Here is a 144,179-nt window from a genome sequence, read left to right as displayed (position 1 = left end):
AATGATATTTTTTCTTTAGTCTACAGATAATCTCAGATCTGTGGAGGCAGAAGAGACTGTTCTGAAGAGATGAAAGGCTGCATTTATAAAATGCTTTATTTTAAAGTCAAATACAAATTTGAAATGTGAATACCAATACTACTTATGACAGTCTGGTGAATTGAATTTATTGATTTCTTTATATGCTGGTCCTTTTTTTTTTTTATCTAGAATATAATAACCACCTTGTACTTACATTCTACTTTTAGTGTGACAATTGAGACTTGATCTAAGCACTTAGCATACAGTAATTGCTAAATCTGTTTCCTTCATCATAATTTTGAAGTCCTTAAGATAAAATGAATTTAGTTGACATAAGCTTTGTAGAAGTGGAGGGGCACCACTCGTAAGTGTGCTTTTTGCTCAGATTTCTTTCCTTTTTAGAGCTCTATTCTTGACATTCATCTTTTCATGCTATATATATTATTAGGCAAAACCTCTTCCCTCCTTCTATGCATCCATTCCTATCCAAATGAATTGGGATAGAAGATTTCGAAAGCTACATGTATATGAACATTGTATTTCAATTATATAGAGTTTAAAGAGGTCTAATCCTCTCTTTCCTATGAGATAATTTTAATATCGCTATTTATGCTTATTATCTTGAATGCAAACACATGTTTTCTATAGTAAATATCAGAGTTTATTTTATAATAATAATACATTGGTTTCCCTTTTCCTTAATTATTCCCTCATCTGAAGTGAAGCAATGACATCAGAAGTCACCCTATGTCCTAATGTAATATAGAAAAGGAATCACAATTATACAATGATGGGGGCTTATGTATACATTTTCCCTCCTGTCCCGAGAAAGGAAGAGAAACAAAATCTTCTTAAGGTAATTGTTCTCCTGGGGTAGAAAAGGGAAGAACCCTGGGTTCTTTATATAAATAAATGTCTCCATGGGGAAAGTTTACCACCAGCTTTTTTAGCTCCTTTGAAATATACACCTAATTGATAAATATATATATATATATATATATATATATATATATATATATATATATATATAATATAGCCTAAATATATATACCTATATTACCTAGAGTGAGGCAAACTCTTCTGAAGGTCTCTTAATATCTAATCATTCATTAACATTTTAGGTATGTCCTTTGACTCAAGTCTCCTATTTCTCAGAAAGCTCTGACCTTGCAAAAATATTAAATCCTTTTCTCTACTCCCCAAAACTCTACTCTTTCCCAAATTGGACCAGCTTGTCACTCTTACCCAATTGTGTTTACTTAGAAAAAGGCATCCACACACTAATGAGTAAACAAGTATACATTAAGAAGAACAACCTGGACACCAGAATCACAGATGGTCAAAATTCTTGAAAGTATTAAAAGAAAGCAAAGAAATAAAACATTGTAGCGTCAAACCATCCATAATCCTACAAATACTAAAACAGCAAAAATATTTTCTAGTATATACAATTCTTCTACATCTTCTAAAAAATATAAGAATTCTTGTTAGTCTTGTGTTTTCCAAAATAAAGCAAGAAAACAAAAAACAGAAAATGGTACCTGCTCTTTCACATGATAGGTCTATTCCATTATTCTAATCTGTTCCAATCTATACAGGCAACATTGCTTTCCATTATATGATGAGTTTCATCACTTTTTTTTTCTTCTTAAGTTACCAAAAGGAAAGATGAGTCATCATGTTCTAAACGAGAATTCAGCAAAATAAGGCACTGTGGTGGAAATATGATTAGCTGTGAAAGCAACAACATGAAAAAAGGAGACAGAAGCCAAAGAGAGAAGAGAGAATATTAAGTAACTCTATCAAGTAATATTTTGATACTAATTTGTATGTAATGGCCCTTAATTGATGATGTATATAACCTGCATTCCAATGATAGAGATCTCAGAAAGTGATATTCAAGAAATGTAAGAAAGATTACATAGCACAGAAAGTTCCCCAAATCAACCCTGCCCCCTTTCAGTTCCAAATGTTGTTTTAAATTCTGAAAATTTCTCTACTTCCAACTAGGGAGCAAAGCAAACTCAAATGTTTAGTAATCTCTTCCCACTTTGTGGGAATATTGAAAACAACTGCTGAGGAGTAATGGATTAAATTTGGGACTGGGAAAATGAGATGCTTCATTCTGTTTGCTATATGAATGGATCAGTGTATTTTGTGTTCTTATGGATAGCATTACATCCAACAATTAGGTGGAGTAAAGAGGTATTCAGGCACCTAGGAAGTGAGGGCAAAGTGCAATTATTCTAAAGAAGGACACCTACCAACTAAGCTGTGGTTTCCTTTCCCCACTCAGTATATCTAGAAAAATATTATGTCTAAAATATGAAACATAGCAAAAAGTAGCTCTTAATAAAAGCTAAGTGATTAAAGTAGTTGGGTATTTAAGAAATGTTCCCACCAGGGTGCCTGGGTGGCGCAGTCTGTTAGGCGTCCGACTTCGGCTCAGGTCATGTTCTCACGGTTCGTGGGTTTGAGCCCCACCTCAGGCTCTGTGCTGACAGTTCAGAGCCTGGAGCCTGCTTCTGATTCTGTGTCTCCCTCTCTCTGGCCCTCCCCCGCTCATTCTCTGTCTTCTTCTCTCTCTCAAAAATAAATAAACATTAAAAAAGAAAGAAATGTTCCCACCATATCAGCAAATTGGAGGTCTGGAAAAAGCTGTTTAATATGAGTGAAATGAAAAGAAATTCTATGCAAATAGATTATAAGAAAAAGGAGATGATCAGGAAAAGGAAGAAGAAGAAAAATACGCAATTTTGGATGCAAATAACATAAAGAATCAGAAAGAAAGTTCTCTCAAATTCTTTAAATTATAGGGCAAGTTGGTAACAATGTGAAATCAAAGCTACAAGTTCAAGATGAGAAAACAACAGAATGAGATAAAAATGAACATTAGGGGGCGCCTGGGTGGCTCAGTCGGTTAAGCGTCCGACTTCAGCTCAGGTCACGATCTCTTGGTCCGTGAGTTCGAGCCCCGCGTCAGGCTCTGGGCTGATGGCTCAGAGCCTGAAGCCTGCTTCCGATCTGTGTCTCCCTCTCTCTCTGCCCCTCCCCTGTTCATGCTCTCTCTCTGTCTCAAAAATAAATAAAACGTGAAAAAAAATTTTTTTAAATAATAAAAAAAAAATGAACATTAGGGGCGCCTGGGTGGCTCAGTCAGTTGAGCGGCCGAACTTCGGCTCAGGTCATGATCTCACAGTCCATGAGTTCGAGCCCCGCGTTGGGCTCTGTGCTGACAGCTCAGAGCCTGGAGCCTGTTTCAGATTCTGTGTCTCCCTCTCTCTGACCCTCCCCCGTTCATGCTCTGTCTCTCTCTGTCTCAAAAATAAATAAACGTTAAAAAAAATTAAAAAAATGAAAAAATGAACATTAAAACAAAACAAACTACATTGAGAAACAAAGTGCCATGCTAGGATTAAGAAAATAAGTAGAAAGAACAAAGCACTGAAAATATATGGATGGAAATAACATTACTGATGTAAAGAAATAAGCTGAGGGGCGCCTGAGTGGCTCTGCCCATTGGGTGGCCGACTTAGTCTAAGGTCATGATCTTACCATTAGGGAGTTCAAGCCCCACGTGGGGCTCTGTGCTGACAGCTCAGAACCAGAAGTCTGCTTCAGATTGTGTGTCTCTCTGTTTCTCTGCCCCTCCCCTTCCCGTGCTCTGTCTTTCCCTCTCTTTCAAAATAAACATTAAAAAAATTAAAAAAATAAAAGAAAGAAGCTGAGATAACTTTAGTGAATGCAGTAAAAAAGATAAAGCAATCAGAGAAAAGCTAATAGTTATGAGGAGCAAAGAGGATCCAAAATAAGGATTATCACTGGTAACTCTGAAGTACAGATCTCAACACATACTTCAGACAAATTATCAATTAAACTTTTACCTGAAGAGCACAGAAAATTCTAAGAGTTTATGTTAAATAATCCTAAAGACAATGGCATATTCTCTGTTAAATTATTTAACTTCAGAGATTGAGACATACTTCTTAATCCATCAAGGTATAATAAGTAAATCAAATACAAGGAGGAAATATTAGACTGATTTCAAAATTGGTCATTGGCAGAAGATAATAAAAAATGCCCACAAAGCTCTGAGGAAGGTCTCTGATCCAAGAGAGTTGTATGTAACCAAAATGACATTGAAGTATAAAGGCCATAAACCCTAATGTTAAGTGTGAAAAAATTCATGAATTCTTGTTTAAAGATATATTGGTAACACGATCCTGTTGATTAAACATTGAATCAAAATAAATAATTTAGAAATAAGTCGTGGTAAATGAAATGATAATAAGAAGTCACTCCATTTAATTCTCGAACTAAAGCTAAAACACACTGCTTGAATTGGTGTTACAGAAAGGATGTTAGGTGATGTACGCTGGCATATAAAAGTATAGCAAATAGTAATTGGAAAGGGATATTGAGAGAGTTAATACCTTTGTCTTTCATGGAAAGAAGTCAAATGATAGTCTAAATTTTAAAAAATTATTTAAAATAAACATGATTCTGGACTCTTGTTCTATATGGTCAGTTTCTTAATCTTAGAAGAATCTTTAAACATCTATATTTGTTACCACACTTCAGAAAAATTATTTGAATTATTCTTAACAGTTTTAATTCCTTGACATTTTGGGTTTTAGCTAAATATGTAAATTCTGTTAAGTGAAAAATAAGAAAATATTTAAGTTTAATTAATTGAAAGGGAAATATTTTATTTTTTTTTAAAATTTTTTTTTACCTTTATTTATTTTTGAGAGTCAGAGAGAGACAGAGCACAAGTTGGGGGAGGGCCAGAGAGAGAAGAGGACACAGAATCCAAAGCAGGCTCCAGGCTCTGAGCCATCAGCACAGAGCCTGATGCAGGGCTTGAACTCACAAACCGTGAGATCAGAACCTGAGCTGAAGTCGGACACTTAACAGACTGAGCCATCCAGATGGCTTTCCCTTTCCCCAGAAAGGGAAATATTTTAAATGGAAAGTTAAGTAATGCATGCATTGATGAACAAATTGTTCATGTGTTTATCATATATGCTTTCACTAATTTCCTCTTATGTGTCCTTCAGACATATTTATAATTTCAATTATTATAACATTAAAACATAAACTTCCTTTCACTATTCTATTCTGCTCTTAATGGAATAAGTAATTTGAATAATTATATATGTATAATTATAATCATGTATATTATATAACTATATAATATATAGTTATATATTTCTATCATTTATAATTGATTTGTATTATTTCAAGTTGCATTATTTGTGTTTATTTTCTAAGAGAAGCACAATTATTATTTTATTTTACTTTTTATTTTACTTCCTATGATTTGCTATTAAATCTATCCTCGGGGCGCCTGGGTGGCTCAGTCGGTTAAGTGTCTGAATTCAGCTCAGGTCATGATCTTACACTCCATGAGATCAAGCCCCGCGTTGGGTTCTGTGCTGACAGCTCAGAGCCTGGAGCCCGCTTCGGATTCTGTGTCTCCCCCTCTCTCTGCCCCTCCCCTGCTCATGCTCTGCCTCTCTCTGTTTCAAAAATAAATAATAAAAAAAAAATTAAAAAAATCTATCCTCTACTTATCATTGAAATACATTAGTAAATTTCTCTAAAGAACTTCACATTTTCATATTTAGTCTTTAGAAGTGTAAGATTTGGAAACATATTATTTTATTTCATCAATAAATACTTGAACACTATTATATGGCAAGCATTGGGAGATCAAGGATAAGAAAGCATGACATGTCCTTAAGTTGCAAATGTCTAAATGGTGGCGCATACAACCATAAAAGAAAAATCACAATGTAGTATGAAAGCTAAGAACATGTGTGGAATGGTGATCAAATAGAGGATGCAGTAATTAATCTGATGAGAAAGGTTAAAGAAATCTTCCCTAACTAGTTTATCCTTGATTTGCCTTATGAAGACAAGAAAGGAAAGAAGATCCAAATTAGTAGAAAGATATGGAAAACATGGCTATTATCATGGAAATGGACCTAATTCAGAATTATGAGAGGTGAGTGGTAGAAAGGGGACACTTAGGCAAGGCCAAATGATAAAGCTTCTGGCATAATATGACAAAGAGTTCAGTGTTTCCCAGATAGGCTCTGATGAGCAAAAGTTGTATTTAGCCAAGGTAATGACATGGGCAAACTGGATTTTAGAACTCTCAGTGGAGAGTGCCTTCAAGAAGAGAAGAAATGAGAGGAATGTGGGAGGCTGCTCCAATAATCTAAGTGAATTACAATCAGAGTCTGGATTAATGATGTAACAACGAAGGAAAAAATTCATCGTATCAGCACTCAAGAATACGGAATTCAACTATGCTAATTGGTGTAGGGGGGTGAAAGCAACGAATAAACACAAGAAGTTTTGTGATCTATGGGTGGAAGGATTATTAAATACAGAATTTACAGAGTTTGAAAAACCAATGAGACAAAAGAACAACAAATAAGTAGTTGACTTAAGACCACTTAGTACGGGTATAAAGCTTGAATCCCTAAGGAGATATTAGGTAATTATGTATGTAGTAACATGAAAAAGAGCCACATATGTAGTAACAAGAAAAAAAAATATGAGAAGAAAAGGTAAGCAGGAATTAACAATTTACACTATAGAATTTTATGGGACAGAAAACAGAAATACAACCCCTGGCAAAGTTTGCGTAGCATTTGTCATTAATACTGGAGAAAAAGCTGACAATGTTTTTTGAGGTAAGAACTGGGAACAGTTATAAGGAAGTAAAAATCGATAGTCTTAAGTATTATAGCAAATTCAAGTAAGATAATAGTAGTATATCAAGTGATATATATCCTCACTTGATCAAAGCAGTTCACTCAGGATCTTTAGCAGAGAAAATGTTCCGAGTTCTGGGACAGGTATTCGTATGATTTGAGTAGTGAATGTTGCATTGAAAAGGAGACACAGCTTGCATAGAATATTTAGGAGACTGATTCTAAAGGAAAAGGAAAAGAAATTTTTGTAGATAAAGGATGATATAGTGTGTATCTGTGTGTGTGTAAAGGGAATGAGTGCTTTTGGTTGGTTTGTTTAAAAATGAGTGAAGCGTAAGCTCATTTATAGGCAGGAGGAGAGAAAGTATCTAATAAGTATGCTAATATTTATCAAAAGAAGATTATTAAGAAACTTGAGAAAAACATCTGTACACATTGATAAAGTAAGCAAAAATTCAGCAATATGTTATTTTATAGTTAAGGGAAAATTAAAGAATTTTATCTACATGATATATTTTTAGGTTTTAAATGCACAAGGTATGCTGATCTAACTCTCTTGATGAATTCAATAATGGACATATTTCCTGGTATATTGAGAGAGGAAACAGAAGCAATATTCTACTGCCTCTGTAATTGTGACAACATACCAAAGTGTTTATTAGTTCTTGGATGCAAGTTGCTGCAGATTTTTGCTTTTGTGAGCTTCCAGCAAGGTAGACCTACCTGAGTGAGTATTTAAATACCATATGGTTTTATAATGTTAAAACTACTTCATTGTTTTAATCCCTGTACATCTAAGGAATCATACTAGTATATAAAGTGAGTGAATTAGATGTTTCATATTTGTTTAAAGTAAAGGAAAATAGCTTATTTGACAATTCTATGTACAAACAACAAACAAAATACAGTTGATCCTTGAACAATAAGGGTTTGAACAGCATGGGTCCAGTTACATGTTGTTTTTTTTTCCCCATAAATACAGTATAGTACTACAAATGTATTTTCTCTTCCTTATGATTTTCTAGTAATATTTTCTTTTTTCTAGCTTACTTTATTGTAAGAATACAGTATATAATACATATAACATACAAAGTATATATTAACAGACTATTATGTTACCAGTAAAGCTTCCAGTCAACAGTAGGCTATTAGTGGTTAAGCTTTTGGGAAGTCAAAAGTTATACACAGATTTTCAACTGTGCATGGGGTCAGCATCCCTAACCCTAGCATCGTTCAAGGGTCAACTATCTACATATTGTCATGAAGCTATTTTATGTCAGTTATTTATGTATAAAATTTTAAAGAATTGTACTCCAAGGACCTATATGATTTCTCCTTTTATTTTAATTTTATGGAAAATTAGAATGTTAAAATGAAGTAGATTTCTATTTGTTGTGTAATATATTCTGTTGATATCAGAAAATTCATTTGCTTTTTATTCATGAAACTTTATTTAATGCTTAATCTAATCTCAATATGCATAACCATACTATATACATCAAATACATGCAATCCCTTTTAAACAGTATCTAGCATTATGATTCTAATACTACCTTGTAATGCACATATGTCATAACTCTAAAAATAACTGAATTGGAATCAATAATAAAAAAGCAAAAATAAAATGGAATACTTTAACTTAAAATTTATAGCAAGATGGCACATAACAGAAATGCATATAGACTTTATATATATGTGTGTGTACGTATATATGTGTGTGTGTGTGTGTGTGTGTGTGTGTGTGTGTGTGTATGTGTCCCCAATTAATCCCACTCCATCAAGACTAAGAATAAAATGCACCACATTTTAGAAAGGCATACTGCACATATAAAGGTAAAAACTGTTGTTGGATCTTACATCTCAAAAGTAACATAATTACCAAAACAGAAAAATATGTAAAGATAGGCAATTTATTTTAATGATAGTGAATTCTGGAACAATTATAGAAGCTTCCTGGTAAATACAGCAGCAGAAAAACACAAAGAAACTAGATATTGGCACCAATTATGCCTCACAGGAATATGAGTAGGTACACCATCAAATGTACACAATTTTTAGAAATTTATATTGTTAACAAAAAGGGGCTTTTTGTGTAAACAACTATATTACTCACTGTATTGAATAAAGCGAAGGGCCAGTATGACTGTTTCTATTGAGAAAAACTGCCAAGATACCAAGTCCCCAAATAGATAATTGCATGTTCATACTATAAATAGTGGTATCAACCTGTCCTGAAAGAGCATTTCTTCTTTCAGGACAAGAAAAAGAAAAACATAAACCATTCCCTTTCCTACAGATTCCACTATATATATATATATATATATATATATATATATATATATATGTGTGTGTGTGTGTGTGTGTGTATTTATATATATATATATATAGAGAGAGAGAGAGAGAGTATATTTATATAGTATATACTATAGTATATATTATAATATATAGTATATACTATAGTATATATTATAATATATAGTATATAGCATATTTATATATATGTGTGTATATATGTGTATATATTTATATATTTATGTATATCCATATGTATATATATATATAATCATATATATATATATATATATATATATATATATATAGTCATTCTAAAAACTAGTATTGTAGAACTTGTCTTCATGCTCATTTTAGAATTCAATCACATACGATTTTTGAGGAACTTTTCTCAGAAGGTATATGTGTTTATTCCTTATTTCATCTAATTTTTCAATGATCACACTTGTATCTCTCACTTCAGAAAATACAGGAATGTGTGCAAATTAGTTTTCTATACAGAAGCATACGTTATCTCACCCTTGTATTTAAAGGATATATTCTTATACCCAAATAGAGAAGAGCCTTACATAAAACAATTTCATTGAGCTTTTTGTTCTGTGAATAAAGCCCTGTGGGGCAAAAATCATCAAGATTTGTTCACATTCATTCAAACATTTATTACTCATCTTGTTTACTTTTTAAGGTAGAAGAATATGGTGGATATTAAAATAGTATCAAAATGTGGCTCAAGTCCTGCGATTCCAACATTATGATTTAAATGAAAAGCAAAGTCCAGGAAACTATTTGGTTTTGTGATATTTTACATCATTTTATATGGGAAAGGAAGCATGAAAAGAATGCTGTTTGGCCTCAGAATTTCTAGAAGAAATGTTTATGTTCATTGCAGATTGGTAGAGGCTAAATATAATAGAATATGGTAGACAGTTGTGGGAATTTTTTTCTCTGCAAATGCATTATGTCTCGAAATATTTTTGTAAGACAACTGTCTGGAGAAGCCGGAACAGACATCAGCAAGTCTAAAACCTAACAAAACATTTTTTTAAGTTTATTTATTTATTTTGAGAGAGAGAGAGAGAGAGAGAGAGAGAGAGAGAGAGAATGAATATGAACAGGGGAGGGGCAGAGAGACACAGAAAGAAAGAATCCCAAGCAGGCTCTGTGCTCTCAGCACACAGCTCAACACAGGGCTGGATCCCAGGAACGGTGAGATCATGAGCTGAGCTGAAACCAAGAGTTGGACGCTTCCCCGACTGAGCCATCCAAAATTTTAATTTTAATTTTAAAGGAAATAGAAGAGAGAATAAAACTCAAGATACCAGGGCAGTATCAAATGGTTAGTAGCGACAGAGAGAAACAAAAGCAGAATGTAAGTCACATTCGTTTTGTGATTCTGCTTCAGTGCACCACTAACCATCAATTGTATATGAGGATACTAAATATTGAAGTAAAACTGACTAACTCTTTGGATACTGTTTCAATTATACAGGTACACCTGTATCAAGGTACACCTGGCCTGACATACATTTGTGATACCTTTTTTATGCTACATTTTGGAAAAATTATTATAAAAATGCGTCTGGAACTTTTAAGGAATATTATACACATTCTGCATTAATGTTAGCTTTTCTTATAACCCAATAATGAGATTTTTCAATGTGAAAAATCAATGCAATGTGAAAAATCAAGTCCTATGTTTATATTAACCACACATAATCTAGGGCATCTTACTGCTTTAGATATAGTATTACATTAGTAAGAACTGTAAAGGATAGAAGTATTTACTGCTATAGTTTCTGTGTTATGAAATATGCAATAACAAATAAGGACTTTCACACCATAATTAACATCTATGAGTAGATCTTAGGTTTGTTATGTTTAATGAGACTCACTCTAAATTCTCCTCTTTCCTTTCTTAAAATATGATTATACAATAAAAAAAAATACACAGTTAAGCTCCAATGCCCACGTGCCACACTCACACACAAATCATAAACATGTGTGCACGTGCACATGCACACACACACACACACACACACACAAGTATGAAATTGAGTGAACCTCATTTACAGCAAAACCATGAGATTCCACATCAAATGAAAAATTTCTCAGCTCTGTATGAGAGAAAACTATAAGTGGAACTCCCTATAGGCTTTATTAACTCAATTCATGCCTGGGTCTACTCCTTTGCTGTTTTCTCTCTCCATGGAGCTGCTTAGATGGGGTGTTTCATTTACATAATCAACAATTCCTATGGCTCAGTCTTACACTCAGAGCAGCTCTGTGGGGATGTGCTAGAGGTGCTGAGCCTACGAACAGAGGAATAAATACGAGAAAAACAAGTCTAAAGTCTGTCTTTATCACTAATTGGAAAGAACGTGTGCCTGCACACACACATACACACACACAGCGCTCTTTTCATGCCACGAGCACACTGTTCTGTGGCTTCTTACGTAGCAAGTATGACGTAACGGAGTGAAGCTGGTTCTGAGTCTTGGGTTTCAGATACTGGCCCTGCCTTTTGCTAACTGCATGATCAAAAAGAAATCTCTAACAATAGTCTCTCAGTAACATTTTGTTTTTCATTTGATCCTCAAAGAAATGTGCATTTGGTATTACCTCACAGTTCCACATTTGAGGTAACTAAATTTCCAATCACTTATGAAAACTGACCATGGCTCTACATCAAACAAGTGACATAACTAGTGGTGAGACTTAACTTATCCATATTCCTTAATTTAATACTCCAACTCAGCTTTTGTATAAAATTGATTTTGTAATGACATTTTTCACATACAGTGAAGGAGGCTTAGAGTTTTATAAAGCTTCGTTAAGTTTTTAGTGTGAGAAAATATTGACAGATCATGATCAATAACATTTAGCAACTCCGTATCACGGATTATGTTTATTAGCTTTCAGAGGAAAGTGCCTGCTAATGAGTATCAGCAGTGCCTCCAAACGAAAAACTGCAATCTTTTGCTAATAATGATCCTATACACGAGTATTTCCCTATAATGTTAAGTAAGATTTATCAAAGAACAAAATTACTTCCCTTAGCCCTTCCTTCTGCCCACCGATGAACCATTTTGGGAATGACTGCCTGACCTGTATGAATCATAAGCACAGAAGGATAGGAAAAAAAAAAAAAAAGAAAAGAAAAGAAAAGAAAGGAAAAGAAAAGAAAAGAAAAACCAAAGTGGGTGAGAGAGTTGAGTGAAGCAACCAGGTGCAGAGCCGCGTCCATTCCCCCAGCTGTGTATGTCATCTTCGTCAGTCCCCACGGGCCGCCTGGCTTGCAGAGACCTTTCTTCAGTACCAAAAGTACAATGGAATAATACAAAGTTTGGTTTTGCTTTTATTAAAAGAATAGAGAGCATTATAATATGAAAGAAGACATATTGGATCCGGTTCGTGTTTCCATAATAAAGGTGCTGAATAAGAGGGCTCCTAACCTTCAGCATTTTACTTTTTTAGCATGAAAGAACACTTGCACGGAAACAGCTTGTGTCGTGTTGTTGATTTTGTGCCAGAGGAGTTGAGATTGATCTCAGCACACTCTGTGCCTTTCTCTTAACCAGCGGCAATGATCTTTGAAAACCCCAGAACATGTCTATTTTACTGTGAGTCCTAAGCTTTATTCTATTAACCTTTAATGAAATCAATGAATCATAAACTTCTGAAATTATTGTCACAAGGAAACCATTGTGTAACTAAAGCCACTATGGATCCGTGCATTATTCTTGTTGGCACAAAAAATAAAATTGTGCTTTTGTATATCCTTAGCATCTGAATATTTAATAGATGCATAGAAGGATAGTTTATCTTTAAGCCATCTGAGTCTCAAATGTGACCCAAATTTTTTTTTCAGAAGGCCTCTCTCCCATTTAAGTTTTCTAAATATCACATAATCCATTTTCTCAAGACATACTCTAAAAATGCTGATTTGAATAAATCTTATGAAACAAATGGAACAAAAATTAATCTACACTTAATATTTAAAATGAATTACTGAAGTAATTTTTTAACATTTATTTCTTAATTTTGAGACACACAGAGCATAGGGGGAGGGGCAGAGACAGAGAGGGATAGAGAGAATCCCAAGCAGGCTCTGTGGTGTCAGCCCAGATCCCGACATGAGGCTCAGTCTCACGAACCATGACATCATGACCTGAGCTGAAATGAAGAGTGGGACACTTAAATGACTGAGCCACCCAGGTGCCCCCCAAATGGATTTTTCAACATAAGTCTAAAAAATACTCTCAGAAATTTGAGAATATATTCCAATAATTATTGAGTTCATCCATTTATCTTGTTGGGGATTCCTTATTTAATGTGGAGATAAACTGACATGGCCCCCCTGCTGTGTTTGTCTTGACAGGTAACTTTCTTAAGATTAGACCCTATATATTTCAGTTTTATTGTCTTCTATATGTGCTTTCTTTATCTATACATGAAGATAATCTTACCATCTTCTTTTTTTTTTTCAACGTTTTTTTAATTTATTTTTGGGACAGAGAGAGACAGAGCATGAACAGGGGAGGGGCAGAGAGAGAGGGAGACACAGAATCGGAAACAGGCTCCAGGCTCCGAGCCATCAGCCCAGAGCCTGACGCGGGGCTTGAACTCACAGACCGCGAGATCATGACCTGGCTGAAGTCCGACGCTTAACCGACTGCGCCACCCAGGCGCCCCTCTTACCATCTTCTTTAATTGGGAGGAGGTTTCTATGGATTAAATGAAATATATATGAAAACTAAAATGCACTGAAAGCTCTCTAGGTGTGTGAATTTAGTTTAGTGTGATTTCCATCCTTGCATTTATTTAAAAGCTGAAAAGAAGCAGAGACAAATATGTTAGGCAGTGTTCAAAGTTTCTTCTTCCCCATTCCTCTAGCACTTATAACTGCCAGGAAACCCTGCTAGCATTCATTTTCTTTGTTTCATGACATTTGTGGAGTGACACTGGCTGTTAATAACAAGATTTTTTTTCTTTTTTTTGATTTGAGTAGTTTTCATTTTCTGAAAAGTTTACTCTTAGTTTCTATGCTAGGTATTATAAGAATAGAGAAATAATTTATTGTTTCTAATAGCTTATATGATAGATATAGTACAAAAATTAGGAATACCATGTTAAAACTTTATTTTACACATTAATTTAGAGATTTCCTTGTGACAACTGCCATGGGAGGTAACTTTCATCATCACAACTATAGATAAAAAGAAGAGGGTGGAAAAAAATGACACTTGTCACTAGAGTTACAATAGCGTTTTTAGTTCAACTTGTAAAAAATAACCCTGTTACAATGTATTCAAAGTTACAGTTTTCTAAGTCATCATCAGTGCATCAGCCAAGCTGTGATAGGGAAGCAGAGGCGATATATGTGATAAAATAATTATTATAGAAATTAAACCTTGCAGAACAATGAAGAAGCTGTGAGAATAAAGATCCACTAGGAAAAGTTGGACCTGAAGTTGTCCTGAAGCCTTGGCATACAGGAGCGGGTTAGTCTATCCATACCGGAGAATCTGAAACCAAGTACATCAAGCACACTTTTACCTGGCCCATTTCCTATTATCACCTCTTCTGGCAAGTGTTTCTTGGTAATACTATTTAGCACTGATCCCCTCATAGTCACCATTTTCCCCCATAGACTTTTTTTTTAAAGGCACTATCGCCATCTAAAATTATATTACATATTTATTTCATTGCTTGTTGCTAAACTCCACAGCCATTAAGCTCTTTATAGGAGAGGATTCCTTATGCTAATTTCTCTGTTGTATATCTGGTGCCTAGAACTGTACTTGTAACTATTAGAGCATAATACTAAGTATATACAAATATGAGTATATATATAGAGAGAGAGGTTTCCAAGCTTGTACATATACATTTTTCACCATAAAATCAACCTCATAAATTGTATTTGGTTTTCAAGAAGACTTAATAACAATTATTTTCTAATATTATTTTTCTTTAATTTTAATAATCATATTTTTGAATTTTGACAATATGGAAATCTAGTTATTTTGAAAAAGTTCTACTTATCCCACATCAAAAAACCCTGGAAAGGATAATAGAATATTTTTTTTTAAATCTATATATATCTAGTAAGTGCTTATCACTAAAATCAAGAATTTATCTATGCTATTTGTAATTAACAAGATTTTGTAAACCATTCATTAAACTACAGTATCATGGACTCTGAGGTTGCCTCCTCTTGCCAGTGGTACCCCTGATTAAAAGGTTACTACTGAAAACAAAAATAATTTTGTAGAAAAATTTGATGACAAATTTAAATAAGTGTGTTCTAAAACACAATATCAATGTATACCTAATCAATTAAAAAAATAAAAAATTTTAAAATATGCAGAGAATGCTTGTAACATTTACCTTATATTGAGCCATAAAGCATGTTTCAAATTATTTACAAACATGTATCATACAGACCACATTATCTAAACATAGTTCAATTAAGTTCAAAGTCAGTAATAGTAAAATGATCAAATAATAACATTTCAATTTGTTCAAAAAGTATCTTTTTGGGGGTGTTTGTGTGCTGTTCTAGGAGATTATGACCAAAATACCATTTATGTGGAAAAATAACCTATGTTTTTAAAGTCAAAGGAAAAAAAAACCTTTTATATATTTAAATGAAGTGGTTATAAAACATTTAAAGTAAAACAGTTTCAACTTACATCCTTATTTAGTGTTTGATACGGTGATTAATTCCTGGTGCCAGCGCAAAACAACATGTAGGCATTAATTAACAGAGGAATGTTTCTTCACCATCTCTTCTTGCATGTTTGTATAATTTAGAGGCAAACTGCTTGACTAGATTTTCAATAAAACTTTGTCATCTACTCTTCAAGAAAATATATTGAATTCTTACTATGTAACAACACTGTGTCATACACTGAGGAAACTGAGATGAAACAAAGCTTTGACTTTCAAGAAGCATACTGTCTTACTGCAGCATGGGCAATTCTATGAGGAATAAGAACAATGCGATCATCATCATAATAAAATAACAATAAATGTCAGTAGCTACTATGATGGATGAAAACCCACAATGCTGTGGTATTTTATAGAATGGGCTCCAAACAAGTATGTTGAATAACGATGTACTTCTGTCAGTAACACTTAAATGAATGTGGGTGGGAAATAGAGTATGAGTAATAACGTAAATATATAAAATATTTCTCTTTCTCTTTTCTTTTTTTATAGATAACTTACCAAGCAGAAAGAGGAAAACAAGCCCCTAGTACAGACAGGGTTTTGTTTTGTTGTGTTGGTTCTTTTTCTCATCAGTTTTTCTTTGTTTTCCGCCATGATTCCCCTTATAGTTCCCTTGACTAGTATGTAGGTATGTATTCCACACAAGATATAATGAAATTATTACGTGTTACGTGTACAAGTTGGGCGGGATAATATAGGTTAAATAAATGAGGTTTTCCATTTTTTTGTTTTATTTTGTTTTTGAGGGTGAAGTGAATGTGGGGCATCAAAATAGCCGCTTTTGATGCACTGAAGGTATTGGTGAAAGATTTCACCAATGTGATACTGTTCACAGTCTCACAGCACATTTCAGATCATTTTTTTAAAAATGTATCTTTCTGAATGTTTTTTTTTTTCACACTGAAATATTTTTAGGTCAGAGAGAGTGATGGACATCATTTCTTTAATTATAGATAGCACTGTTTCCTGGACCCAGGAAATGACTTGGATATCAAAAACATCTTTAGTACAAAGTTCAGCATTTCTGTCTGCTTCTTCCTGTACATTTTTAAAGCTGATTTTTGGGTTCCAAGAATAAAATAAAAATATGTCAAGACAACAAAATACTGACAAGGAAACTGAAATAGGCGTCAGGTTACCTCACTGAGCTAATACTGGTAAGATTTACTTATACCTACACAATAAATATGGATTGTATATGTGTTTGCACTTTTCAATTAGATTTACAACTTGAAATATAAATAGTACAACCAAACACTAATATGATATCTGTGATCCCTTTTTACTTTAGAATTGTCAGTAAAAATAAATAATTTTAACTATATCTGCGTCTTGAAAGCTGAAAAAAATATTTCACAAAAAAACATTAGTAGAACCTCACTCCAAAGACATTGTACATAATGAGAACTTCAGCCAGCCCAATTTTAATTTTAAGCGATTACCCAACAAATATATCACATTATTGAGATGCTTTCATACACTCTTGTTAAAAGGGCACACACGTAAGCATGGACTTTGCAAAAAATCCAACCTTTCCCACTTAGTTTTTAAGCAAATTCCTTCCAGCTACATTACATTAACTCATAATTATGGTGATAGCTTTTTTTTAAATGTTTATTCTGAGAGGCGGGGGAGGGGCAGAGAGAGAGGGAGGCACAGAATCTGAAGCAGACTCCAGGCTCTGAGCTGTTCACACAGAGCCCAATACAGGGCTCAAACTCAGGAGCAGTAAGATCACAACCTGAACCAAAGTTGGACACTCAATCAACTGAACCACCAGGTGCCCCTATGGTTATAGTTTTATTGCTTAAACTCAACATCATTTTTATCACAGAATGACGAGGATACAAAGATGCAGTTTCATGATATCAGCAAGGAAGAAAGAATAGCACAATGATCTTCAGATGAGACATGTTTCTGATTTTGTATTTATCTAAGAAGGATAAGTACAAAATACCTTTGGTGGAAGCATTAGGGAACCTACAGATTAACAGACTGGGAAATTATTAGAGGTTAGAAAATGAAAGGTAGACCAGAAGACTCATGAGATAATAAAGGGTAAAAAATGGACTATAAGCCAGCAAAGGCAGCAAGGATTTCATCGCTTAATATTATACAGACAAAAAGAAAAAAAAAGTGCTACAGAGAAGTGAACTATCCTTTCTTTGCCTCTTTTATGTGCAATCATTTCTGCACTTATAATCATCCCAGAAGTTGTAGCTAAGAAACCTACAAGGAAATGCAGTGGGTGGGGTTTGGAAGTCTTACATTGCTAGAGAAGAGAATTGGAATACAAAAACGTCTAAATAATAAGGGTAAACACCATAAATTGTCTATTGAGTCTCTTAGAGGATTGCATTGTATCAGTGGAGACTAATCAGAAAAACAACGATCCTAAAAAAATTGAAACACACCAAGTGCTCAGTCTCTGATCAAATTGAGGATATCTAACTACTGTTCCACATGCCTGTTAGAGAATAGGATAAGTTTTACCTCAGGGAAGATACCTAGAACTTCTATAATTCCTTGTGGAAAGTATACGGTAATCCATGGAAAATTTCCAGGGACCAGTACCTACAATTATAGGTTATATATAGGCAATATAACCAGAGTCATAGAAAACCCAGATCTAGGAGTTTCCAGATTATGGACTAACATAGACAGCTATGATAAATATATTCAGGAAAATAGAAGAAAATTTCACCAGAGAGTAGGGAGTTAGAGATAAATGAGAATCCTACAAATCCTAGAAATTAAAAATAAAATGATTGTAATAAATTAACAAAATATTTTATACCACCTAAGAGAGTGCTTGTTGACTGGAAAATAGATCAACAGACTAAAGTAAAGTGAGGAATAAATTACGAAGAAATTCTTAAAAGATATAAAACATGGAGTAATGCAGTATCTGTTAACTAGAGTCCCAGAAGAGTAAATAAAAAGAGTAAGGCACAAAAAGCATTTGAGAAAGTAACTGATGAGCTTTCAAAACTGATGAGCGATCTTAAGTCAAATACAGAGAAGTGCTATGACCCCACCACAAATAAGATAAATAAAAGAAAAATCTTACTCAGACACTGCAATATAACTAATAAAAACCAAAGCCAAGATAAAATGCTAAAAAGTGCAAGAGAAAGAGATCTATTACCTACAAAGGAACAACAATAAGACTGACATTTAACTTTTCAACAGTATCATGGAATCAAAATATACTGAATGATATTACCAGAGTGATTTACAAAACTACAATGAGATACCATCACCTCACAACAGTCAGAATGGCTAAAATGTATACAGGTTTCCACCTAGAACACTATGAACATTGAATATACTCAAGATGGAAATTGAACTAAACACAGGAACTAAACACAGGAAGAGCAATATAAAGGTAATTCTACAGATTAAAGATCATAACATTATACTATGAAGTACTTTCTATCAGTACATTTAAAAGTTTAAAATAAGTGGAAACTATTAGTGAAACATAATTCAACAATAATGTCACTAGAAGAAACACAGATTTATTAGATATATAAATTTAATATGTAATCAATTTTTTCTGGTATTTATTTTCCCCCCTCTGGCACATAGTTGTTAACACAATATACACAGAGTAGTGTCTCCTTCATGCTCACCAGCTCCAATCAGTTTAGTATCATAAATCTAATAGACCACGGGGGCATTCTGTGGAAGGAAAGACATTCAAAGTTCCAAGTGGACTCAATTATAACCTACAACTAGAGAACTGATATATTGCTAAGGAGGACAGTGAAGGTATAATGCTGGACTTGCCAGCTAAAGTAAACTGCTTTTGGTGGTCTTTTAAAAAAGGCATAGAGAAAAGGTATGCTCCAGGTGAAGAAACAAATGTCACTAGATACACTGATTTGCCTCAGCAATGAAACGTAACTGGAACAGTAACTTCACTTGGAATCACCACCTGATAAAGTTGACAATAACCTACTGTCATTTCTAAGGCCCAGCTGTCTTCTGCAAAGGCCAAAATAAGTGAGTTCAATCAGAATGTGATGGGAATCACCAATCCTGCCTCTGACAAATTCTTGATGGTGGCAATAATCTATTCCTTCCATGAAAATGATATTACTTTGCTTTAACTTTTTTCTGAGTAGAAGCAGTTCCTGTGGCTTTCATTTAGCCCTTCCTGTTAGGACTAGAGTGAGGCAAGCAAGAAACTTAGTGCACAAAATTTAAAAAAACACTCATTCTCAGAATGATGCATATTTCTCCTTAAATATTGTTTCCTAGGCTGCTTATTTATCTTGCTCTAGTTCCTGGCCCTGCATCAAGCCTTCATTCCACTGCCCAGAAGAAGACTGTGCAGATTCTGCCAGTGGCTAAGCATGCTTATTGTAAGTAGGCATTTTGCAACAGTGGGTCCTGACACCAAATTATTCCCTATGAGAGAGTTGAGTCAAAACTGTATTGTTCACCTGATGTCCACAAGGTTCTGTTCTGACTTGTGGAGCAGTAACTATTTGGATCTCTACAATTAGTGTCAGTTCAGAGTCCGTGTCCAGAAATATACTGATTATTTTCCCTTCCCGAATGTGCCAAGTGAGGTACCACCTTGGGAAATGGCTGCATATACATTTTTAAAGTTGTGCAAGGAAGATAGTATAAATTGGTGTCAGTGTAGAAGGTTCTTTTCTTAAGGGGACATGGCCTCCCCTTCATCAAGAGGCTTGAGGTCTATCAATTAAGCCTGGAAAATGAGAGATATGACTCCCTATTTTGATGATTCAAGTGAGACCCCCTTCTCAGTAGACTTAGAGATTTCCTGCCTCCACAGATCAAATAAAACTTCAACACACTAGCATTCTATTTCAGTTCTTCAGACACTATGATCAGATAGCTCACACCAAACATCTCCAAGTCAGAGGGATTTTTCCACTCCTTTGAATCAGTTATCCATTACAGTAACCATGTCCACCTTAACTTTAGGGATCATGTGACAACAATCAATCCCTTTTACCCAATGACCATATCATCCCAATAACAATTATAATGAAAAATAAGTTATTAACTTTACTAAAATATTAAGGTCAGATTAAAGCTTTCAAGTTATCAGCCACCACTGTTCCTTTTATTCACATCAAATTCTGAATTTGTCTACAACAGAGAATACAAAAGAAATGCAATGCATTTAGTATTTAAGCAAAAGCTCACCAACCTATATCAATCTGGAAAAGTTCAATGTGTGTTAGTGTACAACCTGAAATGGGAATCCTTTGGGAAGTAAGCCTGTTCCATTGTTTTACCTCACATTAAACAACTAGAACAAATGTACTACTCTGCTGACTTCTAGCAATCCATGGGTGTCTTGTTTTTATTTAGATCAACATGTTTATTTTCTCACTATTACAGTAATTTTTTGTGTTATTTTATTGTATTTTTTTTAAAATTACTGATTTTATAAATTACACTGCGCGCGCACACACACACACACACACACACACACACAGATGCTTAAAACACTACAGGTGCATAGAGTTTATAAGAACGGCCACTCTGACTGCAGCTGAGGTACACATGCCTACGTACCTTTAGAAATTACGGAAGCATAAAAATGCTCCCAACTATAATGAAACATATGGAAATGTTTTCCTTAGCGTGAAAATTTCTACTGAAGCTATTCTCCTGCCAGCCCCTTTTTCATTATATAATTTTTGTCAGAGTTTGTTAAATGAACATTTTATTAAAATGAATTATATAAGTAACTTTTAACTGAATCTTATGGCTTTTAAAACTCTCCTAATAAAGTTTGTCACTCAAATTTTTTAAAAGATCTGGAATTGTGTAAAAGTATTAAACTACATACATTTATACCGTAAGTGCATCAGGTTGTAAAATTTACCCATTAAATATATTACATATAATATTGGGTACAAATTTATTATTAAGAATTTTTTTGTGTAAAAACATTTCAATAATATTCATACAGCTACTCATAACTTCAAAATAATCAGAACATTGACATTATATAAGCAAAACTTTCTGATGACAATAAAGCCTTTATCAATGAATCCATGCATGCAATTCATATATTCACAAAGTTAAATGGTACATTTAAAGGTTTTACACCATTTAAACATCTGTTTAATATAACTGAGGCATGAATCCCATATAAAACATAGAATTTTGGTCTATCCTATCCAATATTAAAAAAGAAATATATATTACATAATATACAATATAATGCAAATTATATAATACATATTATATATTATATGTTACATATAACAAATATATATTATAGATTGTATATACTAAAGAAAGAATATGTATTCTATATTAAAGAAACAAAGAAAGAAAAAGAAAACAAAAAAAGAGAAAAGAATGGGAAAGAAGAGGGAGGAAGGAAGTGAAAAGGAGGGAAGGCAGAAAGAAAACAATATTTACTCTTGCAGTTCAGAACCTAAGTTCTGATAACAATACTGGCTCCATTTTCTCAGATTTTATCTAAAGCTCTTGAATTACAGGATATGCACAATTATCTTTGTAGTATATCAAATTAAAAACAAAAAAAATCCTGTGGAGATTTAAATTGAAATTGAAATGCAAACATAAATATACATTTTAAAATAAAGTACTTTGAAACCATTTAAGAAAAAACAAATTCCTATTTTTTTCTCATTCAGTGACAATATATTTTAATGTGTTCAATGAAATAAATAATCACAAATCCACATACTTAACATTAACTTACTCCCTCAGTGAAATAAAATATACCCCAGTCAAAATGTTAACGCAAGTAAAATACCTCAACTATGACAGAAAACCAAACAATTTGTGTATTTTGAGTTGCTGAAGTAACAAACTGAAAACCAAAAGAAGATACAGATCGATCTCTCTTTCTCTCTCTCTCTCACACATACACACATCTGTGCACACGCACATGCACACATCTGATAGGCAGGGCCTGTAACTGACTAATTAACTAGCTATATAGTAATATCACCTCCAGATCTTCCTAATTCACAGTTGTAAAATCAGTTCTCTGTTTTTGTTATTTCGGTGAAATTCTCATGTATTAAATAAAAATAACTATATATATAATAAAATATACAATTTTTAAGGTTATTTATTTATTTTGAGAGAGAGAGAGAGAAAGAGTGCAAGCAGGGGAAGAACAGAGAAGCTCCGCACCAGCAGCAAGGACCCCAACATGGGGCTTGAACTCAAGAACTGTGAGATCATGACCTGAGCCAAACCAAGAGTCAGACGCTTAACCGACGGAGCCATCCAGGTGCTCCTAAAATATACAACTTTAATTTTGTAAATATTGCAAACTTCAAATTTTTTTCTTGTTCATTACCACAAGCGATTGTGACCATTTCAAAAGAAAAAGAGATTAGAAGTTGATAAATATAAGTTAAAGGCCTGCTTCTACTTTGTCAGCTGTATCATCCTTAAGAAGTCATTTTGCATCTTGAAATTCAATTTTCTCAATTAAAAATAGGAATCACAGTAATTCTTTAAAATGCCTACTTCAAAGGGTTACTGTGGAACTTAATTACTAACACTCACTAATACTCCCTCACTTACTAATACTAAACTGATTTCCTGACCTATATCGTGTTAGGGCCTGGAACAGTTAGTTTCAGGTGCTGCTCTGAGAACATCTGTGCATACCCCGGTCACATTATTGTTATCTTCACTCCCTGCTTTGTAATGAAACCCTTCCTAGGTACCCAAAACCATTGTTTTTGTTTGTTTGATTGATTGTTTGTTTGTTTTAAATACTGTGTTTCCTTAGCACCAACTTGGGCAACATGTTTGACACTTGATTGCAGTTTCATCAATAGAATATTCAGGGAACTTTTTTTTTAAACCTCTTAACAGAATTTGGACGTATCTTATATTCATTCTGTGCTCCTTGTAACACTGAGGGCCTAATAGGCACTCACTAAACAAAAAAATGGGCAAAACTGAAATAAGTAAATTTCCAATAGTATAGTATATAATATTTTACACAATACACATTCTGACACTAGTTTATATTGAAAGTTATTCCATGTACTTTGTACTAATTAAAAGTTATTCTATGTACTAACATACTAATAATATTATACCATGAATTTTTTTAAAGCTTCTTTGAAGACCATTCTCTACAAGTCTCTTGCATTTTTGTATGTCTTGTCAACAGAATCACTGACTGCCTTTTTCGGCACAAGTTTTCCAATGATGTTTGTAGAGTGAAAGCCTTTGAAGACGAAAATAAAGTCTCTCTCCAGAGAAGTATATTTAACTGCTGATTATAAAAAAAAAAAAAAATCAGGTGTTCTAAGCTTAGGTTTCCTCTCTTCATCTCACCCAAGAGATGCACAAGAAATGAACTATTCTCATTTCTATCCTAAATCTCTTGCATTCTGCCACCACCTACAGACTACCTTGTTATCTTGTCATTAGGTAAAATTCTCCAACTTTCACAGTCCTTGATAAAGTCTATGTTCAATATGCTATTTTTCAATAAGCAGAAGCATGAAGTCAATCATAGAATTTTAAAATGAGATAACATGGAGATCAGTTTTCCAACTCCCTTATATTACAAGTGAAAAACTTGAATTTTAAAAAATAATTGGCTTTCTGAAGTTCATGGTGTGCTAATAGGAAGGTAGAGACTAAATCCTAGATTTCATAATTCCTGTCAATGATATTTTTCTGCATAATTACAGACTCACATCTAATACACATTTAAACTTGCTTACTATAACTCTGAAGTGTAGCTTGTTTCTGTCCACTTTTTCTGAATGAGTTTATGAGCCCTGTATTAACCTTCACTAATTGATACTGTACAACAATCTTATCTCAGTACTTTAAAACAGTTTTGTTTTGTGTTGTTTTATCCCGTAAAACTCATGAGTATAGTGGAAGTGCTTTGACTCCGATGGGTTGTCCAGAGCTTGGGTCTGGTAAGGGTTGGCTCAGCCTCATGGGAGGCTTAGATTTGTTCCCAATGGATTGAGTTTGACTTCAGTTTGCTTACCTAGGCTAACCTTTATGTCTCTTCTCATTTTCATTTCATAATCCAGGCTGAAAGGGATTTACCATGTGGGACATGCCATTACAGAAAAGGACTAAGCAAGAATAATCAGAAAAAAACTTTTAAATGCACTCATATTGGCAATGGTCACATGTGCTCAAATTCCATTGCCCAACACAGTTCATACAACCAAGATGAAAAGTTCATAAGCAAAGACAATAGAATGAGAAAGCACAGAAGGGGTAGGAGGAAATAAATGATTGTAACAATTGGGTAAATTTTAAAAAATACCACATACACATCCAAGATTTTAACTATGATTTTACAATTCATACAGAGGAATACATCCTTTTTAGATGTTTAAATGAGCTTTGACCACACAGAGCAGTGAATAAACTAAAAGCATTGGAAGTTCATTTGACTGAGTTGCAAGCATATGCCTCTCATGTATCTGCATGCCTATGAGTGGAGGCAGTGACTCTCTTTATTCCAAACTATTTTTACAAGGATAGTTAAGTAGCAAACAGTGTTGGAAAATAAGAGACAGTGTCTGAGACCCAAGCTGGTTTGTATGTTGTCTAGTATAACAAAGATAGCCACCCTCTGGGCAAAGGTCAGGCCAATTACCTATTATAAAAGAGTCATCTCCCCAGAATACATGGTTCCTCCTCTTTAATTCAACCCACTGCGTGTGCAGGCATCAGGCAGTCCCGTCTGCATCACCCCGTGGAATTGGAACATACAAGAGCAGGCGCAAGTACAGATATTCTGACCATTGATGTACTATGATTAATAATCTATTGTCTACAACTCAAGTTTCTCAGGTTTTCTACTGTCATCCATGAAAATGCAATAGGCTACCTTGTCAGTGAGAAAGTAGAGTAAAATCTCATACACTTCACTGTTGTTGACAACTGTAAGTGCCTCTATAAATTCAAGGTTGTTCTCAGCTACAGAAAACGTCAGCACAGTGCTGGTCATGTTAGTTTCTGAGATCCTGCACTCTCCACACAGGCATGGATTCTTTGTTTTTCCTCATGTTCACTCTGTACATAAGCTCACCATCCAATTTTAGAAAATATAAACCACTGAGAGAAGGAATCACTTTGCTTCCCATGACTAAATGTATAAATCCAAACTTTTCTCCTTCCCTTATGTTTCCCTTTTACCTCATGTTCAAATGAAAGAAATATTCCATTTTCTGTGTCTTTCAGTTCCTCTCCCTGATCTTTTTCAAAAGCATTTGCACATTTTATTAGGACGCTCTAGCCATTTAAAACAACAAGAAAAATTCCTTTACTGAATTTTCCATCCTAACCACAATCCTTAACTATACAATGTACCTTCACACAGGTATATATTTTAAAAAGGTTGGTTAATTAGCCTTCTGAATTTTATCATCTTTTGATGATTCTTGAATCCACCCTCAGCCATGCAACAAAAATCTTCTCTGTTAACATTAATAACTTATAGGACAACATAACCAATTCATATCACATGATTTCTAAATTGTATCTCTCATAAACACTGACCACTTAAAAGTTGACTCCTCCCTCTTAAGACAGTTTCTATTTTTGTATTATGACCTTATACTATCCTGGTATTTCTGCTACTTCATTCACTGCTCTGTTTCATTCATTGTTTCCTCTTCATTTACTAGACCATTTAAGAGGAAGATCTTTAATACATAATCATATGAATGCTTCTAACTCTATCTTTTCTTATTTGGTGAAGTCACCAACTGTTATGCCTTCATATTACATTCTCACAAACAATAAAGGAGTGATCCAGCTAGTTTCTCTATATCCCTTACCAGCATTTGGTGTTATCCCTGTTTCTTACTTTATCCATTCTGATAAATTTTTAAAAATTTATCTATTTTTAGATAGAAATCCTTTGCTGTATATATGGATTGCAAATGTTTTCTCTTAGTATGTAGCTTGTGCTTTCATTCTCTACACAGGGTCTTTTACAGGTAACAGTTTTGAAGTTTGATGAAAAACAACTTGTCAATTTTCTTTTTATCCACCATTCTTTTGGTGTCAAGTCAAAGAACTGTTGACTAGCTATAGTTCCCAACCATTGTCTCTGAAATTTTTGGCAAAAAATATTATTTTATATTTTATATCAGTGAAATGAACAAGACAGAGTGGGCTGGGGCTAGACAGCATCTCACTTCTCCTGCCATTTTTGTTGTTCCCATCTGGAAGCTGAGCCTACCTGCCCACACTACAGCAAGGTGGCAGTGTGAGCTACCCTGTTCTCCCCCCTCCAGTGCTGTCAATTAAATCCAATGGCAAGCTGATCCTACATCCATTGGGAGGCAAAGAATTGGTGCCTGTGGTACCTCATTTTGGGGAGGGAAGTGGAGAGACCAAAGAAATTCCACTCTACCCATTTGCAGCCAGGCATTTTGAGTCAGCACTGAGGTGGAGTCAAATGGAACCAGCTTCCTGCTGAATATGCATATGCACCCAGCCCTCAATTCAACCTTAATAGTAAGACTACTCATTAAAAAATAAGAATACCTCAGATCTAGAGAGAGGAAATACTTATGGCAATTATATTTTATTTTATTTTTTAAGTTTTTAGGTTTATTTATTTATTTTTGAGAGGGAGAGAGAAAGAGACAAAGAGAGCGAGCAGGGGAGGCAAAGAGAGAAAGGCAGAGAAAGAGAATCCCAACCAGACTCCATGCTGTCAGCACAGACCCCGATGCAGGGCTTGAACTCACGAATCACGAGATCATGACCTGAGACAAAAACCAAGAGTCGGATGTTTAACCAACTGAGCCACCCAGGTGCACCAAGGCAATTCTGTTTTAAAAGTAAGGATAATAGTGCTTGCTTTGTTAGCACATATACTAAAACTGGAATGACACAGAGAAGATTAGCATAGCCTGTTTACAAGAAAAAAAAGAAAGTGAGAATAATAAAGGTAACTGAATGTAAATAAAGTTTCTACACTTCACTCTAAGTAGTAAAATGTTTTTTGTTTTGTTTTGTTTGAGAGAGAGATGGAGAGAGCATGAGCAGAGGAAGGGCAAAGAGAAAGGGAGAATCTCAAGCAGGCTATGGACTGTTGGCAAAGAGCCTGACATGGGGCTCGATCTCATGAACCATGAAATCATGACCTGAGCTGAAACCAGAGTGGGACACTTAACTGACTAAGCCACCCAGGTGCCCCAGAAGTAAAATTTTTCTATCAGTAGATTGTGATAAGTTTTATCTGTCTGTTTTAATAACCAAAGGAGCCAGTAAGAAAATGATATAAAACAATATACTCAATACTATAAATAAATCAAGATGGAGTTCTACCAAAAATACTCAAGTAACTCACAGTAAGGCAATAAAAGGGAAACAGAACTGAGAACTAGAAAAAAAACAAACAGAAAGCAACTAATAAAATGATAGATTTAAGTCCTAGCATATTAATAATTACATTGAATATGATGGTTAAATATAGATCCAACTATATTTCATCTACCAAAAACTCATTTCAAATACAATGATACAGTTATACTGAAAGCAAAAGGATAGAAAATGATACATCATTCAGGTATTACTTTGGAAAACAAAGTAAGGCAGGGATGGCTATACGTGATCAGATAATACAGACTTCAGACCAAAGAAAATTATTAGGGATAAAGAGGGACTTCATATGTTGATAAAAGTATCAATTCATCAGTACAGCATTATGATCCTAAATATATATACACCAAATAACAAAGCTTTAAAGTACATAAGCAAAATCTGTTACAGCTGAAAGGAGAAATTAAGAAATCCACACATATACTTGTGGATGTCAACACAATCCTTTCAGTGATTATGGAAGTATAAGACAGCATATTAGGAAGGATATACAATAAATGAACAGCACAATAAATACTAGTAATCACTTTCTTATGATATTACTTAAGAAAAAAATATATGTGTATTTAATAAAAATACAATTCACCAGTATAATTATATATGATGTACCTTAAAAAAATAATTATGCTGAAAGTATTCTCTGAGAGGTAAGAACTAGAATGAGAAAAAAATACTTGTAAACAAATAATCTTTTGACATGTAGGTAAATATAAAATAAACCCTGTTTCTATAAAATGATGATAAAGATGATGATGATGATGATGATGATGATACATTAAAGGAAAGTGCAATACAGTACACACATCCATATATGTGAATGTCTATAATATTTATGTGTATGTGTACATACATATGGTAGAAATCTACATAACTCCTCTTAGAAATTAGCCAATTTTCATCACATTGAGCACTTTAAATATACTTTTTGGGGGGCACCTGGCTGATTTAGTCAGTTAAGCATCAACTGTTGGTTTTGGTTCAAGTCATGGCCTCACAGTTGGTCAGTTCAAGACCCACATCGGGCTCTGTGCTGACAATAGACAGCCTGCTTGGAATTCTCTCTCTCCCTCTGTCTCTGCACCTCCCTTGCTTGCTCCTTCTCTCTCTCTCTAAATAAATAAATAAATAAATAAACTTAAAATTTTTAAAAAAATATATACTTTTCTCAATTTTTGATAGATAAAACAGACAAAAATGTAGTAATAGAGAAAATTTCAACATCATAATAAATAAATTTATTAATCTTTTATGGAACACTTCAATTAACAATTAGAAAGGAATCTTTTATATTTTATTTTCTCTTGAATACAGTGTTTCAAAAATTGAAATTTTTGAAATTTTGAAAATTGACTCCACAACAACTCAAAAAAGAATTGCAAAGATTTGGTATCATGCATATATTTTTAAAGCACTGCAATTAAATTAGAATTACTTATTATTTTTTTCTTTTTCAAATTTTTATTTAGATTTTATTTAGTTAACTTATAGTATAATATTGATTTCAGAAGTAGAATTTAGTGATTCATCACTTACATATAACACCCAGTGCTCAACCCAAGTGCCATCCTTTTTTTTTTTTTTAATTTTTTTTTTTAGTGTTTATTTAATTTGAGAGAGAGAGAGACAGAGAGACAGAGTTCCAGCTGGGGAGAGGCAGAGAGAGAGAGAGACACAGAATCTGAAGCAGGCTCCAGGCTCTGAGCTGTCAGCACAGAGCCCACTGTGGGGCTGGAACTGACAAACTGTGAGATCATGACCTGAGCCGAAGTCAGACACTTAACCAATGGAGCCACCCAGGTGCCCTACAAGTGCCATCCTTAATACCAATCACACATTTAGACCATTCCCCTCCCAGATCCTCCCCAACAATCATTTGTTCTCTATAGTTAAGAGTTTCTTCTGGTTTGCTTCCCTCTCTTTTTTTCCTTTTCCCCTATGTTCATCTGTTTGTTTCTTAAATTACACATACGAGCGATATCATATGGTATTTGTCTTTCTTTGACTGACTTCTTTTGCTTAGCATAATACATTCTAGCTACATCCCCATTGTTGCAAATGACAAGATTTCATTCTTTTTGATGGCTGAGTAATATTTCATTGTGTATATATACCACATCTTCTTTATCCATTCATCAGTCAATGGAAATTTTGGCTCTTTCCATAATTTGGCTATTTTTGATAGTGCTGCTATAAACATTGGCTACATGTGTTCCTTAAAATCAGTATTTTTATATCTTTTGGGTGAATACCTAGTAGTGCAATTGCTGGGTCATAGGGTAGTTCTATTTTTAACTTTCTGAGGAACCTCCATACTGTTTTCCAGAGTGGCTTCACCAGTTTACATTCCCACCAACAGTGCAAGAAGGTTCCCCTTTCTCCACATCCTTGCTAACATTTGTTGTTTCCTATGTTGTTAATTTTAGCCATTCTGATTGGTGTGAGGTGGTATCTCCATGTAGTTTTGATTTGTGTTTCCCTGATGATGAGTGATGTTGAGTATATTTTCATGTGTCTGTTGGCCATCTGGATGTTTTCTTTGGAAAATTTTTATTCATGTCCTTTGCTCAATAAATTGGAATTTGCTTTGGGGCTCCTGGGTGGCTAAGTTGCTTAAGCGTCTGACTCTTGATTTTGGCTCAGATCATGATCTCACATTTCATGGGATGGAGCCTTGCATTCGGCTGTAAGCTGAAAGCATGGAGCCAGCTTGGAATTCTGTCTCTCCCTCTCTCTCTGCCCCTCCCCCATTCACATTCTCTCACTCTCTCTTTTAAAATAAATAAACAAAATTTTAAAAATAAATAAATTAGAATTTCTTTTGAAGATAGTACAAATCATAACCATATGTTGTGAGTTAAATCGTGTCCCCCTCACCCAAAAGACATGTTGAAATCCTAATGCCAAAATATCTATGCATATGACCTAATTAAGTTAAAACAATGTTATTCTGGATTAGGGTAAACCCTAATCCAAAGACTAGTCTTCTTATAAGAGGAGGGAAATTTGGACACAAACATGCAGAAGGTTGGACAACATGAAGACACAGACACACAAAGAAGAATGGCACGTGAAGACAAAGGCAGAGATTAAAGAGATGCATCTATAAGCTAAGGAACACCAAAAATTTCCAGCAACCACCAGGAGTTAGGAGGAATAATGGAACAGATTCTCTCACAGAAACTCCAGGGTGAACCAATCCCGCTGACACCTGGATTTTAGTTGCCAGTACTGTGAGATAATCTTTTTTGTTGTTTTAAGCCCCCCAGTTTATGGTGACTTATTATGACAGCTCTGGAAAACTAACACCATACTTTTGGATATGGTAAACACATGATGGGTTGAACAAGAAGTTGTAATGAAAGTTTAAAAACACTAAAACCAACAGCTTCTTAATAAAATTCAACTGCACATGGGAAATTCACCAAGACAATATACTAGATCATAAACAGATTTTCAATTAATTTTAAGGGATTATACATACATACATATATGCTCTAACTGCAACTATATTACATTAAAAGCCTATAAGATACCTAGGGGGCACCTGGGTGTTTCAGTCACTTAAGCGTCTGACTTTGGCTCAGGTCATGATCTCACAGTTTTCGGGTTCAAGCTCTGTGTCAGGCTCTGTGCTGACAGCTCAGTGCCTGGAGCCTGCTTCAGATTCTGTGTTTTTCTTTCTCTCACTGCCCTCCCTGCCCCCTTGTACTCACTCATTCTCTCTCTCTCTCTCTCTCTCAAAAATAAATAACATTAAAAAAGAAGATACACAGGATAACCCTAAATATTTGGAAATTAAGCAAACATTTTCTAAAGAATCTGTTTGTCAAACAGTCACATGAAGTATTTTTAAGTAAATCGTAATGAAAATATAGCATATTAGAACTTATACTGCACCTAAAGCATTCTAGGGAGGGAAATGTATAATTATAAAAAGTCAAATCACTTATTGCAAACAGTTTAAAATTATATATCTAAATTTTACGGTTAAAAATAAGAAGAATAAATGAAATTAGAAGTAAGCAATAGAAAGGAAACAATATACCTGAAGTAAGCAATAGAAAGGAAACAATATACCTTTGCTTCCCCTTACTGAACTTCTGAAACTCTAACTGCTCACAACAAGCCCTCCAGGATCTCTTTATCACTTGCCTCCTGAAAACATAGCCACTAATGCATAAATCTTTTTACCACCCATCCTACCTTCCTGAGTGCTGATTATGAGCCTCTTGGGAGGAGCCTTCTGCAGAGTGTGTAGAACTCTTCTGTTTGTGGAGGTGGAATGAGACCAGGAAGTCTTCTTCCCTGTGGGGAAACAGGTTCAATAATTCCTTATATTTACATAAATGGATTAAGAAAGCTTAGGGCAGAAAGCCGCCACCACAGGACAAAAGCGCCCAAGGTTAGTTAGGAAGATAGTATAATGGGATCCTGAGTAACTTGTTATACCATGTGCAGGGAATTACTTTCCATCTGGCACCAATATACTTTGATCACAAACCCCACTTGCCCCCCAGACCCTTTGTTTCTTACACACAAGTTAACAATTACTTTCTGATTGTCTTCTTCATGTTCACTACATGTGTTAAGATCTTGTTTTCTTCACGTTCACCACTTGTGAAGGATCTTAAGTGCTCAATAAGAGCTCTCCTGTTTGGGACTCTCTTCTCCTTCTGTATGTTAGCCTCTCTCATATTCAATTCTGTGTCTACTCTCTTGCTGGACAAGAGAGAACTCCAGACTCAGTCTGCAACACTTCCCTTGTGGGCCAACAGAAAGATTTATAAAATTGAGGCAACACAGAGCTCATGGCCAGGGCTGAGAGAGATGGCATTCCTGAAACCATCTGTCAAAGAATATGAAGCTAGAAGGGAGAAAGTTAAAACTTTACAGATTTCTCTACATTGAAAAAAAAAACCTGGGGGTGCCTGTGTGGCTCAGTGAGTTAAGCATCTGACTTCAGCTCAAGTCATGATCTTACGGTTTATGAGTTGGAGCCCCAAATCAGGCTCTGTGTGACAGTTCAGAGCCTGAAGCCTCCTTTGGGTTGTGTTTGTGTGTCTTTCTCTGCCTCTCCCCCCACTCACACTCTGTCTCTCTCTCTCTCTCTCTCTCTCTTTAAAAAATAAATAGACATTTAAAAAATCTGTGCAGCATACCACTGAAATCCAAGGGAAGAGCAGACATGGCAGTGGACATGAACAGAGTGACATTTGCATGCTGTCTCTTTTTTCGTCTTCAAATATTTAATTTTATTGATATTAAAATATGTATTCTGAGAGTTTTTAAATTAAATATCCATAATAATACAGTTATTTTGGAAATTATACCAAACTACTTATTGAGAAACATCATTGTTATTTTATCTTGTGTGAGAAATCTATCATCTTAGTTTGGTTGTAATATTTAAAGCCAACAGAACATGTGTATCCTGCACAGTGCTGAATGTGGTGGTCAATAAATGTCCACCACTATTAATTAAATGATGGCGTAAGCTTAGAAGAGATTTGTTTCTCAGGATGCTATAAAAAATGAATTCACTCTTTTCCCTTCTCTGATCTACTGATCTACTGTCAGGGTTCCTTGTGTCTAAAATAAATGAAAAATCAGAAAGCACTGAATACCTGTTACCTTAGCCCATTCTTCTTAGAACCCTAGAACAAAGAGGAGGTGGAATGGATTTATAGGACAATAGGAAGATATTTAGTACAGTTCACTATGTAAAATTTCAGGATCTACTCTTGGATTTTTTTCTATATTGAAAGTCTTTTTCTACATTGAAAAGCCTAACTCAGAGGAAGTACCAAGTTCGAAACACAACTATATTGTTGATATTAGTTCAGCTAAACCCTATCTGAAAATTAAATGTCAGTCACACATAGTGGTTTTTATATAAGATTGTGGAGTAAAACAGGGATGATGATAACAAGAGAGTAATATGGAATATAGTTCCCATATTGTTCCTACCTCTGATGCTGACATAATTACTAATAATGTCTGCCTTTTTCCATTGCACATTCAAATGTCCCCTTAGTATCTAACATTTTATAACATGTACTTTACTTGATCATGTGTCCCATGCCTTTATTCATATAGCATACAATTCCTTGTGTTCTTGTATTTATTGGATTTCTGAAGTTTTTCTTTGACTAATATCAGGCAAAAGAATAATAAGGAGCACCCAAATTAATCTCATTTTGTTACAAACACTTTGCTCCATATTAAAGTGCAAAAATGTTCACAATCCTCCACTTTACCCCAAATGCACACATCTTTGCATTGTAATGTCGCAGCTCCTTTCAGCAATAAAATGAATCTTTTCTTTATCCTTTTACTATGGGCTAGACTTTGGATTTGTTTTGGCAATACATATATGAGAATTAATATTGTGTGAGGTTTGAATCCAGGCCTCAAAATACCATACAAAAATTGTATGTTTCTTCCCTTGTTCCAGAAATTTTGTTGTCATTGGAACAAGGCTTCACTAGCCTAGTAGAGGATGAAAAACTATGTGGAGAAACAGACACTCAGCCAAAAGCCAGTCAACCCTACAGAAGCAGAGCTTTCTTGCTGAGAAGTCAACATCAAAGCTGATTTCTAAAGACACATGAATGAGCTCAGCTGACATCAGAATTACCCAGTTGAGACCAACTGCTGATCATGTGAAGTGAGTTTAAAATTAGAATTTTTAAGCTTGTGAGTTAATATCAGTATATTATTTGATTTTCTCTTATTTTATAGCTTATTTCTCAGCCACAAGTCTCCAGCTAGCATCATAACTCGTTCTTCAGCACCAGTAAATCATTCTATTAAGCCCAGTCTTTATGGGTAAGGGAACACAAAATATGACAAATGAACTCCATACCATGAGTGCATTGCTATACTTCTTTGGTCAGATATGATGTGTGTGAAATATGTTGATGGATAAAGGATGGTAAAGTTTCGTGTGTGGTGGTGTTAGAAGAGCCTTTGAGGGCAACAATGGCAAATCCATACTCAGAATGTGATTCAATATGTGTGAGAAGAGATACCTTTCATTTGTATTGCGTTTGGAGTCCAATGTAATTGACCTGCCACCTGGTAGTTAGCGGGAATCCCACTGAGATAATGCCATATCAAGTAAAATGATGGCCAATGATGGCCAAGAAGTGTAACATTTACATTAACCAGTGAAGTTTGCATCAGCCAAGTAAACAAGTTAAAAGATGTAGAAATCAGCACCCATGCATCTCAAAAGACTTCAGTTGGCATGCTGACTTCTGCCATTCTCTCTATAAATATGGCATTGTTTTTGTTTTATATTTGTGGCTGAAAGAAAGACTCAAATATAATGCTTTCAACTTGAGCATTTTTTTGCCATAATGTCTCTCACTCCATGGTTTAGGAAACCAAAATGGAAATTCTGCCATGTAGTAAACATATAAATTTTGACTATTCATTTCAGAATTGAGGAAATAATTTGAAGAGGAAACCATAGTCCCACTGAAATTACTTGGACTCAGGCCAAGAATCCATTTACCAGATGACTGCCACAAATCTTTGCACTGAATGAAAAACCATAGTAGCTTTTGAGGTGGCCAAAGGTCAGCTCACATTCAAAGTCTATATCTAACAACTCCTAAAAGGTTATTAGAATAATCATTACTGTGGACAGGTTAGTGTTCTGCTCAGCAGACCTCAACAGACCTAGGGCCGTTCTTGCTATATATGTCAAGCAGTGCTTTTAGAAGCTGAATTTCTATTTAATTCCTAGGTGCCCTGAGATCATTTAACCATTGTCACAAATCCTTGAGCTTAAAACACCTAATTAACTTTATGCCAGTGTAGTTTAATTGTGGTAATTGCATTCATGCTGTCCCTCATGGTTTACTGTTGCCAACTGGCCTGTGTCTCTAGGTTCTATTATCATCATGACATCAGGATGCCTGTGTCTCGTGTAGTATCACCCTTAGTCAACACTGATGTACAGAGAGCTTTTCAAGGGAGTATCTCTCAAAAAACAGTGGTCTTAATATTTGGTTATGGAAGGCCCAGCAGGGAGTTATTTTTAGATGCAGCTGAGAAATGTGCACTCAATTGATCCACTTCAACATCCCCATATTCACATATTCCTAACTCTTTAGACTGCATTCACTTCAATATCACAAGGAAATTACAGCGTTTTCATGTTATTAATTAATGTCATCATTGAGCCTGCCTTTGAATAGCCCATCTAATATACTATTGCTTCCTGTTAATCAAATCAGCACTTTAAAGCTTAAATGCTTTTCAATATATTTGACTGAATCAAGTCTTTGTTATGTTTCCTTTGGTCTATTACACTAGAATCACTTCCACAATTGCTCCCAGTCTTATGCCAATACAGATCCTAGAAATCTTATAATTTTTTCAATGTCAAGGTGATTTTCTCCTGGATCAGGACTTGTGCTTCTTTAGCAGGATTTTATTAGGTTTGATTTTCATTAGGGACTTGAAGACAATGAAAGGAATAAAAGGTAATGTGGGTGCACCTAAGAATAACTGACCTCAGTTTGTAAAGATAATGCCTTGCATGTAACCATCAAAATGTTGGCATGCAGAGATCAGATTCCTGGGTAGGAGTGGGGGCAAAGGAAATTTAGGAAAAACTGGACATACAAGGTCCTTAAACTCATTATAATTCAGGAGCTGAGGGACCTCTTCAAAGATTTTGGAAATATCTCTGGTTTCTATGCATATTAACTGTATATTGATAACTGCTAAATTTTTGTTCTCTGTGTTTGTTCTCTAGAACTGTACGAAGAAATCAGGTGAATCTGCTATCTTTATAATCACTGTAGTTGCCATAGCAACTAAGTACCACAATGACTTGTTCTCTAAATATTATCCCTTCTACCTATAATTCATCCCAAGTTACCACTGGTGATAATTTGAGCAATTCTGAGATCGCTTCTACTACAGATTAATCCTGTTTGTTCCAGTAATGTGGCTTGAATATGTGTTTGCCTTCAATATTTGAACAACCTGACACAAATACATGCTTCCTGGGTTATTTGTAATACCAATTTTTATATCAAATGCAATAAAGATAGCCCTACCAAATAAGAATTATTACAAAGGATTAATTTACAAAGATGTGGGTGGGGTGAGGGTAAATGCAAGGATTAATGCACGAACCCAAGTCTAGCAAATTGCAGTTATCACTGCCTACAAGTATGAAGGAACAAAGACAAGGTAGAGATATTAGAATTTAGAACAAGAGTGTAAAACAGGGTAAGGTATCTTGAGAGGAGCAGTGACCTCTGCCCAAGGAACACAAGAAATTCAAGTCAAACTCACAAGGGGAATTAGGGAAATAACTACTTAGATCCAACTGGAAGACCGAGGGCACAGGAGCACATTGATATAACTAATCATGGAGAGTACCTACTGAGGCAGAGAAAAGAAGGAAATAGGTGGATAATGAATCTAGAAGAGCAAATGAAAGGCATCTCCTATGCCTTTATAATACTTTTATTCAAAATAAATACAGTTGGAGCTGTTAATAACTGAGATCTTAGGGGAAATTTTGGAGGGCTAGAGTAAATGGTACTTGAAATAAGAATGCACGGTCGGTATTTTTCACACATCCTATGGAGGTATTGTTACAAATATGCATACAGAAAAATCATCAAACACATGCACACACACACACACACACACACACACACACACAGAGTCTAGAAAAGAGGTATATTCAACACCCCCAAATAGGATCAAGGCCTAGAGTTGTAACATCATTTATTGCAACCTTATTTCAACATTAAAGATACGTTCATATTGTTTCTTTAAACCTATTTCCAGATTATCAATTGGTATTGATGGCCAATCATTTTCAGAGGCATAGGATTATGCAAAGACATGTTCTTGCGAGTAATACCAGAAATAATGGGAATGTGGGAAATGTTTAAGTACACATGCATTCCATTTCTAGAGCTTCTATACCACCTTCCTGTGAGGCATAATTCTCCTCTTACACTCAAACAAGACTCAACTCTTTTAGGGCATTTTCATTAATGGGGTGTGTTATATCCCACTGTTTTCTTTGGGCCAGCAACCCTTTTAAGAACTGGCAATTGTTTAAAAACCTTAGGCTTAGTCACTTTTTATTTAGGCTTACTACTCTAAGTCTAGAATTATATCTTTAAACAGATGGACATTTATTCACTCAAAATATTTAAGATAGCCATGAGTTATTTATTTTTAATTCTTAACTAGGGTTTAAAAAATAATGAATAGTTCTGCTTTCAAGGCAGAACAAAACATGTATTTGTAAATTCTGGTAATTGCTTAATTAAGTTGAAACATTTGATGAATATGTACATGGTGTCAGGCACTCCTCTTACCAGCAATGATATAATGGTGACCAAAACAGTTAAAATCCCTGCCCTCATAAAGCATCAGTTGTCATGGATACCTGCATTCTGATGAAATGCAAGAGCATTTGGTACCAAAATGGATCCACATACTTTGTCAGTTCCTTCACATGAAGAAGGTATTATACAAACAAGTAAGTGGGTATGGGTATTGGGTGGGTATTGTGTGGAATGGAAAAGAGGATTCGATGGCATAATTAAGCTTCTATGCAAAGAGAACATAGAAACTACGGAAATAATACGTAATGATGGTAAATGATTAGAAGATTACAATAAAATATTTTTAAAATAACTTATGTGCCCATACTCAGAAAGAAGTTAATTTTTTTGATATCTAGAAACATATATTTATATATCTACATATACATATATAAGTAGCTAGGAAGACAGATATCCAATCATCTATATGTGCAATACAGATAAATATTTTTTCCAAAGTATGACATACTATGAAAAACCATTTACAATAGGATGTTTTTACCTTGTAACAATAGCTAATAAATGTTTTTATCTATTTACTTATTATAAAATGTTCTGATTAATACACTTTTTATATGCACATTTACTTCCAGACTCAATTAGCTTCTTCAGCTAAATTCCTAAAATTGAGAATGCATTGTAAACACTACATACTGTAAAACTGCCCACCATAGGTGGATTTTGAGGCACTTCCCAGTGTGGAAGTAATTGGCATTTTTATACTTTTGATTCTTTACAATCAAGGAAAGTTTATATTTCAATTTGCTCACTTTTTCTCATTTGTTTCATGGAAGTTTGTTAGTTTTGTTATATGCCATTTCATTTCTCATAAAGCCCGTTAAGATATTTTCCACAGACACCTTTTATGATTATATTATTCTTAATATTGTATTTTAATGACACTTTATTAAATAACATAGATTATTTTTATTCTGTATTAAGTATCCACTTACCAATTAATATTTTAAATTCTATGTAAATTCTATTTGACCTTAATCATTCATCTAGGGAAAAATTTATATTAAATGTATATAGGGGTGCCTGGGTGGCGCAGTCGGTTAAGCGTCCGACTTCAGCCAGGTCACGATCTCACGGTCCGTGAGTTCGAGCCCCGCGTCAGGCTCTGGGCTGATGGCTCAGAGCCTGGAGCCTGTTTCAGATTCTGTGTCTCCCTCTCTCTCTGCCCCTCCCCCGTTCATGCTCTGTCTCTCTCTGTCCCAAAAATAAATAAACGTTGAAAAAAAAAAATTAAAAAAAAAAAAAAATAAATAAATAAATAAATGTATATAAAAGTTTTCACCAGCCAGTTGAGTATACTAATTCGCATCAACAGATGGCAAATAGATGTCAGGATATGAACAAAGAGTATAGAAACAGCAATATCGAACCTGCCCTGGCCTTTACTTTCAATATCACATGGGAAAATTCACTTTTTAATTGATGCTCACTCTTAGAGTGGATCTTTTATTGTTTTTCTAGATGCTTCTCGTTATTGCACTGAACTTTCTGTGGATCACTGAGTTATCCTCCGAACATTATACCTTAAATGACATCAAGAAAATGCTGAATCAGCACTTAAATTTGATCTCTCAATTGAGATAATAACTTAGTAACAAACACTTATTGAACACTTACCTGGGGGAAGCACTATACTAAGTGCTTTATATTTTTATGCATCATTCCAATTTGGTGCTAAAATAATCCACTTTGGTGATACAGAAAATAAGGGCCAGAAATTTAAATAACTTACTCAATACTCTCACTAAAGAAAAGTGAAAGCCTGGCTTTTTTGGATTCTAGTCCTTCTGTTCAGACCTCTCTACTGCACTGTGTGTGTTTAATAACATGGCTTAAGGAGGCAAAAGAAAATCTATATTTAGTAATGTGAATAATAAGTAAAATCTTACTTTTTCATGCCGGGGCTATGCACTACATAAAAGTAGAAATGTTGTAATTTGACCATCTCTACAGAACCTTGAACACTACCTGGTACTTATTACTGGCCAACTTGAATCACAGCTATACACTGAAATTGACTATGTTGTAGGGCTTTGCAAAAGTAATGCAGAGTTTTATTCAGAACACTGGGGTTTAAATGTGTATGTGCGCAGGGGTGCATATGTATGCCTATGTAAATGGTACACAATTTCATTCAGAAATCCTGAGTTAAAGCTACAGCACTCATCATCTTCTAACTGTATGACCTCGGATGAATAATAATGCTTCTCAAACTTAACAATAAATCATTTAAAAGGATAGTTGAGAATAACAAAGGTGACAATGGAAAAGAAAGTGGTTTATAAAATGCAAATTAATCTGCAATTACTTGCTATAATTATTATAACATCTTTGTTGTTTTAAATAGTTTAAAAATTGTAGCCAGGGAATCATCCCAAAGGTGGCAGGAGATACATTTGTTAGGAACAAAAGGCCTTTGAAAAGGGAATGAGATGAGACTCTTCTGTAGGGAGTTTCCAGCAGTGCTAGAAGATAACATCTGTCTAATATTCATAAGAGTCATACAGCCTGGCAAAGAACAGCAAAATGAATGAGTTTGCTAATGAGCACTAATTAACCTGTTTGGGTGGAAAATTTGGTTTAATTCAGCGGATCTACCACATGCTGACAGACTGAATTTAACACTAAGTGACTTTCACTAATTTAATTGATCAGTTTGAATCTCTAAGCATTTTTTGGATCACATGCATACAGATTCCATAACTGGCTACAACCCTAAAAATATTTGGAAGAAAGATGTTTTCTTGTTGCTTTCGTTATTGTTAATATACATTATAACAGCATTTTTACTTTTCAACTTACAGGGAATAATACAAAATGCAATTCAAGTAATGCTTGGGGAATGACAATTGTCTATAATTCTATGCTTACAGAGATAAAGTGTATTTAATACATATTTCAGATATTTCAGAAGACAAACACCTTTGGTACAAAATGGATTATTTATTCATCTTTGTGATTTTTTTTATTATAAAAAATACACTGCATGAATTTGGTCCATTTGAACTGTAGTATTCTCCAAACTCTGGGTTTTACTGTATCATCTTGTATATTTGCTTCCCTGGAAGGTATACTCAGGATCAGCTATCTCTACAATTTCTGGTATCTTCTAGTGAGAAAAAGCATTTCAAGACTATAGTCTGGGTGTTCAGATGCTCATTGCTCCTGGATGAGTAATTGCCTCCAGGCCTTTTCAAGACAACTTTCACGAGTTCATATGGGTAATTCCAATCCAAATTAAAGACAACAGTCTTTAATGAGTTTTACAAAAATTCATTCCTATTACATCTGTGTCTCTCTTTCACGCCAGCATTGCTGATTATGAAGGATATAGGAGATGATAAAATTATATCATTCCATAATTGCTATTTTTTTTCCTCATCTTTAATGATCACTTAGTCAGAAGTCACAGATTCTGTGTCAAAGTCTCTCTAGTATCTTTTGTTTATTTGAATTGTATTTCCTGGTAAATTCCTCAGGAAGAACTCGCAGTCAAAGCTTGCACTCTTTTACTTGAAAGTTTTGCTGATTATATAATTTTTGCCTTACACCTTCATATTAACATGAAAAATTGTTATAAATACATTTGATAATAATACATTTTTTCCTTATTTTATAAGCACATATTCTTCCTAGATGTCCAAAAGATATATTTTTCTTTCAACTATTGAAATATTAGCATTTATGAACCAATATTCTCAGGAATGTGGTATACTATTTCAATAGTACTTTCAAAGTTTTCAGGGAGTTGCATTCTCTTTTTTTTCCTTCATGGAATCCTATCATATGTATGCTACCTATTAACCAGAAATAGTTGTTTATCATCTTTATTATTTGCTGCTTTCTCTCAAATGATTTTTATCTCAATAACTTCTCTTTTCTAAAAAAATATTTGTTTTGCCTTTCAAAATAAGGATACATTACCTATTAAGTTATATTTTATATACATTTTTGCAGAAGTCAAAGTCATTTTTTAATATATCAAATGGAATACTACAGAGCAGTGTGAAGGAATAATCTACAAAACAGATTTCAATGGTAACTAACACTGAAAATATTTTGGAATATCTTCCTTTTTTGCAAAACAACCACATTGTAAACAAATCTCCAGTGGATTATTCAGCATAAAAACACCAAAGTTTCAGCATCATAACAAAACTGCTGCTAAGTTTAATGTAGTTGGTTTGCTTAGTGGGTTAAAGAAACTATGGTCATTGGAACCGTGAGGGACCTAAACTGATAAAGGATCACCCATTTTCAATAAGCATCTAACAAAAATTTCCTGGAAGCCTAACAAAATAGAACAGCACAGACCTGGAAAAACTGACTATACAAATGTTTGTTTGATCAGCTAGTGACATTTATTATTCCTGTCATGTTTCATTGGTTATAATTCAGTCCTGTGGCTAAAACAAGACAGTCTGAGAAATTTAGTCCAACAGCAAGCCCAAGAATAAAAGGATGCAGATTTAATAAATAGTCAATGTATAACTTTCTGGAGCTGACAGAGGAATTACCACCAATTTGGTGACTTACAAAACATAAATTTATTCTTTCACAGTTCTGGAGGCCAGAAGTCAGAAATCAAATTGTCAGAAAGACTATGCTCAATCCACAACACTAGATAAAATCCTTCCTTGCCTCTTCTAGTTTATGGTGGGTGCTAGTAATTCTTGGCATTCCTTGGTTTGTGCCAGCATAAATCCCATCTCTGCTCCTGTCTTCACATAGCCTTCTGTTTTGTGCGTCTTTCCTTTTAAATACAGTATCCATTGGAATTAGGGCCCACACTAATGCAAGATGAGAGCACCGTAACTTTATTCACTCTGCAAAGTCCTTGTTTCAAAATAAGATCATATTCACAGGTACCAGGGTTTAGGAATTCAACATGTCTTTCTGGGAGACACAATTCAACCCACAATAGTATGATAATCTCTGCCACCTTCAATTGCAACTTTAACCTTGAAATCCTTTCTCGTGAATAACCATAAACTCTTTTTTATTCCAAAGAAGGTATCAAAGATGTTATTTGAATAAAAAATATTCTCAGTTACGAATATTCTCTTCATATACTGGAGTTCCAATTTTATCTTCCTATAAAGATCATATTGTTACATTTTTCAATCTAATGATTTCTACAGAGAATGTGGTAAGTTCTTTTCCTTGCCCATTAATGCCCTGCCAAGAGCATGTGAATATTTTCAGAAGTTTAAAATTAACATATAAATCAATAAAGCAGTATATTTTTCAATGATAAAATAATGACATCACCAAGTTACATGTTAAAGTCTGGCATCACACTTTCAAGTTGAATTTTGAGTTTGAAAAAAGAAAGTATTAACATTTCTGATAGCAACCAAGAGTTAGTCTGGCTAGTTGAGAAACAGTATTATTAAAACTAATTCCACTTGGCAGCTTCTCAGGGATGATTCTTCCCTGTTTGGAAATGAAACCTTAATACTATGACACCATTCTTATTGTGTATAGCTTTTACTTAGTCTCTCTAGATTTAACAGAGTTAACGCTTTGTCTTTACTTCTAAAATGTATCCAGCATTTGTCTTACTACTCATGGGCAATTTGCAGATGACAAATAAGCAGCAGTCATTATTAATTTGAATGTATATGAAGATTTTCCAAGTAACCCATAGACAGAAAGATTTAAAGTAAATCAATTTCCAAATCCTCGATTTGTGCATATATTATATATTACACATTATATCTTAAAATCAGTATGCCAAATAATAGATAAGTATTTAAGACTTTATGGTGGCTCATTCCTCACCTCTCCTTGTACAAATAAGCATCTCCTATTTTACAAAACAAAATTCTCAACTATTCTGAATCTCACTGATGTGCATTGTACTTGGTGAATGGTAAAACAAGAATATGTGTCATCTTTAAAATGTTACAGTACTAATTGATAGGATAAACACATCTATTTCAATTTCTTGTGTTTTCCAGCTCGCTTGCTTGCTTGCTTTCTTCTTCTTCTTCTTCTTCCTCTTTTTGCTTTCAAAAATGCTAGAGGAGGATATTTAAAAATTAGGTAAAATGATACCTAATTTTTAAAACTCATCATTCACTACATAATTTTTCCCAGGGCTTGAAAAATGTTCAAAGGAATAAGTGGTATTGTTATAAGGACGTATCTTTCATTCTTAGAGCCTTAATTCTTTCAGCAAGGGTTTCCAGTATTTATAGCTATGAAAACTAAAAATGAAGAATGCATTCATACTGAACACTGTCTCATTCTAAAATTTGAAGACTATTATTTATAGGTTCTCAAATTAAAAAAAAAATACATAGGCATAATAAAGCAAACCTGGAAGTTTCATCTAATGAGGGTGTGGGCTGCAGGTAAGAAAAAGGAATGTCTAATGTTCGTGTTAATTTGGCAGGCTGCATCAATATAACCTGATCTAGATTTATCATCTATAAAGTTGAGATGACACTTATATTAATATGACATCACTGAAAATAGTGGGGTAAAAAATTCCAAACATCTACCTCTTTATGAAAGCAATGGAAAAAAAAAAAAACTAGTAAAAAAGTATAGGCATCAAACTTTTGGAACTCTAGAAACCAACCAATAGTGTACAGTAACCATATGAACAATTGCTTAGGAAAAAAACAGTTGAACCTTGGGGAAAAAACAGTGTTTTGTGGAATTTTAACTTAACATAGCCCATTCCTTGCTCTTCAGTTCAGTGGTGACCTTGGAAATTCTGCCTGAGTTTCCAGTAACAGCACCAGAAGGAACATAATGGATCTCATTTTCAAAGAACTGTAATTATTTATTTTGTTTGGTGCTTCCTTTTGAAAGACTGGCTCAAAAGGATTCCCTTTATTTTGACTAAATTGAACAAGCCCAATGTGAAAGCCGATACTTAGGGCAAGTATGAAAAAACACATATAGACAAATGTTTTAATCAGTTTCCTTTGAGGCAATGGATCAAATTTCAAGTTAACAGCAGAATAAGCACATCTTATTCAGGGAATAAGGGCTTTGAAAGCTCTGACACATTTTGGGAATGTATAAGGCCATGTACATGTCTAGGATTGTGTGCATCCTCAAGACAGTCTTGAGGAAGCCCTACTCCCTTATCTCTTGCTAACTTTGAAACTATATGAAAGCAGGAATTGAAGGATAAGGCAGAGTTATAAGTGGACTGGCTGTGTGTTGAAGGCATTCCCAACACACACAGAGCCACTCTGATATTTCTTTTGTTCCAAGTATTTAAGCATTTGGCCTGCTCAATCATTAGAATGCCACTAAGCAAATGGAAGCAAGATTTCTTTAGCCACATGTAAACTTTTACAAATTTAGTTCAGAAAAATCATTAGACAGGTAAAATAACTACAACAGAGGTAAGATAATCTGATTTCACCACATTATAATTCTCAAAATGACCATTTCTCAAAAGAATTACAACACATGAAAGAAATAAGGAAATATGGCCCAGACACCAGAAAAAGTCAAAAGAAACTAAACTGATCCTGAGGAATCACAGATGTTGGGCTTAGTTTTCAGATACTTTATTTTTTATTTTTTACTTTAAATTTTTTAACATTTATTTATTTTTGAGAGAGCACAAGAAGGGGAGGGGCAGAGAGAGAAGGGGACAAAGGATCCAAAGAGAACACCATGCTGACAGCAGAGAGCTTGAGGGCTTGAACTCACAAACCATGAGATAATGACCTGAGCCAAAGTTGGACACTTAAGCAACTTAGCCACCCAGGAGCCCCTGTTTTCAAATACTTTAAATCAGCTATTTTATTTTATTTAAATGTTTATTTATTTATTTTGAGAGATAGAGGGCAGGTGTCAGTAGGGGAGAGACAGAGAGAGAGGGAGAGAGAGAATCCCTAACAGGCTCTACTGCTGTCATCTCAGAGCCCATGTGGGCTCCGTCTCAGGAACCATGAGATAATGACCTGAGTCAAAATCAAGAGTCAGAAGCTTAACTGACTGAGCCACCCAAGCACCCCTAAATCAGCCATTTTAAATATATCCAAATAGCTGATGAAAACCTACCTAAGAAGTAATAGAATACATGTCTCAACAATATGTTATGAATTACAAATAATTAATTTTGTCTCACCAAATAGAGAATCACAATAAAAAGATAAAAATTATAAAAAGGAGACAAATACAAATTTTAGAGTTGAAAAGTATAAAAACTAAAATTTGGAAAAAAAATAACTAGAGTTCAATAGTACATTTAAACAGATTAGGGCAGAAGAACCATTGAACTTGAAAATAGGTCAATCAGGATTACCCAGTCTAAGAAAAAAAAAAAAAAAAAAAAAAACAGATCCTATGGGACCTATGAAATACTATCAAGCATGCTAACATATGAAGAAAGAATATTTGAAGAGAAAGTAGCTGAAAACTCCTCAAATACGATGAAAAACATTAATGTACACATGCAAGAAGCTGAAAGAACTCTTAAGTAGGAAAAGCTCATATATCCACAAAGAGACGCATCATAATCAGATTATAAAATGACAAAGAGGGAATCTGGAAAGCAGCTAGACAAGTGATTCATCACACACAAGGGACCCACAATAAGACTGACAGCTAACTTCTCATATCAAAGCCATGTAGGTCAATTGGCAGGCATTGTGCAGAAAGAAAACTGTCAATAATAACTCTTTATCCAGCAAAATTATTTTTCAAATATGAAAGAGATAATCCCTTTCCCTTTGATTATGTCTGGAACTTGGGAAAATGATATTACTCCTTTGTTTAGGTTACACTATATTGTACACTTGACTTTAATCAAGAAAGATTATCACAGTGCACCTATTCTATTCACAAGGGTTCTTTAAGAGCATAGAATTTTCAGGGCGCCTGGGTGGCTCAGTAGGTTAAGTGTCTGATTTCAGCTCAGGTCATGATCTCGCTGTTCCTGAGTTTGAGCCCTGCATCAGGCTCTGTGCTGACAGCATAGAATCTGGAGCCTGTTTCAGATTCTGTGTCTGCCTCTCTCTGCCCTTCCCCTGCTCATGCTCGCTTGCTCACTCTGTCTCTCTCAAAAGTAAAAATAAACATTAGACAAATTTTTTTTTAAAGCACAGCATTTTCTCCAGGGTTTGCAGAAGGGACATCAGAGGCATTTAAATCATGAGTAAATTTGATGCAATGCATGCTCTCCATTGCTGAGATAGACGAGGCCATGTCAGTAGGACCTAAAAGCAATTCATAGGAGTGGAGAGTTAGCAACAAAATGAGTGCTGCAGGGGCACCTGGGTGGCTCAGTTGGTTGAGCGTCCAACTTCAGCTCAGGTCATGATCTCACAGTTTGTGAGTTCGAGCCCCGTGTCAGGCTCTGTGCTGACAGCTCAGAGCCTGGAGCCTGCTTCAGATTCTGTGCCTCCCTCTCTCTCTGCCCCAACCCACTTGCATTCTGTCTCTGTCTCTCTCAAAAAATAAGTAAAACATTAAAAAAATGAGTACTTCAGTGCTACAACTGCAAGGATGAATTCTTCCAATAACCCAGTGAGCTTATGAATGGATATTTCCAGCTGAGAACCTGCCCATAATTATATAGCCAGGCAACTTCTTGAGTTTAGCATTATGAGACTCTGAGCAGAGGACCCAGATAAAGCATGCCAAAATTCTAACACAAGGAAATGTGGTAAAAATTTGGGTTATTTTCAACTGCTGTTTGTTGTACTTGTTATACAACAATAGAAAACAAATGCACTCTGTGTTATACCTTCTTATTATCAAGTCATTAAAAACGATGGGACTATTATTAGCTCACTGAGCTCCATGACATGGACTCCTTATGTGATGCTCTAACCCAAACATGGACACAAGACCCTCCTTGCTTCTTACCAAAGCTGAGACTGCCTGGAACATAATTTTTTCTTCTTTTATTTATTAACCTTTAGGGAACAGATTTTTAATTACCCTATTTATCATAAATAGGTAATACATATGGGTCACAAATCAAAATGTATAACAAGATATATTATGAAAACTTTCCAACCAATGTTACCCTCATGTACACTGTTCTCACTTCTTCTTCACAGATAACCATTGCAATTAATTTTCTGATATTCTTCTAAAGTTGTTCCAAAATGCATATCTGTATAAAAGACTGTTAATCACTAACAATTTCCATTCTCCCGTTCTTGAATAATACTAGAATGTTTGGTTGGGCACATGGCTACAAATAACCTGGAGAAACTTCCTCTTCCAAGAAGGGAAACCTTATGTTCCCTTTGAGGTGTCCTTTCTCATGGCTATTGACAACAGTATTGAAGTCCTAATACACCAAGTTGGAAATCTTGATGCCAGTATAGTTCTTCGCTGTCTTTCTGTACTCAGGTATTTACTACACCCTCTAGATTATGTGTACAAATACCTTTTTCCTTTTTGGCTTACTATCTCGGTCAGGAACTGAAATTTTGCAAGAGTATCTTAATATGTCTTCTTGCTTCTAGTGTTAATGCTTTTGTTCCTTAGACTATTTTGTAGTCATGGTGAATAAAAACACAAATTTCATCTGACTCTCTCGATTCACTTTAAAAGCCTCCAGTGGCTCAAAATTGCTCAGATCAAGTTTTAAAAGGCTTCACAATGCACTCGTGGCTATAATTTGTTTCTTGTCACAACCCACTTCAAACTATTCTCTCTCTCATTTACCTCATGTGCTACTACCACATGGAATCCTATTCTCTATTCTACATCAAAGTCTTTTTTGTCAGTTTTTATATCAGGAAATATATTTTTATTATGCCTGAAATGACTTTTTTATTTATTTTTGTCTTACTAACTGTAAGAAAGGCCATATTTATTCATTCATACAGAAGGGGAGAACATTAAATATAAATTATAATTAACAGTATATGAATCAAAAACCCATATAATGCCTTCCCAGATCAAGAAATAAAACAGACAGTATCCCAGAAGTTCCCAATATTTAGTTTCCTTTTTACAAACTTTCAGCTCTCTTCCACATGTAAAAACTATCTCGGTGCTTTAAAACATTTTGACATATATGTAAACACCCCTAAACAATACAGCTGAATATTATTTGCTCCTCAACATTATATAAGTAAAATTACATTGTATGCATCACTTTGTCAAATGCCTTTGTCACCCAATTATATGTGAGATTTATCTGTATTGTTATATGAAGCTGCTGTTCATTTATTTGTTATATAATATTCAGTCACTATGAATATGTCTCAATTTATCCATCTATTCCAATCTTGCTGAGCACTTGATTTGTTTCTCCTTATTGGATATAATAAACCTTGCTGATATCAACTTCTTGATTGAATATATTCTGTGGAATTGCTGGGCCACAAAATATGCATATATTCAAAGACTTTCCAAAGTGGGTGAACAGGTTCTATACTACAGACTAAAATAAATGAAAGCTCCCATTGTTTTCATTTCTATGAGAGTTGTTGTTGGCAGTCATTACAATTTTTCAGTCTTGTGGATTCATAGTAGCAATGCTTTGTGCTCTTCTAACAGACAATTTGAGATATAATTCACATACCATAAACATAGCCCATTTAAATTATAACATTAAATCAAGGTTAGTATTTCAACAGATTTACACAACTGTCACCACAATTTTATTATTCTTTCTGGCTGTCTCACTTTTTAAAAATTATTTTAATTATTATTTTTATTTATTTATTTATTTTTCACATTTACTCATTTTTGAAAGAGAGAACAGAGTGTGAGCAGAGGAGGGGCAGAGAGAGAGGGAGACAGAATCCAAACCAAGTTCCATGCTCTGAGCTGTCAGCACAGAGCCTGAAGTGGGCTCGAAGTAATGAGCCGTGAGATCATGACCTGGGCCGAAGTTGGACGCTCAACCGACTGAGCCACCAGGCGCATTTTAAAGCTAGATTTATTTCTTGCAGAGTAGGCTTCCTCCCTAGGTGCCTTGGCTAATTTTTTTTTTCATTTTTAAAGCTTATTAATGCAATTTGCATTAAATTATTTATATTTATAAATTATACAATATTACTTTTAAGTTCTAATTTTAAGGTATTTATAATTTTCTATTAAATTTCTGCTCCCTTTTACCTGAAATCATAGCTTCTTTTCAATTCATGAATTTGTTTTTACCATCATTAAAAATGTTATATTTTCTACTCCACAATACAATTTTAAACATTACAAAAAGTTATATCCAAGATTTCTTCTTTACACTATTGTTTTGTAGATTACATATCTACAATACTTGACTCTGTAGCATGATGAACTGAGAATTAACACTTCTTTCCATGCAGAAAAAACAAAACATCTCAACTCTTGTACTGTGCAATTTAATGCAAATATTAAATTCACAAAAGTAAATGGACTAAGCATCAAGATAACATGATTTAAGGTACTAAGGTTCACAGAATCTATTGACTTCCTAGTATATTAAAAATGATTTGTATTAAAATGTTGAGTTCATTTTCTTCAGAAAAATCTAGACCATACAATAACTCTTTAAATAATTGTTCTTTTTTGAATATAAAACATTCATTCACTCCTCTACAGAGAAATAAGTTTTGAGCACAAGGTTGTACTAAGAAATAACCAGTATTATAATATTGATTTTAATTAGACTAGATTTTGCAAAGATTCACCCAATAAAGTTCTACATTGTTTTCTTGGAAAACTTATGAAAACTGCCATATCTCATCATCAAAAAGAGGAATTTATAAAATAGAATTGGAAAAGAAGATGTGACTTAATTTAGCAGTATCTTAAGCAACTATATAGAAAATTTTGGGAAATTTATGATCAGTTAAGAGATTTATTCTCTGAGGGGTTCCTGGTGGCTCAATTGGTTAAGCATCTGACTCTTGATTTCAACTCAGGTCATGATCTCACGGTTTGCGAAGTCGAGCCCCACATTAGGCTCTGTGCTGGCAGTGTGGAGCCTGTTTGTGATTCTCTCTCCCTCTCTTGCCCTTCCCCCACTCTCCATCTCTCTCTCTCAAAATAAATAAATAAACTTTAAAAAATTACTAAGAGATTTATTCAGTATTGGGAAAAGAAAGTGGGATATATATTAGTTGACTTTCTGAATTCTTCCTTTCATGAGATACTACACATTTATTAGAATGGCTAAAATTTTAAAAAATGAATATTGATAATTCTGTTTGTTTCTAAGGATATGGAGCAATAGGAACTCTCATTCGTTCACTGTTAGTGGAAACGCAGAACTGTACAGCAATTTTGGAAGAGCATAGCAGTTTCAAACAAGGCTAAGCATACAGCTGAACAGTCAGGCGCATATATATATTATATATATATATATATATATATATATATATATATATATACGCACATATATACACACATATATACACACACACATATATATACACACATATATACACACACACATATATATACACACATATATATATACACACACATATAATATACACACACACACATATATATATATATATACACACATATATATATATGCCTGACTGTTCAGCTGTATGCTTAGACTTGTTTGAAACTGCTATGCTCTTCCAAAATTGCTGTGCAATATATATATACATATATATACATATATATACGTATATATGTATATATATGTATATATATATCCAAGTGATTGGAAAACAATCCAAGTGATTGGAGATATATATATATATATATATATATATATATATATATATCTCCAAGTGATTGGAAAACTTATTTCTACACAAAAACCTGGACATTAACATTTATTGCAGCTTTATTCATAATCATTCAAGACTGTGATCAACCAAGATGTTCTTCAATAAGTAAATGGGTAAACAAACTGTGGTACATGTATAGAATTGATTTTATTCAGTAATTAAAAGGAGCAAACTGTTAAGCCATGCAAAGACATGCATAAATGCTTGCACATGCTAAGTGAGAGTAATTATATGAAAAGGTTACATTCTACATGATTCCAATTATATAGCATTCTGGAAAAGGCAAAGATATAAATATGGCAAACTGGATGGTGGTATCTGGGTGATAATGTGTGTTGAGGGAAAGAAGTTGAGTAGGTAAAAAACAGTGGATTTTTATGGTGGTAAAACTATTTTATATGATTCTGCAATGGTGAATATGTTACACTCTACATTTGTTAAAACCCATTAGACTTCATAACACAAAGAGTACATTGTATACAAATTTAAAACATCATTTTTGGAGACCAAGGGATCCTGGGATAGAATACAGATTAACAAAACAAAAGAATCTAACTGTATTATAAATGAATAAAGTAACTTCACTGAAGGAAGAGAGGGAGAAAAATGTTGGTCTAAGTAACTTTGGAAATGAGTGGAATCTATAAGATTAAAGGTAAGAAGGTCCACAAATTATGTATTTTAGTTGATAAGTTTCCCACAGAGGTATGGTTAACAGTTATGATACAGTACAAAATTAACTAAATGGATTATTGGTGGTGAGAGTCAATCTGTCATATTTGTAGTTGGAGGTGACAGTTCATCAAGGAGAGGGGGAATAATCCATATGGTAATGGATTAGACTTGGAAATATCAGTATGAAGTCATTTTCAGTTTAACGTAGATATAGATGATTTCATACAGAAATACTTATAGATATGTGTGCATACACAGGTCAATATACACAGATGTACTTCCTGTCTGTTAGTTGAGAGGGTGTACAAACAATGACGACTATTAGCAAAGAGCACATGTGGCTCCCAGACCTTGGTTTTGAATACATTTCTCTTTGGAGAAATAGTTCAATCTAGAACAGAGGAAGCAAATCTACAGCATGAGCTTGAAGTAACCTACAGTAGTAAAAGTTAATGGAGTGCTCAAAACACACATATACACACATACTCGAATATCATTGAGGGTGTATCAAAAGAACAATGGGGGTCAACCAGAAAAGTCTCCAGTGCCCAAATCTGGAAGAATTTGAGCAAGAAAATAAATAATTTATTTAGAGGGCCCTCTCTCTGCCCCTTTCCTGCACATGTGCTCTCTCTCGCTCAAAATAAATAGACTTAAAAAAAATAGTGTCAAAGAAGAGACAAATATCCTGTGCAAAATTCCAAATAATTTATAGATTCTCCTCTCTCAAGGAGATTGAACACAACTCCCGCTTCTTAAGTGTAGCAGCACCCATAATGGCTTACTTCCAAAAACTATAGTATAGGAAGCAGAATGATGAAAGAGTAGCTTTATAGTGGAGATTCCTGACAAACACTATTTCAATCAAGTGATCAAGTTTAAAATGTAGTTATGTCATGTTGATACTAGGTGCTGTTGATATTATATGATAAGAATGACACTTCTCTGTAGTATCTCTGACTTCCAAAAGATAACCACAGCAAAATTATGAGGAAAAATATCACTCAAATCACAATTGATGGACATTATACAGTATTCATCAAAACTTGTCAAAGTAATAAAAAATGAGAAAGTCTAAAAACCTGTCACAGACAAGAGAATCCTAAGATATGACAACTAAATTTATATATGTATGTATCTTGTGCATGTGTGTGCATGTGTGAAGGTATACATAGATAATCACTGTAATAGTGGTGTTCTTACACTAACCCTTTCATTTAGATTTGGTGACTGTGCATATTTGTGTACTTAGGTAATATAATAGCATAAAAGAAATTTTTAAAAATGAAGTAAGTACCTCACAATATATACATATTTTGGTTTTATTTGAATTCACACACTGCTTATCACTGCTTTAGTCAGTAACAAAATATCTGGCAATTTTCAAAAACATCTTTGCCTCCATTGCATGAAAGTTGGAATTCTATGACTGACTATACATTGACTTTCTGTTTAAATCATACTTTCCATAATGTTCAAAAGGTGCTTAAAACATTCCATTTATCTTCCATCCCACCATTATTAAATAGAAAACCCAATAGCAGGGGTGTCTGGGTGGCTCAGTCGGTAAGCGTCCGACTTCAGCTCAGGTTATGATCTCACGGTTCATGAGTTGAAGCCCCATGTTGAGCTCTATGCTGACAGCTTGGAGCCTGGAGCCTGCTTCCGATTCTGTCTCCATCTCTCTCTGCCCCTTCCCTTCTCAAGCTCTGTCTCTCTCTCAAATATAAATAAAAAAACATTAAAAAAATAATAATAAAAAGAAAACACAACAGCAGTTATGAGAAAATTTGCCCAACTTATTTTTGTCTTAGTCCTTTTTGTCTTTACCTGTCAGAGGAGATGAAAAAGGAAGGATGGAAGGGAGGGAAGGAGGGAAAGAAGAAAAGAAGAGAAGGAAGGGAAGGGAAGGGAAGGGAAGGAGGAAGGAACAGAGGGAGGGAGAAAGAAAGGAAAGATGGGAGGAGAAAGGGAGGGAGCGAGGAAAACAAATCATGATCTTTCCTATTTAAGTCTTCTAAACACTGGTGTTCCCTTTATGTCTGCTGTATTATTATAAAAAATATTTAAATGAATTCTTCACATTTGTTAAAAAGAAAATGAGAATTTGTCATATAGGTGACATGTATGGAACCATTTGACAGATTTCCACCCCCCCCCCCCATAGGGAGTTAAATGGTGGTATCTTATGTATATAATACAGCTTACTTTTGAAGACAACATTAAAATGTTAAACATTCAAACACGGCAAAGTAAATAAATTACAAACTTTTAATGCCTCCATAGTACAGTGCTCCCAAAATAATTTATAAAGAATTGAAGAGTATTTTCTCAATTTCTTGCCTTTTTCAAGCCTGAGTTCTTCAAGGTTCAGCCACTAATTTTAACAGTTATAAAATCTCTTGACTTTAAATGTACCTGAACATTCATGATCTTTACACAGACAGAAGTAAAACAAATTGTAAGCACTTTTTCCTCTTTCCTGATCTATCAAAGTCAAGCAATAACTGTCAAAAATCAATCCACACTGTTCTAACTAATCTTCGTATGATTAATTGCTTCTAACTCATTGAATACGTTTATGTTCCTAAGTCAGCATAAAAATAGAAGTTTTATAATAGAAAAAAAAATTGACCTACCCTTTTATGTCCTAATGAAAATACCAGTCTTTTGAAAAATATATTAAATCCTATAGGTGAAGAGAGCCCATATGGATTTCTAAAACATAAATATTGCCACTTTGTTCTATGAAAATACATACCTTGTCAGAAATATTCTACAAGGTCACATAGTTAATGCATGTTTCTGGACTGCCAGTCTAATGTTCTATTCACTGTATTAAATTGCCATTGTATTATTTGCATTAGTATACCTACATTAGATTTCACTGTATCATCACATTTTCTGATTGTATATTTCTTAGAGGGGGAAAGAACATGTGGGTTATTTGTCCACCCAGACAAATATCAGCTTAGTTGTGTCTTTCCAGGAAATGATAAATCAAGGTTTTGGATCCACATGGAGAATATCTAAAATCAAGTCTTGTGACTTACATTACATTGCTGGCATTCTAATATATGGTTTTGAAATGTAATAAAATAAAACATGATTTTATAATTGGCATATGTAAATTTCCACCATAAGAATTATAAATATTATAGACATGCTTTTAAAAGGATGTATCTATATCATTGTCATCCTGCATGTGTTGAGAATCCAAACACTTTACACTGGTGTTCCCTTCCCTATCATTTTTCTGTGATTTAGCTCATCAATCTCTCCTATAGCAGGTCTGATCTCTTTCACATATGCTGCCTTTCTGATTTTCTGACATGAATCTTATTTTACCTGTCTACAGTGCACTAAAAGCCTTTTTTTCTGATGTATTGCTAAAAAAAGGTTAACTCCAATAATCATCTCTATCCAAATTAATAAGCATATTTATATATGCACACACTGGGTCACTTTCACAAGACAACATTTACACAATATGGCTTTTATCTCATGCAAGTGTCCCTTCACATTAGAATAAATAATATCTGTTTAATATATTAAGAGAGATAGGTTGGATAAGAATTAAATGTATGGGGAATATCAGTAGATAAGAGCTAAATGAGAATTTTTAATGATTCTATTTTTAAGCGTATAAACACAAAGTCTTTATAAAGAAAGAATAATTTTTCTGGTTATTTTTTTTTTCAGTCACAGAAAATGTAGTACTTCAATAGAAAATAAAAATGAAATTGATACTTTTTTTCTTTCTATCCTATGGTTATTTTCTTTATTTTCTTTCTAAGAATATTACACAGAAGTACTGAAATGGAAATATTGTTGATTTAACCCTTGGGGAAAGAAAAACAAGATACAATGAGTACAAGTGAAACTCAGTATATACTGAAAGCAATTCTAAAATGATCTATTTTTATAATAATTTTTTCAAATACTTTTTCACAACTGGGTCATCAGATTTTTTAAAATTTTTTAACGTTTATTCAGTTTTTGTAGAGACAGAGCGTGAGTGGGGGGAGGCAGAGAGAGAGGGAGACACAGAATCCGAAGCAAGCGCCAGGCTCTGAACTGACAGCACAGAGCCCGACACGGGGCTCGAACTCATGGACCATGAGATCATGACCTGAGATGAAGTGAGATCATGACCTGAGCTGAAGTCGGACGCTTAACTGACTGAGACACCCAGGTGCCCCAAATGTTTTCTAAAGAAATAAGTGAAATTAAGGCATAGAGTCTCAAAAATTGACAGTTTTTAAAGACAAATGTATAGAGAACTAAGACCTCATCTATCTCACTTGTCAATTTTCATATAGAACTGATATTCTATTATTCAAATAACTAATACATATTCACTGAATTCCCTCACTGTGGCTAACATCATGGGAAGCTACAAATATGCTAGAACATAATTTCTGAAGTCATATTCTAACAACTTTTCATATCTATAATCTCACTATTAGAGTTTTATGGCTACCTCATCAGCAAGGTACAATGGATATATGTACTCAAATTAGTTTAAAGATTATTAATAAGATTTATTTTGGAAATAATAAAATATTCAATGCTATATAAGAAATAAGGTTTGTAAAAGCAAAGTTGATTATCTAGCACAGTTGGAAATGTACTTTCTGTTAATTCCATGGTTCAGGGAATGGTGTTGATTTGCCACATTGGGATTTGGTGATTGCAAATACTGTCTTGATGGACACAAAGACTAAAGCCTTGTCATTTGCATGTTGACTTCTTTAGCTGCATTTTTGTGCTGGTTTAATCTATGAATTATAATGATCAGCCATTGACCATAGTTGATGCAGATTTGAGAACTCTGTTTACAAGTTGAATAAGACTGTGGTAAAAATAAATTATAACAGCAAAAATACCACATTCTTTTTCACAGTCTGATATTGTGCAGACGAAAATCCATTTTATTAGATGGTGACATTTAAAAATATTATTATAGTAACAAAATGAATTCTTGTCTCCTTTGCAGTCACATATTCATGATGTTTTGTAGTCTTACTATATCATGAAATGAGAAAATAAATCCTAACTTCAAGTAAAACAATATACTTTCTATAACATATGTACTGGCATCTGTTTAGTTTTGTCTTTTATCGCAGAAGTTACAGTTATGTTTCTGTTCATAATTTTTGGATAAAAATAAAATACTAACATTCTATTATGTAAAATATTCTATAGTTTAGGCTGTATCCATATAAAAATAGAAGGACTATAAATTTATAATTACAGTAATATCTGTTAAGTATCAAATAGATAAATGAAGGTCAAACTATTATTTCCTTTCCATAGCTAAGAAACAAATGTGATCATTTAGGAATGTCTCATCATAGAAAATTTGGTATGTAATATTATCCATCAATTTTTCACAATCAATGCTTATTTTTAATACATCCTGTCTTGAAATAGTTTTAACACTATTTATCAGGTCCAGGAAATTTCTGTCTCCTCACTTCATTTTAGCTTTGGTGTCATTTAATGCCATCTTTTTTTCTCTAATACTTTCAGTCAAATCGGTTATATTATCTCTATCAATTGAACCAATTGCCAGAGTCAACTGTGGAGTCAACATAATAAGTTCAATCTAACAATTAATTAGCAACTATTTTCTGACTGGTCACTTAGTTTAAAATGATACTTAGTTAAAAATGATACAGCTAGTTTTTGTGTTGACATAATATTTTTCCAAGAATAAGGTAGAAAACATAATCTAAACTTAAACACTTTAATGTGTACTCTTAAAATCTAAATAAAGAGGTTCAAGGTTAATTCCATTTCTCATTAAAGTTCTGACTTAAGAAGTGTTTGAGACCACAACATTTTCCTCTATTATTCACTCCAAGAATATATTCAGAGTCAAGTTTCCAGAAGAACAAATGCTATTTCTGAACACTAGTAATGCCACACAGGAAAACATAAAAGGAAAGTCATATGGTATATAAAATTTTAAAAAGGAGGGCACAACATAATCCAGAATGGATCCATTCAACTTTTTCTTTCTATCTCCTCCCTCACAATATTAGGAAACAGAATGATATTGTAACCTCAGCTATGTTCTTGATATCATTTGCTGTGTTTGTATACCATCTTTTGCTGTGTTCAAAGGTAAACATAAAAACATATTTCTTAGATATTCCCTTAGCTTTTCCAAAAATAGCATGTAAAACACACTTTTTTTAGGGCTTGCTTTTCTCATCCAGCAATACATTATGGAAATACTCCCAACTGTCCTATTAATAATAATGACTAGTAATAAACCAGTCTGCTTAATGATTGTAATAGTCCAAGGAATAGAAGTAGCATATTTTATCAACTTTTCCCATATTGACTCTGTTTTTGACTTTATGAAAAAAAGGCTTCAATAAATTCTATGTATGTATTCTAGTTTAAAAAATAACAACTTGCTATAAATTACATTGTCTGGAATGGAAATGAAGGGTTGTTTTATTATTAATTATATTTTCCACATTGCTTTCTAAAACAGCTACTAACTCTTCACCCTTCACCCAGCAACACCTCTCCTTTCACTCCTGCCAAAACAAGGTATTATACAGAAGTATATATATATATATCGTTGTTGCTCTAATTTCCACCCCTATTATCAGTAAATTTGAATATGATTTCATTTTCCTGTTGGCTATTTGGGTTTGCTGTACAGTCAAATTCCTCTTCGTGTACCCTGCCCAATTTTCTATTGGATTTAGTTATTTTCTTCTTGTCAGTATTAAAGTGTTCTTTGTGGAGTATAAATGCCAAAACTTTGTCCGCTTTATTACAACAGAACTTTAACATTTATTTCTTGGCATTTTAATGTATACACTGAATTTTAAATTGCATGCATTTCTTATTTATAGTTAACAATCAATATAATGTTGATTAATCAATATAATCAATATAATGTTGGTTAATATAATGGCGCTTTCATCTTTTCCACCACTCTTTACATATTTTGAAAATAATAGAGAAAACAAGTCCTTATACAAGGTCTTTTCACACCAAGATATAATGCTTGCCACATATCCTGAAGCCTTTACTATTTGTTCACTCCAGGAATATATCTTAAGGTCAAACAGATGTTGACTCTAATTGAACTTGTCATTAGATAGATTAGACCATTTTCTGCATCAGAGATAAGAAAAATAAATTATTAAATGTGTCTCTGATTACTGGTCTTTCCATCAATCACAAAAATATCTTGGCCATCTGATCTTACTCTACCCTCAATCTAGAGGATAGCTCTGAGAATCTCCTATTAGTCCATGGAATTCTTGTCTCCTCCATCAACCTGCTTCTTCATTTTCAAAACGTCAGTTGAATGATCTCAAAGATGATACAAATGTCTTAAAAGAATATCAATTAAAATATAATTTTTGAAAGTATGTTTAAATTATTTTTAGAGCCAAACATAAGTTTGCTAAAATATACATGATTATTATTTCTCACAGAAAGGCTCATCTTAACAGCATATAGATATTCATTTTCTAAATTTGCACAATAAAATTCGAATTTTTACATTTGGTTTTTATCAATCATTGCAGATTATTATTAGGCCAAATATACCTAAAGTACATGGTTGTACTTCCAATAAAGAAATACAGGCATAATGTAAAAGTAAATAATATATCAACACATCCCACCATGAGCAGGATGTCATGTTTAAGACAGAACTGTGTATGAGGGTCTATCTTGTCATACACAGTGCTCCACTGAAAAGTATTATAAAATATGTTATTTACATTAAATTTGGAAATACTAAAATCCAGAGAAATAACAGTCTTAAGTTATAAAGAAAATATACTTAAATATGATATGATATATTATTTGCCATATTCAGATAAAAGCAATATTATGGGTAAGAAGTAAGAATGGCTGAATATCTTAATGAATATATACAAAATATACACAGACATGTTATAATTACACATCTAATGTATATTATATACACAACATATAAAACTGTATACATGTTAATTTTTTCTCTATTAGTTAATATATTAATAATGTAGTTTATAATAATCAATATATAAAATATATTACTTACATATAAGCTAATATATTATTACCAGTAATCAACTTATGAAAATTTTACTATATGAATTATATCATAATTGTATTATATATTGATTACATGTCTAGTACATCTTATGTATATTAGATAATAAACATAAAAATATGTTGTTTATTGCTTAAACATAATAATTTCAGATATAAAGTATAAATTGAACATAAATCACAGTATTTTAAGATTTATACTAATTGTTTCTTGAATTTCATTAATGTGATAATATTAATAAGAGACAAAAAAGGCATCCAAAATTACTTTTAGTCATGAGCATATATGGCACATGAGAATATATGGCATATTTCTACCAGAGTATAACAATTTTATTTTTAATCTAACAGATTAGTCATGAAAATCAATTCATGTGAGTAAGTAAAAATTAGTGAATTATTTAATGGCTCCTCATTATAAAGACAGTTCTTATAGAGAATCTAAAATAATGAAAATGCATTCAGATACCTAAACATGTAACATTTAAATGAATCTTTATTTGAAGAAATTTGAAATAAATGTCATAACTGTTTCATAAAGCTTCAAGGCATGTTCATTTTGGAAGAGGATGTACAAAGTAAATATCGTGTCCAGTACTCTTCTACTATTAAATAGTTGTAAAAATGGACATTTAACCTGCTTCATAATTACGTTTTATCAAGAAGTTATTATATCAAGAATAAGTACCATAAAAGAGACTCTTAACTACAGAGTACAAACTGAGATTTGCCTGGAGGGGAAGTGGGTGGAGGTGGGGGTTGGGGGGATGGATTAAATAGATGATAGGTATTATTAAGTAGGGCACTTGTGATGAGCACTGAGTATTGCATGCAAGTAATGAATCACTAAATTCTACACCTGAAACTAATATTACACTGTATGTTAACTAACTGGAATTAGAATAAAAACTTGAAACTAAAAAAAATAATAATAAAATAAAATAAAAATAAAATTTTATCCTACTTTTTCACAAAACAAGAGACTCATAAAAAAATGAAAACAGAGTATTTCAAAACTAATAAAATATTTCTCTCAGATATCTGGACCAGAAACAAAGTAGAGGACATTGGTATCACTCTGGAAACAGTTCTTTCAAACTGAAAAGAAAGGTGAAAAGAGCTAATGCCAGTGACAGTCGAGTTTAATCTTATGCAAGCAGAATTTAATTGGATCAACACATTATGTTTCAAAAATTATCTCTCAGGAAAATTCTCTAAGTTAAAATTAAATTGAGATACTCAAATAGACTCCTGGTGATGATAATTACATTTTGTATGAATATTTAGCCTTCAATACACAGATATACTTTTCAGTAAATACAAATGCTTTTATATATCATGTATGTTGAAACCATTTTTGAATGGCTCTAAGCACCTGAGAATCAAGGTTTGCTAAACACATCCATATTGTTCAGATTTCATATATACCTAAGTTTATTGAATACTTATTACTGACATTATGTTCTATGTCTTTGTGTCATATTATCATAGCTAATCCACATTACTACATTCTATTTCTGTTTATTTTAACAGATGAGGAGTCCATGGCTCAGAGAGTTGTAGTAACTTTCCCAATGTCATATAGTTTATAAGACTCAGGATAAGAATCTAAATCCTTCCAAAAAAAAAAAAAAATCTAAATCTTTCTATCTACCTGCAAGAAAAAGTTGTTCTAGCTTTTTTTCTTTGCCAAGAAAACCCCAAAAGCTAAATTAAAAAGAGGATATAAAAAAGGTCACCGCAATCTTGAGAAAGAACAAAGCAGGAGATATCACATTCCCTGCTTTCAAACTATACTACAATATACAATAGTCAAAATAGAAAGGTACTGGAACAAAAGAAACATACACATCAATGGAACAGAACAGAAAGCTCAGAAAAAAATCCTGCACATATATGGTCAATTAATCTATGAAAAATAAGGCAAGGCATACAATGGGGGAAAAGATAGTCTGTTTAATAAATGGTGCTGGGAAAACTGGACAGCTATGTGCAAAAGAATGAAACTGAACCATTACCTTATACTATATACAAAAATACATTTAAAAATGGATTAAATATTTGAATGTAAAACCTCAAATCATAAAACCCCTAGAAGGAAACAGGTAGTAAGCTCTTTGATAATATTTTTTGGACCAGTCTCCTCAGGCAAGGGCAACAAAAGCTAAGATAACCATATGGGATTACATCAAAGTAAAAAGCTTTTGCACAGCACAAGAAACCTAAACAAAATGAAAACTGTACCTACTGGATGGGACAAAATATTTGCAAATCATACATCTGATAAAGGGTTAACATCTAAAATATATAAAGAACTTATACAAGTTAATATCAAAAACAAAACAAAAAAAATAACCCAATTAGAAAATGGGCAGAGGACTTGAACAGGTAATTTTCCAAAGACATACAGATGGCCAACAGGCACATGAAAAGATGTTAAATATCACTAATCACCAGGGAAATGCACATCAAAACTACAATGAATTATCATGTCACACCTATAAGATTGGCTATTATTGAAAAGTCAAAAATAATAAGTGTTGATAAGGATATGGAAAAAGGTAAACCTCATACACTGTTCATGAGACTGTAAATTGATGCAACCACCATGAAAAACAGTATGAAGTTTTCTCAAAAAGTTAAAAATAGAACTATCGTGTGATCCAGCAATTCCACTTCCAGGTTTCTATCTGAAAAAACAAAACAACAATCCCAAGAGATATATGTACCCCCAGGTTCACTGCAACATTATTTACAATAGCGAAGATATTAAAGTAACCAAATTGTTCATCTATAGAAGAATGGATAAAAATAAGTTTAATATATATATGAAATATCACTCCCCCATAAAAAAAGAATGAAATCTTGCCATCTGTGATAACATTGATGCAGTCAGAGAGTATTATGTAAGTGAAATAAGTCAGACAGAGAAAGATAAACACCTAATGATTTCACAGATACATGGAATCTAAAAAACAGAACAAATGAACAAACAAAACAACAGAAACAGACCCACAGACACAGGAAACACACTATTCGTTACCAAAAGCAGGAAGGATTGGGGGATGGGCAAAATAGGTAAAGGAGATTAAAGAAGCCCAAACTTCTTGGGGCACCTGGGTAGCTCAGTCATTTAAGCCAGTGACTTTGTCTCATGTCATGATCCCACAGTTTGTGGGTTCAAGACCCGTGTTGGGCTGTGTGCTGACAGCTTAGAGCCTGAAGCCTGCTTTAGATTCTGTGTCTCCTCTCTCTGCCTCTCCCCTGCTCACACTCTGTCCCTTTCTCTCTCTCTCTCTCTCTCAAAAATAAATAAGCATTAAAAAAATAATTTAAAAAAGAGGCACAAATTTTCAATTATATAATAGGTTAGTCATGGTAATGTAATATACAGTTTACAGAATATAGTCATTAATATTGTAATAACTATATGGTGACAAATGGTAACTATTCTTATTGTGGGGATTATTTTGTAATGTATAAAATATTGAATCACTATGATGTACACCTGAAATTAATAGGATATTGTATTTCAATTATACCTCAATTATAAACAAACAAACATTATTCAGCTTTCGTATGTTTCTGATCCTCTCTCCTTTTTCTTCTAGTAAAGTTCTTACTACATATATTTAAGTTCTATGGTATTTTTCTTTCTTTCTTTGATATCTGTCCAGGAAATTTTCTGGATGCACACACACACACACACACACATGCGCACGCACACATACACACACACAAATAATTTAGATGATTTAGAAACCATAGGTAAGGTATCCAAAAAATAATGTAATGCAGGGGCACCTGAGTGGCTCAGTAGGTTAAGAGCCAACTCTTGGTTTTAGCTCAGGTCATGATCTCATGTTTCATGGGTTCACGTCCCACACGTTTGGGATTCTCTCTCTCTCTCTGCCCCTCCTCTGCTTGCACACACTCTCTCTCTCTCTCTCTCTCTCCCTCTCTCTCTCTCTCTCTCTCTCTCAAAAATAAACTTCAAAAAAATAATGTAATGCACACATTACTTCTAAAAGAAATTCCAACAGAAGAAAGTATCTTTCATTTATGAAATCTTCAAGCTTTCCATGTGTGGTATTTTAAAATACCCACATCTTGAAATGACTACAATAAAAAAACAAGACTTAAATATAGAGCACTAGTAATTTGCCTAAAAGGCAAAACACAGTATATAGCATTAGGATGAGGAGATGGGAGTTAAAATACAGTGATGTTTTTGGAGAGGCTGATAAATCTGCTCTGATGTCTCATTACACTTTATCTGAGAGATTACGGAGTTACTAGGTCATTTCTGAGGTCCTCCCGGGAACTTTCATATATCTACACCATATATTATTCTTTCATCTGCTATAACAAAATTTACTCCATTTAATCCTTTCTTTAATTTCCAAACTATTTATCTTTTTATTTTTTATTTAAAAAAAATTTTTTTTAACATTTATTTATTTTTGAGACAGAGAGAGACAGAGCATGAACCGGGGAGGGTCAGAGAGAGGGAGACACAGAATCTGAAACAGGCTCCAGGCTCTGAGCTGTCAGCACAAAGCCCGACGCGGGGCTCGAACCCACGGACCGTGAGATCATGACCTGAGCTGAAGTCGGCCGCTTAACCGACTGTGCCACCCAGGCGCCCCTCTTCTTTTTTTTTTTTTTAGTTTATTATTTTGAAAGAGAGAGAGTGAGAGCATGGGGCAGAGCGAGAGAGGGAAACAGAGAGTCTCAAGTAAGCTCCATGCTGTCAGTACAGAACCAGACGCTGGGCTTGAGCTCTTGAACTGTGAGATCATGCCCTGAGCTGAATACAAGAGCCACACACTTAAACTGATTGACCCACCCAGGAACCCCCAAACTATTTCTAAAAAGAAAGAAGAACTAGTAACTAAAAGTGAGAAATGAAATCATTAAAACTTGTTGACACTATGGACTATTGTCCATATTATTTTTTCTTACATAGCTTAAATTCTAAAGTGTAAATTTTATATTAAAATTACAAATTTTATATTACTAATGGTAAAGCTTTTGTTATCACTTTAGATAAATTAAAAACTATTTAAACAGAAATACTAATATCAACATTCAACAAATACACTGCTTTAAATTTTTCTCAGGAATGTGGTTATGACTTTTTTCACTGACAAAGTAATATATATCTTCAAGAAGGTAAATTTACAAAGCACACAAATGCTACTTATGAAGGATGAATGAACTACTTAAGTAACTGAACAAAGAGATTGTGATTGTGAAATTCATTTGAAACAAAGTTATTTTATAATGAGTGATTGTAAGAGTCAAGAAGCATCTGTAGTTGTGCCAATTCTTTCCATCATATCTGTAGCCTCTCTCAGTGTCCTTAAGAGTCTTATGAGAATTAGATTAGATTACATGTCTGATGTGGTAGGAACTCAGTGCCTTTGAGGCTCCACTAGAGAGATTGCACAAGAGGCCATGGAATCATCATGTTAGAGTACAGCTAACCCTTGAACAGCCTTATGATTCTCTTAACATTTTTTCCTCTGGCTTACTTTTATGGTAAGAATACAGTATACAATACATATACAAAATATGTGTTAACTGTTCATGCTTTCATAAGGCCTTCTGGACAATAGAAGTTAAGTAGTTAAGTTTTGGGGGGAGTCAAAAAGTTATATGCAGATTTTCAGGTATATAGGGGTTGGCACCCCTAACCCCTACATTGTTTCAAAGTCAATTGTATTTTATTTCTACTGATCATTTGAGGATTCATTCACAGGTTTTGACTGTTTCATTTTATATTTACCTGGTTTCTGTATCATGGGAGAAAGAAATCAAGAACATCTTATTTTCTTGTTCACATATATTACCAAGTAAGACACAAAGAATAAGTCATTCATAGTAACTATGAGTGGAAAATGCATTTGCAGGAACTATAAACCTAATACAAAATACTGACACTTAAAAAATAAAAAAACTAAATTATATCAAATCAATAATAAAATTTCTCCCATGGTTCCCTGGACATATTTTGAACAAATAAAATCATTGAAAATTAACAGCCATAATGATGCCATCAACACAAATTCTGCAATGCAGGATCCATCTAGTTATTAATGGACAATATTTGTTGTATTGATCAGGCCATTAAAAGAGTAATAAATGCCAGTTTCCAATGTGTGTATTATCTTGGACTTAATTTATAAGCCCCTCAAATCTATCATTGTAATACTTTACCATCAGTTAAGCAAGCGAAATCAAAATATAAAAACTAAAATCACTAAAGGTTTAGGTTTATTGTTAAGGTAATATAGTTCATTCTAGGAAAAGAAAGAAGAATTCAAAAACTTGCAATCAATGAGAGTAGGGTTTCCCAATTCAGGTTTAAATCCAAATTTAATGGGCATTAACTGCATACTTCAAGAGTAAATGCAATTGTTATATGTAAATCTGAAACTGACAATTTTGAAAATACCCAAAGCATCATTCCAGTCTCCTGGGTAAAATCTCAGAAAAGTAGAACTGAAATGGGATGGCAACTTACTTAACCGAAACCTAATTATTGTGTTTTTGCTTCTCTGAATACTGTGAAGTGAATGAGGTGGCAGGAAGTGAAGCTAGTAAAATGAATCTGCGAAGCCCCAAGTTAGCACTAGGTCTCCAACACTATTAAGGAAGAAATTTCCTGGCCCATGTACTCAATAATGATAGTCTCTGGAGTGACAACATTTCTTTGCAGAAAAGAAAGTGTCAGGATATTATAACTTGATATATTAGCAGCCTGGCACTTACCAAGAAAGAAGAATTAGTCTAAGCAGCTTAAACCTCTGTAGCAACCCTGAAGGTAGGTATTATTGGTATTATTATAATCACCATTGTACAGGCAAATAAAACAAAATCACTAAGCAGTTAAATGATCTTCTCAAAGTGACACAGATAGACAGTGTCAGAGTCAAGACTTGAATTCACTGTAACCTGCTCCAAGACTTTCAACCATCATGATTTTTGTCTCTATAAGCATCTCTCCTGTTTTGAATCACACTGTTCTTGTCGCATTTTAAATTTATAGTTAACTAGCACATTTCTGACCCCAGTTTGACTTCCTATAAAGATGTAGCTGTGATGTACCTATAATTCTGATTTAAATGTTCTCATTCATGTGCTATTCACCTTTATTTAATTTATAATTTGGATATATGGTAATAAATACCATTATTTATTTACCACACCAATAAATTAAATATTTCAAATTTCCTGGCTATCTCAAGAGTAAATTAAGTAATGAATCTTTGTGTGGAATAAACATAAAACAAAAAGAATGTCATAACTGGCCACAGATTTCTTATAAGAAATCTCCAGTTTCTTATAAACTGATTTTTACCTAGTAGGTACAAAGAGTGTATTTATTAAGTTAAATATTCTTTCAAATGAAAAAAAAATTGCCTGATTCAACTAGTTACCTACAAAGACTTTATATCTTCTTGTTCTGAGTCACATTTCTATGCTGATAATATATTTCCCATCAATATGTAAGATGGCACCACTCTATGGAATTTTTTTTATTAAATTTTTTGCCTCTTCCCAATGGGGAACAGCTGACTGATGGTAATTTTGATACTCCATTCCACTAGGGCCATCACAAAGAGAGATTATGGTTATACAGATTCAAGCACAGATATGGTGGCTTTCTCATCCTTCTATTTCCTGGAGTCCAATATATCAAAACCAGGATAAAGAAAAGAAAACAGAGGAAACATCTGAGGTTTTCTGAGCATGGGAACTAGAAAAAAAATAGAGTTCAACTGTAGCATCACAATACTAGAATGGAATTGAAAGGATTGAAAACAGAAGCAAATGAATGACAAACCATATTTAATTATTATTTAAAAAAACTTTTTTAAATGTTTATTTTTGAGAGAGAGGCAGAACATGAGGAGGAGAGAGGCAGAGAGAGAGGGAGACACAGAATCTGAAGCTGGCTTCAAGCTCTGACCTGTTAACACAGAGCCTAAAGTGGGGCTCACACTCACAAATTGTGAGATCATGACCTGAGGCGAAGTTGGATGCTTAACCAACTGAGCCACCCAGGCATCCCTCATATTTAATTGTTTAGAAGAGATTATCTCAAAGGAGAGAAAAATGGAGATTTAAAAGAGGAATGGAAAGGTCAGAGAAAGGGAAATTTGATTTCTTGAAGACCTCTCCAGAAAGCAGCTTTATGAAGGCAGCAACTCCTTGAGGTTAAAGCCCTAATAGCAAAGGAGGAGTTGGGGTAAACAGGGTGACACAACTATTTCCTTAAACCTCATTCTCTTGTGGAACCTGCAATGTTTAGAAGCTAATTAAGACCTTGAACTCAAAGACACTTTTGTGCATTTTCCTGAATGTGTGTGTGTGTATGAGTGTGTCTATCTTACAGTAAGATCATTTATGATCATGGGGCCACACCCCTCTTCCATTACATTAGGTTACATTACTTTTCTGTGCTATTAGTGAAAAGAATCTGGGTTTTTGCCACAGAAGTATTAATGGCACAAATAATCAGCAAATTCTTCATATTTGGATGTATTTCCAATACATTTCATGATTTTTCAAGATAAAAAAGAATTAGTAATGTAGTAAAGAATAGTCTATTCTCAAAGTTAGTAGTTTTTATAACGAAAGGCCTGAAATACAGAGTTTGAGTGACATTGTTTTGAAGGTATAGGCATGTCTCAGAAGAAAACTCTTTAATTCTCTTTTTTATCCAACTTCTACTATGGTCTCACATAGAGACCATGACCCATTTTTCTCCTTAATTGACAATTTATATCATTATTATAGGTTGGTCATATTCCCTACAGCATGAAATTGCAAAGGGCTTGACCCAGACTCTCTGAGCATGTTTACTTTCTTTCTTTCTTTTTTTTTCCTACTCTTACTACTACCCAAATTAAGTGTTTTCCAAATACTCAAGTTTTTGTATTGCTGGGAGATTTAATTTCCACTTCGAGCTATTTTTGTATATCTGTGATTCTGCAAGAGAAAGGATGAACTTGTGTAAAAATTATATATTGTCAACTTTTTTCAAACTAATATTTTTTGGGAAAAAGGGAAAACAGGGAGCTCTGAAAAGGCTTAATGTTCTTTTCTTTTGTCCTCTTTCTTTTCCTCCACCAATATCACCTGTATTTCTAATTTAAAAACATAAAAGGAAAGCTGGAAATTAACTCAGCATGGCTCCATGTTTAGTGATACATTTGAGAGAGAGAATACATCTACATTAATTGTAATAAGTGGACTTCTACATTATCTGAGCCATTAGAATAGCTTATGTATCTATTCGTTTTTTTTTTTCTATTTCATGCTGCTGGCAATTGAAGATAAAGAGGATTTTGTTTGAGACGTGGGTCAGCCATCACTTCTGTACTTTTTTTCTGTAAAATAATATGACCCTGTTACAGCCATGGATGAAGGCTAGATAACTTTAGTTAACTGGAGGATAAGTAGGAGGGGCACATTTGCTCATTCTTATCACTTGGTTAGTTCCTTTTTCTCTGACACTGCTGCACTGTCTTTGACAAACAGTTACTCTCAATGCAATGGTAGCCCCAAAAATCTGATTTTTAAAAAGAAAGAAATTCCTATTAGAAAGAGATATCGCTACCGCAAGAAGTCTCTGCCATATGTAATTTGTTTTAAGATCAAGTGTTAAGTAAACAAGAACAAGAACTACTATTGTGAACAAAGGCACTACGAAACATTTGCATAGACAGTGGGTCTAGTTTGGCTTTATTGACACAAAAGGCATTGTGTATTAAGGAAAGAATCACATTTCAGTGTCACATTATCTATCAGAGAACATAAAATGGGTATAAATAGAAAATTCTTCCCTTCCATTAGGAAGTACTTATGGACTGAAGAAAGTAAAGACAGGTATCCTTCCCTTGGAGACTAAGGAAAATAGACTTCTAGAGCCACAGAAGATTTAGCTCAACACAGGATTTCTCTGAAACATACCTACAAATCAGGAAGATTTAACAGCATCTCTTAATACTGAACAATATCTAACAAAATTTGTTTACTTTATTTTGTTTCCCTGTCTGACAAAGGTAGAAAATTAGACCATCTATTGAATACAAAGTCATGTACTACCACTTGAGTGCTATAGTAAAAAACAGAGTTCAAGAAATTAAAATATGAGGAAATAATTGTCTTCATAAAGATTTTATGGACACAGATTGTTGTTCTCATTGTGCTGTAGAAGGCACAGACTTGGGAAAAGTCAATGGCCTCAATTAGGTTTTCCCAGAGTATAGAAAAAGCTGATAATAACAGCATAATTAATTTCTTTAGAAGAGATTTTTTTCAACTGAGTTTTAGGTTATTGAATACATTCACTTAATATGAGCTAGTAGCTATACACAGATTCCAAAGTCAATATTGGAAAAATATAAACCACAGAATAATTGGGATTGATTACTTAATCCTTCAGAGAAGATATGTTTATTTAAGACAGCCAGTAATGGGGCAGCTGGGTGGCTCTGGTAAAAGACCAGCTCTTGAGCTTGGCTCAGGTCATGATCTCACAGTTCCCGAGTTTGAACCCTGTGTCAGGCTCTGAGCTGACAGTGCGGAGCCTGCTTGGGATCCTCTCCTTCTCTGTCTCTGCCCTTCCCCATTCATGCTCTCTCTCTCTCTTTCTTTCTCTCTCTTTCAAAATAAACAAACATTAAAATATTATGAAAAGAGACAGTAATAAATTAAGGATTTGTGCTGTAATGCCTAGAGCAAAGACTAGCAATTAAAATAATAAAAATGGCAATGATAAAAATAAAATAGATACAGCTAAAAAAAACAATAGAAGACATAAAAGGAAACACTAGAATTATTCAGTGTATTCAAATGAAGGTAGAAAAAATAAACAAAGAGAATGAAACATTTCAAAGTAAATAGGAAGATAACATACCAAAACCTCACTGTATTGATAATCACATTAGTGTAATCAAGGTAAACATTTAAATTAAAAGCTGACATCTTGATTAGATATTAAATATGTAGTGTTTCCAGCAGATGAAATACAAACATAAAGTGACTTAAAAGTCAAATGACAAGAAGAGATGTATCACAAATGCTAATCCTAAGAAAGCTGGAGTGGTTAAATTAATATTAGAAATAGTATAATTAAAGGTAAGATACAATATAAGACACAAAAGAGAATGTTTCATCATAGTAAAAAGTTTAATTCATCAGTAGGACAAAATTAATAACAAAACTGCCAAAGTACTTAAGGCTTATATTAACATATCTAAAAGTATAAAAATACAAATCTATAATTTCAGTTATAAATTTCATCATCAGTAATTGATAGAGCCCACAGGTTCACATACATACACACACATTTGTACATGTATACCTAAGTATACATATACAAAATAGATGCATACACATATATGTGTATATAATCAATAATACAAAAGATTTGGACATCATCTTAACCTAACATCTTAGGTTAACCTAATGATAATAGTAATTAATATTAACCTTAACCTAATGATAATAGTAATTAATATTATGAAACACTACCATTCAACTGCAACATACATTTTTACAATAAAATGAAAAAATAATTATTGAGGATACATATTCTTTGTAAGGGCACATTAAGTATAAAACAAAATACAGCACACACTACACATAAAACAAGTGTCAATACACTCTAAAGTATTGAAATCATACATAGTTTATTTTCTGATCACCACAAATTTGAATTAAAAGGTCAGAGGATATCTAAAAATAGGTAAGTTCGAAACTGGCTTGAGTTTGGTATTTCTACCTTCATTAATCCTTTTTATATGGGCACTCCTCGGAAAGAGATAGGTACTCACTTTTGCTTTCAGTTCTGAAACACATGTTCAAAGCAAACTACAGAAATCTTCCCTTATCTGTGGGATAGCAAGACTCCCTGTGAATGCCTGAAACTGCAGACAGTACCAAACGCTCTATATACTAAGACTTTCCTACACATACATATGATAAAGTGTAATCTATAAATTAGGCACAGTAAAAGATTAACAACAATGACTAATGATAAAATAGAATAATTTTAATAATGTACTGTAATAAAAGTTGTGAATGTGGTCTCTCCCTCTCTCTCAAAATATCTTATGTACTGCATTTACCCTTCTTGTGATGATGTGAAATGATGAACTGTCTTGTGTGATGGGATGAAGTGAGGTGAATGATGCAGATACTCTGACTTCTGACCACAATTGAATGTGGGTGACTGAAACCATGAAAAGTAGAACCATGGATAAGGAGGACTACTATGCCAAATATATACTACTGTGCTCCAATGCTGAATGAGCAGCTGTTTGCCAAAGAGCAAATAAACTTTCATTTTTAATTTAGTGATTGATCTTCATGTGCACAGACCTCTAAGCTAGAAAACTGGGAAGATGGAACGGGGTAGAGTAGGATTCAGGTATGAAAACCATTCAGAATTCCCTATAAGATATTGCTACCAAATGAAGGATATTTAAAACATTTCAAAAGTAATCTTAAATTTTATTGAATATAGGAAAGAAAGGTAAACGTTGATGTTAGTAATTATTTGAATATAAATTTTGCCCCTTCAATTTACTTTTCATCTTTCTAAGTCCTTAAACAAACCACTAAATAATTCTATACTAACTTTAAAATTTATATAACTGGATAATAATACTTAATTTCTTTATCTGGCTATGATTCTATTATTTAATATTCCTTAAAGTTACGATAATGGCTATTTCTAAATAATTCTAATGTTAAAGAAAATATTTCCCTATTAATACCAGAGAAAAATATCCATTAGATTTTTTATGCCTGCATAAAAATACAAGGCATTATATTAGAAATAAACAAAATTTCTGGACATATTTATTTAGTAGTTAATATATTTAAACTTTTTTTGAAAAAAAATTATTAAACAACATTATAAGGACCATCCAGAGAACATAAAAAAAATATTTAGTAAGAAAAAAGAAAAAAAAACCCTCTCAACTGGACTATTTATTCCATTATTCTCCATTTTTTTCCCTTCACATTTAATCTGAAAGTAATACCCAAGTCCACCCAAGTCTAAGATAAAAATATAATTTTTTTTGATGTAAGGTATTTACTTTCCCTGTTCTTCTTATTATTATTATTTTTTAGAAGTCTTTTAAGAAGCTGGTTTGAATTTTTTGCCAGTTCACAGGCGGGATAAAGTCACATGGTCTGATTATAAGGTATCATTATTAAAATCTCTTTTTTATGAAACCATTAGTTTTGGAAAACTTAATAAAAATAGCTTTATGAAATCCGTAGGCAGAGAAGAAAAACTGCGGATTGTTTATATACTTTTTGAATCTTCATCCATATGTTGAAATATTTAGCCCTGGTCATACTTTCCTGGTTATTGTGAAATAGTCCCATCAGTACATTTAGCCATAGGATTTTCTAGAAAAGCTACTGGCCATTTCTCTATCTCAATAGTTAGAAAGCCCCACTTAATTCTGTGTTTGTTAGAACGGTAGTCTCTAACTTCATCTGAGCTGAATGAAATGAAAATTTCCTCCAAATTTACATGAAATGCTTTGTGCTTAATTATAGTGGGGATATAGAAAATTACTTTCATGGAAGAGAACAGTAGTGGCCGAGAATACCAGTGCATTTGGGCATCCCAAACTGGATGACATCCAATTGCACACAAAGAATCACAATTACAGACCGGCATAAACCAAAAGCTAATGTGAGCCAGAAGTCTGTATCTAGTTTGACTGACTTTGTTTTATTCAAATTAAAATTTGTTTTATTCAATTTGAAAATGTTCTCAAAGCACTGAATGACTGAGTATAATTACTCATTTTAAAAACACATTTGAGGGTAAAGCACACATTTGCTTCTCACATGTTTTATATTTCAAGATATAAATTTCATATTAAATGAGTATAATTTAGGAATAGAATATGATGAGTGATAAGTATTAAGGAGGGCACTTGAGATGAGCACTGGGTGTTAGAGGTTAAGTAACAAATCACTAAATTCTACACCTGAAACTAATATTAGAATATATGGTAACTAAAATGTATTTAATTTATTTTATTTTTTAGTTTATTTATTCTGAGAGAGAGAGAGAGAGAAAGAGAGAGAGAAAGAGAAAGAGAGAGAGAGAGAGAGAGAGAGAGAGAAAATGAGCCTGGGAGGGACAGAGAGACAGGGAAAGAGAGAATCCCAAGCAGGCTCCACACAGACAATGTATACCCCAATGTGGGGCTCAAACTCATGAGCTTGTGAGATCATGACCTGAGCTGAGATCAAGCATTAGATGCTTAACCAATTGAGCCATCCAGGTGCCCCCACTAACTAAAATTTAAATAGAACTTGAAACATTAAAAATAATAAAAAATAATAAAAAATAAAATAATTATGACAGATAAGGACAAAGACATAGAATAAGATACAAAATTACTACAGGTGAAAGAGAACTATTTGTAAGTGAGGAATACAGGCAATAGGGAGATGGAAAGGTATCACATTTATCTAGTGGAAGAAGAAAGATTTGAAGAAATTGGTGCAGATCAACAAGACAGAGATAAGGCAGGGGGTACAGATCAGGGGATGGTGGGGGGTTGTGAAGACAATAAAGAGGCAAAGATGTGGGGTAGTATGGATTATTTTAACTACAGAAGAGTGGCTTAGCAAGATTTCAGTGTTATTTCTGTCTGATAATCAGAGTCTGGGTCAAGCCTGCTACATTCTACTCCTCATTGTTTCGGTCATGGTACATCAATCCTCCTTTGGAGTAATGAGATTACAAAGAGAAAAACTTCATGCAAATAGAAAAGAACTGTATTTGAGCAATAGCAACATAAGGCATATTTAGTTGCACCTTTGGAGAAGGAATGAAGGAAAGTTTGGATGGAGTTTTCCACATAAAAAACTGCCATTCATAGGTCAAGAATATGACCTACATTCCTAAATGTGTTGACAGAACACGTGGGCTATGGGAGAGTTTCTGTCTTGTCTTCTTGCTTCTCCTGAATGGGAAGATTTTAGTTACTGTAATGTTAAGTAATCCATCATGTATTTGGGTAACCAGATTTTCTTACTTAGGGTTCTCATGCATCACTCTTCACTTCAAATATTAGAAATGTAGAGTTGGGAAAACATGGATGCTCCCTTTGTCAATACTCTCTTTGGAATTCAGAGTAATCTAGGTAGCCTTTAAACTCAGAAGATCCTCCCCACTCTTATCTTTACTTTGAAGGATTGGGACCACTTATAGAGGAGGACTGCGTACAGAATCAATAGCTTGGGATACTGAACAAATAGGTGGTGATCCAGGGTCTATGGATTTAGAAAATGAACATACACCGATGGGGTATAGATGAACTCAAAGCCCCACATGCTGGCCTGAGGTGTGGTTTCATTAGAGACTGTGCACCTAGATACATGCATTCTTAGTTTATTGCAGGGGTGGGTGTTTTAGGAATGGTAGAGATACTAGTTCCCTTTTTCCCTCAAGGGAATATTGAGAAGTAGTGCCCATTTAGGGGAGGAGAAAATGTTTTTCATCAGAGGAGAAAAACAAGGCTTCAATCAGAGAAGAAACCCAAAAGTATGAGTATTATAAAAATGTTTCCTTACCCAACATCAAGATGTCCAAGAAGATGAAGACTAAGAAAATAGGCAATGGGACAGAAGCAACATCTGTAAGATATGACTAAGGTATAGCCAGGGACTGAGAGAATAAAGCCATTTTTAACAGTTGTTGTATCTCTAGCATCTAGAATACTTGCAAGAATATAGGAGGCTATTAACAAGTATTTGTACTTGAAGTGATGAATGAGGGGGAAAAAAACCCTCGTATGTTTCTCTCTATTCTTCCCTAAATGTATAATTTATTAAATTATGTATGTGGTATTTTTATTGACTGTGTGTTTAATTTGTGATTTTCCTCATTATAACGTAATTATAGTAAGTCAGCTAAATTGACCACTTTCTGATTTTATTTCTTAAATATTTTTACTATTAACTAAAACTTTATGCCTTTTTCCTCTTTCTATACAATAGAATGTCTCACTTTCCTTTTTTAAGATTTTTATCCCTGCTATATCAAGAATAATGAGAAACTATATTACAAGACACTAGTATTCCTAGTAGAAATAATATCATATATTCAAAGGTTCTTTTTATTTATAATGTTTATATAATATTTATTTATATAATGTTTGTAGTGTAAAGCACACATATATTAAGTACACAGCTCAGAAAATTTTTATAGAATTAAAACACCTTTGTACCTACCTCTACTCACCCTATGCATATTGACTTGTCCCTAATCTATCATTACCTCTTTACTAATTACCATCTTATTTTGGACACTTTATAGACATAGTAATCTCAATATGTTCTCTTTTCTGTCTGGCTTTATTCAAGTAATATTACTTTGTTGAGATTCATCTATGATGTTATTTTATATTTCCGAATCACGTTTAATTGTACGAATAAAGCTCAATTATTGTTTTAATCTACTCTACTGTTGATAGGGTTAAAATTAAATAAAAATGTTCATTGGACTTGAGAATTCCCTGAGCAGACAAAACCCATTAAGCCAGTCAAGCAAAACTAACTCTAGCTTACTTCATCAATATAGCATAACTTAGGTTATTTCTTATAAATGTCTCTAATTATCATAAAATAAACTTAAGTCATCCTTTTTAAAAATGATATGAGAGTGTGCCTCGGTGGGTCAGTTGTTAAGCACCTGACTTCCACTCAGGTTATAATCTCACGGTTGATGAGCTCGTGTCCCGCATCAGGTGAGCCCTTTCTCCCTCTCCTTCTCCTTCTCCTTCTCCTTCTCCCTCTCCCTCTCCCTCTCCCTCTCCCTCTCCCTCTCCCTCTCCCTCTCTCTCTCTCTCTCTCCCCCCTCTCTCTCTCTCTCCCCCCCTCTCTCTCTCTCCTCTCTCTCCCCCCCCCCTCTCTCTCCTCTCTCTCTCCTCTCTCTCTCCTTCTCTCTCTCTCTCTTTCTGCCCTTCCTGGGATTCTCTCTCCGCATCTCCCTCACTTGTGCTCCCCCTCTCTCTCAAAAATGATATGAGATAATCGCTTTAACCAATTCCCTGCCATATGGAAACCCCATTGTAATAACTAACCAATCATTGTAAAAGTTAAGCAACTTCCTCATTTCTACTTTATAAGCCTTTCTGTAACATCATGCCTCTAAGCTTCCTTTCAGATTTGGGTTTGAATGTTCCCAGTTCACGAACTATTCTTATATGCATAATAAACTCTTACTAAATATTGTTTTATTGATCTAGTGATCTTCATTTTGCTATTTCTAAATAGCAATATGACAATAGGAATAGCAATATGACAATAGGAATTTGAATATTTCCATTTTGAAGTTTTATGAATGTTGTTTTGAACATTCTAATACATGTGTTTTAGTGTATATATTTATGTATTTCTCTTAGAGATATATCTGGGAGTAAATGTTTTTTAAGCCATAGGTTATACATATATTGGTCTTTAATAGTTATTCACAAATGGGTTTCCAAAGGGCTTGCAACAATTTATATTCTTAGAACAATTACATTGGTAGTGCCCATACTGAACATATTTTACAACACTTATTATTAAGAGTTTTGTTTTGTTTGAATTCTAGCCATTCTAGTGGGTTTTCTTGATAATAAATTACGAAGCTTGAAAAAACGAAAGGTATCTGAGAAACAAGCAGTCCTTGCATTCTAGAATGGAAATAGAAATTTGTTTTCAAGGCAGATTTTGGTTTTCCCCTGTGGAATGTCATTTGCTGGGCCACTAATCACTAAAAGCAGTTCTTATGGAAATACTTTATATGGAAAAATGAGAAGATTTTGGTGCTTCAGAATCAGTTATTTGATAATTATTCTATTTTGAAGTGTAATTTGAAAAGCAAAATAACAGCAACATACTCTGTAAAATAGCGCAACTTAGGTTATTTTGAAGCTTAGGTTATATTGAAGTTCTTCAGCTTCAAAAACTCTGATTTACTATATATACTTTGCCCATTTCCCTATGGTTGCTCTAGAATTTGCATGTATATATTAACTTATCAAAATCTCCTTCAAGTTTCTATTGATTTAATTCCACTGAGATTCAGAAACATTACTCTTGCATGGCTCTACTTCTCCCCTCTTCGTTTTGGGCTATTAATATTATAAATATTGCAACATTTAATAAACCCAATATAATGTTTTTATTTTTATTTTATAATCATGTTTTTAAATTGTTATTATTAGAGTGCAGTTGACATACCATTTTACATTAGTTTCCCATCTACAAAATAGTGATTAGGCAATCCTATGCATTACACAATGCTTACCATGATAGGTTGTTTATTATCATATATTTTTAAAGACATCACAAGAAGAAAAGAGAGTAATATATACTTTTGGTGTTTGTACCAATGACCTTCTTATTTATCATTTCTAGTTGCCACCATTTATTCCTACGAATCCAAGTTACCCTGTGCTGTCATTTACAGAGCCCAATACACCTTTGCTCTCATTGCCTTCTTTGTGCTATGACTGGCCCAACAATTACATCTATCTATCTATCTATCTATCTATCTATCTATCTATCTATCTATACCACACATATATTTATATTTATTAAATTGGTTTTAAATCAATTTAGAGAAAAATATGCAGGTATATATACTGTCTCTCATAATTTCATAATTGCCTTTACTAGTTCTGTTTTTATGTGTGTCTGTAGATTTGAATATCTGTCTGGATTTACTTTTGTTCAGCCTGAAGAACTTCTTTTAGTATTTCTTGTAATGTTTCTCTGCTAGATGCAGGATACTTCATTGACAGGTTTTTTTTGTTTTGTTTTGTTTTGTTTTGTTTTTGCAGGACTTTGAATATACTTTCTAATTACTTCCACTACTTTTTTTTTAATGTTTACTTTGAGAGAGAGAGAGAGAGAGAGTGAGCAGGGTAGGAGCAGATAGACAATCCCAGCATAGAGCCCAACATTGTGCTTGATCCCATGAATCGTGAGATCATGAGTTAAGCTGAAATCAAAAGTCAGATGCTTAATCAACTCAGCCACCCAGGCACACCAACTTCCCCTACTTTTGACAAGAGTTAGCTGCTGTCTTTATTGGGGATCATTTGTAAGTAATGAGTCATTTTTTCCCTGGCTACTTTCATATTTTTTGCTTTATTATGGCTTTTCACAACTTTTAACATGATGTGTTTGCTTTATTCTACTTGGATTTGTCAGTCTACTTGGAAGTGTAGACTAACATTTTTCCTCAAATTTGGGTCTTGAATATGCACTGTCCAGTCATTCTCACATGGTCTTCCTTAGATGTTATCTATTCTAAAGAAATCATTAACTCTGGTCCTTTACAAGGAGGACATATTCTAACTGCATTATGGGGCATATGTAAAGTGGGGCGGACATGCAGGTCCTAGCAAAAACAGAAGAAAAAAAGAAACACAAATCAGATTTTTATGGAGTCCTTCAGTTTCCCATTCTCAAAATGGTCTCTTCTAGTATCGAGTCTCCACGTAAAGAATGAGCCAGTGTTAGCGGCTTTAATTTTCTGCTTCTATAGGTTTGACTACTTCGGATACCTGATATAAGTGGAGTCATGCATCAAAAAGAGTAAAATATTCAAGAATAAACCTAATCAAGGAGATGAAAGACTTCTACATTGAAAACTGTAAAAATGTGATGAAAAATTAAAACAGACACGAATAAATAGAAAGATGTCATCAAATTATGTTTTCAAAATAACTTTGACCGGGGTGCCACGGTGGCTCAGTGGGTTAAGTGTCCAACTCAACTCAGGCCATGATCTGATTCATGAGTTGCAGCTCCACATTAAGCTTGCTGTTGTCAGCACAGAGCCCACTTCAGATCCTCTATTCCCTTCTCTCTGCCCCTCCCAAGGTCACATTCACTCTCTCTCTCTCAAAGATAAAATAAAACATTAAAATAAATAAATAAATAAATAACTATTGACCAGTTTCACTGGGAATTAGGTCTGTGAAGCTCTTAAAAAATGTCATTCTGTTAAAAAAAAAATTAAAAACCCTTATATTTAGACTTCACTATGCCCGAATGTTTTTATTATTACCAAAGATGTAACTATCCCATTTAAGAACTTCTATTTCATTTGGTTACTGGCAGGATAAGACAACAGCAGGTGAGAACTAATTTTTTTTTCACTTTCTACTAAAGAAAAATGTCAAAAAAACGTGGCCCAATCTTTGCTTATCAAATATGCTCTTGAAGGGTGAATTTATACATTAGTATGTTATTTAGGAGCATATTAACTAGACTTTGGGGAATCCAACATGTATTCTTAGAGCCTTTGTATATGGTACTAAGTCAGAAAGTCTTTTGCTTATATGGTGGGATTTTCATTGAAAGGAAAGTTAGGTTTCACTCAAATATCCTAAAAAGTCTACAATTTTAAATAATGAAACAAGACAAACTATTAACAATAAGAAGGAATGAGCTCTACCATTTTCAAGGGGTTGGATGTGAATAGCCTTGCAGAAGTTTGAAAAACAGTGAAAAAATTGATACACAGGGAAATTAATATTTAAAAAGTTTAGCTGGACACAATCACATAGAAACTTACTAGAACCAAGAAGAAATCCAGTTTGAGTTCATCGTCTCAGTATACAACCTCTTCTAATAAATTATTTGTTGCTATTACATGTAAGTGTTGGTGATGTTTTGTTAAAAAGAGTGCTGAGGACCAGAGTGAAGTATAGTCTGTCTTCTGACTTTTGTATACAAAGTGGGAGGAATAGCAATGAATTGAGACTATCCTTGAAAGGATCCTTGAAGAACATCTGAACCCACAACATTAGGATGACAAGAGGAGAAAACTATAGCTGAACAATCTGAAACTTGCTCTGGAGCATCATCAGCAGACTGACCATAAACTCACATTTCAGACACTGTCAGATGAAAATAAATGAATATGATGATTTCTTAATAAAGACTTTGATAATTGATGCTCCAACCCTGCCTACATAACAAAACAATAACAACATAATCAAGGGAGTCACCATATAGATTATTGAGGTATTAAATATATAAGGGGAGGGGCACCTGGGTGGCTCAGTCGGTTAAGCATCTGACTCTTGATTTCAGCTCAGATCATTATCTCACCATTCTTGGGATCCAGTTCCACGTCAGGCTCTGCACTGACAATGCAGAGGCTACTTGGGATTCTTTGTCTCCCTCTCTCTGTCCTTCCCCCATCTCTCTCTCTCTCTCAAAAATAAGTAAACAAACATTATATATATGCATATAAAAGAACATCATAACCATTGTAGTTCTTAGCATCTCATATCATTAATACGGTATTTTACATTGTTGTATTCACAACAAAGTAAAAGTCTACCTTTTACTTCTGGTAAGTAGGATTATGAGAGTCTTTTAAAAATATAATTTGTATTCCTATACATTATTCCAAGGTATTAGGGTAATTATTGAGGCAATATATGTAACTAGCATACAAAGTAAAACCTCTATAAACTATTTTCCACTTGTTTTCCTCCTCTTTCATTTTAAGAAGGCAACACTGAAAACATCAAAGTAAAAGTTTTTTTAATATATACTTATATTTTACATCATAAAGGATCTCCAAAAGCATCAAACAGATGAATCTGAAAACCATGTATTTTACTTAAAGATGATAATTACTTATTCAAAGTTTGAATAAGAATTCTAAGGGCTAGTTTATTTCCAACAATGATGATGTTGACTAAGCATTCAGAGAGAGGAAGAGCAAATTATAGAAAAATCAGTGACAGATTAGAGTAAGTGTTTACATTAGTAACATAGAAGACACAAGTGTTACATAAAAGAACAAAATTTGAGAAGAAATTCAAAAAGGAGATTTTCTCCAAATTAGATGAATGGATGGAATTGCTCTATGTCTGGCTTATCTTTGCAACTATTTCATGCTAACTACATGAAAGTTAGTCTCGGATTCTTGTCATACTATACAAATTTCTGTTAAAATCCACATGGTGTTTTGTGAAAAAAAAATGCATTATTTATATTATTTATTTACTATATTTTGACTAACAAAAATGTAAATCACCTGAACTTTTTGCATAATTGCTGAGTAGGCAGCAATTGATTTTGAATTTGGGGGAAAATGTGCTGTCATTTTGACAAAAACACCGATTAGTTTTAAAGGAGTTTTTTGTTTGTTTATTTGTTTGTTTGTTTGTTTGTTTTCCTTAGTGCCTACCACATAAATCTCTATAAACAATTGTTTAAGAAATAAAACAGTAAGAGTAAAAACATTACTGTATTATTTTTCCATTCATATGAATAAAAGACATATATTGTTTAATTTTTTTTTTCAACGTTTTTTATTTATTTTTGGGACAGAGAGAGACAGAGCATGAACGGGGGAGGGGCAGAGAGAGAGGGAGACACAGAATCGGAAACAGGCTCCAGGCTCCGAGCCATCAGCCCAGAGCCTGACGCGGGGCTCGAACTCACGGACCGCGAGATCGTGACCTGGCTGAAGTCGGACGCTTAACCGATTGCGCCACCCAGGCGCCCCAAGACATATATTGTTTACATTGTGATTTATTGAAAGGAAGAAAAAAAATAATAGGGAAAAAAAAGTCCATTGAGTCTACTGACTTCAACAATAACCTAATTGGAATATGTAGTCCCTTAACATTTAATTCCACTATTGCTATGGTTTGATATAGGTTATCTTTGCATTGTTTGTTTTCTATTTATCCTCTCTAGCTTTTCTTCTTCTGTTTCTCCTCATGTATCTTTTTAAATTTCCTGAATTTCTTAGAATTCGATTTTAATATATCCATTGATTTTAGTTATGTATTCTTACATATTTCTGTGGTGTTCTAGATAGCATGGTATGCATCTCTAAATTTTACGGTCATGTTTCAGATTCTGTGTCTCCCTCTCTCTGACCCTCCCCCGTTCATGCTCTGTCTCTCCCTGTCTCAAAAATAAATAAACGTTAAAAAAAATTAAAAAAAATAATAATAAATAAATAAATTTTACGGTCAACTGAGAGGTAACATACTGCTTCACAGAAAACAGAAATTTTTCAATCATACAGATATATTTCCATCCTTCATGGTCCTTTTATGTTATTTCTATGTTATAGTTGGCATATGTATTAAATCTACAATATTATAAATCAACAAGACAATGTCATAATTTTTTATTTAATAGGTATGTAGTTTTTAAAGAAAATAGGAGAAAAATCTACTCTTTTCATATGTACCTGGCAATTGATCTTTGATATGCTGTTCATTCATTTTTAAAAATCTGAGTTTACCTTGGTAATATTTCCATTCACAGTTGAAAATGTCCTTCACTAAAGTTTAGGTATAGTAACAAAAATAATCTTAGATTAACCTTATGGGAAAATATATTAATTTCGTTTTCATTATTGAAGGATATTTTACTGGATATAGAATTCTGCAATGAGGTTTTTTGTCATTTTTCTTTCAGGGTTAAAGAGAGTTCTGCAGTTTTCTAGGCTAAGTAGATCTTTTTTAAGTTTATTTATTTTTACTTTGAGAGAGAGAGAGCATAAGAAGGAGCATGCGTGCACGAGTGAGGGAGAGGCAGAGAGAGAGGAAAAGAGAGAATCCCAAGCAGGCTGTGCTAATCTACATGGTTTTTGATTACTAGTTGCAGTCATTGGAAGATTATACCCCTGGTATAATTATATATATATATATAAGTATATATATATATATATATATATATATATATATATATATATATATATTTCTGCTTGATTAATTATATATATATATAAAATATATATATTATATATATATTTCTGCTTGATTTCAAGATTTTCTATTTATCATTGTTTTTCAAGAGTTTGTCTGTTGTGTGCCTGCATTTAGTTCTTTGAATTTGTCCCATTTAGGGGTTGCTGAGCTTCTCAAATCTGTATAATTATACATTGCACCAAATTTTGGAATTTTAGTGATTATCTTAAACTTTTTCCTAATTTATAGAAGAAATACATATAATTTATTAAACTTCTTGCCGCTATACCTGATATTCAGGAATGAATTCTCATCTTCTATTTGATCCTGGAATCCATGTTTTCCAGATTTTTTGTTATTTTTATAATTTCATTCTCTCTGTTTCTTGTTTCTCTCTCTCTATGCCTTTCTCTCTTCCTCCTGTATCTTTAAAATGTCTAAGTATTAAAAATGTCTATGATATTGGAGGCATCAAATATTCATTAATAGTTCAAATTTTCATTTTAATAGTTTAATCTCTCTTATTACATCACCCTTAAAATTAGTATTTTAACCCAAATAAGTTTTCCATCTAATATTTTATCATTAAAAATAACTTCAGCTAGCACCTGATCTTTTTTTAAAAACTTTTAAAACAATACAGCATATATATGCAAAACAGAGTTTAAGCTTATAGCTTGATGATTTAAAACAAATTGAACAAACATACGTAACTATTACTCCAACAAGGAAATGAAATACTAATTGCATTCCATAAACATCTTTTAAGCTTCTTCCCAATTGTTGCTGCCTGTGGCAGATGCAAAGGAATACACTTTATTTCCTCTTCTTCCATTAAATGTCTCTTTTCTTTTAGATTGGGAGGTCTCTATCATTACTTTGGCCAATATTATATGGCAGAAATAAAGCTGGCGTCAGCTTCTGCACAAGGCCTTAAGAGAGCTGCAGCTTACAGCTTTTATCTTTTCGAAGACTTATTCTTGGAGGCCAGCTATCATGTAAAAAGTTTGACAATTCTGACACATGCGTATTATGATAAGTCAAAGCCATGTAATAAAACCCTGGAGAATGAGACTTAATGGGAGTGGGGATGGGCCCAAAGAAAACTGAGTAAAGGAATCAATTGAAAAGTAAACCTTCCATCCCTAGCCAACCCTGCGGAGGCCATGTCAGTCAGAGTTGCACCACCTACTCAAGTCATTTCTGAACTCCTGACCCAAAAAATTATGAAAAAAATAAGAGGCACCTTGAGCCACCATGTTTACTATGTAGCAACAAATAACTGGATTAAGCTGACAAATACTGGAACATTCCTTGATCCTTATTTCTCACTATCCTGAATTCTATCATCATAGCCTAATCTGGGCTGTTTTTCACTTGTATGTAGTTGAATTATATAAATATGTTTGTGGGTAGGGTTTATTTCATTCTTTTTAGTTATGACATGCACCTGTGTATGTGTGGGTATGTATGTGTGTAGGAGCACTTTTTTTCATTGCCTAAAATGAACTATATAAACCTAGTAAACATAGTACTATCTATATAATGTGTGTGCATGTATATACATATACACATATATATGAAATGAATATATAAAATACAATGTCAATTTCCATATGATGAACATTTTAGTTATTCTACATTGTGGATTATTATAAATAACACTTCCATAAATATGTTTGTGAATGTCTTTTATTGCAACTTTACATGGATTTCTGTTGGTTATAAATAAGAGTAAAATTGATGAGTCATAATAAATTTGCATTTTCAATTCTAGTAGGCAACAATAAACATTTCTTTTTTGTACCAGTTACATTTGTACCAATGTATACTCCCACCAGCAGTGTTTGAGAATGCCAGTTACTGCAAATCCCTGCCAAAATTTCAGATTGTTAACTTTATAAAACTATATCTATTCTGGTATCTCAGTGTGACTAAATTGTTTTTCACTGACAACAAATGAGAATGGCTATCTTTTCATATTTTTATTGGCCACTAGGATATTATCTTTGCAGAGTGATTGCTTAACGTCTATCTTTTTTCTATTTGTTCTCTGCCTTTTATGAATGCATTCTTTCATATAGGGATTCTTTTAAAAATACATTAGCATTTGGGGCGCTTAGGTGGGTGGCTCAGTCAGTTAAGCATCTGACTTCGGCTCAGGTCATGATCACACAGTTCGTGGGTTCAAGCCCCGCTTCGGGTTCTGTGCTGACAGCTCAGAGCCTGGGGCCTGCTTTGGATTCTGTGTCTCTCTTTGTCTCTGCCCCTCCCCCACTCACACTCTGTCTGCTCTCTAAAATAAATAAACATTAAAGAAATAATAAAAAATTAAAAAATAAATAGTAGACATAAGCCTCTTGTTGGTTATATGTGTTGCAAATATCTTCTTTCACTCTACAACTTATCTTTTCATTATGCTAATGGTTATCTTGATTTTAAATATTCTTAATTTTAATAGGTCGAACAATCATGTCTTGTTTGGTATTTTTTGTGTCCTATTTAAGTAAATTTCTTAACATGAATATAATTAATGTGTCTTCATACATTATCATCCACACATTTTATTTCTTTTGGTTTCACATATAAATCTAAAGACCAGCTTACTGTTTTTGATTTTGTGGTAAACCAAATGTCAGTTTTTTCATGCTTTTCATATGGATATCCTTTATTGAACGTTTATTGGACCAGAACATTTTATTGAAAAGAATAATCCTAACGATTCTGCAAGGCTAGCTCATTTTAAATAATACAGCCATATGTACTTGGTTCCATTTCAGGACTCTATTCTGTTTCATTGATCTATTTGTTTATTCTTGTGTCAATACCAATTCTCTGAACTACTTTAACTTTAATACATGTATTAAAATCTAGCAGAGTACATTCAACCACTGTGTACTTTTTCAAGATTGCCTTTGCTATATTTGGCTCTTGTATTTCCATATTTTTTTAAGAACCAACTTGTACATTTTCACAAAAACACCTGCTTAAATTTTGATTGGGGCTGCATCATAATTTCAGGAGGGGGCAGATATCAACTTTATAATATTAATGCTGCTAATCAACAAATAGGATGTGTGTCTGCGTTTTAGTTAGGCATTTTCTATCTACTCTCAAAAGCTTTATATCTTTATGTAAAGAAATCTTACCCAAATTTTATTTGATTTATTTTTAGCGATGTTGTGATTATGAAGTGACTCTACATGTCACATTTTTAAACTACATTTTTGAGTTGTTTATACTTGCTTTTTAAAAATAAAATTGAAATTGCACGGTGACCTTGCATCCAGGATACTTGCTAAGTTCCCTTAAATTCTAACAGTTTAATTGTAATCTTATTAAACTTGCTCATTTTAATTAATAAGTAACAATTACAAATTGCTATTGATTCTACTATCCCACTTGCCTGATATATTTGTCATCATCCCTGTGACATCATTCCAGTTAAAACCACCTACATTTTATCTTGCCTGTTTCAATAGTTTGCCATTAGTATTCTATATTCTCCCTTATTTCCTTTAGTTTCTCTGAACATAGCAACCAGGCTTATATCTTCAAATTTCAAATCTGAATTTCTCTTTCTCTGGTTTTAAAAAAGTAATGACAATACTGTTCTTCAGCTTAACACCTTTCCTTTCTGAATTTGTCCCTGAACAACTTCATAGTCTGGTACATGAGTTAATGACAGCTTTGCCTCTCATGCCATATGAGTAGGGTTTCTGCAATATATACAGGATGCCAAGTGTAATTTGAATTTGAGGTAAACAAAAATTATTTTTCATAGTTATTTCATGAGTCATGCTTGAATTTATTTTTTTTTAATTTTTGAATTTATTTTATTTTTTGAGAGACAGAACATGAGCAAGGGAGGGACAGAGATAGAGGGAGGTACAGAATCCAAAGCAAGCTCCAGGCTCTGAGTTGTCAGCACAGAGCCCAACGTGGGGTTCAAAACCCAAACGCAAGATCATGACCTGAGCCAAAGTTGGACACTCAAACCAACTGAGCCACCCAGGTGCCCCAAGTCACACTTGCATTTATAAAAAGTGTTTGTTGTTTACCTAAAATTCAAATGAAACCAGGCATCATTTTATTTCCTATAGTAATCCAACACAGAAGTAATCTTATGAACCCCAGTAACAAATCACCTGCTTGGAAACTATTGTTGGTTCAGGAATGGACCTGTGTGCTAAAATGAGACTGTGATCATCCTGGACGTGTTTTTGTGTCTGTCTTTAGATAAATAATTAGTGTTTACCTGTGATTTGTATCTGTAGGGTGATATTAGCCTTGATACTAGCTTATTTGTGGACAGCTTGGTCTTGTGAAAGAAAATAAAGTAGAAGAAAGTTGACCAGAGAGATGGAAAAATAGGGAGAGAACAAAAAGGGAGATTACTGTCAGTTCTGTCAGTACCTGAATCCAGGTGAAAATAAATTAAGGTCAGCCAAATAAAAGCAAGCAAAGGCTATTTACTCAGATTTGCTATAGCAAGGAAGTCAGTCACCATCACTTGAGCTTTGGCAGAGACTCAAAGGCAGGCAATGAAGTGAGACAACTTCATATTGGAAGGAAGGGAAATCTTTAGGTTTGTTCTGACTGGAGGATGCTGAAAGAAGCAATTGTAGATCGGCTAATTGGAATGGTTAAAGGTGCACATTTGGCTTTCTGTGGTCGGTCCTAAATTGCACATGGTGACAACAATTAGGGAAACTTCTAGTGATTCATCAAGTCCTCACCATTTTGGGCTAATTATTATAGGATTACTGGATTAGCAGTAGAGATAGCAATCTGGCCTCCTGCTAGTCTCATTTATGGCAGGCTGACTTCCTGGGCTGGTTACTACAGGTGATGGGTTGGTTTACTGGGCAGATTGCTGCAGGCTGTGGGTCAGTTTTATTTTACATATGGTCTATCTATTGTCCAGTTGTGTAATTCAGTCTTTCATAGTCACGTAGGAATCATAGATTTTTCAGTAATGTGAATCAATAAATTCCCCTTAATGTCTAATTTAGTTTAAGTGTAGATAAGACAGAAGTGCCTCAAGAAAAATTCTGATAAATATGAACCTTTAGATGTTTTCTGTTCATTGTTCTTAACATAAAGAGACAAATTACTAACCTGGCTTACAATTCCCTAAAGAATTGGCTTCTCCTTCTCTTCTATTCCAGCATCAATCTATCAGTAATTTATAGACTTTCAACCACCATATTGCCTTTTTTTTCAATTCCTGTAATGGATGCAGTATTTTCCTCCCTCAGGTATTTTGTCCCCACATTTCTTTTTTTTTTTTTTAATTTTTAATGTTTATTTTTATTTTTCAGACAGAGAGAGACAGAGCATGAGCTGGGGAGAGGCAGAGAAAGAGGGAGACACAGAATCAGAAGCAGGCTCCAGGCTCTGAGCTGTCAGCACAGAGCCCGACGCAGGGCTTGAACTCGTCAACTGCAAGATCATGACCCGAGCTGAAGTCGGACGCTCAACTGACTGAGCCACACAGGCGCCCCTCCTCACATTTCTTCTTCCTATATTGTTTTACACACAGCCTCGTCCCTGCCCCAATTCATCATTATAATCTTTAAGTTAAATCAACACATTTTTGTGCTCTCAACTAAAACTGCACTTCAGGGAACTTTTTACTGACCATCAGGACAACTTCAGATCCTTATTATACACTATTTTATATACCTGAACTTCTTTTATTAACTACCACACCATACATGTAATTAATACAGAAACTGTTTAATTTATTGTTAAATATCTATCCATCCTGTTAGGGATGAGGGCCTAAACTTTTGGTTAACTGTTAACCCTTCCAGATAATTTGCCCCAAATCAGTGATCAATGTATATACATTGAATAAATCAATGGAAGATTTTCCTTACTCCTTTTTAAGTAAATGGATTACATTATATCTCAAAATGTTTACCTATTTACTGGATCAAAACAGGTATAATTATAATCAAAAATAAATTAAATTGGAGTAATAGCTAAAAAACACATTTTCCAAACAAAATAACTTAATAAAATAACAATGTGAATAGCTTTATTAAAAATATGAAAGAACACTAACCACAGAATTGAAGCATATTCTTTCTGACTTTGGCTTTTCTATAATACTTACATGGTGTTACTCTGTAATAAGTCATCAAAAATTGTGTCTCTTCGTATATCAATATAATAAGGCTACATATTCTATTTTTCATATTCACATATTTGATTTTAAATCAAAACTTTTCTCCAGATTATCAAATATGTCGAAATAACTGTCTAAGCCCAAGGTGGAGTCACTACTGCTGGTGGTGCCATGTCATCAAATTGAAACTTAGATAATTTAGATGACGCTGTAAATGCTGCACTTGACCATGAACACAGTCAAACAGCCAATCCCCAAACGCCAAACCCACACTGGGCCTTCTTATCCCAAACAAGGTTGACTATATATATGGCCCAAGAAAATAGTTTTCTTTGTTTTGTTTTGTTTTACTATTTTGCCCTTCCTGTTCTTTTTTCTTTCTCCTATAAAAGAGCTTCCTGCCCACTGCCCCATTTGGAAGTCTGTGAAAAGAGACTATTCACGTAATAAAGTATTAAAGTTTCTTTGAATCACCTCAACTGTCTTCTTTAATCATTTTTTAACAGTTTTTGGAGATGAGAAATGGGGTCCGAAGCTGACCACTAATGGCCTTCAGGAGGAGACACACAGGAAAGGTGCCTACACACACACAAATATATAGATATATTTATATATATTTAAAGTTTATATAACTTTATATATATATATAACTTTATATATATGTATAGCTTTATATATACATATATATAAAGTATATGTGTATATACATATATAAAGTTACATATATATATAAACTAGATATATAAACTATACATATATAAACTATACATATAAGCTATATATATAAACTATATATATATATATATATATATGTAAAATATATATAACTATATATTAAATATATATATATATATTATTCCCAGAAAAGTTCTGGGGTCCTGGGAAGGATCTGGGGTTTAATAAAGTTCCCAGAAAAGTTTCTGGAACCTGCAAGGTGGTTACATTGGGAGCCCACATGGGTTGCAACCACTAGAGGACTCAAGAAGAAGGAATTCCAATGTCCATAGTGCATGGCAGTTGTTATAGGACTCACAAAGCCTCAAGGACTCACAAAGCTTATGCTGTGTTAAGCGCACAGCATAAGCTGCTGGGGGACCTGGGGAAATAAATTAATACAAAAAATATCAGACTGTTTTGACCATCAAAATCAAAATCTAAGTAGGCACAAGTCAGACTACTAAAAGTCAATATGGTATCTGCCACTAGAAAGAAATCCTCAAGTGAAAGGAGTAATAGATCTATTGCTAATGGGAATCTTGGAAGCCAAAACTGCAAACTTGGTGGGCATGGGTCAAGTCTTAAAAACTGTGAGAATGCTCTCGACCTAACTCCTACACTCCCATGCTAGGATAAGTTGGTCATGAAATGAGTTAGATTTACAATGGGTCACCCACCAATCTCAAGAAAATTTATTCTGTGCAATAAGATACACTTTTAAATGCCACAAAATCCTCATCACAGTGGCACATCATCTTAGATATTATTCTGGCTCCAAGAGATCCAAAGATTTAGCTAAAGAGATGAGACCCTCAGTTTTAATGAATTGAATGCTCAACCTTTCAGCACACCTGCTTATCACAGTTTAACAACTATGACCCTAGAAGCTGGAGATATCTATAAAAATGGTAAAATCTTACTAAAACAATGGTGATGATAGAGAATGTTTCAATTAGAAAAGATCATTCATTTGAGAAGTTCACTTGAAAGCAAGGTTTTCAAATCAAACAAAATGGGACACTTATTTTAATTGGCATGCAGAAGGCTCCAAAAGGTTTCAAGATTCCAAAATAGCTTTATTAAAATATTTATTACAAAAGCTAATGAAATATCAAATACACAAAGTACTACCTAAAACAAAAGACTATAAGACTGATGTGACTTCTACTATTCCCCTTTATCCTTAACCTGAGTACTCACAGTCTATTAATCCTTACCTGAATTGTCTCTTCACTCTGACAAGACTACAATTACCTGAATTATCTCTTTACTCTGAAGAGACTACAAGGCTATAAATAAAAGTCCCCTAAGTTAGTGCCCTACAACTGCAACAGCTCCAAGGCCAGAAACCTAAAATATGTGGGCCTCCCTCTCTGCACCCTCCTAGGGGTCATAATCAAAACACTGACCCCAGAATCAGGGTCTCATTTGCAGTCAACATGAACACTCGTAAAGAAGATTATCCTCCAAGATTTTGTCAAGTCATTTGACACCAAATTGAATGCGCCTACATCTACCCCCTTCCGAGGACTGATGGGACTCTGAGGAATTCTCTGGTAACTGCTACCACTTATTCTCTTAAATAATCAACAGGAAACTAAAAGTAAAAATCACAGAAAACTTTGACAAATTCTATTAGATATCAGACCCAAACTGTCTTCTTTAAACCCTACTCACTTCAGAGCTTACAGAAAGGATCCTGGGAAAACTGGCAGAAGCCAGTAAAGTGACAGAATTCTTACTAAAGTCAATTCCCTTGATCTCTGTAGTGCCTGATAGAGAAAGGAAGGTAAAATTTCATGTTATCCTTTCCTTTCTGCATCTAGACTCTTGTGAGTTATGGTTCTGAGGTGCCCATTTGTTGCTGATTATTTCTCTCCCAGGGACAGTTACTACCTTCTTGTTTGTTTTATTTTGTATCCTGAGAATTTGACTTGGTTTTCTGCCTGCCTGGACACATGGGTTGTCAGTTCTTGTATATTCAGACAACTGAACCATTAGTTTGGGGGCCCAAAGATATAATCAGACAGAAATGTGGGTTCAACTCCACTTGCAGCTAGATATGGCCAACAGAAATGCATATTGCACTTCACTCGAAGCTAGAATTTGACTGATTGTTGACAGCTCTCAGAACTGTCTGCTTTTCTTTCTTTTGACAATTTTTGAGAGTGGTTCTGGAACTTGGGAGGGTAGTACTTTTTGCATCCTCTTTGGGGATGCCTCTTGCATCTAAGGTGTCATTCAATACTTCTGGGGATATTTACTGTTTGTCTTTGCTAAAACTTGACAAGACACTTAAAAGGATTTTTTTTAAGTAACTCTATGGTCAGAAGTTGGCCAAGTTGTAAGTTGATATTCAGAGCCTAATAGAAACATTTTAGGTCTTTTTCCCTGGCTAAAATGAAATTACGTACCCAGAGGGAAAGAAAACATTTCAAAGACAAACAATTCTAAATCTAGAACATGGAAATATTTTGATTTCTATTTTAGTTAAAGATCTTCTCCTGAGACAAAGAAGGAAATTGAAGATAATATATTTGTTTGGTGACCCTTGATATCATTCAGGTTATAATCCAATCTTTGAGGAATTACAAACACTCTTACAAACTGAGAACAACCTGTACAACTTGTCTTATAAATTGAGTCTTTACAACAATGGAAACAAAAATAATCAAAAAAAAAATACTTATCCTTTTTACCAATTCTCAAACTTCCCCTATTCATTTCAGAAGGCTTGCAGGTACTGCAAAAATTCTGGCCTTTGAAAACAAAAGTCCTTCTTGGAAGAACTTGTATGCTTTCTCTGTGCCTTTGAGACATAAATGTTCTTCCTGGTCTTCTCCGGGAAATTAGCTAATTCTTACCAAAGGGAACAAAAAAAAGAGTCTATTTGGAAGCTAGGCAAATGAAAGAAATCATAAAAGTCTTCTCCATAAATAATAGTAGAAAATTTAAGCTTTTTTTTTAAAGTTTATTTGTTTATCTTGAGAGAGAGACAGAGAGAGAGGATGGAAGGGGCAGAGAGAGAATCTCAAGCAGTCTCTGCCCTAGTCAATGCAGAGCCTGATGCAGGGGTACGAACCCACAAACAATGAGATCATGACATGAGCTGAACCCAAGAGTTAGACGCTTAACCAACTGAGTCAGCCAGGCACCCCAAAACTATAAGGTATCTTATCAGTTAACCTTAACTTATTCCATTGCCAGAAACATAATCTGGATCAAACTGTTCTTTTATCAACTAGCGAGTTTTGCATTATAACATTTGTGTCATGGCTAAGTTTTTAAAACAAAAACCATACGATTTCTAATTTTTTTTATGTTTTTACTTTATTTTTGAGAGAGACAGAGTTTGAGTGGGGGAGGGGCAGAGAGAGAGGGAGACAGAATCTGAAGCAGGCAACAGGCTCTGAGCTGTCAGCACAGAGCCCAATGTGGGGCTTGAACTCACGGACTGTGAGATCATAACCTGAGCCAAAGTCGGACACCGAACTGACTGAGCCACCAAGACTCCCCAAAACTGTAAGATTTCTGTTTGTATTTGTCTGCACACTTATCTATGTCTGTGGATGTATGTTATAAACGTGTGATATTTTTCCACCTCTGGATGGCACTGCTGAAACTAATTTGTAGAGAGCTCTATTTACTTTGCTTAAAGAAAATTAAGCATTTATATAAATTAAACATAGTCTTAGAAATATAAACACTAACTCAAATATTTTTCATATTCATGTGATCTGGGGTAATATTTTTTTTAAGTTCATTTATTTTTTATTTTGAGAACAGAGAGCACAAGCAGAAGACAGGCAGAGAGAGAGGGAGGGAGAGAATCCCAAGCAGGCTTTGCACTGTCAGCACAGAGCCCAATGTGGGGCTTGAGCTCAGGAACCATGAGATCATGACCTGAGCTGAAATCAAGAGTCGATGCTTAACTGACTGAACCACTCAGGCATGCTAGAATAATTTTCAGTAAATAAAAGCTGGTTTAAATTTGTTGGTTTAATTAAAACAGGAATGTCTTTAGAGTCATCATCACTAAATATAATGCGGCCATACAGCTTTTATTCTACCTAGGTTTACTAGAAGTCAAATAAGCTCTTATTACCTCTGTTACAGAATTTATCAGCAAGAAAGATTAAGTTAAGATTATGCCTGTATAAGGTCTTATGAAATTTCCATGAATAATCTAAACATGATTGCTAGATTAAGTATATAAATAGATATAAGTGGATAAAGTTTATAAATGAACTAGTCAACAATGATTATGCTTTATAGTATATCTATTTAAACATCGTTTCTGAAATCTTTTTGGTAAGTTGAACCATTAAAGTTACACTGAGATAAGTTAAGTGATGTATATTCATTTAACATCTAAATCATTTCCAAGAGATAAAGTACAGAAACACTAATTATTGAACACAGGTTTATCCAAATTTGGCTTTCTTTCACAGAAGAACTAAAAATATTTGGGTCTATTAGGAAATATATTTTTCATCACATTTCTCCACTTTGTCACTAAAATTCAATAAATCAGAAGTTTTTAATATTATACTGTAATAGGAACATAAGCAGAAGCAGAAAGAGAAAGGAGAAAAGAACAAAGAAAGAAAGAAAGAAAGAAAGAAAGAAAGAAAGGAAGAAGAAAAGGAAAGAAAAAAAAGAAAAAGTTCTATAGTTTTGTAAAAGATTACTTTGAATTATAATATACATGGATCTAGGGAATATATTCAATTATGAAGTGGAGAAAGATAATATATATCTTGCTTATTCAATTTCTTGTCTGTTATTTAGTTCTTCTGTTTTAGATTTATTGTGCTGGTTTATGAACCACAATTATGTGGGCAACCACATAAGTAGATTTCATTAATATAAATTTGGGGATATCGGACCGAGGCAAAAAAGATATATAACTTGGGCATGCTATAGTTTCTTTTTTTATAAAACTGGGAAAATCTATTTACTTGAATTGGAATTTGCACTGATTTGGAGTCTTAAGAAGTGATGTCATGCCAAAAGGCAAAACACAGTTGTTGCTTCTTCAATTTCCTAGTTGTTATCCTTAGCCATACTTAAAGTAGTTCACAAACTAATTGAAACAGAGAGCAATGGTAGCAACAATTGTAATTTATATGAAACTATAGACTTCTCTTGAAGTATTCCTTTTGATGAGTTAAAAAAAAAGTACTTGACATTTTGCCACACAAAAGTTAATTGCTCTCCAGTTCCAATTAGAATGACACATAATTTGAATTGAGTTGCTTAATGTGTTGTTCTAAAGAAAAAAAATAAAAAGAAGAAGACATATAACCTGAGGTGACCGTGATTTAGTAGTTCATTGCCACAATTCACACAGAGAGCAATAAAACTAGAAATTCCCTGCCTAATGACGACTAGAGATGTCATTCAGGGTAAATTATTAATTTTTTTGATGCCAAAGTTCAAGAAGCACCATGTGTTCTAATATTGACTAATATTAGCTTTGGGGGAAGTTTCCTAATTAAAGGCTCATAACAGTGAGCCTTAACATTTAACAATAATAATAGTGAAAAATTTGAGTGAGAAGAGGAAAATTTATGCAAAATAAAATGAAAAATAAAATGTCATTATATTTCAGATTGACTTATTTTCTAATGATTCTTACCTTAGCTTAGCTAATTACAACATATATTGAAAGACAGTAACACAAAATTAATCAGCCAGTGCTATAAGAGACTAGCAAAAGAGAGATCAATGTAGGCTGAAGCAGCAAGGGAATGGTAAGGATTAAACTAGACATCAAAAGATTAAACGAAGGCAAAGGCACAGCAAGCCTTTGTGAATAAGAATACAAATGGAGGAAAACAACAGCAGACTGAACCTGAGCAACAATTGTAAAAATTAGTTACATAAAGAAAGCTTTATAATTTTTTTAAAACAGAGTTTTTCTCTTCAAAGAAAAGCAACACTTTATTAAAGATTTTACTTCAAAAAATATATTTATAGATTTATCTTTCCTTCCTCTCCCTACATAGTCCGTCAGCAACATTACGTAAAACGGCTGAAAACAGCTGGTATCATTAAAGAGTGAGGTAGAGATTAAGACAAAATGACCACAGATGGAGACCCTAGAGTTTAACCTGTACAAAACGATAGAGTAGGTGGCCCTAAGACCTGTGAGGACACTGGCCCGGCTGCTAAGGACCTGATGAGGCAGAAGGTGACAGTGGGGGGAAAGAAGCCCCCATGTTCCAAGCTTGCTCCTCAAAAGGCAGTGTCAGGGCTCTTTTCACTCAACCCACTGTGCTGGGTGACCTTGGATCAGCAGAGAAGCTAGGGAAAGTATCCCAAAGAGCTTTATCTAGGAATAACATAGGCACTTTCCATCAGAGAGCATGTGTGTAGGAAGCTGGGACAAGACCTACTGAGCAAAACTACTACTCAAGACAAGCATGGAATCAAGCTGGGTTTGCTGGGGGGAGGGCAGCCCCATTGTCTATGGAAACTGGACACAAAATTGGAAATAGGCAAAGTGAGTGAGAACAACAGTGGTGGGCAAGCAGGCACATTTCTTTAGTGACAGGATTCAAAGTACTGGCTGCTCAGTCTTTCTTGTGACCTCCTTCCTGTAGCTCATCAACATGCGTGTAAGGAAAACCAGAAAGGGCAATACAAAATAAAAATACACCATCCCATAAAAAACATATATATATACACACACACACACATACATACACACACACAATGGAATATTACTGGGTGACCAAAAAGAATGAAATCTTGCCATTTGCAACAACATGGTTGGAACTAGAGTATATATGCTAAGTGAAATAAGTCAGTGAGAGAAAGATTATCATATGATTTCACTCATATGTGGAACTTAAGAAACAAAACAGATGAACATAGAGTAAGTGAAGGAAAAATAAGATAAAAACAGAGAGGGAGGCAAACCATAAGAGACTCTTAAATACAGAGAACTGAGGGTTGCTGAAAGGGAGGTGGGCAGGGGATAAGAATGTGTGATGTGCATTAAGGAGGGCATTTGTTGGGATGAGCACTGGGTATTATATGCAATTGATGAATCACTAGGTTTTACTCCTGAAACCAATACTATATGATATGTTAACTAACTTGAATTTAAATAAATAATTTTTTTAAAAAAGTACCATCATCCCTGTTCCATCTGCCTAAGGGTTGGGGAAGATCTGTCACTGCTGTCTGTGCTGTGCAACTTTTTTAAAAGTAGAGTTTAATTCTATTTTTATTTTTTTCAGTATATTTTAATTTACTGTATCTGATTCATGATGTAATTAATCTGAGAAAAAGATGATTAGATATAATATGTGGCAAGTATAATCTTTGTGTTTCATGTTTCACAGAAAGTATAATATACATACAAAGAAAAATGCATCCCAACATTAAAAGTTCATATGTTTCAAAAATGTTTAAGCAGTCAAATTATGTCATTCTCTTTGGAGTTATTGTCCATGAGAAAATTATTATTAAGATAATCATCTTATAGGTAAAACTCAAACTTAACTCTGTAAGTACTGAATGAATTTTTATTTTACAAGAAATTAGAAATGTTTTTGCTTGTACATTTGCACTATTTTAGGAAACTAATTTATAAAAATGAGGGTGAATATTCTCAAAGATAGTTTTGATTAATTTATAACTTAAATAAATAATCTTTGAACAGTGGCAAAAATAAATAGTCCATTTCCTAAACCATAAATAGTTACTTTTGCTTAGATTGAATAAATTGCACTATGGAGTTTCAAATCACATTTCAGAGATCATGGTACAGAAACAACCATACACAAGTGTTTTCCTTTCACATAATTTTCTGTTTGTAAGCGTTTGTTTAAAGGAAAAGAAAACCACAGGCTGCAGTTAAATTTAATTATATTCAAGTCAATTCAAATGCATTATATTATTCTAATAAGGTTATCATTCTTCTAGGAAATACAGGATGGGGATTTCTAATTGATAAATTTAATCTCTATCTCTATAAAGAAGGAAGGTAATATGTTGGCAAAAAAATAATTCTTAAATATTAAACATAGGTCAAGGTAAAGAAAGAACTATGAAAAATAAATAACTTTATTGCCTAGTCCATAAATATTATTCACGTGTTTGAATTACCATTCTACCACGGTATCATTTCCAAAAGAATGCAACACTTTTAAGGACATAATTTATTTTAGTTGTATGCCCTCAAATGATAAATTTTCAATCAAAACACCCTTGCATTTGTCTTCTTCATATCTCTCTTTCAACTCTGGCAATTCTAGCAAAACTAGTAAGTTAAAACAAATGCACAGAAATATATAGTTTATAATATGTCAGCTTTTAATCACTTATTTTCTTGATTTCAGAGGAGCAAATTCTGAATTAACCAAGAGTAATAACACAGATTTAAAGAGAAAACAATATACTGTACATGTATTTTGAGGTTAAAGACATATTCAATATCAGCCTTGTCCAACGCTACTCTTTAAAACCACCCTGGAAAAAATAAAGTAGTAACACGTACAGAAGGAATGAATAAAGGGAAGTCCTTTTTGCTTTTTGAGGTCTGGCTGCTTATAGGTGAGCATTTTTCATCAAGTGTAATCATGTTAGCTATAAAGATTGCAATTGGCATAAAGCTATTAGACTCACTGAAATGTGGGAGTGTGTGTGTGTGCATGTGTGTGCCTGTGTGTCTCTATAAATTACCAAATCATCGTCAGTGTCTTAAAGATGTAATTTTCAAACTGTACTGTTACTATACCTCATTAATGTGAGGAGAGAAGAGAGAAACATGAAGAGAAGAGAAAGGAAAGGAAGTATCAGAACACATCTTAGAAAAGGTTACTGTGTGTGTGTGTGTGTGTGTGTGTGTGTGTGTGTGTGTGTGTGTGTGTGTTTGAGTGTGTGTGTGCATGTGAGAAAGAGAGAGAGAGGCAGGTGTGGAGGAAAGGAGGGAGGGGGAGAGAGAGTTTAAAAAGAGGAATTACAGAAACTTTTCAGGGATTGTTCTTTGGGGATTTTGTTTGCTTATGTAATATTCTTCTCTGGAGATGTTTCCCTTAAGAGAATGTAAATAAATATATGCCCAGATTGGTGAGGAGGCCAAATAATTTGAAACAGGCAGATAAATTTGGTGAACTCTCAAAGGCCTTTTAAGCCATTTTTTCTATGATTCTAATTCTACACTTACATTAGAAGGGTAATGTACATTCAGAAAATTAAATACTTAAAATTAGGTCCTGTTGCCAGAAATATCAAGAAAACTGTGCTTTCATTTTCAGTATGAATGATACGAAAGAGCTGGAAAACACGTTAACATTTTGAAAGGAAAAATTTTACTCACAGTTGGGAGTATGTTTGGATCCCAATGGTCTCATTTCAGCCAAATGTCACCACAGTAAAATCACCCTGGAAAGACATTTGCAGTGAGGAGCAGAGAACGTTGCTGTATTTTAAATGATTGAATTCCACAGGTGGATAGCTCTGGATTTTGTCTTTTTTTTAGAACACATAATAATCTGGTGAAAATTATTCATCACCTAAATATAGGCTTTAACACTGGGAATATCTGTCTGCAATATGCCTTTCTGCCCCCCGCCCAAGAAAATCTATAAATGTTTTCTTCTATTGTCTAGTTCGGAATGATCTACATATTGAGAATCTTTACGAATATTTTAGCTTATCCTCTAGGAAACCATTCATGTGTTGCAGCTTTTAAATATTATTATATTTTTATAATATTTTGTGATGTTTAAAAGAACAAGGTAAATTCTGCAAAAATATGGTTAAATAGGTGGAGTGATGCTCATTGTTATGAGTAATTAAGCAATTAAAAACCAGAAAACAAGAGCAATACAAAGGAATACAGCAGAATATGAAGGATATACAAAGCTAAAAAACTATTTGCTGAAAATCAGATCCGAATTAGACTGATATGGCTGATACGGTTAAGAGCAGCCATGAAAACAATCAGAACTCTTCCAAACCAACAAAATGAGGCTTAGTACATTTAGAAGAAACCAAGGAGAACGGCTAGTCTGCCAAATCACACTTTTTGTGAGAGAGCTTTTCTCCATGAAGCATTAGATCTAAATGTTAGAGTAGTGAAAATTTTAAGAGCACTGCAGTCTGACAGACTTTTCAAATCCTGGCCTGTATAAAAGTGAGAATATAAATATATTAATTGTTGCTTGCATGACAGTTAAACGATATGCTTAAAAAGTCCAGAAAAACTACTGACATAAAGTAAGAACTTGTCTGAGGCTCGTATATTATCCCTGCAATGTATCTCTATTGTTGATATTCCTATTCCTTGCCATTAAATCCCTCATGAAATCAAGGTATTATACTAGTAATATTCCACCCGGTTGTTAGTGTTACTCCCTTTCCTTCTTGAAACATTCCCAAGACATGATATTATTACCAGAAATAACCAGATACAATTAGAAATCTGTCCACTTCCTGTTTACTGTCATGTGACACATAAAAATATTTAGGGAATTTCTACACACAAGTTGAACTGAATGCATTCATCAAAGAAACTGAAGAGTGAAAGTGTTTTCATAAAGGTTTATCCCAGGATTATAATTTTTGAGAAGCATTACCACCACTGATGCTGTTCTGGGAGTTTAAAAATATGATTGATCTTTATGTAAAATATGGGAAATGTAAAAAATGACTGGAAACCTGGACAGATAAATAAAAAGATTGTTTTCCTTGAAAGTTAAAGAGAAATGTCTCTCTTCCAGCCTATGACGATACTTAAACTCTATTTTCTTAATTCATTTATTTTTGCCTCCCAACATGTGGCTTCACAGTATGCTTGTTAGTGTTGAAAGATGTCTTTGCTAAACCTTTTTAGGGGTGTGAGGAGGAAAGTCTTTAATTAGGAACCAATATAAACAGACTGTCTGTCAATACTTGAGGTGCGCTATTCAGAATAGCTCATAATTAGGTCCTTAGAGAACATGAAGCATTAAACCATTATTTTCCAGAAACGTTAACACTCACTTTTTTCTGTCCACTTTCAATGTTTTTATTACTTTGCACAACATAGCACTGAACTATTAACATTTTCACATCTATTCAAGCCTTTGCCTTTTGTCTTTCCCCTCTTCATTCCAAGTGTCCCCCTGGTAACAAATTTATAATCCTCTCCAGTTAGTAAATGAGCAACTCTTATCTAGTTTTCTGGATTAAAGAGAAAGCTGACGAGCCTTAGCATAAACTACTCATACATTTTCCTCACAATTCTTGGTCGCACTTAATATGGTTTAAAGCCACAAATAAAGACACCAATCTTCACTAAAGTAACATGTGAACATATGTCCAAAATGAACCCATTCTTTTTTAAAAAAGCAGTTTCTATTAGGAATTCAAAAAGTTGAGCTATACAGAATGAAATTATCATTCAATCTGTCTATTTTGAATCTAGTGAGGTGTTTTTTTTTTAATTGTATGGGTGTCACTGCCAATATAATGCTTGAAAAGGTTGTTGCTTCTGGGAAGAACACTGTAAGTGCTGACAACTGAGGCCTGTAACTCCTTAAGCCATTACTTCAAGACAGCTGTTGCTAGTTCAGCAGAGCATTCAAAACATGTTTCTATCAGTGCAGTTCTACATTTGTTTACATCATAGGCTTGTGGACACTAGCTAGGATAACCATTCTGTGACTAACATGTTTCTGTGTTGAGACTATAAAACCAAAAGCCATCAAGTGTCTGACACATACATGAGGAATAAGTCATTGACCTTGTGCTCATCTCCCACAACCATATTACTTAAAGTTACTCCAAATGTCTAGCATATTTACCATGAGAATCGTTTTGTGAGATGGAAAATAAAATTGTCTTCAGAAAGCTTCTACTTAAATACACAGAAGAAATTTGCTTCCCATTTTCTAACTAAAAAAGCCAATAGAGCTTCTTCAGTTTTAACTGTTTTGAACTCTGTATAATTTTCATTTATAGCTATTAATTTTCCTCTCTCCTTTTCTTTCTCCCTTCCCTTATCTCTCTGCAATTTAGCTAACAAACCTCTCAGACTCTTCCTATCTGTTTTCTTCTTCCAACCTAATTATCTGAGTTCTGTGTGTGGTTGTGTCCCAAGACAATTACTATATCTTATGTCAATATCCCACATTCCTGCATTGTTGATTTTCACCTCAGCACATCTCACTTCCAATATTATTGATCAACAAAATAAGTATCTCCTAAACTCTAGTTATGTATTCTCAACCCCCCTATGGTAATCTTTTTGATATTATTAATAGGATATTATTCTCTTATCATATGGGAAAAATCTAAGAAATTTCCCTTGGCCTCTCTGCAAGAGAGATTATTAGCCACCTTCTGCTAAATTTACATTTTTTCTTTCTTTTTAAATTTTTATTATTTTTAAAAAGGTTGATGTTTATTTATTTTTGAGAGAGAGAGAGAGAGAGAGAGAGAGAGAGCATGATCTGGGGAGGGGCAGAGAGAGAGAGGATGACACAGACTCCAAGGCAGGCTCCAGGCTCTGAGCTGTCAGCACAGATACGGGGCTCAAACTTAGAAGCTGTGACATCATTACGAAGTTGGATGCTTAACTGACTGAGCCACCCAGGTGCCCTTTTTTACCTTTTTAAATAGCGCTTACATTTTCTCTCCTGTGTTCACCCTGCCACCTTCCTCAGTCAAATGGCCATTTTTTGCCTCATATGTTGGTTTTCTGTAGGCTAATGTCATATCATACTTCCCTTCAAAATGTATACGCAAAAATCAAACACCTTTCCTCCAATTTGTATACTATGGACACAGTTATTTAACCCTACCCTTGAAGTTGGGTAAGGGAAAGACTGCTCTGAGGCACATAATTATATGGGGAAGAAGTGAATTCCACAAAACATCAGAATTATGTTATTATAGGGGAGAGGGCTGGAAATAGATGCTTAGTAGAGAATCACCAGTGGATAATACTGCTGCAGGGTTTGTAGAAAATGAAATCTAACTAAATTAAATAAACTACAAACCAAAATAATCAACTAAATTATCCTGACTTTTTAAACCTTCAGGGGGGAGAAGGGAAGATGGCGACATAGGAGGACGCTGGGCTCACTGCGCGTCCTGCTGATCACTTAGATTCCACTTACACCTGCCTAACTAACCCAGAAAACCACCAGAAGACTAGCAGAATGGAGTCTCTGGAGCCAAGCGCAGACGAGAGGCCCACGGAAGAGGGTAGGAAGGGCAGAGAGGCGGTGCGTGCTCCACGGACTGGCAGGAGGGAGCCGGGGTGGAGGGGCGGCCTGCTGGCCAAGCAGAGCCCCCAAGTCTGGCTTGCAAAAGCGGAGGGGCCGGGCAGAGTGTGTTCCTACAGCAAGCGCGACTTAGCATCTGGGAGGTCATAAGTTAACAGCTCTGCTCAGAAAGCGGGAAGGCTGGAGGACAAAGGGAGGGAGAGCTGCTGAGCCCCCGGACGAAAGAGCTCAGCTTGGTGGGGAACAAAGGCGCTCACCAGTGCCATCTCCCCTGCCCATCCCCCAGCCAAAATCCCAAGGAGAACCAGTTCCTGCCAGGGAACTTGCTCCTTCCGAGAAAACACCCAACTCTGTGCTCCTGCGGAGCCAAACCTCCGGCAGCGGATCTGACTCCCTCGCTGCCACAGGGCCCCTCCTGAAGTGGATCACCTAAGGAGAAGCGAGCTAAGCCTGCCCCTCCTGCCCCCGTGCACCTTGACTACCCACCCCAGCTAATACTCCAGATCCCCAGCACCACAAGCCTGGCAGTGTGCAAGTAGCCCAGACGGGCCACGCCATCCCACAGTGAATCCCGCCCCTAGGAGAGGGGAAGAGAAGGCACACACCAGTCTGACTGCTGCCCCAGCGGTGGGCTGGGGGCAGACATCAGGTCTGATTTGGGCTCTGTCCACCAACTCCAATTATACACCACAGCACAGGGGAAGTGCCCTGCAGGTCCACACTACTCCAGGGACTATCCAAAATGACCAAACGGAAGAATTCCCCTCAGAAGAATCTCCAGGAAATAACAACAGCTAATGAACTGATCAAAAAGGATTTAAAAAATATAACAAAAAGTGAATTTAGAATAATAGTCATAAAATTAATCACTGGGCTTGAAAACAGTATAGAGAACAGCAGAGAATCTCTTGTTACGGAGATCAAGGGACTAAGGAACAGTCAGGAAGAGCTGAAAAACGCTTTAAACGAAATGCAAACAAAATGGAAACGAAGACAGCTCGGATTGAAGAGGCAGAGGTGAGAATAGGTGAACTAGAAGATAAAGTTATGGAAAAAGAGGAAGCTGAGAAAAATAGAGATAAAAAAATCCAGGAGTATGAGGGGAAAATTAGAGAACTAAGTGATACATTAAAAAGAAATAATATACGCATAATTGGTATCCCAGTGGAGGAAGAGAGAGGGAAAGGTGCCGAAGGGGTACTTGAAGAAATCATAGCTGAGAACTTCCCTGAACTGGGGAAGGAAAAAGGCATTGAAATCCAAGAGGCACAGAGAACTCCCTTCAGACGTAACTTGAATCGATCTTCTGCACGACATATCATAGTCAAACTGGCAAAATACAAGGATAAAGAGAAAATTCTGAAAGCAGCAAGGGGTAAACATGCCCTCACATATAAAGGGAGACCTATAAGACTCGTGACTGATCTCTCCTTTGAAACTTGGCAGGCCAGAAAGGATTGGCACGAGATCTTTAATGTGCTGAACAGAAAAAATATGCAGCCGAGAATCCTTTATCTAGCAAGTCTGTCATTTAGAATAGAAGGAGAGATAAAAGTCTTCCCAAACAAACAAAAACTGAAGGAATTTGTCACCACTAAACCAGCCCTACAAGAGATCCTAAGGGGGATCCTGTGAGACAAAGTACCAGAGACATCACTACAAGCATAAAACATACAGACATCACAATGACTCTAAACCCGTATCTTTCTATAGTAACACTGAGTGTAAATGGAGTAAATGCGCCAACCAAAAGACATAGGGTATCAGAATGGATAAAAAAACAAGACCCATCTATTTGCTGTCTACAAGAGACTCATTTGAGATCTGAGGACACCTTTAGATTGAGAGTGAGGGGATGGAGAACTATTTATCATGCTACTGGAAGCCAAAAGAACGCTGGAGTAGCCATACTTATATCAGACAAACTAGACTTTAAAGTCTGTAACAAGAAATGAAGAAGGGCATTATATAATAATTACAGGGTCTATCCACCAGGAAGAGCTAACAATTATAAATGTCTATGCACCGAATACCTGAGCCCCCAAATATATAAAACAATTACTCATAAATATAAGCAACCTTATTGATAAGAATGTGGTAATTGCAGGGGACTTTAACACTCCACTTACAGAAATGGATAGATCATCTAGACACATGGTCAATAAAGAAACAAGGGCCCTGAATGACACATCAGATCAGATGGACTTGACAGATATATTTAGAACTCTGCATCCCAAAGCAACAGAATATACTTTCTTCTCGACTGCACATGGAACATTCTCCAAGATAGATCATATACTGGGTCACAAAACAGCCCTGCATAAGTATACAAGAATTGAAATTATACCATGCATACTTTCAGACCACAATGCTATGAAGCTTGAAATCAACCACAGGAAAAAGTCTGGAAAACCTCCAAAAGCATGGAGGTTAAAGAACACCCTACTAACGAATGAGTGGGTCAACCAGGCAATTAGAGAAGGAATTAAAAAATATATGAAAACAAATGAAAATGAAAATACAACAATCCAAACGCTTTGGGATGCAGCGAAGGCAGTCCTGAGTGGAAAATACATCGCAATCCAGGCCTATCTCAAGAAACAAGAAAAATCCCAAATACAAAATCTAACAGCACACCTAAAGGAAATAGAAGCAGAACAGCAAAGGCAGCCTAAACCCAGCAGAAGAAGAGAAATAATAAACATCAGAGCAGAAATAAACAATATAGAATCTAAAAAACTGTAGAGCAGATCAACGAAACCAAGAGTTGGTTTTTTGAAAAAATAAACAAAATTGACAAACCTCTAGCCAGGCTTCTCAAAAAGAAAAGGGAGATGACCCAAATAGATAAAATCATGAATGAAAATGGAATGATTACAACCAATCCCTCAGAGATACAAACAATTATCAGGGAATACTATGAAAAATTATATGCCAACAAATTGGACAACCTGGAAGAAATGGACAAATTCCTAAACACCCACACTCTTCCAAAACTCAATCAGGAGGAAATAGAAAGCTTGAACAGACCCATAACCAGCGAAGAAATTGAATCGGTTATCAAAAATCTCCCAACAAATAAGAGTCCAGGACCAGATGGCTTCCCAGGGGAGTTCTACCAGACATTTAAAGCAGAGATAATACCTATCCTTCTCAAGCTATTCCAAGAAATAGAAAGGGAAGGAAAACTTCCAGACTCATTCTATGAAGCCAGTATTACTTTGATTCCTAAACCAGACAGAGACCCAGTAAACAAAGAGAACTACAGGCCAATATCCCTGATGAATATGGATGCAAAAATTCTCAATAAGATACTAGCAAATCAAATTCAACAGCATATACAAAGAATTATTCACCATGATCAAGTGGGATTCATTCCTGGGATGCAGGGCTGGTTCAACATTCGCAAATCAATCAACGTGATACATCACATTAATAAAAGAAAAGATAAGAACCATATGATCCTGTCAATCGATGCAGAAAAGGCCTTTGACAAAATCCAGCACCCTTTCTTAATAAAAACCCTTGAGAAAATTGGGATAGAAGGAACATACTTAAACATCATAAAAGCCATTTATGAAAAGCCCACAGCTAACATCATCCTCAACAGGGAAAAACTGAGAGCTTTTTCCCTGAGATCAGGAACACAACAGGGATGCCCACTCTCACCGCTGTTGTTTAACATAGTGTTGGAAGTGCTAGCATCAGCAATCAGACAACAAAAGGAAATCAAAGGCATCAAAATTGGCAAAGACGAAGTCAAGCTTTCGCTTTTTGCAGATGACATGATATTATACATGGAAAATCCGACAGACTCCACCAAAAGTCTGCTAGAACCGATACATGAATTCAGCAAAGTTGCAGGATACAAAATCAATGTACAGAAATCAGTTGCATTCTTATACACTAACAATGAAGCAACAGAAAGACAAATAAAGAAACTGATCCCATTCACAATTGCACCAGGAAGCATAAAATACCTAGGAATAAATCTAACCAAAGATGTAAAAGATCTGTATGCTGAAAACTATAGAAAGCTTAGGAAGGTAATTGAAGAAGATATAAAGAAATGGAAAGACATTCCCTGCTCATGGATTGGAAGGATAAATATTGTCAAAATGTCAATACTACCCAAAACTATCTACACATTCAATGCAATCCCAATCAAAATTGCACCAGCATTCTTCTCGAAAATAGAACAAGCAATTCTAAAATTCATATGGAACCACAAAAGGCCCCGAATAGCCAAAGCAATTTTGAAGAAGAAGACCAAAGCAGGAGGAATCACAATCCCAGACTTTAGCATCTACTACAAAGCTGTGATCATCAAGACAGCATGGTATTGGCAGAAAAACAGACACATAGACCAATGGAATAGCCTAGAAACCCGAGAACTAGACCCACAAACGTATGGCCGACTCATTTTTGACAAAGCAGGAAAGAACATCCAATGGAAAAAAGACAGTCTCTTTAACAAATGGTGCTGGGAGAACTGGACAGCAACATGCAGAAGGTTGAAACTAGACCACTTTCTCACACCATTCACAAAAACAAACTCAAAATGGATAAAGGACCTGAATGTGAGACAGAACCATCAAAACACTAGAGGAGAAAGCAGGAAAAGACCTCTCTGACCTCAGCCGTAGCAATCTCTTACTCGACACATCCCCAAAGGCAAGGGAATTAAAAGCAAAAGTGAACTACTGGGAACTTATGAAGATAAAAAGCTTCTGCACAGCAAAGGAAACAACCAACAAATCTAAAAGGCAACCAATGGAAAGGGAAAAGATATTTGCAAATGACATATCAGACAAAGGGCTAGTATCCAAAATCTATAAAGAGCTCACCAAACTCCACACCTGAAAAACAAATAACCCAGTGAAGAAATGGGCAGAAAACATGAATAGACACTTCTCTAAAGAAGACATCCGGATGGCCAACGGGCACATGAAAAGATGCTCAACATCGCTCCTTATCAGGGAAATACAAATCAAAACCACACTCAGATATCACCTCACGCCAGTCAGAGTGGCCAAAAGGAACAAATCAGGAGACTATAGATGCTGGAGAGGATGTGGAGAAACGGGAACCCTCTTGCACTGTTGGTGGGAATGCAAATTGGTACAGCCGCTCTGGAAAGCAGTGTGGAGGTTCCTCAGAAATTTAAAAATAGACCTACCCTATGACCCAGCAATAGCACTGCTAGGAATTTACCCAAGGGATACATGAGTACTGATGCATAGGGGCACTTGTACCCCAATGTTTATAGCAGCACTCTCAACAATAGCCAAATTATGGAAAGAGCCTAAATGTCCATCAACTGATGAATGGATAAAGAAATTGTGGTTTATATACACAATGGAGTACTACATGGCAATGAGAAAGAATGAAATATGGCCCTTTGTAGCAACATGGATGGAACTAGAGAGTGTTATGCTAAGTGAAATAAGCCGTACAGAGAAAGACAGATACCATATGTTTTCACTCTTATGTGGATCCTGAGAAACTTAACAGAAACCCATGGAGGAGGGGAAGGGGAAAAAAAAAAAAAAGAGGTTAGAGTGGGAGAGAGCCAAAGCATAAGAGACTCTTAAAAACTGAGAACAAACTGAGGGTTGATGGGGGGTGGGAGGGAGGGTAGGGTGGGTGATGGGTATTGAGGAGGGCACCTTTTGGGATGAGCACTGGGTGTTGTATGGAAACCAATTTGACAATAAATTTCATATATTGAAAAACAACAAACCTTCAGGGGAATGACGATGACCTCAGAATAAGTTAGAGACCTTCATTAATGACGCATAGGGAGAAAATACATGCAGTGTGAATTTTTTATGGGTCTGTGAACTTTTTGTGGGAGAAATCATACATGTTTAGATGTGTATTTAGAAATTTAGATGTGTATTTATGAGATATTTAACTCCATAAGGAAGATTTTACCTTTATTTTTTTGAAACCATTGCTTGGAGGAAATGCATTTGAGGAGGTGTGACTTACTCATTCTTCCACTATTGCCCCCCCTACATAGATGCTATCTGATCAAACTTCAACTTTTCCTCTCAGCTTCTTCTAAAGGAATTGCTCTGTACTCTCATCTTGGTAAATTCTGGTTATAACTGGTCATTTATAGATTTAAGAATGGGATTTACAGAGTACTTTGTTGCAGTCAAATATTCATAGTGGTTATAAAACTGAGTAATGGTTTGACATGGGCAATGTTGACGCATGTCCTCACTTTCTTCCCTTGATGTTTCTGCTTCTATTTCTTCCAAAACCATAGACTGTTACTTGGTCACTGCTGTTATTCTGGAAACACATTTTCTCTACACTAGTCTGCAAGAAGTAGTGCTTTCAACAAACTTGACTTTCACTGTCAGTTGCCAACTGGCAATTTGTTTACTCCCTCACATTATGGTTACCAGAACTTTTAATAGGAGTCACCACCATTTCTAAAACCAATATATAAAACCTGATGGCTTGCATTTATTGTTCTTTTTGGATTTCCTTCTGAGGGAGTTAAAATTTTTAGCCTAGACTCCTATATAAATGAGTCTATGTTTCAGTCCTGGAATATTTAGTGGCTATCCATTTCTTTCATTGTTAACTCTTGAACAATGTGATGCTTATGAGTGCTGACTTATCATACAGTCAAAAATCTGTGTATAATTTTTGACTCCCCTCAAATTTAGTAACTAATAATCTACTGTTGACTAGAATTCTGCCTTGCTGATAACACAAGCCAGCAATTAACACATATATTGTATGTTATATATTTTACTGATAACTTAAATGTAATGCTATTTTAAAGAGCAACTGACATCCTAACTGGTATTCCCTATCCCAGGACAGTAAAAAATCATAGCAATTAACCTGGAATTATAGGTATTCTAGGAATTTTCATGATTCATATAGAAAACCCAATACTATTCTCTGCTGAGTTAGAGAATAGGAGGAATGCTATTTTTACAATGACTATTAGAATGAAATGACTTGGAATTTGTAATTCAACGTATTTGAATTTGAATTGAAATAGCCACATTTGTATCACAATTTAAGCTTTGTGAAGTGTTCAGAAGTCAATATTGGAAATTTTTTCAAATTATTGCTAAAAGAGTTTTAAAAATTATTTTGCTGATAGTATTAAGTAGGTTATAAGTAACTGACAGAAACCAAACTAAAAGGTTTGAAGCTGTTGCACAAATCTTATCCTCCAAAATACATGACTATCAAATCCACTATCTAATCTTGGTATTCACCTGAATGTTTGAAATTCTTTTTTCTTGCAATGCAGTTCCTATTTTATACTTCTTTCATATACTTTTTTCAATGTTCATTTTAAAGTTTATTTATTTGCAGAGAGGGAGAGGGAAGGAAAGAGAGAGAGAGAGGGAGAGAGAAAAAGAGAGGGAGAGAGAGAGCTGTGGAAGAGCAGAGAAAGAGGGAGAGAGAGAGAATCCCAAGCAGGCTCTGCACTATCAGCCCAGAGTCCGATGTGGGGCTTGATCCCACAAACTGCAAGATCATGACCTGAACCAAAATCAAGAGTCAGATGCTTAACTGACTGAGCCACCCAGGCGCCCCTTCTATCACACACTTTTAACATGAAGTATTTTTGTTGCAAAACTATTTGCTTACACCTCCACTTATTACCTAGCTCTTGCAATGTGTCACTAAATTTTCTGAATCCTGTTTGATGTCTTCACTATTCAGTTTATTTTCCTCCAGTCATGATTTCTTAGACAGTTGGCAAAAATGATTAATTTTTTCTTCACTCACCCAGTAGACACATTAATTTCTTCATTCCTCAGTACTCAACTCAAAATTTTAAATCTACATATTTTTTTCCTTTATTTTCTAAAAGAATAATAGAAGACAGTAACAGGTTTTGGTAAGATTCAAAAATCTCACCAATGTCTTCACCATTTTTTCTCCAATAATGTAGCATCCATAATTTGCTTGACTCTTTTTTCCTTTCTCAGTTTTTAGTTTTAAGCACTCAAGCCATCATGAAGAAATAAGAAGTGAGGATGAAGGGATGTTGGGCCTTGACCAAATACTGGAGTCATACTAACCTGGAAACACATCTTTGTCTTGTTAACCACTAGATGTTTAAAATGGGGAAAATCATTTTCATTTTAACACTTCAGTATTCTTCTCTCTAAAAGGCAGAAAATATCTCACTTGAAATATTGTTGTGAGGATTAGAGGTAATTTATTATAATATACTTAGCAAAATGTCTGGCTAAGAGAAAGTGCTCAATAAATGCTTGCTTTTTCTATATTTGTTTATTTTCTTAAGAAGCTCTTCTGCTCTGGAAATCACTCACAGTTTTATTGCCATTTTGAAGCAAATTTAATAATACATGCATATGATAAAAGATTCCACTTTAACAGCTGTCTTCATTTTAAGCACAACTAATTGCAAAAGATCATGAATAATATTGCTAGTCATAACGCAGTATGTTGATGCCATTATATGTATGCCATAGTGCCAGAATGATATTTATGTATTCAGTGTTGGGAAGACAGCTGTGGAGATTGCAAAAGAACCCTCTTGAAGTTAGTGTTTCCATTTAAGGCAAGTTAATTATTCTCAAAGCTTAAATATCTTTAAAATATACTTTTTAAAGAAACACTTATTATTTGGAATGCAAGGGCAAATGTACCTTATGTTCTTATACTTTTTTTATTTTTTAAAGAAATCATTATGTATTTTTTTATACCTATAAGAAAAAAATTGAGGACATTTGATTGGATAAACTACCAGAAGCTTTAAAATAATGAGCTTCAAAAATATAAAAAAGACTGCCATAATAAACAATAGTAAATGTGATTCAATTTTGAAATTCATCTCACTTGACTGGAAAATATATATATATGTACTATTTAATGTTTATTCATTATTTTTAGAGAGAAAGAGCATGTGCAAGCAGGGGAGGGGGAGAAAGAGAATCCTAAGGAGGCTCCACACTACGTGGAGCCCAAAGCAGAACTGGATCTCACAAACTGTGAGATCATGACCTGAGAGGAAATCAAAAGTTGGATGCTGAGCCACCCAGCTGCCCCTGGAAAAATATACTTTCTTTCTTATATTCTTCACTGAAAAAATAACATTTAATTCTTTTTTTTTAGGTTTATTATTTTGAGAGAGAGAGAAGGAGAGAGAGCACAAGTGAGGGAAGGGCATAGAGTGAGAGGGCCTGAGGGAGAGGAACAAAGAGAATCCCAAGCAGGCTCCATGCTATCAGCTCAGAGCCCCACACAGAACTTGATCTCACATACCACAAGATCATGACCTGAGCTGATATCAAGAGTCAGATGCATAACCAACTGAGCCACCCAGGTGCCCCAATTCTTAAGACATTTAATTTGACAAATTCATCCCTGGGTCTTTGAATTCTAGAAATCATCCAAACTAAAAACAAAGAATTGCATTCTTATAATCTATAACCAAAATTAATGGAACAATATTTTTTTTAAATATAGACTAATCATTTTGATTTACTTTTCAGAAGGACATGCTTCATCGTAATAGTTTGATATAGCTTGAGAAACATTTTGAAATAACGATGTATGTTTAAGTCAATATGCTTAATACAACTGACATATATTACTTAAGGTAACATTTTGAATTATATAAAAATGTGAATAACTGTATCTCCTGAAAGTTGTTTAGAATGACTTTTCTATTTCAGTATTTCACATTTTTAAAAACACTGAAATTACAGAGTCTCTTGTAATTATTAATTTTGAGGTATATTTGGAGAAAGGGAGAGGAGAAATCTAAGAGTCTATAACACATCAGGGATCACATGACTTCTTTATTTGATATAAGTTTAGTATTAGATTTTTTTAGTGTTTTCGTAAGTGTTCTTAAACATTTACATTCCTAAGTGTATATTCAATTCTTCAGACTAAATTATATGATCCTTTTCTTTTATCTATGATTTCTAACCATAGTGATCAAATGTTGATATGGTTAGGCATTCAGTAACTTCTGTTTTCTCTCTGATTGATCCTATAAATCTTTTTTGTTTTTTTTTCATTTTTTTGTTTTACTTTATGAATCATCATCATTGTGATCTAATTTATATAACATAAAGTAACTAATTTTAATTATAGAGTCCTATGAGTTTTGACAAATGCATTTGATAAATAACATTTAGCCATCAGAACATGCAGAATATTTTCATCACTACAAAAAGTTTCTTTTGCAGTCAATCTCCCACATCCTCAGCCCTAGGCAACCACGAATCTGTTCTCTGTCAGTGCAGAATAATTTTGACGATTCTAAAACTTCATATAAATGGAATAAAACAACATGTGTTACTTTATATAAGGATTCTTTGACTCAGCACAATGCTGTGGAGATTCATCCACGTTGTTGAATGTATGCAGTTTGTTTTCTTTTATTGCTTAGTAGTACTTCATATTATAAATATGTGGAAATTTATTTCTTCATAAATTGATGGTATTTGGTTTTACTTTCTCCAGTTTGGAGCTAATATTGTTTATAAACATCCACATTCAGGGTGTAGAGTATCTATTTTGGTATTTTCTTTTGTCTGCTCTGAGATTAAGGATTCTTAATATACTCCAGGTTCAAGTACTTTTATGAACACCTTTAGAAAAACAGATTTTAATGTTGAGAAAGTACATGTACTATTTGAATAATTTATCAGACTATCAGAAAACATTGAAAATAGGTATATCTAAAAAAAGTTTGGTTCTAGAATATATAGAGAATCATTATAACCTAATTTTAAGACACCAAAAAACCAAATGTAAAATGTACCTTTACATTTTTTAAGTGTCTTTCAAAGAACAGATTTTTCGTGTGTGTGTGTGTGTGTGTGTGTGTGTGTGATTCATCATGATCTTTGCTTATATTAAATTACTTAAGATTTTTTCCTATGTAGTATTCTAGAAGGTATATGATTTTAGTATGTACATTGAGATCTATGGGAACTTAAAAACAATTTTTGTGTATTGTGAAATAAAAATTGACATTCACTTTTTTTTCCATATGGGTGTTAATTTGTTCAGGTGGTTTTGCTGAAAATATTTACCTTGGTGTATACATGAATTATCTATTGTTTGTACATTGTGGTTCTATTGCTACATACTATCTTTCATTAATATGCATCTATGCTTATGCCAAAAACATGCCACCTTGAGTACTGCAACTTCTTTGAAAGTCTTGAAATTAACTAATGTAATTCTTCCAACTTACCCTTTTTTTTCCTAAAAAAAGTTCTTTTGTTTCCTGTTTGCTACTCTACTTGTTTCTAGAATTTTATACATAAATTTTAGATCAGTTTGTCAGTCTCAAAAAGAAAAATCCCTGTTTTCAGGTGGATGGTATTAACATTAAAAATATTTTATCTGAGGGGCGCCTGGGTGGCGCAGTCGGTTGAGCGTCCGACTTCAGCCAGGTCACGATCTCGCGAGGTCCGTGAGTTCGAGCCCCGCGTCAGGCTATGGGCTGATGGCTCGGAGCCTGGAGCCTGTTTCCGATTCTGTGTCTCCCTCTCTCTCTGCCCCTCCCCCGTTCATGCTCTGTCTCTCTCTGTCCCAAAAAAATAAATAAAAAACGTTGAAAAAAAAAAAAAAAAAAATTAAAAAAAAATATTTTATCTGAGAATGACTTCTAGATTGATATCATGATAAACTGCATGGAATATCTCTCCAAGGAAACAACCATAATACATGTGAATAGAATAAAAATCTAATTAAAATTTTTGAGAATTTTCTTATTGTGATACAACAAATGAAGAAATATTTATTCAAGAAAATCTATTACATGTGGATAAGATCGGCCAGTGTCTGTACCCTTTGAGACAAGACCTGTTGTTTTCCTCCATAGCTCAGCATGATAAACCTCTACTTTAGGTGAATGTAGGCAAGAACAAAGGCAACATAGAGAACAATCCAGAATTGTTACAAAGTATAATTAAAGCGTTTGACTGTCAACAAAACTTTTATGACAAATGCAGCAAAAGTGGAAAGTGTAAGCCACACACAAGAAAAAAACAGGCAAAAATAATTGCCATTGAGAGTACCTATATGTCATACTTAGAAGATGAATGATTACCTTAAAGAAGCTATTATAATTAAGCTAAAAGAACTAAAAGGAGTCATACTTAAAAAGTAAAAAATGGCACAATGACAATGTGCAACCAAATAAAGCATATTAATAAAGATATAAAGATAAAAAAAGAGCTACCATGAAATTTTGGAGTGGAATAACACAAAAAGCACAATTAAAAAAATACTAGAGATGCTAAATAGTAAAACTGAGCTAGTGGAAGGATCATCAAACTTGAAGATCGATTAATAGAAATCATGCATCTCAGAATCATATATATTTTTAAATTTTTTTAATGTTTATGTATTTTTAAGAGAGACATGGGGGAGGGGCAGAGACAGAGGGAGACACAGAATCTGAAGCAGGATCCATGCTCTGAGCTATCTGCACAGAGCCCAATATGGGGTTTGAACTCATGAACTGCAAGATTATGAACTGAGTGGAAGTCAGACGCTAAACCAACTGAACCACCCAGGTGCCCCCATGCGTCTCAGAATCAAATGGAAAAATAAATTAAGAAAACTGAACAGAACCTTTGAGAAATGCGGAGTTTCATTAAGCACAGTAACATAAGTTTAACTGGAGTTCCAGGAAAAAAGAAGACAGTGTAAGGAACCAAAAAAAAATATTCAAAGATATAATGGTTGAAAACTTTTATAAATCTGATTAAAAACATTAAATCTAATACTGAAGTAGCTCAGGGCACCTGGGTGGTTGAGCTGGTTGAATGTTCAACTTTGGCTCAGCTCATGATCTCATGACTCATGGGTTCAAGCCCTGCCATAAGGCTCTGTCCTGACAGCTTGGAGCCTGGAACCTGCTTCAGATTCTGTGTCTCAGTGCCTCTCTTCCCCTTCCCCACTCATGCTCTGTCTGTCTCTTTCTCAAAAATAAATAAATGTTAACAAATTTTTTTAAAAAATACCAAGTAGCTCAATGATCTCTAAGAAGGCACAGAAATCCATATCTAGATTTATTATAGGGGAAAAACTGCTTAAAGAGAAAGGCAAAATCTTAAAATTATCAAGTAAAAAGATGTCTGGGTGGCTCAGTCAGTTGAACATCTGACTCTTGGTTTCAGCTCAGGTCACAATCTCACAGTTCCTGAATTCAAGCCCTGTGGGAGCTCTGTGCTAATGGCATAGAGCCTGCTTGGGATATTCTCTCTCTCTCTCTCTCTCTCTCTCATCCTCTCTCTCTCTCTCTCCGCCCTGCCCCTCACCTGCTCACTTGTTCTCTCTCTTTTCAAAATAAATAAACTTTAAAAAAGCATCAAATAAAAAAATGACTGATCATATACAAGGAAACCCAATAAAGTTAATAACTGACACCTCATCAGAAATAATGGAGGCTGGGGCACATGGGTGGTTTAGTCAGTTAAGCGTCCAACTCTTGATTTCAGCTCAGGTCATGATCTCTGGGTTCCTGTAATCAAGCCCGGCCTCGGGCTCTATGCTGACAGCACAGAACATGTTTGGGATTCTCTCTCTCTCCCTTTTTCTCTCTGCCCTTACCCTGATTACGCTCTCTCTCTAACAAACAACAAAAAAACAAAACAAAACAAAACAACAACACACACACACACACACACACACACACACACCAAAGAATGGAGGCTAGAAGGTTGTGAGTTGACACATACAAAGTATAAAAAACAAATTGTCAACCAAAAATCTTATATCCTGGAAAACTATATTTCAAAAATGAAGACAAAATAAAGACATCCTCAGAATTTTTTGCCAGCTGATGTGACTTACAAAAAATACCATACAAAATTCTTTTGGACAAATAAAGTGATTTAAGACTATAAAGTAATTCCATATGGAAAAAAAAAAAGCAACAGAACAGTGGTAAATAAAATTAGGTAATTAAAGAAGACAGTATAAATGTATACTTCTTTCTTTCTTTAACGGATTCAAAAAATTGTAAAAATTAGTATGTATATAATTATATTGTTGGGTCTATAATATATAGACATGTAATATATTTGACAATAACAAGTTATCAAATAATAACAAAACTTGATAATTGTTATTGTCAAATAACAAAGCACAAATACCATGGATTTGAAAACTATTAGAATAAGGAAATACAACAGATGGTGACTGAATTATACAGGAAGCAATTAAGAGAAACAGAGAAGAGTAAGTAAGAAAGCTAATATAACAAAGCATCTTTTCTAATGTGTCTTGAATGACATAAAATGATATAAAGTAACAATTATAAAAATATGGTTTTGAGTTTGCAGGAAATTTAGAAGACACATAATAATATTAGTAGGACAAAAAGGAAAGAGGGGATACAGCCATGTAGGAATAACATTTCTACATTATACTGGTTATGTTAGTATAGATCTAAAACATAATCTGATAAATTAAGAAGTATCTATTAAACCAAAAATCAACCAATCACTAAGAAAAAGATTCAAACAAATATAGTATAAATATAATTCAAGGAATTAAAACATTATACTAGTAATTATTCTTTTAAGAAAACATAGAAGAGAGGAAGAAGAGAGGAATAAAATAGACATGACACACAGAAAAGACAGAAATCAAAATGGCAGAAGCAAATTCACCTATATCAATAACATTTTACATTTCCACCAATAGTATATAAGGGTTTCATTTTCTCCACATTCTTGCTAACACTTAACACATAATAATATAATTAGCTATCCTAACAGGTGTAAAATGATGTCTCATTGTGATTTTGATTTGTATTCCCCTAATTATTAGTTATGTTGAGCATCATTTTACATACCTTTGGGCCATTTGTATGTCTTCTTGGGAGAATTGTCTATTCAAGTCTTTTACCCATTTTAATTGAATTATTTTTTTTTTATTATTGCATATAGGAGTCCCTTATATATTTTGGATATTAAACCCTTACCAGATACATAGTTTGCAAATATTCTCTCCTATTATGTCAGTTACATTTCATTATGTTGATTATTTCCTTTTCTCTGCAGCAGAAATATTTTATTTTGATGTAGTCCCACTTTTCTAACTTTTGTTGTTCTTGCCTGTGCTTTTGGTGATATACACAAAAGCCAGTGCTATGACCAGTGTCATAAAGTTTATTCTGTGTTTTTTTTCTAGGATATCCAGTTTCAGTTTTTATGTTTGAGCCTTTAATCCATTCTGAATTGACTTTTGTATATGATGTATGATAAGCATCCAATTTCATTATTTTTCAGGTGGATATCCAGTTTTCCTAACACCATTTGTTGAAGACTATCCTTTCTCTATTGTGTATTCTTGGCATCCTTGTCAAAGATCAGTTAGCTGTATATGCATGCATTTATTTGGGGCTCTCTATTGTGTTCTATTGGTCTATATATCTGTGTTTATGACAATACCATACTGTTTTGATTCCTATAGTCTTAAAATGTATTTTGAAATGAGGTGATATGATGCTTCTATCTAAGTCCTTTTTCTCAAGATTGTTTTGGCTATCCAGGGTCCTTTGTAATTCCATATGGACTTAGGGTTTTTTTATTTGTTCTGTAAAAAATGTCATTGTGAATTTGACAGAGATTACACTGAATTTGTAGAAAGCTTTATGTAGTACAGGCATTTTAACAATACTGAGTCTTTCAATTCATGAACATGTAATAAGTTTCCATGTAATTGGGTTTTCTTTAATTTCTTTCATCAGCATTTTGTAGTTTTCATCATACAAGTCTTTCAACCTCCTTTGTTAAATTTACTCCTAAACATTTTATTCTTTCTGATGTTATTGTAAATAGGATTGTCTCTTAATTTCTATTGTTATTATGTACAAACACAATTGATTTTTTTAAGTTTATGTATTTTTTTTGAGAGAATCTCAAGCAGGCTCCACGCTGTCAGTGCAGAGCTCAATTGCGAGGCTAATCTCACAAATCATGACCTGAGCCAAGATCAAGTCAGAGACTTAACTGACTGAGCCATACAGGCACCCACAGAATTGATTTTTATATGTTGATTTTGTATCCTTTAACCTCATTGTACTTATTATTTCTAATAAAGAAATAAAAGTCATCCAAACAGGAAAGGAAAAAGAAAAACTATCTGTTTGCAGATGATTGAATCTTATATTGGAAAACTCCAAAGACTGGACAGATTAGATTTAACATTAAGACCGATTTGTACCATTATTTATATGAGCTTTCTCAGGTTTCTACTGAAAATTTCAGTTATCATCAAAACCTCTCCACCCTGGCTGATCAGAACTTGATTGTTCCTGTTCTGGGTGTCATCTGGGAATTGATTCTTCAGATGATAGCTCCTTAGTTGTTATCTTTGCTCAGTAGCTGTTTCTGGTACCCTCCAAGAATCTTGCCTTATACCTGTACAGTCAGTATTCAGCCAACGACTCAAGTGATTCTCTACAAAGATCTTTCAAGCCATTTCTCGGAGTAGTTCCCTTCTGTCCAGTATTCTGCCTGCTGGTTCTGGACACCTTAGCATCCTTGCATTTTGACTTCTGTATCTAGTCAGAAATCTTCCCTGTTTTGCACATTTCCCCACCTGTGCGCTGCGATTTGGAGAAGGCTTCCAGTAAGAAAGACAGGGTGTTTGTAAAATTCACCTTGTTTGATTATTTCTCTCATTGATTTCAGAATATAAACAACATTTTCCCAATGTGTGAAAATATTTCTTTCATAGATTTCATCCAGTTTTTGCTATTGATGCTGTTGTATTGTTGTTGTTGATGCTTCTACCTTTGTCCAGACAAAACTCTCATCATGTTTACATAAAATTAGAAAAGGACGCATTGAGTTTTATTCCAAATATCCTTGACTCAAAATAGCAACAAACATCAAACTTATTAGGAGAAAACAGATGCCACAATCTAGCCCTGAGGTTAATTTATGGTTGGGGCTTGCATAACTCCAGAACTATAGTTGTCATACAACTTAATCCCCCAAAATACCCAGAGTTATTATTACACTTTTGAACATGATAAGCTGCAATCTCTGGGATATCAATACCGTTTTAGGATTAGGGGAAATGCTCATGTCTTAGAAGCAAGGACAAGTTAAATAAATCATTCATAACTGTAAAGGAGTCATAAATGTTTCTTCTTTCTGTAGTGATAAAACATACATGCTTATGTGTGTTCTTGCACATTCGTATATGCAAAAAGCTGTCACTCATTAACACCCTATGCCAAAAAAAGTTAATAAATAATGAAAGTTCTTCTCAGTCCTCAGCCTAACTACCATCATTTTCCTGGTTTTTCAGTAAAGTTAGTCGACTCTGGTTATGACTCTATCAACACATTTTACTGTCAATCTGGAACATCTCTCTAATGACACAGATTTTCATATAAAGCCATCTGCATTCCTTTCTACCAGGCTGCATATTTGACAAGAATTATTTTGTTATTAAATTTAAATACTAGCAGGGCTTACCATGTGTAGTCTATGAAATTTAAACTAATTTTAAAATTTTAACATATGAACTGTAATATATGAATTAATAAGAAATCAGTTCTAAAATAATTCTCAGTTTCAAAATAATTTCACTTTAAAAGTTCAGACTAAAGCATAATTTAAACTCTGATATATAATCCAAATCTTATTTTGTGCATTTGCATGTGTCCATAGTGAAGGAGAATTTCAGTTATATTTCCAAGGCAATTACGACTAACCTCAGTTTATCATCTCTCTGTTATAGTTATTCAAACATTAACCCTTTTGAGAAGAATTTTTATTTAAGGTAAAAATACTACAAATATTAACTATATTATATATTAATATATATTAACATACACACACACACACACACACACACACACACAAATGCACATGTAAAACAAGCATTATAATATAATCACTAGCATCTTAAAAGTCACTTGGTCCAAAATTCAGAGTCCCTCTCCAGGAATATGACAGCCACCCCTGCTAGATTTCTATGACTCCTTAAAATGTGATGGGGAATGGGGAAGTCTACATTTGTGATGATATCTCTTATGACACGGTGAGTGGGTGAGTTTATTCTCTACCTCAAACCTTTATCAGGTTTCCTTGCTTTAAGAAGTCAGCTCTGGCTGGTTTCCATGGAGCTTTGCAAAGGCCAACTTCCAGGTTATTGGTCTTGAAAAATGAATCCCTTCCCTCACAATACTGGTTTTAAAATCTTCTATAGTACCAACTATTTGTAGCTTTTTACATTTGCAATTTGTTTAATGATTTTATGCTTCAGTAGAGTCTGTAGGGTAAAGCTAATAATATTTCCATCTTTATCTTTACTGTAGCATAAACAATTTTAAGATTTCTATACTGTGTGCACAAGGTATAATCTTAGAAGCATTTTAATATTTAAAAATTTATCAAGTTATTTCTGTAATATTAGATGTTCAGCTTTTCTGATTTTTAATATTACAGAAAACATTGTAATAAAATATACCATTTGAGCTATTGAATCAAACCTTTAAATAAAACATGGTGTAGTCACAAAGGGAGGAAAAGAATAAGCAATGAAATTAAACAAATCTAAGCTTAAGTTCTCCGTTCTTGACTAGCTGTATGACCTTGGAAACATTTCCCTGCTTAAAAGTATCACTTAAGCTCAAAATTGAAGACCTTTCCTGGATGGTAGGTATTATATTTAAAATATCAAATCACATTTGATGCATAATGAATGTGTTAAATAAGTCATATGCATTATAATATCATAGGTTAAATTCCCAGAAGGAATTCTATTCAACTTTAAATAAACTATTTACATTTCTTAGAGTATTTTTACAGATTACTTTACAAAGATTATAAAATTTTCAGTGGTACTTACTACAATGTTCAAATTCTTTTTTAAATTTTGTTTGCATTTGATTATCACTAATTAATTTTTATTTTTCAGAGAGATAGTTGTTTAACTTTAACTTCCTGGATATATTTCTCTAAAAAGAGAAAACAAAAACATAATAGGACTCTTCTTGAAATAAATTGATAATTAATTTTTTCCAGAATTGAAAAGATTCATATATCTATATACTGAAATAACTTGTGTGTGTGTGTGTGTGCAGCCAGTCCCACTGTGAAGAGATATATACATTTGTGAAAAACTGACTTGACTGAAGCCATTATAAAATAAAGTTGAAGAGATCAATGCAGAGCTACTCCCTTAACTAGTCTCTGCTTGAAGTGGGCCAAAACTTTCAGAATGGGCAATATGGCAATTATTTTAAACAACTGGCTGAGAAGTCAGAGGGGGAATGGACATCCTGATCATGAGATTGATGGTTGTGGACTTTCTAAAGACAGAATCAGTAGTCAGTCAATGTATGATCCAGGTTGGCTTATCTTGTTAAGAACCATAGAAAAAATTTTCCCTTCTCTTCAAATCATGTAATTGTACCCTTCTTTTACCTCAGAAAACCCTCTGCTTTCCTCCTACAAGCAGAATACTACTTGGGTTTCTACTAGAATCTGTGCTCCCTGATTTGCAATTCTTTAGTCCCAAGTAAGCATTATTATAGCTGTTGATTTTCAGGTTAAAATCTGTATCTATAAAAAACACCATTCCATACAAAATTGTGCAATAAAAATTACAAAACCATTGGGGAAAAAATGATGTTAAGAACATAGTACAAAAAAAAAGCAAAAACAAAAAACAAACAGAAACAGAACTAAAAACCTTCATCAATGACATATAAAAATATATACAGAAATTAAATAAAGAAAAGACTCAGTGTTGTACATATTAAGTGGTTAAGGAATACATATTGTATATGGCACAGAATTTTGAAAAAATACCTAGTTTGTGTTCATATGTGGATGTTGGAACGGTTGATATTTGTGAAGGGGTAGACAGTGTGGAAAGAGTGATACTGGAGATATTGAAAATAAAGGAATTTCATTTTAAATGGAAGAAGAAACATGTCATTATAAAGAGTTTTATTTTGAAAAGAGAGCTGGTGCAGGAGCTAGACTGATTTAGTGTCAAGACAGAATTCTTTAAAAATGGGTTGAAGGAGCGTCTGAGTGGCTCAGTCAGTTAAGCATCAGACCTTGGCTCAGGTCCTCATCTTCTGGGGTTCATAAGTTTAAGTCCCATGTCGGGCTCTGTGTTGACAGCTCAGAGCCTGGAGCCTGCTTCAGATTCTATGTCTCCCTCTCTCTCTACTCTACCCCCACTCACACTCTGTCTCTCTCTCAAAAATAAATAAACATTAAAAAAATTTTAAAAATGGGTTGAATAATAGCATACGTTGTCAAATAAAAACAAATGTGGAATCTAGCTAGGAAAACATTTTAATTAGATTGAAACACTAGTGTGGAGGTTCCTCAAAACATTAAATACATAAGACCCAGCAATAATGCTACTAGGAATTTATCCAAAGGATACAGGAGTGCTGATTCATAGGGGCACATGTGCCCCAATGTTTATAGCAGCTCTTTCAACAATAGCCAAATTATGGATGAACTGATAAAGATCAACTGATGAATTGATAAAGAAGATGTGGTTTATATGTACAATGGAATACTACTTGGCAATGAGAAAGAATAAAATCCTGCCATTTGCAACAACATGGATGGATCTGGAGGGTATTCTGCTAAGTAAAATAAGTCAGTCAGAGAAATACAGATACCATGTTTTCACTCATATATGGAGCTTGAGGAACTTAACAGAAGACCATGGGGGAAGGAAAGGGGAAAAAAATAGTTTCCAACTGGGGGAGGCAAACCATAAGAGACTCTTAAATACAGAGACCAAACTGAGGGTTGATGGGGTAGACAGGGGATGGGGGTAAGTGGGTGATGGGCATTGAGGAGGGTACTTGTTGGGATGAGCGCTGGGTATTGTATGTAAGCAATGAATCATGGGAATCTATCCCCAAAACCAAGAGCACACTGTATACACTGCATGTTAGCTAATTTGACAACAAATTATGTATGTATGTGTATATGTGTATGTGTGTATATATATATATAAACATATGTATATAAAGAAAATATACATATATATGTGTATATGTGTGTGTGTGTGTGTGTGTGTATATATATATATACATATATATATATATATATAAAGAAAACATAACTGTCAGGGGAAAAAAGCTACTATAATAATAGGGAGAACACCCTAATTTCAGAAATCTGCAATCATCTCAGAGAATTTTTGTTTATGAGGTAAAGGAGGTAATAAACTGAGATAAGGAGAATCTTTGAGGGGAAGCTGGACCAGCACGGGGACCAGTGCTCATATGACAGGGAAAGATAGGATTCAGTAGGCAAAAAGGGAGAGACTAAGGCTTGAAAGTCCCTGGGTGGGGAAAAACACTTTTTGAAAACATTTCTTTTGGGAACATCTAACCTCTAACAAACTCCCTCAGGCATCAAGTTCCTCTTGAGAATGTGACAGACACTACCTATCCTCCCTCAGGTTTCCCTCATGAATTTGACAGAAGACCTGACTAAAAATAAGTAGACCATAAAACGTATGACCCACAAGGAATAGTATGGCCATAGACCACTCCTCATATGATGGAAACGAACCAGTCAAAAAGGAATGACTAGGCATTTAGAGTTACCTAGCCAATAAGGGTAGAAGCTGAGAAGGGACAAGGGTGAAGGAAAGGGGCCAACAAAAACCCTATAAAACAAAGTCCCTTGCCTATAGTTGCAGGCATTCACTTTTGAATGCCTCCCCTCTCTGTAAAGAGAGTTTTCGTACTATTCTTATTTTCTGATCTTATACTCTAATAAATTTTTGCCTGCTGCTCATTTTATTCTGTGTCCACCTCTTCATTCTTCAAAGCAACGAGACAACGAACCCGGGGTATTGAGGTAAAAAGTTCGGTAACACTATCTGACAGGAAAAGGGTTTCCCTGTCGTCAGCTGATTCTTAGGGGAGAACCTTATGAGGGGACATATTCTATATATATATATATATTTTTTGCTTTCTCAGGTTTGGAGAAGAGTTCAGAAGCCTGTAGGAAAGAGACAACCTAAAGTTTGGTCAAAACGAAGCAGTGGGTAACTGTGAACCTGTGAAATGGGCAACTGTGAACACTTGGTCTATGTCTTAATTGAAAAAAACTGATGCTTCAGGACACGTATGGAGTACTGCTGGAGCAATTCTTCAAAAAAGGGAGTATGAGATCTAGTTTACAAGAGGAGAGAGTAACTTTTGCTAGAAGCAAGGCCCTTTGATCTACAATAATAGGAAAGAAGGAAGGATTTTTGTTTTGATTTTTCCTATTCAACTTAGCAGTGGCTATCTTTATTTCTAAAATCTATTTTGTTTAATTATCTACATATTTTTTCATGAGAGTTAGTAGTAAGAATGTTTTTTGTAGATGTAGTAGAAATAACATTTTTGCCCTATTTCTCAGAGTAATTTCTAATATTCTTTAGAATTCTTTTTGACATATCAGTTAGTCATTATCCTACTTTCAAAAAATACTCCTTTGGGTATTTCATATTGATGCAGAAAATTACATATTTATAATACTTAATCTGTATATTTAAGAAATGAAAATAATAATGATTTAAACTTCAGCTTGTTTACATATTCAGATCTTCTTTTAAATCTCTAGTGAGGTATTATAGTTTACTCTGGATATTGCTAATAGCTGTCATTTTTTTCAGTTTTATTATTTGTTTAAAATAAATCACATATATCAACATCACAAAATATGTAAAAATTCTATTATATAGCTCTAGCACTATAATGTTAAAAAAAATAGGACCTTTCATCTCACATTGGTTTAGACTGAAACAGATGAATGAATGTATAAAGAATAGCTCCTGTTCCTAAAAGTGCTGCTATAATTTTTAAATCTATAAAAGTTTGTTTCTCTATTATCAACTATAGTAGAAAGTAATGACTGATCCTCTCTTATAATACCTATCTCATATAGCAATTCATTGTTTTCTTTTTCCAGATCATTTCCCTTTATGCTAGTTTGGGGTGGGACTGGCAATCATAATATCCCTATTCTTTGTTCCAGATTGATTTATGTAATTCACATACAAATGAACATATTACATTAATATCCTAGTCAGAGAAATTGATTCAAAGGTATTCTTCTCCCTGGATTATTGCATTTGTAATCAATGGAAGTGTCTTACCCCTGGAGTAACAAAATGGTGCATATGGGAATCAGTGACTGTAAAAGAGCATCTAAATTGCCATGTGGAGAAAATGGGTTTGTGATAAGAGAAAATGCAGACATGGCAAAGAAAATTTCAGAGGCAAGAGATGGAAACTTTCTAGTTTTGGTTTTCTTATTTATGTTAGCCAATATTTTTACTTTGCTTAATTTATTTTGAATTTTGATTTTTATTATTTTTCAACTGGAAGAGTAATTAATATTAAACCAATGTTTTGTAAAATGTTCTTTCTATTCATGGAACTCTACTTGAACTATAATCAAAGTCTTGGTATGCCCACTGACCTTGTTTGAAACAAATGGGTGAATGGAGTAAGAATAACATCCCTGATGGGCCAGGTCATAGTTAACAAATCTATTGAAGTTCCAGTGCTTCAGAAGATTACTTAAAGTTTTCAGAACAGCAAAACTGCTAGATAAGCCCTTGGGAATTTTGATAATAGAATCAGATATTTAGAATAAATATTTAACTTGATTTATTTCTTTGTTACACTGGTATTTCTACTTGAAACCTATTATTTATCTTCCCTTTATTAAAAACAAAACAAAACTTAATACCATTGGAAAATGTCAATCAGTCTTTTAATGCCATCTTTATTAAAGTAAGTTTTATTCTTGAGTTGATTATTTGGCAAAGATTCCCAATGCTGCAAATTGCTAATTCATTCAAAACACCCTCTCTATAACAAAATGTTAGTGGTTATATTCATTAAAAAAGGAGTTCCAGTCTTTTGAAACTTATAGTCACATTTAAAAAGTATGGCAATTAAAAATACTGGTCCAGATCATTTTAATTTTCATTTTAGTCATTGATCAGAGCCTTTCTTTCAGTGTTGTTAGATCTCATGGAAATATAGCCTGGTAAATACCCTACTGTGTGATTCTGTCACATCCATGTATTCTAACATACTGATTATATTCCAATAGTGAAGAAAGTTAAGCTCCATTCTAGATAATCTAGATACTTTTCAGAATAATGTATTCATTATTCCTGTGATTTTTCTCTTCTAGGCAGCTTTTGGGAGACATCTTCACACTAAATCCATGCAGACATTAAAGAGTGAATTTAACCTTAAGATTGAGTTCTGCTTTCAGAAAAAAAAAGATACTTATTATATACGGGTGATCCTTGAACAGCACCAGTTTCAACTGTGTGGGAATCCACTTATACTTGGAGTTTTTACAGCAGAGTACTGTAAATGTATTTTCTCTCATGATTTTCTCAGCAACATTTTCTTTTCTCTAGGTTAGTTTGTTGCAAGAAAATAGTATATAATACACATAACTCACAAAATATGTGTTAATGGACTGTTTATGTTAGCAGTAAGGCTTCCAGTCAACAGTAGCTTATTAGTAGTTAAATTTGGGGGTAGTCAAAAATTAACACTTGGATTTTCAACTACATGGGGGTCAACACTCCTAACCCTCACACTGTTGTAATTGAATGCTTAAGTATTCAAAGTTAATAGAAGTGATAATGTTTAAAATTTACATTACATGATTCAATAGCTAAGTACATATATATTTAATTTCAAAGCACTAAAACATGGGGAAAGTTTCCTAGGCAGTTTCTTGAGAAGGTAAAGACAGTGAGAGTGAAGCATTTCACTTTTTCAATTGCTGAAGGAACAAAGATATATGGATTAAAGGTCCTATTAATAATAGAACTCATGGCCTTCTTTTTCCTAAATGTTTCTAAAATGACATTTATTTTTATATAATTATTTAATTTTCATCATTGTAATGCCTCTTCTGGCCTTGGTATCATATTCAGTGACTTGAAATTACGTTCTTTCTCAAACTTGTTGATAGGAAGACCTAATCCCATTTTCCACAAATATTTTATGAAACACTAATCGGTCTACTTAGGAAAATGAGAGTTTTAGATATTCCCATCCCCACTTGTCCTTTGCTATTTATAGAAAGAGTTCAATCTCTTTAAGTTATAACACATTTCTAAGGTTATCCATTTCTAACTGCACTTGCGTCAGACTTTAATCCAATTAGAGTTATTATCAAATACTATTTTTACAAAAACAAACTTCCATTCATCACGTATGTTATAGTTGTGACTTTTTGATAGATCATTCTGGAAGTGAATTACAATTTAATAAGTTTGGCCCTTTCCACCACAGGCAATAACAGCAATAAAATGTATATAAACAAAACATTGTTAGAAATGACAGCTGTATCATGGCATTTCTTACACAGTCTTACTAAAGATATATAGTACAGATAATCAACATATAGAGACATTCTGAAATTTAAATAGATCTTATTGCTTTTTTAATTTCAATGAGAGAAAAAAAGGCTGTCTAAAACAGTAATTTTGTTATAAAATAGTTTCAACTGAGCTTAAACCAGTTTGTGTGTCCCCTAAGACAAAATTGGACAATGTGCAATTTTTCATTTCCAAGACAGTAATTATAAAATATATTTTATCCTACTTTTGCTATGCTAATTAAATCATGGAGTATAATTAGCACTATAGTGATTAAGGTGAGTCTTTTCTTTTCTAAAGTCATGTCCCATCTTTTGCATTTAGCTCACTTTTCTATTGCTTCCGTTAGTTAAATATCTCTTTCTATGTAAAAAAAGATTTTTACTACTTTCAAAGATTGTACAGAAACCTATCTAAATGTGATTAATCAAATAATGCATTCATGTGATATGTACATTAATTCTGATTACCATAGAATGACAATATTTACAACATAGTAACTTAATTAGCTATATGCTAATTTATTATGGAATTAATATATGATTAATTTATAAACATTGATTTAACGGTCTTTACATTAACATCGGGAAACGATATATCAATGTAAGGGTCATACTGAAACAGCGCTAGCTCATTTTAACACACTATGTATGTACGTATTTATTTATTTTAATGTTTTTTTATTTAGTTTTGAGACAGAAAGACAGAGCGCAAGCAGGGGAGGGCACAGAGAGAGGGAGACACAGAATCCGAAGCAGGCTCCATTCTCTGAGCTGTCACCACAGAGCCCAAAGCAGGGCTTGAACCAGGAACCACAAGATCATGACCTGAGCTGAAGTCAGATGCTTAACCGACTAAGCTACCCAGGCGTTCTTTAACACACTTTTTAAAAAACTTGTGACACCTTCCCCTAATGATTTTTCAGTCTATCTTCTAAACAATATTGTCAAACTTTGCATTCTGTAGTTTGTCGGACAAAAATAGTGAGTGAAATGAAAGTTTTTAAAATGTTCTCAGACTGCAAACATATCTCGCTCTTGACTATTCCTACACCAGGGACAAGGTGTGCTGATCCTTTGAATCGCCTAGGCTTGCATATCTCTCTTAACAATACTGGTCTAATTATGCCTGTTAGTATATAAATACAGATAAATTGTCTTTGGAGAGATCACTTTCACATGAAGATGAAGAAAGTTATTACAGAGAGATGTGGCTTCTAAATGGGTCTTCAAGGTATTTTTTTTTTCTCTAGAAACCATAATTATAAGAGAAAGACATTACATATAACTATAAACATCAACATTTAAATTTTTAATAATTATTGAGAACTTAATGATGTGCAGAACAATGCCCAAATCACTTACATATATTAACTCAAGCATGAGGTCCTTTGAGGTAGGCACTATTATTATTGTGATTGCATAATTAAGATAATTGAACCACAGAGAAGATAAATTTTGTGTCCATGTACAGATAGCTAACGAGGTGAGGAGTCAGACTTCTAATTCAAGTATGTGCCAGACAATGCAAGATTAAGGATAAAATATTGTAATTTTTTGAATTTTGTTTTGTAAGTTAGTTTTTATTTTCCATCATTGAACATATCTGAAACAGTCTCTTAGTTTTAAAAGACTTTTAAAAGAAAAAATAAACACCTCTTATCTTTACTTGTCCTGAGCTCCCTTCCCAGAGACTAGAAATTTCAATTCCTTATGGTATTTTTTCTTATATTACCTTCATATTTTTATTAATATATGCATACTTTAAACCAAATTAATCGAGACACTATTTACATTGTTGCCAAAGGTCTAGGAATGACTGATGTATTGGATTTGATAATACTGTGTAGAATCCAGCGATGTGATCCAAGTAACTTTTAATCTGTTAAAACACAAACCCATGTATAAACTGTCTTTAGAACCTAATAGTGTAAAGACAATCAAGGTATTGGTGAGCACTGAATCTATTTTACTCTCTGGATTTCTTAGAAATATAATATTATAGCATTATTTTTATCTTTGCACATGATCATAAACTATTAATCTCTGGTCTTGGAAAACTTGCTCTCAGTATATGCTCCAGTCAATGATCCACTAAAAAGCTCCTACAGTTTGTACATAAAAACATTTTCTCTTGTTTTCAGGAAATTAAAATGCCTGTTTTGTGACTTTACAATTATGAAAGGTCTGTGCATTTTTATCTGCTTACTGAAGCAGTCAAAATATATTTCATAAATCTCTAAGTAAACTATTTTCATGAAGCTGTGTTAGACAATACTGTCTTTTTTTTTAGACACCACATATAGTTTTTCTGGTGTAGTGAATAAAGCTATTCATAAATAGGAATAATTGGACAATTTTCATGACTACGTTAGCACGATTTGTAAAGAGGATATATTACCTACATTCATTTATGAGCTGAAAAATGTGGCTTTTTAGGTTACTTTGTGAGGTATCAGCCATACATGTGAGGACTACAGGAAAGGAAAAATTGTTTGGATAACTGCAAGTTTGCTCTGTTCCATGAGTTAAACTGTTTTTTTTTTAAAGATGAAATTAACCTATTTATATTTATCAACATGACATATGATTACACTAGGGTTTATCATATTACATTGTGCTATTTTTTGTCCTACATTTTCTTTAAATCTTTATTTCTGAACTGTTCTCTTTGTTTCATTTTGCAGTATACAATTTTTCCTCTGATACTTAATAAAATTTGGTTCTTATGGTTATCTTTATTATCACCAAGTTGCATGACACTTTTAATAGTATGTCTATATAGATGCAATTTGTAATTATCACTAAGGATACTTACATTCTCCTCTGTCACCTATGTTTTGCAACTACTATTTTCCTTCTTTTCTTTTTGCTATTCTATATGGTAATGTTGCTGCCTTATTTGTCCACTTTAAACATGTTTTTGACATGCAGTTATTTGAAGTGGACAACTATAAAACTCCCAGATTACTTCCCCCTTACCCCAATTTTTTTTTAATTTTTATGGCTTAAATATTTGCATGCCTGCTCTGTCACTTTAATTCCCACATTATGTCACACTTAAATATATTCAGCTAAATATATACAGTAATCAAAACCAGTATTTTGTATTATGCTTAGTCATGATTAGTTGCTTGATCTATTTCTGGAATAATTTCTTCACGAAAAGTTCATGTATAATATTCTTGGAGTTTTCTCTGGATATATAAATGTAAATTGGAAGCTCTTTTATCATTTTAAAGATATAATATCATTGTTGAATAGATTCCATTATGAAGTAGCGTGGAAAACTATTCTCAATACATTACTCACTCCCTGTAGAGAATGAACTGTGGCAGGCGATTTTATAATTCCTTCCAACTAGACAGAGTATACTTTCCCACCATTTTGCTGGTAGTGCTCTGGCCAATTGGATATTTATTCATCTATAAGACTAAAAGTAAGCCTGTAAATGTGCTTGTGTGATTTGTCATGGCCTCTTGTGCTTGATCCATCATAGGAAGAACATGCTTCATGTAGCTGCTCTTGTGCATGACAGGGCTCTAGAATGAAGATATGAAGGAAATCTTATCAGACTGGAAGTCTGCAGTTCAGACTTTCCCAGATGGTAAACCCTCTGAAACGCAGCTGACCTATAAGGCCAATACAGAATGGTTGCAATCAGCCACCCAAATTGTGAAAGTTACATATATAAAATCGCAGAAAAAATTAATACACATTGTTTCTGTAAAATTGTCATCATTTTTTTTATTGAACTTTTTTCCTCTTGTATTTTCTAACCGTTTATAAGATTTTTCATTGTCTTTGTATGTTACTCATTTCCTTTTACATATCCCGAAATTATTTTCTTTGTATTTATCCTTACTAGGACAGGGTGAATTCATAGACTACTGTATCTGCAGATGGATGATTTTTAACAGTATTGGGAATTTTCACCCTAATCTGTTTAACTCTTTGTTTCTTTCCTATTCTCTCTATTCTCCCTATTCTGTTCTCTCTTTTCAACTGTATTTCATATATCTTTTATAATATTTATTTCTGTTTTAGTATCACTATGTGTGTAGATATGGGTTTTTTTTTTCTAGATTCCACATCATGAATTTCCTTATAATTATTTTCTAACTTATGTTAATCTCATTTATATAATTATTAATTTCTATTTGAAAAGATCCATTTTACTCTTTAAATAATGTCCTGTTCTTTGCTTATATTCTCTAACTTTTTTTTTTCAAATCCTTGAATCATGGTTATTTAATGTGCATGTCTGGTCACATCAATATCTTTATCTTATATGTTTTTTTAGTTTTATAGTATTCTCTAGTGTTTTGGTCAAGTAACTCTTCTTTTACACGTTTTTTTTTTTTCTTTGAGTGCTGGACATTTGGTATGAAAATCTGTAGAGTTCATTGTAATGCTCTGTCAGTGCTGTCTCTGTGTTGCTGTTTTGTTGATCTTCTGTTTCTTTTTCTGCGTCTGCTTTTCCTCCTCCTCCACTTTCTTCTTCTCCTTTTCCTTTTTTTTTCCCCCTCCCTCTTTAGCTTCTTCTTCACCTGCTTCTTCTTGTCTGGCATTTGATGTGTCTCTAAGTCTCTAACAAGAACACTACACTGGAGCAACTGGTCCACTGCTGACTGAAGTGAAACTTCTAATCCTATTTAACAATCTCATTTTATCCACATGCTTTTGATAACTCTTCTCTTTTATATCTTCATGTCTCTCAAGATCTTCTCATAGTTGTACTCTTCCTTGTCTTTCTTAACATAGTATCTCAAGGGTTTTTTTTCCCCTTCTACTACTTCAGTCTTTCTTACTTATAATCTGCTTTTGTCTCACTGACTCCTGTCTCCATATAGTTCTACTTCATAATTTTCCTTCACAGAGAAAATTATATCATTAACTGTTTTTGAAGAAATGGTAACCTGTTTTAACAAAATCTAAACACTTTATGGAATTATTTCAACATTTTTCTGTTGTATGTTCATGAGCTCTTGATTTTTTTTCTGTATTTCCCTTATAGTACCATCATATCTATGCATGCTCATTTATTTTATTACTAATTATTGAATACAATAGATTTTTCCAGAACACCTATTTGAAGCCAGTTTGGGATAATCATGAAGACGAAGAGCTGGAGTTGTCTGTCAGTATTAACAACTCAAAAGTACACCTTTTCCAAATTATAGACTTAACCAGATTGTTTTCTCTGAGTTGTCTTATCTGGGTCATTCTTCTACAAACATGCAGCCTCTGTTCTGACCAAAGAAGGTGCTAGGGAAGTTCAAAAGTTCAGGCTCATGTCACTCTCTGACTTATTTCAAGGAAAGGGATTGTATTTCTTCAATCATTTCATGACAAGCTTTTATCTTCATAAAGAATATTTTACTGGTTCTTCCTAAAATTCCTTACCTTGGTACTCGTTTTGACACTCCTTCACATTTCTCTACTTCTTCCTTCTTAGATTCTACCTAATCTTAAAACTTAACCTTTACCATAACCTGGAATCTTTGATTTTATTTGTCTTCTAGGGTTACTAAAAATGAAATCTCAAATTTTTCTTTTATTTTGTCATTCCCCTTTGTTGTTTTGTCAAGATAAAAGATGATGACTAAAAGGTCATATTCACATCAGAAGTCCTATTAATAAATCACTTTATGGTTTTGAGTATTCATATTAAAAGTGAAACCAGGTAGTTCAAAATATAGAACTAACAATTTTCTTATGAGTTTGAACTAGTTTTTGAATCAAAGACAAAGTAATTTGTCAAACTGTTTATAACTTATACATTTCTGTGCCCTCAAGTTACTAAATTTTTGCAATTTGATTCTTGCAGTTGCAGGTAGGAGACATGCTCAGGTTGTCTTACTTGAGGAACACTTATTTTGAAGGTACTGAAAAAGAGAAAAGAGTGAGGGAAACTGTTTTGCTAGTGAAAACTTCAGATATCCTAGAGAACTAGATTTCTCTTTGTGATACCACATCAATAAACTGTCAAAATTGCAAGTTAGTTTACTCATGGCTATGCTTTGTGCCCTCAATGATTCAACTACTAATGTCTTCTTTACTCTCCACTTGATTTAACAATGTCTCATTGCTGAGAAATCTCTCCATAGTCTCTTAGGTATATCATCCTTCTTCATGTCTCCTGGCTTCTTCAGCATTCTGCTTCCTCAATCTCTTGCTCTCTACCTCCTATCTAAGATTATCTGAAGGTTGCTTTAATCAGTTATTTCATTCAAATGCCACCATTACCGATGGAGAGGCAGAACGGGCATCCTGACCTGTATTTTCATAGCAGGAAACAACCCATAATCACAACTCAAGAATGTAGATTTGTGAATTTTAGCTTTGTGACCTTTAACTTTGTTTTTTTTTTTTAACTTTTTTTTAAAATTTATTTTTGAGAGAGAGAGCAAAGGGGCAGAGGAGGGAGGGAGACAGAGAGAATCCCAAGCAGGCTCCATATCGGCAGCAGGCAGCATGAAGCCCCATGCGGGGCTTGAATCCATGCACCTCAAGATCATGACCTGAGCTGAAACCAACAGTCAGAGGCTCAAACGACTGAGCCACCCAGGCTCCCCATAACCTTGTATGTTTTATACAATTGTACTGTCTACATTATAATATAAATATCATGCCACTTGCAAAACTTAAAGATTATTTTGTATGGCAATTTATTTTCATGCTTATATGATAAGGATGTAAGATTACACAAAACAAGCCATATGTGCCAATAAATGTGGAATTCCTCATTCCTTTTACTTCTTGAAGAGTTCCCAATTTATTCAATAGTAAGTAGTATTTCACCCTAACAAATAAAAGTACAATTTAACCAAACCATAGAGTTATTCTGCCTTCAAAAATCAGAGAAAATGATGACATATACTTGGATTAAATTATTTTTGTTATGATTTATCATAAACTAGCTGACAAGCAGTTCAAAGATGTAAGACAAAGCTATATAAACAATGGAGTGTACAAGGTTTGTGGTTGTCTTCCTAGGTGTTTTTCTATTTTAATGATCAGTAAAATCCATGGTGAGTAAGCAATCCCAAGGCAAGAAAGAGTGATTGCTAAAAGCTCTCTGCCTTTTCTGCCAATAAACTGGAATAGGACATGTGAGATGTGAAGGATCTACCTCTGGTTATGCAAATCCAATATTGTGCCACAGTTATATTATTCTGGGTTCAACTTTTTATGCAATATCTAATACACAACAGTTATGGACAAGGCTTAGCATAAGGCACTGCCATCTTTGTCAAGTCAATAGAATCCTTATGCTAAGTTCATCCATTAGAGAATCGAATGAATAGTCTTTTAGAGAACTTGTCCCTTGACATACTCTGTGTATACAAGATGGCGCTAGGCCTTCATAATAGTAATGATAAAAGGAGGAAATGCTTCTTGTTCACAGGTCCTTTCTGTTAATAATGTGGTGCTTTCTCATCCTTGCTTCTCTGAACTTTGTTATGTCCTAATTGAGTCTGCTGATGATAATTAGCAGTTCCATCCAGTTTCTGTATATGTACTTGCATCTGCTCTTCCCTAGTCTGGAGTTCTTGGTGATGATATTCAACCTGCTGTAACCTCTATTATCTGTTCATCAGGCTTGTTCATCAGCCCTCTTAGCTTCTCCGATACCTCCCCGGAGACATGCAGAACCATGTTGTTTTCCTGTACAACAACAGCACCATTTCCATGTGTGTAGAAATCTCTCTCCATTAGTGTCATTCTGTTGCCTGTTAGGAGAAAAGGATTACAGGCCGCTAAACCTATCTGGTTTTTCTATTACCTTCCTTCCTCCTGTGAGGAAGATTAAACATCTTTTTCCTTTAATCTTCTCACCAGAAAGGTGGCTTCTTAAACTGTTTATTTCATATTCGGGTTTTTTTTTCTTATGTTTGCATACTAGGAAACTCTATGATCCAAATTAACCAAGTATGTATCTAATTATGTAAAATGAGCTATTGAAATTCAGAAAATCTGTTTTCTCCAGTTCCAGTTACTTATTGCTGCATGACAATCCACCCTAAAATTTAGTAGGCTAAAACCAGAACCATTTATTATTTCTAATGATTCTGTAGGTTAATTGGGCACAGTTGGGCAATTATTTTCCTTCATGTGATGTTTAATGAGGCTACAGTCATCTGAAGGCTCAACTGTGCTGGAATGTTCAAAATGACCACTGCACACATCTGGCAAGCAATGCTAACTAGACATTGGCTTAGAAATGAGCAAGAGCTATTGACCAGAGATTCGTGTTTTCTTGTACCTTCGCCAAGTATTTTGAGTTTCTCTTAGCTTGGCAGGGGAGTTCCAAGCTTGCAAAAGTGGAAGCTCCTGATTTTGTAAGGTCTCATCTCAGACGTTAAGCGATATCACTTTTGCCAAATTCTGTTGATCAAAGCATGTCACAGGTCAAGCCCAGAATTAGGGAGAGTGAAAAAAACCCCACCCCTTAATGGGAGAAATGGTAAATAATATTTCCTTCTTTAATTCACAAGTCTCCCTTAAAAAGATCTAATTCCAAAGACTATTGAATCAATTTGGACCATCCTCAAATCCAACCTGATTATCAAATTTGCAATAAGTTTATTGTTTTGATTCTTTTTTGAAGAGCTCTAAGTTTTTAATTCATTGTGGTTACATGAAGATTTAGAAATAATAAAGTATGTCTGTTTAATCTTCAAATATATAACCGAAATAATTTAATTAAAATCGGGATTACATTTTTGAGGCCTGGAAACTGATACTGTTAAAATTAAATTAGAAGAGATACAGTTATTCTAGGACTCTCTAAAATTGGTAATTTCCTATAATCATGAAAGGATGTTTAATAATTTGGGATATTACTGCCAATTTCACACTCAATAGGAAATTCGGTAGGCAAGGAAAGCCAACATATTTCCCACCTGTTTTTTGGAAATATTCAGGGAAGTTCTCTTTTATATAGTATTAATCATCAAAGGGACCAAAATAGAAAAGGAGAAGGATAATTAATTTTAAAAATAGTAAGTGAGAATATTTTCTGATATTGATCTATTGGAATGATTAAAATGTATATTTATTTTATTAAATGAAAATTAGCTTTAGGAATATGAGTGATAACGAATATAGGGAGTATAAGTCTCTTGAATATAGGTATAATTATCACTATTGTATTACTAATTTTTGAGGCTTCTTTTTGCTGCTATCACTGTCAGAACTACTTCCTCTATCACTGTTACACCCACACACCTTGGATTTACACAAGTATTAACAGCTTTGGAAAATTCTTAAAAATAGATTATCCTTTTCTAAAACTTTCAAATTAATTTCCTAGGCCGCTATTTATTTCAAACATTTTATGTGCACAAAATTATATAGTATGCTACTTTTTGGCATTGACTTTATTCACTCAGCCCAATTCTCTGGAGAGTCATCCTTTTGGTACACATATTAGTAGTTATTTCCTTTCTTTACTGCTGGTGCTATTCCATGGTATGGATATACCACTGATTCCACAGCCATTCCCTTGTTGAAAGACAGCAGGATAGATTCCAGTTCCTGGTTTTAATGAATAAAAGTGCTACAGGTATTCATATGTAGGTATTTGTGTCAATATAAGCTTTTATTTCATTTTATTTTTCTAGGATAAACACCCAAGAGTGCAATGGTTTTATCATGTAATAGTTATAATTTTAGCTTTTTAAAAATATTGCTAAATGTCTTCTGCAGTAAGTTTTTAACTATTTTTTTTTTGTAATTAGAGAGAGTGTGTGTGTGTGTGCAACTGGGGGAGAGGGGTAGGGGGACAGAGAGCGAGAGAGAAAGAGAAAGAGAGAGAATCTTAAGCAGGCTCCATACTCAGTGCAGAGCCCAATACTTGGCTCGATTCCACTACCCTGAAATCATGTCCTGAGCCGAAATCAAGGCTCAGACACTCAACCAACTGAGCCACCCAGGTGTCTTGGCAATAAGTTTTAAATTAAATAATTTTTTCAGGGTGCCTTGGTGGCTCAGTCAGTTGAGTCTGATTTCGGCTCAGGTCATGATCCTGCAGTCCATGAGTTTGAGCCCCACATTGGGCTCTATGCTGACAGCTCACAGCCTGGAGCCAACTTTGGATTCTGTGTCTCCCTCTCTCACTCTGCCCCTCCCCTCCTTATGCTCTCTTTCTTTCTCAAAAATAAAGATTAAATTAAATAATTTTTGAAAAGTTGGATGCGGCAACTGATATTTCACATATGACAATAATTGACTTTGTAGATAAATATAATGAGAATACTTAAAGATCTTTGAACTTAAATAGCTTTGTCATTGCATTATTTTATTGTATAAAATATTTAGTTTAGTAATCTTAAATAATTATGTCATGAAATAAAGTTTTTGTACACTAAGCACAAGGGGTTCTGGAAGCTAATAACCTTTATCATTATTTTCCTTATTTTTAATGACTTCAATTAAGAAGAAATAAAAAACAAGTCCCTGCAATAATCAGCTTGACCTTGAGCAGTGATAGAGGTAATATAATTTAAAATTATGCAAAAAGTATTTGTATGTCAAATAATATATTAAGGCCTTAATTATAACTAGGATTGGTTCAAGAAAATAAATAAAGGTGCCCTCAATTTTTATAAGAATCTTATAGTTTCTGTACAGCTAATGGCCTACCAAGAAGAATCTAAAAACATGTTTAAGTATGAAAACATTGAACTTACTCTGAATAAAATACAAACCAGGAATTAGGCTAAATCTGGAATAATTAGGAATCTGATTTTCCTTGTAGCTTACTTAATGTTTTTCCCCCCCAATTTGTACTGTATGTTTTACCAGGCTATAACAAATAACCAATGTAGCCAAATTTATTTCAATTTATTTTTTTAATGTTTATTCATTTTGGGGAGACAGAGAAAGAGTGTGAGTGGGGGAGGGACAGAGAGAGAGGGAGACAGAATCTGAAGCAGACTGCAAATAAAACAGGGAACTGTAGCTAAAAAATGATAAATGATCTTATGCTATCATTCTGGTGAAAAGTTTTAAAAAATTACATTTTCAAGGACTATAAACCTACTAACCTGGGAATACTTTATGTAAAGTTTTAAACTATAATTTCAAGAAACCCAGGGGTGCCTGGGTGGCTCAGTCGGTTAAGCATCTGACTTCAGCTCAGGTCATGATCTCGCGGTCCGTGAGTTCGAGTCCTGAGGTGGGCTCTGTGCTGACAGCTCAGAGCCTGGAGCCTGTTTCAGATTCTGTGTCTCCCTGTCTCTCTGACCCTCTCCTGTTCATGTTCATGTTCTCTCTGTCTCAAAAATAAATAAACATTAAAAAAAAAAAAGAAACCCAAAGACAATGCTATCTGCTAACATTCACACCATGAGTTTGGTCTGAATTCTATTAGGATTCATAAATACATGTGTACACATATATTAATACGTGCATACACATAAACACACATATGCACACATCCACATATACACTTTAGTTTTTAGCTGTGAGTAATAAATGGTCTCTTCTCTCATGCAGAGATCCAGTGTTTCTGTCAAAAAGCAGATACTTGCTACATGGAACAAAAAATGCAAACAAGATAGAATTTTATGTTAGTTCCCTACACTGCAAATTTCCCACAGAGCAACAGTGAGGATCAGAGGCTTACCTAAACATGTAGTGGGTTTGCACACAGGAGATGAACCCCAAAATTATGGGATTCAGAGATTACAGAGGGGTACTGCTACCCCCTCTGTCCATCTCTGAAAATAACAGAGAAAACCTTATCTTAATTTCTATAATGTAAAGAAGTTATCCTTGGGTAAGGTAGGAGGAGATGTCTAGTTTTTCACAACTGTGAAGTGCAAGCAAATGTTTCTGGAGGTGGGTGGGGAGATGCTCTCCATCTTTATTGTAGCTTGTTAATTTCCTTTGCCCAGAATGGGTAGAATATTCAGGAATAACAAACAACCCAAGAAGAATTTTCTCTCAAAACATTCAGTTTTTGATCTTACATGGTTCTGGTCCCTGGCAAATTTTCCCAGGCATATGCCACTCTGTCTACCATTCTGATTAATGAAATCCACACTGTCTAGTACCATGTCTGTTCAGTTTCTCCTATGCAACACTTATTTAATGATTTGTGTGATCCTTGACTTTTTTTTCAACCATGTCTCGGATATTCCATCCTTGTTGCCTAAAGTTGTGCCTGAGACTGTGAAGATTTTGAAATTTGACCCTACTTCCAAGCTAAGAAGTTAACCTGTCAGTTTTATTACATAGACCGAGATACCACCTGTCTGGATCAGAGAACAAACCATATTACTCATAGAAAAGTAAAACAAAACACAACGAGCCAAAATAGTACCTTGCATTTGTTCACGACACCCAACTGCCCACAATGCAGCTGAAAGCCAGAATTTCATGTGCATGTGCACTCAGTTTAGACCACAGGGAAGGAAATCTAAAAGTCCGAGATAGGTCATATACCACCTGTGAACGTATTTGTCCCTATCATTCTACTCTCTGGAGGTGGAGAAAATGAAAACATCTTTACTTCTATGATGTAAACAAATCTTCTAGGTTTTTACAACCTTGCAGATGTAAATATAGAGATACTCTCTATATTTATTAAAACTTGGCAATTTTCTTTATTCAGAACACCTAGTGATGTAGGAATACTGAGGAATCCAGGAAAAAAAAATTCTCTCAACACAATCACCTTGGATAATAAAATTGCTTGCAGAAAGTTAGGGGAAAATATATCTATGATAAAATTCCATTTCTAATTATATGAAGGGCTAAAGTCCAAAGAGCCTTTATAGTACAGAAAAGTTCATGTGTCGGATAAAATACTTAAAATACTAATTGGTAAAGCAATTATAGGAGATGTATCAATTGATGAAATGCAAACAAAAATACGTTAACATTGTTAGTCATCGGGATAATGCAAATAACGTGAGATACCCCAAGATACACACAAAAGCGGTTAATTTTAAGACTGGAAGTACTAAGGGTTGAAGAGACTATGAAACAAATTCCAAACTCTTCAAGTGGGCATATAAAATGGTGCAGCAACCACTCAAAAACATTTTGGGATTTTTTTATAGGAAAAAACATTTCCTATAAAGTTAAAAATAGTTTACCCAACAACAATAAAAACATGCTTGGATATAAAGAACTGTATGTGAATGTTCACAGAAGCTTTATTCAGTAGACAACATTGTGAAATAGTTATAATGCCCATTAGTGAAAAGTTGAGGTGCATCTATACAATGAAATGTTGCTTAGATAAACCTCGATAAGTGGGGATGTCAGATTGAAGATCCTGAAGGAAAAATACCTTGAAAGCATGAACTGAAAAGTAAATCTATACCTATGGAACGTTTTATCATGGTACAGTATATCATGAGTCATAAAACAAGCTACAACAAAGTTAAAAGTATGGAAATCATTCATTCCATGTTATCTGTTTACAACCTGAGACTTTGAGCTTTGGGAAGCTATTCTGGATGAGGTAACCAAAATTTCCACTTTTTAAATATAATATTTAATGAGGTGAAAAATAGGAGCAAGAATTACAGTAGAAAGTACAGGAAAATAAAACAATCAGTTATTTTTTATTTTATTTTATTTTATTTTATTTTATTTTATTGCCCATAATTTTAGAGGGAAGGGATGGTTACAAGAGACAGTCAAAATATGGGCAAGGCCATGCTCTTTACTGGAAATGAAAGCGGTGGGAGGTTGTGCCTGAAACCTTGATATTCACCATGAATTTGAAGGTAGCTCCCAAACAGAATGGGTCTCAGTAAGCTAGGTTTCATGGGTCACTTTGATGTATTTTGAAGCAAATGAGAATCAAAAATTAAAATAAAAAAGAATCAAATTGAAAAGTGTTAAGAGACACATGAGAATACAGTGGGCAGTGGTGAGAGCATTGGATTTTGTTGTTATGAAAAAT

At 34.1% G+C, this 144,179-nt stretch overlaps 2 long non-coding RNA genes and 1 other non-coding gene across 3 annotated transcripts in view; 2 read left to right on the top strand and 1 right to left on the bottom strand.

Annotated features, from left to right (window-relative positions):
- The window catches only part of LOC122199337, a 4,080-nt gene extending 4,000 nt beyond the window's left edge, over positions 1-80 (top strand). Inside the window, exon 3 of the long non-coding RNA XR_006193470.1 lies at positions 20-80. This is a non-coding gene — a long non-coding RNA (uncharacterized LOC122199337). The remainder of the gene's footprint in view (positions 1-19) is intronic.
- A 27,536-nt stretch (positions 81-27,616) lies between these two features.
- LOC122202773 lies at positions 27,617-27,719 on the top strand. Its single transcript, XR_006194876.1, has one exon. It is a non-coding gene; the product is annotated as a U6 spliceosomal RNA (small nuclear RNA).
- Positions 27,720-32,383: 4,664 nt separating this feature from the next.
- LOC122199336 lies at positions 32,384-112,988 on the bottom strand. Its single transcript, XR_006193468.1, has 3 exons — positions 112,907-112,988; positions 100,943-101,007; positions 32,384-32,453 (listed from the first exon to the last, which is right to left on the bottom strand). It is a non-coding gene; the product is annotated as an uncharacterized LOC122199336 (long non-coding RNA).
- Between the last annotated feature and the right edge of the window lie 31,191 nt (positions 112,989-144,179).

This window comes from Panthera leo, chromosome A1 (genome assembly GCF_018350215.1).
Source record: "Panthera leo isolate Ple1 chromosome A1, P.leo_Ple1_pat1.1, whole genome shotgun sequence".
NCBI lineage: Eukaryota > Metazoa > Chordata > Mammalia > Carnivora > Felidae > Panthera > Panthera leo.
Note: the sequence above shows the minus strand (reverse complement) of the source record. Positions and strands in the feature narration are given on the sequence as shown.